This window comes from Anabrus simplex, chromosome 8 (genome assembly GCF_040414725.1).
Source record: "Anabrus simplex isolate iqAnaSimp1 chromosome 8, ASM4041472v1, whole genome shotgun sequence".
NCBI lineage: Eukaryota > Metazoa > Arthropoda > Insecta > Orthoptera > Tettigoniidae > Anabrus > Anabrus simplex.
Window position 1 is genome coordinate 154,233,763 of NC_090272.1, and position 138,962 is coordinate 154,372,724.

General features: G+C 38.9%; 1 protein-coding gene across 2 annotated transcripts; it reads right to left on the reverse strand.

Annotated features, from left to right (window-relative positions):
• Positions 1–45,545: 45,545 nt before the first annotated feature.
• On the reverse strand, positions 45,546–121,534 carry Sf3b6 (splicing factor 3b subunit 6). 2 transcript variants are annotated; one of them, XM_067153027.2, is made up of 4 exons: positions 119,501–120,061; positions 99,920–100,038; positions 78,921–79,050; positions 45,546–45,900 (listed from the first exon to the last, which is right to left on the reverse strand). In XM_067153027.2, the coding sequence occupies exons 1-4, from the start codon at positions 119,534–119,536 to the stop codon at positions 45,802–45,804; spliced, it is 384 nt and encodes a 127-aa protein (XP_067009128.1). In that variant the 5' UTR covers positions 119,537–120,061; the 3' UTR covers positions 45,546–45,801. The 2 variants fall into 2 exon arrangements, with proteins under 2 accessions (XP_067009128.1, XP_067009127.1); XM_067153026.2 differs by lacking the exons at positions 45,546–45,900; positions 99,920–100,038 and having other exon boundaries at positions 119,501–121,534.
• Between the last annotated feature and the right edge of the window lie 17,428 nt (positions 121,535–138,962).

Consider the following 138,962-nt stretch of genomic DNA (forward strand, 5'->3'; position numbering starts at 1 on the left):
AAATAATGTATCACAGGAAGAGAAAGTTTGGAAGGAAGGGGTAGTATAATCGATCCGTTACTCTTCTTAATATACGCAAATGATTTAGGGAACAATATAACATCAAAAATAAGATTGTATGCAGATGACATAATTGTTTATAGGGAAATAAATAACATTGGGGATTGTTCAGAATTGCAAAGGGACCTTGAGAGTATCCAACAATGGGTTGAAGAAAATAATATGTAGGTTAATGGAGGCAAATCAACTGTTACAACATTTACAAACAGGAGCTTTAAAACTGAATTTGAATATACACTGACTGACAGAGCAAATGCAACACCAAGAAGGAGTGGTTCGAAAGGGATTAAAGTTGGGGAAAAAACAGAGACGGCACGGACGAATTGATGTTTATTTCAAACCGATATGCAGGTTACACAATGCGCACGGCATCGACTCAGTAGGATGTAGGACCACCGCGAGCGGCGATGCACGCAGAAACACGTCGAGGTACAGAGTCAATAAGAGTGCAGATGGTGTCCTGAGGGATGGTTCTCCATTCTCTGTCAACCATTTGCCATAGTTGGTCGTCCGTACGAGGCTGGGGCAGAGTTTGCAAACGGCGTCCAATGAGATCCCACACGTGTTCGATTGGTGAGAGATCCGGAGAGTACGCTGGCCACGGAAGCATCTGTACACCTCGTAGAGCCTGTTGGGAGATGCGAGCAGTGTGTGGGCGGGCATTATCCTGCTGAAACAGAGCATTGGGCAGCCCCTGAAGGTACGGGAGTGCCACCGGCCGCAGCACATGCTGCACGTAGCGGTGGGCATTTAACGTGCCTTGAATACGCACTAGAGGTGACGTGGAATCATACGCAATAGCGCCCCAAACCATGATGCCGCGTTGTCTAGCGGTAGGGCGCTCCACAGTTACTGCCGGATTTGACCTTTCTCCACGCCGACGCCACACTCGTCTGCGGTGACTATCACTGACAGAACAGAAGCGTGACTCATCGGAGAACACGACGTTCCGCCATTCCCTCATCCAAGTCGCTCTAGCCCGGCACCATGCCAGGCGTGCACGTCTATGCTGTGCAGTCAATGGTAGTCTTCTGAGCGGACGCCGGGAGTGCAGGCCTCCTTCAACCAATCGACGGGAAATTGTTCTGGTCGATATTGGAACAGCCAGGGTGTCTTGCACATGCTGAAGAATGGCGGTTGACGTGGCGTGCGGGGCTGCCACCGCTTGGCGGCGGATGCGCCGATCCTCGCGTGCTGACGTCACTCGGGCTGCGCCTGGACCCCTCGCACGTGCCACATGCCCCTGCGCCAACCATCTTCGCCACAGGCGCTGCACCGTGGACACATCCCTATGGGTATCGGCTGCGATTTGACGAAGCGACCAACCTGCCCTTCTCAGCCCGATCACCATACCCCTCGTAAAGTCGTCTGTCTGCTGGAAATGCCTCCGTTGACGGCGGCCTGGCATTCTTAGCTATACACGTGTCCTGTGGCACACGACAACACGTTCTACAATGACTGTCGGCTGAGAAATCACGGTACGAAGTGGGCCATTCGCCAACGCCGTGTCCCATTTATCGTTCGCTACGTGCGCAGCACAGCGGCGCATTTCACATCATGAGCATACCTCAGTGACGTCAGTCTACCCTGCAATTGGCATAAAGTTCTGACCACTCCTTCTTGGTGTTGCATTTGCTCTGTCAGTCAGTGTACTTTGGATGAGGTAGTTATCCCAAAGATGGCAAGTGCAAATACTTAGGTGTGAGATTTTAAAGTATTTTGCACTGGAAGGGTCATGTTGATGACATTGTTGGGAAAGCATACAGATTGTTACATGTCCTAATGAGGCTACTTAAAGGATGCAACAAAGAATTAAAAGAAAAAGTTACTTAAGTATGATTCGTCCATTATTGGAATATGCAAACAGTGCTTGGGATCCTCACCAAAAATACTTAATAAAAGAAATAGATAGTGTGCAGAGGAAAGCAGCAACTTTGTAACAGGGAATTTCAGGAGAAAAAGTAGTGCATCAGAAATGTTAGAGGAACTTGGGTGGGAAACTTTAAGTAAGAGAAGGGAGAAATCTAGACTTATAGGATCATATAGAGCCTATACAGGAGAAGAAGCATGGGGAGAAATCCGTGAGGCTTCAGTTGGAAAATAATTATATTGGCAGAACTGACCACAAGTATGAAATTAGAAGGAATTTTAGCAGAAGCGATTGGGGTAAATTTTCATTCACTGGGAAGGGCATGAAGGGGTGGAACAGTTTACCAGGGGTAGTGTTTGATCCTTTTCCAAAATCTGTACAGATATTCAAGAGGAGAATAAACAGCAACAGAGAAAACAAATGAAATGTTAGAGGGCATTCGATCAGTGCAGGTTATTGGAAATAAAAAAATGTGTGTGAATAAATTAATTCCATCCCCTGGTCTATGGAGTTTGGACAGCTGAAGTAGGGGACTGCCTGTAGGGGTGAAATACAGTGGGGACTTCGAAGGCCCTGGGACTGCTACAGTAGCTATGAAGGCCCTTCAGAAACTCTGAAAAGTAGTGGCAAAAGGGGCTCTGGTTAAGACGCAGCAGGTCGTTATGCTTCTTAGGTTCCAAAATGGGTTTAAAAATAAATAAATAAGTAAATAAATGCAATGTAAATTTTAATCTTATACCAGTTGTATAGTATTGTTTGAAGTAATTCCACATACTGTATATGAGTTGACTATGTTTGTAAGTACAGGAGATATTATAAGTAGAATTTTGTAAACAATATAAATTTATTAAGAATGAGCTGTGTGTTTAATAGAAAAAATTGTTAGCGTAAATTGTATAATTTTGTATTCTAGGAAAATGTTCTTCTTCTCTTGTTAATTTAAAATTTAGTGCTTGACAATAATGTATTTTAGGGTACCATTTGCCACCGAGGTAGGCACCTCATTTGCAAATAAAGAGATTTTGATTTGATTTTGATTTGAATTACGGAAAAGTAAAAAGTGCTTTTCCTTGTTACTGTGCACACGACCGATACAGAAATATTATTTTTTAAATCCTGAGCAATGTACAGACAAAACTCTTATTTTATATATAGATATACATCCTCTTTCTATGACTATGTGTTAAAGTAGATAAGCTCTATAGTTATCAACAATAAGGTATGGGTTTCGGTGCATGAAACAACCAATGTAGAAGGGAGATACGTTGCTAACGTTATTATTGGTGTAATGAAAGAGGACAGGCCTTGTGGAGTGTTTCTTCTAATATATTAAGTTCTGGAGAAAGTATATCATTCCACCATTGCAGTGCTGTTTGATAATACTATGAAGCTATTCTGGCCAGATAGTGTAAAGAGGGAAACATTCTACTGTTTGCAGGGAAAGGATTTTAATATTTTCCCCCAAAATGGTCCTGTAGTGAAGTACACAACACACTGAATCTGCTTTAACTACACTTTATTTTACACCACAATTATCGCTACACAAATGTAAAAAAACAGCTCACTCCATCTTTACTTTTTTCTGCCGCTTTTCTCTCGGCAAAGAAGAGTTATCTACGGTTTTTAGTTCACTCAAAGTCCACTAGGGCCGGCCTACACCGCTCCCCCTCCAGTAACCAAGTTATGACACAAAGACAATATAAACATAAACAAAATATACCATAATCACAAGAATATTAAATATATACAACATCCTCTAAATAGCGAGTGGGAAACCTGACAGTCCTTCCACTATGTGATTTTGTTACCACTTTCTCCTTCCTGGGTTTGTCCTGGGAATCCGCGGTTGATCCATCAGGGGGGCAGAGTCCTTGCAAGACACCTGGTCGTTCTTCATGACGAGCCGTAGAAGTTTCATCATCTGCTGCTATGAAGTAGGCTGGTTTCAGGCGATCAATGGAGACATTCACAGATTTATTTTTTATGGTAACCGTGAAATACTTATCAGTTTTGACAGTAACCAGGAAAGGACCTTCATATGGGGGTTGCAAAGGTTTCTTCGCTCTATCAATTCTCAGAAATACATGAGTACATTTACTCAAGTCTTTATGGATGAACACAGTTCGGGAAGTTTTGTGCTTAACTTCCACAGGCCTGAGTTGCTGCATGTGCTGCTGAAGTTTGGAGACAAAAGTTTCTGGTTCGGTATGAGATGGAGGGTTATCAAAGAATTCACCTGGAAGCCTAATATGCGTGCCATACACCATTTGTGCAACTGAACTGTACGAGTCCTCCCGGAGTGATGCGCGTAGACCTAGCAACACAGTCGGAAGGGTGTCTGTCCACTTTATAGAGTTGTGGGCTTTGATAGCAGTTTTTATTGTTCGATGCAGACGTTCAACTTTACCATTACTCTGCGGATAATAGGGTGTCGTACGTTTAAGCTTCACACCACACAATTCGGAAAGATTCTTAAAGAGCTGGCTTTCGAACTGTCGGCCTTGGTCAGTAACTAGATTTGCTGGGACTCCAAACCGCGTCACCCAATGATCATAAAATGATTTTGCTACCGTCTCTGCTGTTACCGGTATATTTTGCAATGGTATTGCTTCCATCCAGTTGGTGAAGCGATCAATACATGTGAGGCAGTAGAGATAGCCATCAGAAGGTGAAAGGGGGCCAACAATGTCTATGTGAACAGTGCTGAACCTCTCATCAGGTTCTTGAAAATGGCTGACTGGCGGTTTGGTATGTCTTGTTATTTTGCTTTCTTGACATCCCATGCAAGCTTGCGTCCATTTTCTGACGTCATTCTTGATACCAGGCCAGATAAACTTAGAAGTCATCAGCCTAACAGTAGTCTTTTTCCCTGGATGCGCCATGTTGTGGATCTGAAGAAAGAATTGTTTGCGAAATTATTTTGGAATGTATGGCCTTATGTTGTTTGTGGAGGTATCACACCACAGTAACTTTCCAGAAGGCAGTGGGTAGCTCTTGAACAGGAGTGACTGACTTTCCTCTTGAAGTTGTTTTCTTGACGTTGGCTTTTAGCGACTGTGTCATAATCGATGACGGTCATAGATTCAATCCGTGGCAGGTTATCCGCAACGATATTGTCCTTGCCACTAATGTGTTGGATGTTTGTTGTAAACTGAGAGATATACTGAAGATGTCGCAGCTGCCGTGGAGATGCCTTCTCATTTTTCTGATTAAATACAAAAGTGAGTGGTTTGTGGTCCGTATATATTATGAAGTCTCTTCCTTCGAGAAAACGTTTGAACTACTTGACAGAGAGGTAGATTCCTAACAGTTCACGGTCATAGGTGCTATACGCTCTCTGTGTATCGCCTAACTTCTTCGAAAAGAATCCAATAGGTTTCCATCCCTTTTCTTCATACTGTTGCAGGACACTTCCTACTGCAAAGTCACTTGCATCTACTGCCAGGGCCAGCTGGTATGTTGGGTCTGGAAATGTAAGCAGTGCTGCATTTGCCAAGTCCTGCTTACATTTTTCAAATTTTGTGATAGCTTCTGGTGTCCAGTGAATTTGTCGCTTATCTTTCTTTTTAGCACCTTTGAGATAAGCATGCAAAAGAGACTGCGTTTCTGCTGCATCCTTGAGGTAACGTCTGTAGAAATTAACGGTACCTAAGAATACACTAAGGTCATGAACTATCTGTGGTAGTTTGTAGTCAACAATCGCTTTCGCTTTATCTGGTAAGGGTCTGGAGCCTTCTGTGGTGATAAAGTGTCCCAAGAATTCCACTTGCTCTACACCAAGTACAGACTTTGAGACATTGATTCAGAGGCCAAATTCATGTAGCTTCTCAAACACAATCTTAAGATACTCACGATGTTCCTCTACTGATTCTGAAGCAATTAGGCAGTCATCAAGATATGGAAAAATAAAGTCTAGGCCTCTAAATAACTCATTAATGAAACGTTGGAAGGTGCTTGGTTCATTACGGAGTCCAAATGGCATCACATTAAATTCATATAAGCCAAACGGAATGATAATAGCGGTTTTAGGTTTGTCTTCCTCTGCTACAGGGATTTGGAAATATGCCTTGAGGTCGAGCTTGCTAAATATTTTCTTACCCCTCAAAATATGCTGAAAATCTTCAATCCGAGGAATCAGATATCGGTCTGGGATAGTTTGTGCGTTCAGTCGTCCGTAATCGCCGCATGGTCGAAAAGTTCCATCCTTTTTGAGGACCAATTGGAGAGGACTAGCCCATTGCGACTTTGATGGTCGAATAATTCCACCGTTTTGCATAAACTGGAATTCCTGTTTAGCAATGTGTAGCTTCCGAGGATCCAGCTGTCTGGGCTTGCAATAAACTGGTTGGCCTTCAGTTGGGATGAAGTGTTGAATGTCGTGTTTGATTTGAGTAGGTAGTAAATTAGGTTTCGTTAAATCTGGGTAACTGGATAAGAGATCGGCGAACTTTTGTGCATTTGACATTGTGCTAACAACATTATCAGCTGTGATGGCTGTTACTTCACCCATGACAGAGAGTTTAGTCTCGCCATCAATTAACTGCTTTTTATTTAGGTCAATTAGTAACTTCTTCAGAAAATCAGCACCTAATATGCCCTTCCCAATTTTAGCTACTATGAAAGGCCATTGGAATTGTCGATGGAGTTCCAAATCAATATTCAGTGTTCTAAGTCCACAAGTTGGGATTTCTGTGCTATTGAAAACCTACAACCTGTTTTCCAGTCTTTGACCGGGTCAGGGATGTAATGAATGAATTAGATATAGGCTGTTATTACGATGGGGTCGCCACTACCAAAGTGATGTATATTAATGAGTGATAGATGCTACGAAATGAGAATGGAGAGTGTTGCTGGAATGAAAGATGACAGGGCAAACCGGAGTACCCTGAGAAAAACCTGTCCCGCCTCCGCTTTGTCCAGCACAAATCTCACATGGAGTGACCGGGATTTGAACCACGGTATCCAGCGGTGAGAGGCCGATGCGCTGCCGTCTGAGCCACGGAGGCTTTCTGTGCCATTAGCTGCAAATAATTTAAAATCTGGGTCACAGTTTCTGTTACTGGAAGTGACAGGGATTATTGAAACATCGGCTCCACTATCCACTAGGAAGTGCAAACCCGTGTTTTTGTCACGTACAAATAAACGGGGTTTACAGCAATCCTTACTACTTTCAGTAGTGGAGCTTGCTGCCAGCTCTACTACTGTTTGGTGTTTTCCAAATTTTTCCACGAGCATGGAGGCTTGCATTTGTCAGGGAAGCACTTATTACCAAATCTGAAGTGGTAGTAACAGTACTTTCCGTTTGGATCGTACTTCTTTTTGCTTCGGTTTCGGCTCGAACTTCGACTGCGGGGCCTAAAAGTGCGCATTGAAGCTATCTGTTGCTCTAAGGCGGCTATCTGTGCAGAGAGTTTCATGATAGCGTCGTTACTTACGGACGCATCAGTACCGCCGCTATTTTCCACACTGTAAAGTTTACTGCAGGGATTCATTTCAATGATTTTGTCGGCCATAATTGCGATTTTTTCCAAGTTTTCGTCAGATACGATTAGAACATGTTTGATAGAGTCTGGTAATTTCTCAAGCCACAAGGTACGAAGCACTTTTTCGGAAACATTCACGCCTGCTAAGGACTGCATTTTCCTTAAAAGCTGACTAGGTTTCAGATCGCCTAATTCTAGGCCTGTTACCAACCGTTTTATTTGTTTATCTTCGCTTTCCTTGAAGATATTTAGAATGCGTTCTTTAGCCGCGGAATATTTATTCAGTTCCGAACTTTTGATAATGTCTCAAATGTTTTCGAGATATTTAGGTTCGAGCTGAGACACGAGGTAGTTAAATTTAGTGTCCTCTTGGGTAATTCTTGAGATAGAAAACTGAGCTTCCACTTGAAAGAACCATATTTCAGGTTTACCTTGTTAGTTTCACCCACCAAGTGTCCTGAATCAGATTCGTTTGCCGTTGGCGTACCCGTTGTGTTGTTTTCATCCTTTGTTCTTCACGCTTACACTACACTTATGCACTTCGCGATGTTTATTGCGCACTTCCGTCACTGAATCACGTCGGGGTCACCAATTATGTAGTGAAGTACACAACACACTGAATCTGCTTTAACTACACTTTATTTTACACCACAATTGAATTATCGCTACACAAATGTACAAAAACAGCTCACTCCATCTTTAGGCCTACTTTTTTCGGCCGCTTTTCTCTCGGCAAAGAAGAGTTATCTACGGTTTTTAGTTCACTCAAAGTCCACTAGGGCCGGTCTACAGTCCTATTAAGTTACGTGTCCCGCTCATGGTTTGTATAAAGTGGCAGACCAGTTTCAAAGCAACTACCCCACTTTGTGATGTGCTGGAAACAGTACGTTAGTGACTGCCAGCATTACAAAAAACACTTAAGCAACTACAGGATGTAAAAAGGCAAGTGGAGAGTGAGAGCAACAAGATGATAGCCCAACAACACTAAAGAGCTTAATTCATACCACAGTTCGACAGCCCCTTTCAACTAATAAACCAACATCCGAATACTCCAACAACAGAAGCTCACTATCAACACTAAAATATTAGTAAACAGAAGAAGATATTAATGACACTTCAGCAGTCCTCATCGAGTTATTAATTTAATTATTCAACATAGGTTGGATTTGAATTACGACATGAAACCATCGTCTTTCTGCGCTAGGCATATCATTAATACAGGAGTGTTTACCGGGCGAGTTGGCCGTGCGCGTAGAGGCGCGCGGCTGTGAGCTTGCATCCGGGAGATAGTAGGTTCGAATCCCACTATCGGCAGCCCTGAAAATGGTTTTCCGTGGTTTCCCATTTTCACACCAGGCAAATGCTGGGGCTGTACCTTAATTAAGGCCACGGCCGCTTCCTTCCAACTCCTAGGCCTTTCCTATCCCATCGTCGCCATAAGACCTTTCTGTGTCGGTGCGACGTAAAGCCCATAGCAAAAAAAATACAGGAGTGTTCAACGGAGGCAAACTCTTTTGGTCGGTCTGCAATAGATTTTCTCAATATTAAGTGCTCGGGTAGAACTGCAACGTGAAAGTTACGTCTTTCTGGGCTAATCACAAACTAAAAAATTTGTAACTTGTTCACTATTTTTGAATAGACTACATCAAGTACGACATGCCAAGGTCAAACATTACGGAAATTGGCACAGAATTGGAATGCTTTCCCTCATCATCTCGTACATAAATATTTGCATTGTTCTATACTCATTTCCACTATTCTGTAGTAATATTTTTTAAACTTTCATTAATATTTAGCATCGACCATGGCTCCAGGCCATCAATATTGTTAATTTTACTTATATGATGGCTTTTTAAGTAATGTTTGTTCGATGTATTATTGGTGTAGTAGATCTTTGATCAATTTTATACATAGGTAAAGATATAGTTTGTACGTTTTTAATGTATTCAGTTTCGCAGCAGATTTTAGAACAATTTTCAACCACATACCTGGTAGGATTTGAGGTATTGATACGGCTGATGATGCCCCATATGAAAGGGCGAAACATGTCCCAACTCTGATTTTAATAATGTTTTAACTCAAACGTCAACATTTTGAATTGTATTGAATAGGTGGAAGTGAAATAAATTTCTTACATGGATTATAAGATACTTTCAATACGGATTTGCAATGATTGTCATTACTTGTAATTACCGTTTTCCACCGATCAATATTACTTTTAAAAAACTTGCTCATGCCTGTCTTATCGGCCATATGGTACTGCCTAATAGTCCTACTTTTAAGACCCTCCTTTCTATCACATTAATTTTTAACTACAACAAAACAATTTCGTGAACACTAATACCATCTATTACTTCAGTTTTTCTATAGAGCTCATTTGGTTTTACCAGCACCACATCTAGAATATTCTTCTCTCTACTTGGTTCCATCACTTTCGGATTCAGCCGTCTTGCCATTTGTTGGTCATGCTTCCCGTCGTTCGCATTACCTTCCCAATTGACAGTTGACATTTGGAAAATTGAGATCACCAGCTATAATCACATTCCTTTTCATATGGTTTCCCACATAGCTGATTACCTTACCAAATAATTTTGAATAAGCGCCTGTGCCACCGTTTCTATGTCGGTACACTCGAAAAACATCAAGTTGCCAATTATCTTTAGAGATGAGCCTTACTCCTAGAATTTCATGTTTGTTATCTTTAACTTTTTGGTTGCTTAGAAATATTTCCTTCACCAGAATGAATACTTCCCTCCTAACTTTTCTATCCTGTCTCTTTGATAACCACTCCAGTTCCATGAAAACATTTCTGCATCCATTATATTATCTCTCAGTCATGAATCAACTCCTACTACAATATCTGGTATGTACGTATCTACCAAATTATTTAATTCTATTCCTTTCTTTACAATACTTCTACAGTTCAACAATAACATGTTAACGACATCCTTATTTGACTTCCGGATCCCTGTACCCTTATCACCGCTCCCTAGTCCACCCCGTTTCCCCGAATATACCTCCCTATAACCCTTCTAAACGAACTTCCTAGGTAACTTATGTATACAGTACGTACCATTGCAGTTCAAGTAAAGGACATCTGAGCGCAGATCCCCATCTTCTACCCACCCATTAGGATCTAGAAATCCCACTCCATAGTCTCATTTAAATCACTAATCACCTTCCAATCAGTATCCCCTCTTACACAGTATTCCACTGATAATAATCTCCACTTCCTTAACCTTCACCCGTGCTGCATTTACCAGATCCCACACATTTCCAACTAATACTGGTACTTATATCTGCTTGCCTTACATTATGCACCAATCCTCCTTTCTACTTTTTCAACATCTGCCTTAACCTACTTCCTGTATAACACACTACCCTGGTTCCCTTTCCTCCACACACCTTCCCCACATGTCTAACAATGGAATCCCCCACGACTGGAGACTCAACCTTACCCACCTCATTTGATCCCCTCCTCTCCTGGTCTCCCCTATCTTTCCTTTTTTCTTTGCTAGTGGTTTTACGTCACACCGACACAGACAGGTCTCATGGCGATGATGAGATAGGAAAGGCCTAGGAGTTGGAAGGAAGCAGCCGTGGCCTTAATTAAGGTACATCCCCAGCATTTGCCTTGTGTGAAAATTGGAAACCACGGAAAACCCTCTTCAGAGCTGCCGACAGTGGGATTTGAACCCACTATCTCCCGGATGCAAGCTCACAGCCGCGCGCCCCTAACCGCATGGCCAACTCGGTCCTATCTTTTCTGACAGTTGCAGAAACTAGCTTCCTCCTCCTTTTCCTCCCTCCCATGACCCTGTTTCACCTTTCCAGTGATTCATACCGTTTTCTCAATGACACCTGTCCTGAATTCTGCTCTCAAATAGAGCCCTTAGCCTGTAATTTCTTTCCCTTAAAACATTAGATCATTCACCCAAACAATTAATACAATATGATATGATTCACTGCACCCCAACTTTAAAAAAAAAGAAGAGCAACCTACTATAGTATGGTACATCAAGCCTTTAGTATCCTATTGTTTAAGAAAAGATCTCAATAACGAATTGAATACTATTTGCAATTTTGCTAAGACTAATGGTCACTTTATAGAAAATATAATAAACCAAATCAAACACCACCCTTCAACCACTTTAGCTAGAGAAAAAGTATCTAACTATAATTTCCACCTTCACATTCAATAACAAAAACATTTACCAGATTCCTAACATCTTTAGGAAACACGACCAAAAATAACTTACAAATCTAACAATAACAATGCTTCTATCTTTCATAATACCCATTCTATCGATCAAAATAATAGGTTTTCTAAATCGGGGGTCTATAAACTCGCAATAGCTGAGAGGCCACATGTTGGCCAAACCGGCAGAAGCTTTACTGCACGGTATTCACAATATGCCAGCGCAATAAAATATAACAGATTTTCTGCCATGATCCAACATATGGAGACATGTAACCAAGTTTACATCCATTAGGCAAGACATGATTCTTAACGTGGCTGATAAGGGTTCTATATACAATGAAAAACAGCTTCATCCATTTAGAGCAATATTCTAATCTTAATTTCAATCTAAGTGAGATACCCAAAAAACCCAATATCTTATTTTACATTATTATTCCAATCTATATATATATAAAGTAACTTGTCCTGACTGACTGATTCATCATCGCAGAGCCAAAACTACTGGACGTAACGAAATGAAATTTTGGGGATATATTCATATTAAGATGTAGGTGCTCGCTAAGAGAGGATTTTTGGATATTCCTTCGCTAAGGGGGTGAAAAGAGGGGTGAAATTTTAAAATGAGTGTGTCTATATCTCGAAAGTTTAAAAGTTTACAGATGTAAAAATTGGTGTTTAGAATCTTCTTTAAAAATAAGGAAACACGTATTTTTTTGCTTTCAGAAAATCCCAATAGGAGGGGTGAAAAGGGGTGAAAATGGGGAAAATGGGTTGAATGCCCTTAATCAGTATACCAGTACTTATATCTCAGAAACTGAAGATATTACAGACCTGAAAATTGGTACTTTTGATCTCTTTTAAAAATAAAGAAACACGTATTTTTTTGTTTTTGGAAAATCCAATTAATGGGAGGGTGAAAATGGGGTGAATTTTTAAAATGAGTGAATCTATATCTCCAAACTTTTAAAGTTTGCAGATGTAAAAATTGGTATTTACAATCTTCATTAAACATAAAGAAACACGTATTTTTTTTGTTTTCGGAAAATCGCAATAGGAGGAGTGAAAAGGGGTGAAAAAGGGGTTGAATGCCTTTGATGAGGCTACATATATTTCAGAAACTGAAGATATTACAGACCTGAAAATTGGTGTTAGGGATCTCCTTTAAAAATAAAGAAACACGTATTTTTTGTTTTTGGAAAATCCAATTAATGGGGGAGTGAAAAGGGGGTGATTTTTTAAAATGAGTGTATCTATATCTCAAAACTGTTACAGTTTATAGATGTAAAAATTGGTATTTAGAATCTCTTTTAAAAATAAAGAAACACGTATTCTTTTGTTTTCGGAAAATCCCAATAGGAAGGGTGTAAAAGGGTGAATAATGGGTTGAATGCCTTTAATGAGGCTACTTATATTTCAGAACCTGAAGATATTACAGACCTGAAAATTGGTATTTGGGATCTACTTTAAATGTAAAGAAACACATATTTTTTTCGTTTTTGGAAAATCCAAATATTGAGGGGTGAAAAGGGGGGTGAATTTTTTAAAATGAATGTGCCTACATCTTAAAACTTTAAAATTTACAGATGTAAAAATTGGTAGTTAGAATCTCCTCTAAAAATAAAGGAACACGTATTTTTTTGTTTCCTGTAAATCCCAATAGGAGGGGTGTAAAAGGGTAAAAAATGGGTTGAAGCCTTTAATGGGGATACATGTATCTCAGAAACGGAAGATATTACAGAACTGAAAATTTGTATATGGGATCTCCTTTAAAAATAAAGAAACACGTATTTTTTTAGTTTTTGGAATATCCTATTAATGGCGGTTAAACAGAAGTGACAAATTGGGGTGAATTTTTTGAAAGATTATCTTGGAAACGTAAAATGTTACAGACGTTAAAAGTGGGTGTTTGGAATCTCCTGTAAATGTAAAGAAACATAGGTGATTTGTTTTTGGAAACTCCACTTAAGGAGAAACCAAAAGGGGTGAAATTTTAAAATGAGAATTTTTACAGTATATCTAAAAAACTTAACATGTTACAGAAGTGAAAAATGGTATTTTTATCTCTATTAAACATAAAGAAACGTGTATTTTTAATTTTCGGAAATACCACTTGGGTGGAGGGGGGGTGAAAGTGACTGAAAATGGTGTTGAATTCTTTTAATTAGGCTACTGATATCTTAAAAATGAAGATGTTACAGACGTGAAATTTGATATTTGCAATCTGCTTTAAAAGTAAAGAAACACGTATTCTCGGAAAATCCAATGAAGCGGGGGGAAGGGGGTGAAAGAATTGAAAAATTAATTGACTTTAATTGTATGAGAATATATACATCTAATAAAAACTAAAGTTGTTACAGACGTGAAAATTCGTATTTGGATCTCCTTTAAAAACAAAGAAAAACGCGTTTTGGGGGGGGGGGGATCTTGGGGGGCGGGAGTGTAAAGGAGTTGAATTCCTTTCATGAGGACACATAAATCTAAAAGTGAAGAAGTTAGAGCCGTGATAATTGGTATTTAGAAGATCCTTCACTATTAAAGAAACAAGTATTTTTTGCGGGAAGATTCACTTAGGGGGGAGGGGGAGTAGTTTGAAATTAAGTGACAAAAGTAAATTATATTTATGGGGATACTTATATCTCAAAACTGAAGGTAATAGACGTTAGACGTGAACATTGGTGTTTGGAATCTCCCTTAAACATAAAGAAACACGCCTTCTTTTAATTTTTTTTGGGGGGGGGTTGGCAGTAAAAACTAACGGCGGTGGGGTGTAAAAGGAGGTGAGGCCAATTGATTTTACTGTTCTTAATGTACTTATACGGATCCTCCGTTGCTCAGGCGGCAGCGCGCCGGCTTCTCACAGCTGGGTTCCGTGGTTCAAATCCCGGTCACTCCATGTGACATTCGTGCTGGACAAAACGGAGGCGGGACAGGTTTTTCTCCGGATACTCCGGTTTTCCCTGTCATCATTCATCCCAGCAACACATAATAGTAATAATAATAAGAAGAAGAAGAATAAGAATAACGTTAATAATAATAATATTAATAATAATAATAATGTTCCGGACCGTCGTCAAACATGCGGACCGCGCTGGAAACGGCTCCTGGACGGGTAATGACTAAGAATGCAGTCCGGCCGCGGGTTCAGTGCCGCCAAAGCACCCAATATGACAACACGCCGGATCTCCTGAAGGATTTTATACATATTAAAATGATTATAGGAAAATACAGTATGGCAAAGATTTACGGACCCAACTGACCGGGAGGAATACCTGAGCCTAGCCCGGGAAGTACGAAATCGATTGCTGGAAAGAAAGATTGAAAAATGGGAGGAAACGTGCCGGAATCTAATAGAAAACGAGTCAGATCGGGAATTTTGGTGGATTCTCGCAGAAAACGAGTCAGATCGCGAATTTCGGCGGATTATATATCTAAAACAATAAGCATTCAATTATAAATTTCAGTATAATACCGTAGCGAAGCACGGGTATCTTGCTAGTCTGTTATAAACAAAGACAAGATAAAAACCAAAACCCTTTCTTTTGTAATGAATTTATATTACCCCTCCAGTAACCTCCTACCATCCCACACCACACCTCACCCCTCCTCCCTGTCATCTACATCTCGAGCCCTCCAACATCGTACCTGTTGAGGAGAGCAGTTTAAAGTTTTGTAAAATTTCAAACAATTCAGAGAGTTCTTCGATGTTATTGATTATGGATTCTATGGAATGCATTTACTGCCTAGTTTATTTTACCCCAAGAAGGGTGTTTTAATGTACTAAATAACCCATTTACATGTAGTTACAGTATTACTAAACAGGAATTATCCAACGAAGAACATTGTATGTAATGAAGTAATGATGTTCTTCATTGAAGTGCGAACAACTAACTGCATAAGTCATGTAACAATATTATTGTTTAGACAGTTTAATCCAATAATGACCAACTTCAAGTCTTTTTTAAAGTTCATTTTTTTTTACTCCTTAAAATGGGCCAAAAGGAAGAACTGACTGAACTTAACACACTTGAGTTTGTTGCCTGCGAACAACACATCGTTAAAGACCATGGAGTTAGACATGTCTTTCAGAATATTACCAATTTACAGGTTAGGCGATTTGGAGGGATAAGGGTACAGTATTTTTAAAAATTATCGGTTTATTTTTTATTGTTTGAAAAATACAAATATAAAAACCAAACCAATTGAACTGTGATACTACTTACTTTTATAAGTCTTTGTTAGTCACTAATTGTGCCTGATTAAGTTGGTTCGGCTACGGTAATTTTCAGATTTTTGTTGTAATGTTCATACATATCTGGAATGAGATTATCACAAAACGACAGCAGGTCCTTCTTTTTCAGAGCTAGAGGCAACAGTCCCTTACAGGCATTACCAAATTCCAAAGTGCAAATCGATTCCTTCCTCATAGTTTCTCGCTAAACTTCCACATTTCTCCTCAAATCGGAGGCTTTAGCTGCTACTGGTGAAAACTACCTTTCTGACACATAAACATGACTGGTCCTGCTGAACAAATGGATATACACTTACCTTGTAACTGGGTTGAACAAGCAGCCATGTTCCTCAATAAATCAACCATCAATTTACCTCTTGAATGAGTTTTGGAATAGGTAAAACACTACACACAATAATCACTACAACCTTTTTGTAGGCATTTTACATTGCACTGGTAACATTCCCACCTGCACTGTCTTGACTTCAGTGACATGAAATGTCTTTCCCCAGCTGCCAGAGTAAGTATCTACTATAAGCAACTGCTGATCTATCAGGTCACAAAGCAGCAAGAATGGAAACTTGAAACATCTTGGTGCGTAAATGCGGACAGATGCGCAATATCACTGTAATTCTTAACATGCAATGTTGAGTGAATTAGTTGAATACTTCCTGTAAGACGATCGTAACTTCACTTTTACAGAACTTGTTATAGACAACACTCCTTTTAAGAACATTGTATCTTGAGTTACAGTGCTCGTAATTGGAACAAATTAAATAATAACAGTTACGATGTTCTTAAATACTGAGTTAACAAAAAATATATTGCAAATCAGGGTGGAATAATTTTCCAGTTGACAGAGCTCAGTTTTTAGTATATGATAAGCGATTAATCTCAAAATCACAAAAATGTTAGTTGCTCTGTTCTTAGTTGGAGGGGTCGATCTGTCCAATTACATGTTTTTGTGACTTCTGTCACAGAATCAACAACACACACTGGACTCTGCAATAAGGGGCGAGTCACATATAAACATAATGTCTTAAACTTTCATTATTTTTTAAAACGCACCCAATTTCAATTTTCCATTCTTCTCATTCAGACACTTTCCTTAACTCGATCCACATTGAAAACAACTTCAGCTCATCTTCTCATGTACTCCAATGAACTATATCACAATGCCTCCAGATGTTGTTTAACTTTAATCCAATACAAAACAGTCAAATACCACACATCATGTTGTTATGATGTAGGCTAACTCTAAATGGTTAGCAGGCTGGCCTTTGGTCACAGGGGTCCCGGGTTCGATTCCCGGCAGGGTCGGGAATTTTAACCATCATGAAAGGAAGATGAAGTGCATTACAATTGCTGAAAAATTAACATATTTTGAATGTAGTGAAGAGGGGCAGCAACATGAATTGAGTTGAAGTTGCTAAGAAATTACGGATTGCTCCGTCTACCATAAACATAATTGTAAGTAAGGCAGCGGAAATTGAAGAAAGTGCAGGTTAGGTGTTTACGGCAAATAGCAGACACGCATTCAAGGTGGAACATATGAACAACTGGAAGATTGTTTATTAAAGTGGTTCAGGCAAAATAGTGCAGAAAATTATCTTGATCAAGGGTATACAGTATAATGGATAATTACTACAACAGTGTTTGACTCGCAAAACAATTGCAGAAACAGAACACTGCTGTATGTGGAACAATAGGGTCAAACAGGGGTGTACCAGAAGATCTAAAGAAACACCACACAATTCTCAAATGGGGGGGAATTGCTTTCAGGAGGGAAGAGGATGTATTGCTTGTTTCTTGGAGGGACAAAATGTTTATTACTATGGTAGGTAACCACCATCCACTCGGCAGAAATGGTGAAACAAACAAATCTGCAAAAAACAACTGAAACTAGAGTCTGTGACCAACTATAATCAACACATGCATGGTATTGATACAGCAGACCAGTACTTGGCACTCTATCCTTACATGAGGAAAACTGTAAAGTGACCAAAAAAGGTTTTCTTTTATTTACTGTACTGCTCACTTCTTAATGCATTTCAGCTCTTTCAGAACTCAAATCCTCAAAAAACAATAACATTCCTGAATTTCACGCAGACAGTAGTTAAGAACTTGCTCCAGGAAAATTTTTTTTTTAAAAACCTAACCAGACACACAAGTATAGTCGCCTCTCTCCGACATCTCAGCACCATCCACTTCGCCAGTTCCAAGTCCACGTCCTGCGATTTTGCTGCCAAAAAGGGCACCAGCCAAGGATCCACCATTTAGGTTAGATGGGAAGAGTAAAGAACATATTCTCTTGAAGTTTCCACCATCAAATAAAGTACAGTTCCCTCAAGAAGGTGCAAAGTGTGCTTCAAAAATAAAATTATAGTGAAACATGCTATTTTTGTGGAAAGTGCTGTATTCCCATTCACCCAGGGAAGCGTGACATCAGCTACCACACACTCCAGATACACAAGAGAACTTTGTTAAGGTATGTGCAAAATTTTGTTTCCATATCTTGTTTAGTTTAGAACTTATTGTGAAAATACGTTGTTGTTTGCTATGCCACCAACACTGGAATAGCTGGGCCAGCCATTTAAATAGCCAGCTCAAATGATGGGCACGAGTGTGTTAATACAATTTTTAAAAGTGAAAACAGTGTCAGTATCTTAACGGATCACAAGTTATTTGAGGTGGACATAGCTAAATAACCCTGTATAATTTGTTAACAACTGTAGATAGGATATTCACCTCGCACCAAAGGTGTTCTCTGTGTCTATTCCCCTTCAATAATATGTGTTTTTAAATGCTAGATCATTCAAGAAGTATTTCTGCTGAAGTATTTCACTTCTTTTTAACAAACAACCCAGCGGATTGTGCTATGTGGCAACTCTTCAAAATCTCACATCCACGACTTACTTTTGGACATCGTCTTAATGTTGTCGCATACAATTAAATAATTACACATTGCACCGTCAAATACAGACATATCTATGATGCAAATACTGTAACACTCTAAAGGCATTATTTCCTTTCTCACCATAATGTCGGTAAACACAAGCACGGGTCCAATGCATACTGAATGTGGGGTCTGATAAATTATGAATTATAATGATGTACCTACACTTAGAGAAGCCATCAGTTTATGTACTTAGCCTCTCATTCCTGTACTTACCACTGGAAAGGCTAGGTCAAGCAGCAGGGAAACCTTTCTGGACAGTAATAAAGAATCTTAGGAAGGGAGGGAAAAAGGAAATGAACAGTGTTTTGAGTAATTCAGGTGAACTCATAATAGATCCCAGGGAATCACTGGAGAGGTGGAGGGAATATTTTGAACATCTTCTCAATGTAAAAGGAAATCATCATGGTGGTGTTGCAAACAGGCAAGCTCATGGGGAGGAGGAAAAGGATGTTGGTGAAATTATGCTTCAGGAAGTGGAAAGGATAGTAAATAAACTCCATTGTCATAAGGCAGCAGGAATAGATGAAATTAGACCTGAAATGGTGAAGTATAGTGGGAAGGCAGGGATGAAATGGCTTCATAGAGTAGTAAAATTAGCGTGGAGTGTTGGTAAGGTACCTTCAGATTGGACAAAAGCAGTAATTGCACCTATCTATAAGCAAGGAAACAGGAAGGATTGCAACAAGTATCGAGGTATCCCATTGATTAGTAGAGCTGGGATTTTTATGTAGTATCAAGTGGCATAATATCTACATAAATATGTAACAAAAAGCACCAAAATATGTAGCAAAATATGTAGAATGAGAAAAATATGTAATATCATATAATTAATATAAACTTACCATTTTGTCAGTTACAACACACTAAACACGCTTTATATTACATTTTGCAGCACAGTGAACAATTAAGTATTTTTCAATGTTCTTTGGAGTCATATTATATGAATATATCACACACATATTCAATAGAAACTTATTATTTTCAATACTCAAAGCACGTTTATTCCTTAAGTTTTGTAGCACGTGAACTATTAAGTATTTTTCGATCTTCTCTGGGATCATGGAAAGGCGTTTGTCACTTAGGATGTTCTTATATGCAGAGAAAGATCTTTCAACATCACATGATGTAAATGGGGCAAATTTTGGGAGAGGAATTTTCGCTGGAGAAATGTCCTCGAGAGGATCAACGTCATCTCCATTTAGAATTCGGCACACACTGTGAAATGTTGAATAACCAGGATTTCTCTTCAACACTTTTTGCAATTTACTCAATACACTTGCACCAGTTTCCCCATGCACAGCACTTAGTTTTTCAATAGCATCCTCTGTGATGGCAATAGAATCTTGCAGTGGCAGTCCTGATGTTTCTAGACGTTTGATGGTTTCTGGAAACCAGCAGAAGTTGCCCCTGATGTAGGTGATTGAGGAGACCATTTTGGAGTCACTAAAGTTGTGTTGTGCATTACCTCGTCGTAGCAGGCTTGAAGATAATTCTTGCTTAGTGTTGATTGGTTAGTAACATGTTGCTTGCAGTATTTTTCCAGAAAAGATGTGAATTCAGGCACTTCAAGTTTATACCATGGAATGCTGGCTGCAATCATTGCACTGCATAAGTCTTTATAAAAAGGGTTACTTGAAGGTGAAGGCTGCATCTGTGTTAAAAGGATTTGTTTCTTTTGTAGACCTAACTGTTGTTTTTCTCTATGCAGAGCACTTCGTGCATGTTGCTCAAGCTGGGATTTCATGGAACATGTAATATGTTTGTTGCATGCCTGGCAAATCACTACTTTGCCATCAGTTGCAAAGGACTCGCCAACTGCAATCCATGATTTTAACTCTGAAGCCAGCGAGGATTCTACTGGTGCCATATTGACTCTAGAGGAAACTGATGTTCATGAACTATGTTCTTCAGCTGTTCAAAAGAAACTAAAACCTAATTGAAACATTTCAAAAGAAGACAGCTCTAACAACAGATTTGGAAATTCCTAACTACATAACAAAAAGGTCACAGAAATGCGCTTAGAAAAATATTGAAAGTGGCTAGTTGTAAAGCAATTAACTCTAAAAGGGATGAAAGATTTAAGACTGGCACATGTAAAGTAACAGTTTTCCTGCAGCTAATTGGAACCTTTAGAATAACCTATTTCGCAAGGGTCTCTACCTCCACCTATCATCCTCTCAAATACCTGTCACTCATATTTACCTTAACCCCCTGTTGAGAGAACAGACAACAGCCCCACATTAAGTGTGAAACTTCAATTCAGCAATTTATTATATATGAAAACAGGAAAACGCTAAAATATGTAATTTTATGTAATATCACTAAGAATATGTAGAATACCCACAAATATAAAAAAATATGTAAAATGAAATTCGGTAATAATAACCTTAATATAGTGTTTTGTGAACATATGACTTTTCCCAGCACCTAAATAGCAAGGAACAAAATATGTAATTACATAGAAATCCCAGCTCTATTGATTAGTATACCAGGCAAAGTATTCACTGGCATCCTAGAAGGGAGGGTGCAATCAGTCGTTGAGAGGAAGTTGGATGAAAACCAGTGTGGTTTCAGACCACAGAGAGGCTGTCAGGATCAGATTTTCAGTACGCGCCAGGTAACTGAAAAATGCTACGAGAGGAATAGGCAGTTGTGTTTATGTTTCGTAGATCTAGAGAAAGCATATGACAGGGTACCGAGGGAAAAGATGTTCGCCATACTGGGGGATTATGGAATTAAAGGTAGATTACTAAAATCAATCAAAGGCATTTATGTTGACAATTGGGCTTCAGTGAGAATTGATGGTGGAATGAGTTCTTGGTTCAGGGTACTTACAGGAGTTAGACAAGGCTGTAATCTTTCACCTTTGCTGTTCGTAGTTTACATGGATCATCTGCTGAAAGGTATAAAATGGCAGGGTGGGATTCAGTTAGGTGGAAATGTAGTAAGCAGTTTGGCCTATGCTGATGACTTGGTCTTAATGGCAGACTGTGCCGAAAGCCTGCAGTCTAATATCTTGGAACTTGAAAATAGGTGCAATGAGTATGGTATGAAAATTAGCCTCTCGAAGACTAAATTGATGTCAGTAGGTAAGAAATTCAACAGAATTGAATGTCAGATTAGTGATACAAAGCTAGAACAGGTCGATAATTTCAAGTATTTAGGTTGTGTGTTCTCCCAGGATGGTAATATAATAAGCGAGATTGAATCAAGGTGTAGTAAAGCTAATGCAGTGAACTCGCAGTTGCGATCAGCAGTATTCTGTAAGAAGGAAGTCAGCTCCCAGACGAAACTATCTTTACATCAGTCTGTTTTCAGACCAACTTGCTTTTCGGGAGCGAAAGCTGGGTGGACTCAGGATATCTTATGCATAAGTTAGAAGTAATAGACATGAAAGTAGCGAGAATGATTGCTGGTACAAACAGGTGGGAACAATAGCAGGAGGGTACTCGGAATGAGGAGATAAAGGCTAATTTAGGAATGAACTCGATGGATGAAGCTGTACGCATAAACCGGCTTCGGTGGTGGGGTCATGTGAGGCGAATGGAGGAGGATAGGTTACCTAGGAGAATAATGGACTCTGTTAAGGAGGGTAAGAGAAGTAGAGGGAGACCAAGACGGCGATGGTTAGACTCGGTTTCTAACGATTTAAAGATAAGAGGTATAGAACTAAATGTGGCCACAACACTAGTTGCAAATCGAGGATTGTGGCGACGTTTAGCAAATTCTCAGAGGCTTGCAGACTGAACGCTGAAAGGCATAACAGTCTATGATGATAATGTATATATGTATGTATGTATGTATGTATGTATGTATGTATGTACTAAGTAAATGTCAACATAGAAACATTATGAAGATCGTAATCAACGCTATGTATGGCTTATCCAAAGATTAAGGGCAATTGAGAACAAAACATAGCCTTCTTCCATCTCAAAACACGTAAACTGAAATAATGTCGTCGCTAAACTAAACCATAACTTCATCTATCACGAAGCAATAATCATCACCAACATTATTCATCATTTTCTCATACCATTATTCGCATATAAATCATTTACTTCGCATTATTCATCTTCTATTACACTTCACATTACCATAAACGCATTAATTCATTTCAACTTGACGTATACCATACTATCATTATTACTTATCCATTCTATTATCTTATTATGTTCTCAATCTTTCAACACTTCCATAAAATATCATCATATTTTTCTAGCGAGTTCTCAAAAATCCAACATACGATCTCATTTCCTTTTTAACTTCACGTCACCTGTTCTAAAATAAGCCTGACGTTTACCACAATGTCGTATAGTATTCACATTAAGATTATCTTAACCTCCTCTTACGTGCCGTTCACACTAAGGCGATATAAGATAAGTGATGTATTGTACCCGTAAAAATGTGTTCATATCTTTAAGGCGCTTGATATTAAATGAACGAGCATGATTCTTAATCTCGGTTGTGGCTTTATCATTGGAGCTGGTACAGAGAGAGGTATAGTCATCAAATTGATAGATTATTTTGATAAATTGAGTTTATTGATCATCAAAAGCAAGTTCATATCACCTTCATACAGCAGCGTGGAAATGTCGTGGCTGGTTGGTACCTCCAAGTCCTGGGATGGTGCTGGACATCGACTGGGCAGGGACCACACCTGCTCGGATGAGGAGTTCTGGAACGTCTGGAAGTGTCTCGACGTTCTGGAATGTCTCGAAGATTGGTACGCGTTCCTGGGTTCGATTCGAGACGTAATTCACACCTGAATTTCCTGTACGGCACTCCACACATTCAGGGCACTGTCTGAACAGATATGACCTTTTAATTATGATTACTGCAAAAACGTTCTAGAATAATCACTCGAAGAACAAGTACTGGTAGAAATGCAAGTTCATAAGGCAAGCTCACTGTAAATCAGAATGTTCTAGGGGATTACTGTTACTGCAGTCCTAAATGCATAGTTCTGAAGGTTTAAAACATATTGGCAATGAACTGAAAAAGTAGCACTCGGAAAACTTGTCCTGTTGCATTAATAAGCGAAGTGAATGGCCATTAAAGAAAATAATATTTGAAAGAAAAAGTCTGACTTCATAAATTATGGATCACTCAAAATACTGGAAAGTTCTAGGCTTTCGGGAAATGCGATATGCGTATTCCGAATTGTCACAGTCTTTAAGAATCAAAACATAAGTCCCTGTGCAGCACTTGGAAAGCATTGCATATTTCACAATTAAACGTAATGTTGAATGTCCCCTAAGTTCAATGTTCCAGAAATTGATTCAAAAATATAAGTTCGAATAAGTTCGAAACGTAAGTTCAATGCGATACACAACACACGTGAAAATTCAATCGTCGTCGAATAAGTAAGTCCTTATGTGGCACTTAAAAAAAAAGTTCCAATGTGTAGAAATAACAAAGTTCCAATGTGTCGAAATGTTAAAGTCCCAACACGACACTCGAAGAAAATAAAGTTCCAACGTGTCGAAATGTTAAAGTCCCAACACGACACTCGAAGAAAATAAAGTTCCGATGACAATGTTCCAGTACGTCACCTTAAGAAAATAATAAAGTCTTATCGCGACACTTGGCGAAAATAACTAAGTTCAAATGAGACGCTTCAGAAAAAAAAAAACAAAGTTCTTATATGGCACTTTAAGAAAACATCGAAGTCCAATCACGACACACGAAAGAAAAACAAAGTCCCAATGCTTCAATATGACAAAGTTCCAATACGATGTCCGCAGAAAACAAAGTCCCATTCAGGCACTTCAAGAATATGGCAAAGCCCTGATACAATGCTTAGAGAAATACCGAACTTGGATTTCGCAGACTGTCAGCTAGAAGTTCGACACACACACGAGACTTCTCTTGTCACCCGTGTCACAGAGACGGCGGAGTGACAGACACTGAATTCGTAGGTCGGGTGGTCTTCCTTTTATACACGTTCGCATGGAAGTGTCTAGAACTCGGGTACTATCTACCCTTATAACTTCTATAATACTCGGTGGATTTTCTTGAAATCTGAAGAGATGATGTCCATTGTAGAGGCTTTTAAGTTGGCAATGTCAAAATAGCGATAAATTAGCTCAAAATGTACTTTTGAGGACGAGCTGGATCATTACCATATATGGTAGTGGAGAGCTGGCTTACGGCGGCCACGTCACTCGCTGGGTACGTCACTGCGTTCAGCGGGCTGCCTACCTTCCATCTCGCGCGAAGTTCAACAAACATACTTCGGACTTCTGTCGTAGCGGTGTTCCCGGTACAGTATAGTAAGGAATATATTGCTAGGAAGGTTCATGACACTGGGCGATAAATCGGCGCGATCTGGGCGATAAAAATTTGGTGGGAACACAATTTTCACTACATCAGTTACAAATATGAGTTCAAGTGAGGAAGACGTTCTAGTGGCTTATTGATTCAAGAGTAGGATGAGAAGAAAACGGAAATACTGGGTACATCCCTACAATCTTACCAACCTGCACCATAGCTCGGCCGTTGTTTCTCAAAAGCTGTCTCAACATGAATCAAAATTCAGGGAGTTTTATCGAATGAATCCTGAAAACTTTCATTTTCTGAAAAGCCTAGTGTCACGAACCCTTGAAAAAAAAAATACACCCTTAAAGGAAGGCCATTTCTTCAGATAAAAAACTTCTGATTACTATAAGGTAAGTAGATATGAATATAAAAAGCCGTATTAATAAAATTTAGCTGTTTTAAATTGATATTTTACATTTTTTTTACAATTTGTACCAATCAGTTCCACTAAATTAATGAAAGGTATTTCAGAATCTTCCCGTCATGTTCACAGCTCGAAATATCGTACGATACTAATCGCTGAAGAGACTAGCAAGCTGCTCTTTGAGAGATATGTCACTTGCGATATGTTGTGCAATCGCGCAGCTGTGAACCTTTTTTATCGCCTCCCTTTAGATTTCAAGTATCTGTCTGTGCGTGTCGCGTATCGTATATCGCTTAACGATATATCACTTATTTTTTTATATCTTAATCTTATATCGCCTTAGTGTGAACGTGGCCTTACTCAATACTGTCAGCATTGCAAACGGAACATTAATCATCACTGGTTAACTGCTTCCTACTTAACAGATTTGATATTTATGTCAGATGAGTACCTACTAACCTCTAACATGCCTATATGAGTTGTCTTCTCATGTAACATCACTTCTTTGATAATATTTAATATAGCACTTTGTTCACGTTTTGATAGATGAGAATAAAAAATATAGCATAGCACTCTTCAAAAGAAAACAAATATTACTTTATTAATGACTATAATGACTTATCTTTCTCCGTACTCCCTCGTTGTCATCACATGTCTTGGTGGTTAGACATGCAGGCTTGGTTCATGGCATTTCCCTCATCCTTTTGGGAACATCTGGGACACTCTCAGGTCGTTGCCAGTCATCATAGACTGGATTTGTCATCTCGTCACCATAACCTAGGTAGCTCTGCCTCCACATTTTAGTGCATGATGTCTTCGGCCTCTTGCGCAGTTAAAGCAGAATAATACGTCAGCATAGTTAGTTTCGTCATCTTAAGGACACAGTCTGTTATAATCTATGGATAATATAAGAGTATCGCTTCTCTAAAACAATCTTTTATAATGCTTTATAATTTGCAGTATGTATTTCAATTTAACTAAGATATTAGGTTTTCTCTGTCTTGCGCTCTTGTTATTATTATTATTATGATGTAGCTTCCTCAAAATAAGCTTCGTCGGCTAACACGTCGTCTTGCAAGGATAATGTGACGTAGTAACGCGGAAGTCTTTCTGCCTGCTGGAATAATTTTATATTTTCACGGATCTGAATAACTTTCAACGTCAGCGTCTTGCAAATAACTCGTAGACAATTATTTTTATTATATGCGCGGCTTTAACTTTCGTTTCGTTGATACCATCCTTCCTCTTCAGCAGTCTTGAGTGACATTCTACTTCTGTACCTTCAGTGCGAATTGAATGTTATTTTTCAATAATAAATTTTAACAATCTTCTCGCGTCTTTCTTTTTTCACTGCCTTCGATGCTTCTTTCTCCTCAAGTACCTGACGAAAACATTATTCCTTTGATATTTGGGAATGCTTTGATGTTTTATCACTGACGTTCTCACGTCTTAAGACTCCATTTTCGTTCCAACCAGACTTCATTGAGAACAGTGAAATGGCACATAGGTATATTCATTTCTGAAATGCTCATAGTTTCCTGTATTAGTGTGATTTATTTTATTTTAATGTGTGTTAAACTGTTTACGTGTTGAATTTCTGTAATTTGCTTTGGAAAATCACAAAAATTAGTTTGAGTGTCTTCGAGCGCAAACCCCTGCATATAGGCTGAGTGCCAAAGGGTTAAAGAGTGCCCAGGACTAAAGGCCATTATCATTTGATTACGAATTGTATGGATATTCTGGGGATATATAATGTGGTGGTTTCCCGTTGCCTTCCACATTCCCATGCCGTTGCCCATTATATTGGTTCTTCCGCCTTTAGGGGCAATTTCTCACCTCAAGGACAAGAGATTGCCCTGCTTCATCACAAAGATGAAGTCAGAAGCTTATCCCGGCCTCCTTTCGGTCCTGCAGTTCAGCTGCACGACTCATTGCTACATTGGAATTTTCCCTTCAACGTCACTGAGACCATACGGTATTTCTCAAATAATTTATCTCTAAGTCATCAGCCATGTTTCTGGCATATGTCATTATAAGATATGAACAATTACTAACATAACAATTTTATCTATATTTTAAATTAATCACTATGGTGTTGGACGTAAATCTTTTATCTGCTTACTTTTTGCACATTTATTGACATGCCGGTAATATTTTCTCTTGACAACACTTAATTGCCTCAACTTGAAAATAGAAACAGTCAATTATACTTCCACAGCACAGTGCATATCTTCATACGCAGTTATGGAACACAACTAAATGATGAAATGTCATGAACATGAAGGAACTGCGCAGCATAGGTTGAGTGCATAAGCTATGGAAATGGCACATGAATACCAGTATATATATATAATCAAAACGGGATGAAATATCATAGCTGATGCGAGCACTGCCCAGGTGTCCTGCTTTATTCATATTTTTTCTCTCTGACAAACACCAAATAGAAAAAGTATAATCAACAGCTAACAATACGAAATAAACAAAATGGCTGTCACATAAGGCACAATATAAACTTCATGTACAGTGTAAGAATCTTGAAAACAAAATCACAGGCCCTGGAGATTACACCATCCTTAAAAACACAATAACAAATCAGAAAATGTTATACTGCATCAATTTAAACCTTGGTAGAAATGAATGACCTAATCGCTTACCGACATATTTACAGAATGGAGGAGGCCAGTGATTGGCTATTCCCATACTCGGCACAAACAACATTCGGCTCCGTCTACATGAAGGCTACGACACGCTGTTCTCCGCAAAGTGCGGGGCAACGTTTTCGAGAGCTGTGAACATTTCTCGCGAGAAACAAGTGTTTCATAGGTAATAAAATTCATATTAATCCGTATTGAAGAGTAATATAATGTAAAACAAAAGCTAAAGGTTTCCACCTATTCAATACTATTTATTGTAACCTTTAAAAAAAGTTACATAATTTGATGCAACTAGTTTCAGTCTTGCTAGAGACCATCATCGGTCAAAATCAAAGTTAACCCTCTCATGCATGAATTTAAAGAAAATTAAATTAAAAATAGTGTGATGTGATTTTCCTGGTTAAAATGACCCTATTAGATGATACAAACATAAAATACAAAACGAAGTTACCATACTTGACAGGAATTTGATGTCCTCACATGAGGACATCATGCATTTAGTGGAATAATGTCAACACGTCATACACATACTACTTTGATTTATTATATTAGTATTTACAAGAACTATTTACACCTGAGGCAATTGTGTGAGTACAGCGAAATCACACTGGTCCTACTGGGGCATTTATATGTAACTGATGTACCTCACATGTTCATATTTCAGGAAATGGTATGGAAACTCTAAAAGCAATCTGGACATAGTGGTCATGGGCGCCCGCAAGGGGGGGGCACTTGCCCCCCTCTGGAATTCTAAAAATGTTGATGTTTAATTGTTTAATATCATACCAGATTATTTCATAAACTGAACTTACTGAAAGCCATCTAGCATCTGTTACAACTGGAAATTTCTGTAAACAATTTAATGTTGCTGACGTTATATTGGTTTTATATTCAAGAAAATTGTTAATGTGCCCCCCCCCCCTGGAAAAGATCCTGCGGGCGCCCATGATAGTGGTACATTATATTTTCCACAAATATACCGGGTTTTACGTGCGCAGTTTTTGTCACGGCGTCTGTTAGCATTTCTAGCCTCTGTTTTCTGCGGATAGTGTCCTACTCCATCCATCCTCTTTTCAGCAGGCACAGTATGTGTAGCCTGTTTCTTGAGAGGTGGTGATGGGCCATTTTTTCTTGGCTGTCCCCTCTTCCTTAGTGCTTCTTCTGCCTTGCCACTGAAGATAAGTCCTGTTGCCACTCTACTCTTGAACTCGAGCAGGTCCATAGGGGTCTTACAGTCCATTTTCCATAGTAACCAAGCATTTACAACTGTGATATTTAGCATAGGGTAAAAAATCCTCATGTACCATCTGCAGTTCCTTATACAGTATCATACCTGTAAATAGCCACCAAGGAATCCATGAGATCAACACCGCCCATATGGCCGTTATGTATTTCTATACCCTTCAGTCTGTCAATTTCAATGAATTTCTTCTCCTTTCTACACCATCTTCTGGCCTTACCAACTGGTTCTAAGCCTGCATATGAAGAAATGATATGAACTGCCGAATTATCAACCCACCAGATTACTGTGATGCCATGTGTTGATGTTGTAAATGATGAGCTTCCTCGGACCTTTTTCTTTAGGTCCTTGACATCTCTCAGTTTTTAGTAGTATCCTTCAGCCTATTTTCTCTGAAGGACCCTACAAACCAGGTATCAAGTTCTTTCAGTTTCAGCACAAGGGGTAAGTTAAGTGCTGCTATCTGGTGGGAATGTTGTGAACTACTATAATCTTGTCCTACAAACATCACTCGCTCATCTGATAACATTACAAACCATTTGGAGAATCCTGGAAAATAAATATTGGATGAAGCAGTTGAGAATACAAGCTAACCTCTGAAATAACACATGGTAGTTTGATGCATGATATCCTCATATGTGGACGCCCGTATTATACCAATATTGTGTAAAGACTACAAACCAGAATAAGCTGAATTATAGTGGTAATGATAGTAGAGGGCCGATGACCTTCGATGTTAGGCCCCTTGAAACAACAAGCATCAATGATAGTAGAATGTACAAAATGAAGAACTACACACTTACCTTGGGCATTTTCAAGATAGGAACAGCTCAAAACAATTGGAAACTATGACGACTTCTCCCAAAATGGCGAACCATGAATATCGTGTTTTCAATGATGCTAATTAAATGCTGCCACCTGCTGTTTCTTTTAGAAACTGATGTTTTCCACTCTTACCAATCTAAAATAATCTTTTAATAACTTTACCTCCGTCTTTGGAATCTCCAGGGAATAAATAATGCCAAAAAATTTGGATGTCCTCATATGAGGACACCATGCATGAGAGGGTTAAGGCAAGTCATAAAAAATTGTATCTATAATTATTATAGATAAAATTTATGAAGCAAGCGTGTTGTTGATATTCAGTGCAAGACAAGTAAAGATTTGGATGTTAAACACTCATCACGATCACACGTTTTGTGTAAGTTCACAGTTTTCTTCTAATTTGAAAAATGCACTTCACAGAAGACCAGGTGAAACACTTAAAATACTAGCACTTGAAGAATCTTCTTGAAATCAGTTCAGCTGAAACAAGTGTGAACACAATAATGTTGATGGGAAAGTGTTGAGATGTTTATTTGTTTCCAATATGGATCAATGAAAAAATTGAAAGAGTAAAAGCGAAGAAATAGAAGAGCTGAGTTGTAGATATAGTGGGACTGAGGGATGTGGAATGGTGGATGATTGCTGGAGGGAATTTGGAGAAAAATAAAGAAGGGGGTTTAGAGTACTTAATTTATTTTTATTGGTAACAGGAATTAATAGATCAAATAAAGGGTTTGATATTTCTGATATCTTATTAAGGTTGAAATTGGGATTAAAGAATTGATCCAGGTGGATAAATTTTCAAAGACATTCAGAGAGCCCTTATTAACCACTTTTAATATTTCTAGATCTTGATCAATATTTGTGGAATTTATGGTTTGAGACCATCATATGTTTTCCCATAGCTGAAAGTCTATTATGAATGAAATGAATTAACATGTTCTAATTTCCTCATGTCAAAGTTTCTACTTGTTTGGCCAATATAGGTGGACGGACAGCTACTACATGTAAGCATATAAAACACCTGATCTATAGAATTTGTTATTATTAATGACTGAGTTTGTGTTGTGTACAATAATTGATGAATTATTATTGTCTGTTTTAAAAGATATTTTTATGTAATGTTTTTTGACAATATTAGAAATCTGGTGTATCTGTGGATTATTAACAGTGAAAAATAAGGTTTTGTTAGTTTTTCTTCTTTTGTGAGGGTAGTGGAAAGTGTGTCCGACTATTTATTCCTTCAATGAAATGTTTATTATATCCGTTGGTCTTGGCTATGTTTCTGATGGTGTTTCATTCATGTATAAGATCTTTTTATAACATTGGGATATTGAATGCATGATGAACCAGGCTGTAGTATGCAGCACATTTGTGGACTTGTGGATGTAAAAGTCTTCATGAATGGTGTTTATGGTTTGTGTAGATTTTCTATAAATTTTGTAGCTAAGGGAATTATGGTGTCTTGAGATCGTTAAGTCTAAAAAAATTTATTTTATGTTCAGTTTCTGATTCTAGAGTGAATTTGATAAGTGTATTTTGTTTGAAAGGGTGAAGGTAGTGCCGACTAAGTTCTCTCTATAGTATCATCTACATATCTGGCCCAAAACTGACTGTTGCTGAAAATATTACTGTTAAAAATTCTGGTATGTTCCAAATTATCAAGGTAGATTTCAGCTAAGATTCCTGAGGCCAGTGACCCCATCGCTAGGCCATTTTGTTGGTATATAGTATTGTTGAAACTAAAAAATAAACCAACAAGCTTCAAGTCACAAAGTTCACCACTAGGTGTTCCAGAGGCAGCCTCCTATCCGTCCGGCTTCTGGAAAGGATCCAGTCGATAGCCACTCGAGGTACCAGATGTCATGGCATGTGTAAAACATGAACACATAATTCAAATCAATGTTGAGCAACTGTGGCATTCAGGGCAGCCAAACCACTGCACTGCAGCACTTCATTAGTAATGCGATCAACGTAATGGATATTTAGTATCCGTCCCAAGCAATGATAATTGGAAACAATGAGCCTTTCAGTAGTACTGGCTGTCATCTTCCAAGTTTTGCAGGTGAAGATAGCAGTTGCAAATAAAATGACCACGTACAAGCACAGTTTGATATTAAATGAGATACCATCCAGATAAGTTTGGGTCAATGGAACACAGTTCAGTTTTACCAATAAGTTTGCACTTCAGTTTCTGTGTCACCATCACGAGTGTTTATCTGCGTAAGTAGGCAAATATGTGGATTATCTTTAGACACGTGGTTTCAATATCTACATTTGTTTGCATGCCTCCAGTCCTGATCTTCACAAGCTCTTACTTATTTGTATTGATACGTACGACATAGACCAATAATATTAGTTTCATGATTGAGATGCGTGGTGATTTCTTGGAGTCAAGTATTGTCTTTGAAAAGAAGTGCAATATCATACCCCAAAGTCAACTGACCTTGATCAGCCCAAATGATGCCCACTCTCCACATGCGACAGTGTCTTCCTCATGATGTAGTCCCAGGAGGTGATAAACAGAACTGACAAGAGGATGCATCTTTTTCAAACATCAGTAGCAATTTCAAAGAAGGCTGCATGTCCCATATTGGTCTTCATGCAAGAGGAAAAGTTGAGGAATATTTTTTAAGAGATAATTTGTTGTACATCATAAATTTTAAGAATTTCCCACAATACCTCATGGTAGAGAAGATCAAATATGCCTTTTGAAGAAAACAACATTTACAGAGAGCTGTCGAATGTCTGAATATCTAAACGCATTGTTCAATATTAATCCACAGATTGAAATAAATTATTGGTTTCAGTTAAATACTTTTAAAAAAACACTTCTTTATAACCATGTTGGGCAATGCACCTAATACAACTCTGAGTTTTAGTAATTACACAGTACAACAAATTTAAACATTGTTCGCTCTCAGAAATGGAAATATGCAATTAAGTTAATTTGCATATGCTGATTTTGAATATAAAGCAAGTTTTTCTCTATCACCTAAGTTTTTTGAGAGGACAAGATGAACTTCTTGTAACATACTGCATAGGCTATATAGTTCACTGTTGTTCATTTGTAGTTTTCTACTTCTCTATTTGTTGTAATTTCAACCCAAATTATACATAATCCAAAATACACAACTAAAGTATAAAGTATTCTAAAATTGTATTTATGTCGCTATTAAGACTTCATATAGCAAAAATTCTTACCTTCTTAAAACTTTTTTTCTTGAAATTTTGTGCCTATAAGATGGCTCTGAAATAACTGTGATAAATTGCCTGCAGTAATCGGCAAACATGTTCGACACTGATTTCCCTTTGTATTGCCTTTCCATTTCTGATAAGTTATGATGGAACCTTTCCCCATGCTCATCACTGACCTCACCAAGGTTCGGTGGAAAGAAATTCAAGTGCGAATGGGGGAAGTGAATCTTGGGAGATGTTGCATTCCCATATCTCTGCAATTGTCTGTGCTATAGTTTCCCAGAAAATTCACACCAACCGACTTAAAAACAAGCCAGGCTTTTTTTCAACAGGAATGATAGTCCCCTCAAATAAAGAATCGTGTAACAAACTGCATATTTGTGAGTCTATAAAGATACCTACCTTTAGTTTTGTCTTGCTCAATCTTTGAAATTTTCCCCTCAAATGTTGAAATGCCCTTCTTGATTTGTCTATTGCCTTAACAAAGTTTTTTATCAACACCTTTTTTATATGCTATGGGGGCAAAATTATTTTGGCAACATCAACAAGTGGCAAGTTTTTAACACTTTGTCCTAATACTACAATTTCTCTTGATGGCCACACAAATTTCATGATTATGCTTATCTTGACTGTCCCACTCTCAGAGAAAACAACAACATTTTGTGAATCCTGGCTGTTTTCTTGTTAGCTTACCAATCACTTTTAGATCTGCACAAATCTGCCAGCCATGTTCTGTATAGTTCAAAGCCTTAAGAATTTTTTCCATACTTTCATATTAATGGAATAGGCAACTGGGGCAGATGGATATATATTTCCGTTATGCAAAAGGACGGCTTTTAAACCAGTTTTTGACGACTATGAACAAACACCATTCTTTAGGATCACAATGTCTTCCCAGAGCTAACATAAGCCCATTACTGTAAACTAATTGTTCGTTTTCTGTAAAAAAATGCTGATAGATTGTACTACTGTTTTCTAAATAATGTTATTTTTGTGCCAGGTTGTAAAAAGTTCCATCCCTGAAGATGAGATAATAAAATCTCGGCTTGTGTTTTGATCTCTCGCAAGATCATTTAATTCAGCTTGTGATATCAAATAAGGTTCAAGATACAATAAAATCAGGATCATTAAGGGATGATCTACCTGGAGAAGAACTAAAGCCACGAGAGGTAGAATCTTCCTCTAAGGTCCATTTCTCAGGTGGCTTTGGAAACAGTAAACTATCACTATGTTTAACAGGGCGTGTTGCTGATCGCAAGTTACAATATTCAACTGCATGCTTATTTTTTTTAGGGAAAACCAGATACATTAATCATACAGAAATAACAGTCTGTAATGTGATTGATAGGTTCCCTCTAAAACACTGGAATTGCACAAAGCATACATGAATACGTTCCTTTTAACCAAACTGTTAAATGGTTTTTTTTAAGGGAAAACCAGATACATTAACCATACAGAAATAACAGTCTGTAATGTGATCGATAGGTTCCCCTCTAAAAACACTGGAATTGCAAAATACATACATGAATACGTACCTTTTAAACAAACTGTTAAAGTTTTTTTGACAGTTTGTACAGCACGAGTTGAGCACCTTTCTCTATCACCAAATTGGCTATACTTCCCGCAATATAGATCGTAAGCCGTCACAAGTAGGAGTGTTATACTTTTGCGCTGAGATTTTGTATAATACTCTCCACAAAAGTAACAAAATAAATAGGGAGATTTTTACAGTGGCAAGACATTGCAAAATGATGAATGTGTGAGCTACCAGGATATCAGCTGGCAGATTGTAAAAACCTTTCTTAATTCTGCTGCACAGTACTTTCAGTATACAAGTAAAATGACACTTAACCACTACAAAGATTCACTCACACCACCACCAACTGGACAGAATGCTTAATGCTACTGACAACATGAACCTGAAATTCCATATACCTGGGGCCTGTTCCACGAACAAACTTTGCAACTTTTCACTTTGCAGTTCAGATTTTGTTACACCATCACTTTTCAGATTTAGCTTATGTTCCTCCATTGGTACAAAAATGCAAAGTGCAAAGAAATGAAGTGAAAAGTTTTCATAAATCTTGCAAAGAGATGATTCCCTTTTCATCTGTTAATTAACAAGTATGTACACGAGTTTCTCGGCGTAGAATTTGTTTTAGTGATATAAACACGTTACAACGTGAGCTTTTGTTAGCATAAAGAGAGGACAGTGATGAAGAATCCAATAAGAGAACATACAAAGACAGGATTAATTTTCATAACCTCACTTTGACGTAATTTCGCGAGTGATTTCGTATTACCCCAACACAGGCTGACTATATTCTTGAGATGACTGATCATTTATTGAAACATGCAACAAAAAGTCAATTCCTTTCCACAAAAGAACAAATTCTTATATGCTTACATTGGTTAGTAAATGGTGCCCAGCTGCACGGTGTAGCAGCTATACATGGGACATCAAAATCAATTATTTGCAGAACTGTTACCAAAGTCGTAGATGTTACAGTAAATATAATATTTCCTAACAGTATGTTGGCCTAATAATCCACTTAATATAGCAACGGGATTTCTAATGAAGGGTGAATTTCCTTCTGTATGTGGATGTGTTGACGGTACTCTCGTTAACTTTTGATATGTGTCATCATTTGAGAGGTTATTTTTAAAGTTGCCAAAAAAGGATGTCACTTTTCTCCGTGACAACTTCCAGCACAACCAGCTTCTTGTAATAACCTTTCTTTCCCATGATAAAAACTTTAATGGTACGACAATTATACCAACAAGTTTGCCGCGAAAAGTAAAGCATTAAAATCATAGAGTATTAAGCCTGTACAGTTTGCCCATGGAATAAACTCAATCGGATCACTCATTCGCAAAGACTTTTCACTTTGCGAAGAAATTGAAAAGTACAACCTAGTTCATGGTGGAACAGAAAGACTTTGCACTTTGCAAGAATTGAAAAGTGCAAAGTTGAAAAGTTGCAAAGTTCGTTCGTGAAACAGGCCCCTGGACATTCTGGGAGGTTTAACATTCCATCAGAGTAATGATGCTTGTTGTTTTAATGGGCCTAACATCGAAGGTCATCGGCCCCTAATGGTACGAAATGAAAGAACAAAAATTGCAAAGGCATCCACTGACCAAAATAAAAATAAAATATGGCATGAAGAATGAATGGATGGACAGGAACTCAACAAACCACAAAACAAACAAACAAAAACCAGTGGATCAGACTCAGTACAGATCGAAAATAACATTATTACCGACCAAGGAACCACTTATAAAGCACAATGATGCTTGGTGTCTAAAGGGGGTGCAAAATCCACGTCTAAGGCCCCACAGAATGGTACATGTCGCGAGTAAAATAGAACCATGGTATGTGTCATGTTGGGGTATTAATCAGAAGTAGCGGACTCACGGTGTTCCACAAAAGATGGTACTACTCACAAGTATTGCAATACGTACAAGTAACGCAGACCTATGGTGTGTCTCACACAATGGCCCAACTCAGAGTCAACGCAAACCGAGAAGGTTCCCCACCTAGGTGTACTAAACACGGGCGCCGGTATTCCCGTGGTGTTCCTCACATAGTGGGTACTAATCACAGGCAACGCAGACCCACGGTGCTGCTCATATAGTGGTACAACTCACAGGCTACGCCCAGACCCGCGGTGTTGCACACATGGGTACGACGCACGGGTACTGGAATCCACCAGGCCAGGCTTTAACTGCTACTAATCACAAACCTATTTCGTACCGAATTTAGTGGTACTACTCGCAAGTACAGGCAACCTATGGTGTTCCCCGCGTGATGGTACGATTCAAAATTAGTTCCATGGTTCTAATTCAGTCAGCCCTTGATTGCCCCTTTTAGTCGCCTCTTACGACAGGCAGGGGATACCGAGGGTGTATTCTACATGTGCGTCCCCCACCCGCAGGGGGTAGTGTGTTTGGTCCGCGAGAGGTATTTTATTTCCCTCAAGTCCGCCGGCAAGCCGGTTAGGACCCCCCTATCCGCCACCTGGGACGCGCCACGTGGGAGTATCACCTCTCCCCCTGCTACGCCTGCGTAGCAGGTTCGTGGCCATCAGAGTAATAAAACCAAGATGTATAATAAGAAAGTTGCCCAAATAGGGAGACAATAGCACTTTCTGCTCCCTAAGAAAGTAACAGTCCTGCTACAGGGTGCGATACAAATATCTCAAAAATGTTAGGCGATACGAAAAAAAACTACTGTTATTTTTGTGATCAGCGTGTCCAAAAACATGATAATGGATACAGTGGCAGCTGGTGGACTGTTAGGTCAGAGGGGCGGCCACAGTACTTTTCCCCACACCTCTTTCTTGATAACTCTTACGGAAGAGAGAAGAGCACATTGAGGTCTTAAGGCTGCCCTTATCAGCTGTTTTTGCCATCAAGATATACAGTAATGATTACATTTAACCCCTTAACTGGGTACTAAATTCTCCACATGCATAACCTGCCCTGAGTACTTTTCCCCCCTCTTCGTGATATTTAAATATTTCCTTCATAAAGGTGTACGCAATTACTTTAATCTAATACCCCACGGAACTTACGCCCTTGAAATAGCTTTGGCATGCCCAGCGGCCTCCGCTCAGCCCGAAGGCCTGCAGATTACGAGGGGCCGTGTGGTCAGCACAATGCATCCTCTCGGTCGTTATTCTGGGTTTTCGAGACCGGGGCCTCTATCTCACCGTCAGATAGCTCCTCAGTTCTAATCACGTAGGCTGATTGGCCCTCGAACCTGCCTTCAGGTCGAGAGAAATATCCCTGACCTGGCCGGAATCGAACCCGGGGCCTCCGGGCGAGAGGCAGGCACGCTACCCCTACACCACGGGGCCGGCAGTTTAGTCTAATATGATAGTAATTATTATTCTTCAATAACGTGATACTACTAACATTATGAAACTGTTGAAATACCCGCACAATCAAGCCGATCTACTTTGCGTTTGGAAGCCATGCTTCGGTTCATAAATGGCTGCGCAGGAACTTCGTGCAAGGCGCCAAAACAAATACATTTCACGAAGCTGTGACAGCTCTAAAAAACAATACACAGCGTGATCTCATGGAAAACATATCAACTAATGCGATAGATTCCATGGCAATGCCATATGCCATCACACTCAAGATAAATACGCGATAAATTTTACGATCGACTAATGCCGTCATACTCACTGTAGAAGCCCAGCGCGAAAACGTCTAAAGACGTCATACCCAGTTAAAGGGTTAAAGGATATCATCACTGAGGATCTGATGTGAAAATTACATATACAGTGGAACCTTGGATTGCGAGCATAATTCGTTCCGGCAACATGCTCGTAATCCAAATTGCTTGTATATCAAAGCAAATTTTCCCATAAGAAACTATTGAAACTCGGATGATTCGTCCACAACACAAAAACATTTATTCGCATAACATTTCTAAAACAAAATATAACGTAAAACAATTAAACTGCACTTTACCTTACAATAGAATCATTGTTGGTGTGAGGGGGACGAGAGATGACATGAGAAGAGTTACTGTGTAGCACGAATTTCACTAACGGAATTACTGCTATCGGTTGGCTCATTGGAAGTGTTTTCTTTTCGTGCAACTTTAACGAGGAACCTGTCCAATGACTGTTGCTTTTGCCTCTTTTTGAGGATTTCACGAAAATGTGACACTGCATTGTCATTGAACAGATTCATCCACTGTAATCATCTCCTTCTTCCAACCGAATTCCTTTTTAGCCTTCTTTTCGTTCACAGGGCCCATCGTTGCAGAACAGTTATATCACAGATGACAGAAACAAAACATGTACACTCATACGGTGTTGACTATGTGAGCAAGGAAATGATTACACACACTTTCCCAGGAAAGAGAGTGGCAGGCGGAGGGGAAAACAAAGGCACAGGGGAGGTGGAAACGTACGTACATGTGACGCTCGTATTGCGAAACCTCACTCGCTTATCAAGTCACAATTTATTTAAAATATTTGCTAGTCTTGCAAAACACTCGTAGACCAAGTTACTCGCAATCCGAGGTTCCACTGTATATGGAATTAGTCAAGCTTTATTTGACGAATTAGATAAACTGGAGGTAAATAAGTCACCTGGAATAGTAATAGCTCAGAGCTATGATGGTTCGAATGTGATAAGCGGGCAACACAGGTGTACAGGTAAGAACGAAGGTCATGTACAAAAATGTGCACTTTGTTCATTGTTCCATATATCAACTGAATTTGATTATCGAGCGCTGTGCAATCTAAAACAAGAAAGTGAAAGGGGTTTTTTTAAACAGTAATTTAGAAGGATTCTCCACATTTTTTTTTCCAAATCTTCCAAAGGGACAGCAGTACTAGATGAGATCATCCAGAAACGCGTCCCGAGAAATTCCGGTACTAGATGGAATTTTAGGGCAGGATGCGTAAGAACTGTTTTCGCCTACAAAAATTAACTGAGTAAAGATTTTGGATGACTGTAATGGTTGTTCTCGTTAACTCACAAGAAATCTCAACTGAAGGCTCACAGAATAGATGGAGTCTAAAAGCTCGTTCTGTATAGTTTTAGATAGTCCCAGAAAGCTGCCTGTTGCCATTTCTTGATGGATGCAGTTTTTTTGTATTTGTCTCTTGGCACAGGCCAGAACAAAGTGTAGCTTCCACCGAAGTCCCAATCTCATCCATGGCTGTGACAATCTGGAAGCTGCTGGGGTATGGGTGGTGCTGAGTAATGACATTTGGAGACAACTAGTGTTTGAGTGTTATGAAAGGTGTTGCTCATAGGATCAGTCGTGTTACAGTAGCACCTTCTGGTCCAGTGAGGAAAGCAATGGCAAACTACCTCACTCCTCATCTTGCCTAGTACGCCTCACTTGGGCTCTGCCATTAGTTTTTGCAGTTTCCCTATAACTGCATAGCCTTTGCTATCTTAGGATCCAACCAGCCTTTGGGCTGATGACCTAACAGACAGTCCCAGAAAAACACGAATGTTAGTTTTTTCATGTGCTCCTTTAAAGAAGAGTCTAGCTCGACCATTAAATTACCCAACCCGCATTGCAAAAGAACATATTTCTTATCTCGCATACACACAAGCAGTCTACATGCTTGCACAATGTGCTTTACTTAGGCAAGGATTCTGAACCTGTAAATATTTAAATCAGGTTTTAGAGGTCCTAGCCTTTCAGTTCTAATCCACATGTTTAGAATAAGTATGAAAATTAAAAAAAGCAAAGACATTTATTAAGACTTATTAAGACTTAAGTACTGTGAGCACAACTCACCAGTTTCAACTATATAGAGCACAGCAGCAATATTATCATCATTTATTATTATTACTACTAGCTGATGTACCCGTGCTTCGCTACGGGATTCTCAGAAAGACTGACTTTGTGGTTTTCCTAACTGAAATCAACATAGGTCATTACAAAAACGTAAGTATGAATGTAGCGATTAAGAGCAATGCTATCATATAAAATACTCGATCAAATGGAAAGCCGCACGTTTTATCACTTTTAACGAACAGTGCTGCGGTTAGATTGCGGTGCCGATCTAATAGTCCAAAGTTCCAGAGCTGGGATGACCAGCCCGCAGATTGCCATGAACACTCATCTGTCATTATTCTGCTAAATATGCACACTGTTCATTCCAATCAGTACCTCAGAGTAGGGATTGAATAGCCCGAATGCTATGATGATCCAGTGTGTTACGTACCAGTAGTATCAGCAAATTTATAAACCAGGGGAATGGCATGCTAAAGAAGAAAGTTATCTAACTCACCAGCTACTTCCCGTCAATATTCAGGCAGGCTGTTACACTCTGTCCGACTGGGCGAGTTGACCGTGTGGTTAACGGTGCGCAGCTGTGAGCTTGCATCCGAGAGATAGTGGATTCGAACCCCATTGTCGGCAGCGCTGAAGATGGTATTCCGTGGTTTCCCACTTCCACACCAGTCAAGTGTTGGGCCTGTACCTTAATTAAGGCCTAAGTCACTCCTAGCCCTTTCCTATCCCATCGTCGCCATAAAACCTATCTATGTCGGTGCGACGGAAATCAAATAAAAATTACTCTGTACGCAGCAGTAATCCTATCTTCCGGAGATGAGGGGCAACAGAAGACACAAACATCACGACAAACAATGGTCAATGTAATGTTATTGTTGATCAGTGTTATGAGCTTTCTATATTGTAGGCCTACACATTTAGTTTTCTTTCGACTCTGTGATTTGTAAAATATTTTGTACCGTAAACTGTAGTTTCTTATTCTCCGACTTTACATACCGATTTTTATTAAATACTGTTTACCCATTTTCTCGTTACTCGGCGCTGATATGGACTTAGTAACAAAAATTCAAATTCATGAATATCTTGGTGATCATAGCCAGTACGGTAACAATGTATAAGACATGAATAATAGGAAATTTAATACTATATAACCTTAGTTATCTAGCATTCACCGACTACACTTCTAATAAGAAATATTTGAGAATTACATTTTAGGCCTTCCCCTAGACTACCATTTCACTCAGCGTGAATAAAATATTTTACAGCAAGACTATAGCGACTTATTTCCTGACTTTGCATGCCGATTTTCATCAAGATAGGACTACTAATAACAACAATATTTGAGAATTAAATTTTAGGCCTTCCCCTAAACTACCATTTTTCTCAGCGTGAATACAATTATTGACAGTCTAGATTCTAGCAATTTATTCCCCAACTTTGTATACTCATTTTCTTTAAAATACGCCCACTAATAACATAAATAGTTGAGAATTCAATTTTAGGCCTTCCCCTAAACTACCATTTCACTCAGCGTGAGTAAAATGATTTATAGCCTAGATTGTAGAGGTTCATCCCCCGACTTCACATACCGATTTTCATTAAATTCTCTTCAACCGTTTTCTCGTGATGCGTGTACATACATACATACATACAGACAGACAGACAGAAATTACGGAAAAGTAAAAAGTGCATTTTCTTGTTACTATGGACATGACCGATACAGAAATACCATTATTTTCAAATTCTGAGCAATGTACAGACAAAACTCTTATTTTATATATATAGATTATTATTAAGCACAGATAAAGAAATTACAACGATATCACTATCACCATAAGCTGTTCCAAATCTCAATTGCACTAGTAAATTAACGCACACTACTTTCAAAGCCTAATAGTGTACAGAATAATCACCACGAAGCAAGAAAACAAAGAAAGATTACAACCAAAGAGTACAACTACGGACCAGTACCACCGCACTCATTAAAGTCTTCCGCGCGAAAACGAACTCGCTTGCAGCTGCCAACCCTCACGAAATGCGGGATGCAAGCCAGAGACCCGTGTAACTTCACCTTTGCAATTTGAATCAACATTCCCGGTCTCAAATGTTACATTTCATTATCATTATTTTTCATCTATATATATAAAATAAGAGTTTTGTCTGTACATTGCTCAGAATTTGAAAAGAATGGTATTTCTGTATCGGTCATGTCCATAGTAACAAGGAAATGCACTTTTTACTTTTCCGTAATTTCTGTCTGTCTGTCTGTCTGTATGTATGTATGTATGTACACTCGAAAACGGCTGAAGATAATTTAATGAAAATTGGCATGTAAAGTCAGGGAATGAGCCGCTACAATCTAGGCTATAAATCATTTTACTCACGCTGAGTGAAATGGTAGTTTAGGGGAAGGCCTAAAATTTAATTCTCAAATATTTATTTTATTAGTGGTCCTATCGATAAATGCTACATAACGAAAGTTATATATAATTAAATTTCCGATCATTTATGTCATACATTGTTACCGTACCGGCTTCGATAATACAGATATTCATCAATTTGTATTTTTGTTGCCAAGTCCACATCAACGCCGAGCCACGAGAAAATGGGTTAACATAATTTAATGAAAATCGGTATATGGAGCCGGGGAATAAGAAACTACAGTCTAAGTTGTAAACAATTTTATTCACCCTAGATGAAATTGTAGTTTAGGGGAAGGCGCTTAAAATTTAATTTTTAATTATCCATGTTATTGGTCCTACCGAAAAGTACTACATAACATAAGTTTTAGAGAATACAATTTCCGATCATTTATGGTTTATTCAGTTTTACCGCATCGACTATGATAAGAGTGGTATTTCAGAGTCTGAGGAAAACTAAATGTGGAGGCCTACAATATTGAAAGTGCATAACAATGATCAACAATAACATTACATTGACCATTGTTTGTTGTGATGTTCTTTGTCTCTTATGCTGCTGCTCAACTCAAATAGATGGGATTACTGCTGCGTAACGAGTATAACAGCCTGACTGAATATTGGCGGAAAATAGCTAGGGAGTTAAAAAACGTTCTTCTCTAGCATGCCATTCCTCTGGTTCATATATTTTCTGATACTGCCAGTACGTTACAGACTGGTTCATCAGAGTATTCCAGCTATTCGATCCCTACTCTGATGCACTGTTTTGAATGAGCAGTGTGCACACTTAAGGCAAACGCTCGCTTAGTAGTATTAGTATTAGTATGACCTGGTCTAGGATTACAATTTAGAACTAATCCAAATTATAGCACCACAATTCACGAAATAAATCAAAATTCAACCCTGAAAAGAACCGTTTCTTAAGGAAAGCTTCTTCCTCTGCACTTTTATTAAATTCTACATGCATTTTATTCCAAATTAGCAGTGAGGTGGGGTTTCTCCTCTGGCTTGGCGGAAAAATTTGTCTCCAAGTCGGATAGATTTTTTCGCCGCCTGCGTAGTGAACTGAGATTTTCCGACTCAACGGCTACTCCTATTAAACAGATTAGTAAGAGGGCATAGTTTTTGCCCTGGTAGTCTCCACTATTCGACACCCCCAACCGGCCGAAGATAAGACGAAGTGTGTTCACGGATCATGGCTCTCTGCGGCTTGGTCATTCCATCTCTGGAACTTTGGGCTGTTTGATCGGCAGAGAAAATGTGTGGTTTTTTATTTGATCGAGTATTTCATATAAAAGCATTGCTTTTAATCACGCCATTCCCACTGACGTCATTGTAATGACCTATGTTCATTTCAATAGGGGAAACTACTAAGACAGTCTTTCTGAGGATGTAAAAAGGCAGGTAGAGAGTGACGTCATTAAAATGAAAACTCTCCAACCTGATTCTGACTGATGGTAGGCAAGGTGGCCTACTCTTACAATGAAAATTCCCTAACCCAGTCTTGATATGAGAAAAAACATTTGGTGACTTCCCCGTCGTGTGTCTAGGGTAACGTTAAGAGCTATACAATTTAATACAATCTTGCTCACAATGTGTACACTACCTAGCCTAGAATTCTGTATACAATGTCGAATTCCGTAGCGAAGCACGGGTACATCAGCTAGTCTTCAAATATAATTAATAATAGGGAAAACAAGGTCATGAATTATTATTTAATGTTGTTATATGCAGCCATGGCTGGCACATGCTCGTAGAAGGATTTGTGAAGATACCTTTACTCCTACGGACTCTGCCAAAGTTAAAGCCTATTCCCGCACTCTCCGTTCCTCCTAAACCGTCCACCGGCGTGCTTCCCCCTTACATTTCTCTCACCTCACCCAACTATATCTTGGGACAGAAGCTCGAGAGTCCGTGCCTAATCTTCAACCTGAAAACATTTACCTGCAAACTGCGTGCTAAAAGTCACTCACCTAAGTTTGATATTGCCTAACAGTCTTCCTTATTGATGAGAATTTACAGTTTTACAATGAAATTTAATTTTCTTAGCGTTATTCGAGTCCAGTTTTTGACTTCAAATATCAAGATAATAAAAAACCCTTTTTGTTCTCTAGAGAGGACACCGTCCGGGAGTCCTTATGGGCCAGCCGCTACTGAATGGATGCCTGAGAGCAATTCACTGTTGTAATGTGTTATTAATGGCACCCTGGTCAAAAAGGATTCACCAAAAATTCAAAATCAGTATGGTGTTTTGGGACGACAAGAAACAACTCAAACAGGTTACAGTTACCATTTAAAAAACACAAGGGAATATTTGAATGTTACAATGCTGTATGTATGTCATGCCTTTTAGTCCAAGCACAAATTGAAATGTTACTTTTTAAATGCAGGAAGTCACTTGGAGGTTTCAGGATTGTATTTGGTTTCAAATATACAAAAAAGAAACATACACAGGATATTAAATTCAATACAAAAAAGGACTTCATTCATGATAATGCAACATACAAAGAATGTAATGCAGAAAGAGGAATGCACACATTCTAGCAAATAAAAGACATCCAGTGTATGCTGAATAACACTTCAAAAATGCTTCAACTCGCACATTATCTTCGTTCACCAAATTATACCTTAAATCTACAATAATACAATGTTCTTGAAAAATAGATCTCACAATTTATATCAATAATACCTTATACATAACAAGTTCACTTTTTCTCTTCTGTGTTGAGACCATATTTTGCCTTCATCTTATCCAGTTCTTCCTTCTTCTTGTCAATATCAAGCCTCTTGAAAGCCTTGTTAGACTGAAAAGATACAAAAAAGAATAAATCTATCATTACTAAGAAAACTGCAGAGAAACTGTGGGGTGCACACTGGTAGACATACTTTTCCAAATTATACAGCTAAATCTTATATAATTACACTACTTATAAATAACAATTGAACTGCAACAATAGTACATTAATTAGTACTGTAATTAATCACTGCTCAGACAGAAAGCTAAGAGTAACATACACAGTGTACAGTTATACATATTGATTGTGTGATTATTCCACAAGAAGTACACATTTTTACAGTATGGTATAATAATGTTCATTTTTCTTTACATATTGACAGACGCAAGAGTCTATGGCAATATATTTTTTTAAATTCTCATTAACTGATGGTGTTCTGTGTTGCAAATTTTATTAAATTCTCATTAATTCTGCTCTTTTTTCTTTCCCGGATAAAACTATTAACGACTGAAATGTAACAAAGTAATTAATAAAAATTAGATTAACACATAATTAACGTTAACAGCCACGATAAAAAATTCTTCACCAAATGGCAACATGCAACAGGCAGTGATATTTTCATAATTGTTCTTCTGTCTGTTACAACTAAACTATATTTAGAGAAAAAAATGTATCTCGCTGTCAGCATTTGATATGGGCAACTAAAGGCAGTGAACGGACTTTTCACAGAAAACATGGTAAGAATCACCTTTAGATTTCAATGCTGTTACAATATCAAACCTTTCATCTTTGTCATAGCTTAACTGTTCAGCAGTGCAACAAAGTTCCTTGTAACAAAGAAGCAAATCAAAATCATTAGAACCTGTTTTGAACACATTTAGTTTGTTGAATTCTGCCATGATATTATTTAAATCACCGATGCTTGATTTTGTAACTAACCTTGAAGGCTCAAACAAATAATGTAAAGCATTAATTACTATTATCATCAGTTTCTTTCAGCATTATGGAATCCAGTGTAGATAAAGTTTCAAGCTTTCAAATTGTTTTCCGAAGTATTTTCATCATCGATTGCCATGCTTTCTACAAGTTCAATTACTGTATTTCCAAAGTGGCCACTTTCCAATATTTCACGTTTGGTTCTCGATAAGCTAATTCGAGAGAAAACAAGGTAAGCTAGGGGTTTTTCTTTAGAATTAAACTTCAAGATTGGATCTGATACTAATACCTTTGTTCCCATAAAGGAGTATGGTTGTTTAAGCATGCCGTCTTCTATGGCCCATAGAGGAGTAAAGTCGTTTACCGCTCGTTCAGTGTAGCGCGCTACGATATGCTTGTGTTTTCGGAGACCTGAAGAGTTCTACCTAGAAGTTTCTTTTTCTTTTGGTAGATGACTCGAGTGTCCTCTTTCCTAGACAATGTACAGCCCTCCTTTTGTGTCCTTTTACTCACTGTTTACAAGTCAATTTTGGCGCTTTTCAAACTGAGTGAAATAGCAAGTGATTGTAGTTGTGTCGTAGGAAGAGCTTCAAACATAAGTAAATTGAGCAGTAGTTGAGCGATTTCAAAAGAATATTTTAAACAATAACGACTCAGCTTTAGATACTGAAAGCGAGTGTGATTATGTGCACAGTGAAAGTGCTAGGAGGGTCAATAGTAATGCAGATAGAAACAGTGACCTGAGTTTCCTTTCTATCGTCCATCAGCTCCAATATTTCACGTATGTACGGGTGTAAATAAAAATAGTGAGGAAAACACTGTTGTGTCTGTTGTAAATACACTGACTGACAGAGCAAATGCAACACCAAGAAGGAGTGGTCAGAACTTTATGCCAATTGCAGGGTAGACTGACGTCACTGAGGTATGCTCATGATGTGAAATGCGCCGCTGTGCTGCGCACGTAGCGAACGATAAATGGGACACGGCGTTGGCGAATGGCCCACTTCGTACCGTGATTTCTCAGCCGACAGTCATTTTAGAACGTGTTGTCGTGTGCCACAGGACACGTGTAAAGCTAAAAATGCCAGGCCGCCGTCAACGGAGGCATTTCCAGCAGACAGACGACTTTACGAGGGGTATGGTGATCGGGCTAAGAAGGGCAGGTTGGTCGCTTCGTCAAATCGCAGCCGATACCCATAGGGATGTGTCCACGGTGCAGCGCCTGTGGCGAAGATGGTTGGCGCAGGGACATGTGGCACGTGCGAGGGGTCCAGGCGGAGCCCGAGTGACGTCAGCACGCGAGGATCGGCGCATCCGCCGCTAAGCGGTGGCAGCCCCGCACGCCACGTCAACCGCCATTCTTCAGCATGTGCAAGACACCCTGGCTGTTCCAATATCGACCAGAACAATTTCCCGTCGATTGGTTGAAGGAGGCCTGCACTCCCGGCGTCCGCTCAGAAGACTACCATTGACTCCACAGCATAGACGTGCACGCCTGGCATGGTGCAGGGCTAGAGCGACTTGGATGAGGGAATGGCGGAACGTCGTGTTCTCCGATGAGTCACGCTTCTGTTCTGTCAGTGATAGTCACCGCAGACGAGTGTGGCGTTGGCGTGGAGAAAGGTCAAATCCGGCAGTAACTGTGGAGCGCCCTACCGCTAGACAACGCGGCATCATGGTTTGGGGCGCTATTGCGTATGATTCCACGTCACCTCTAGTGCGTATTCAAGGCACGTTAAATGCCCACCGCTACGTGCAGCATGTGCTGCGGCCGGTGGCACTCCCGTACCTTCAGGGGCTGCCCAATGCTCTGTTTCAGCAGGATAATGCCCGCCCACACACTGCTCGCATCTCCCAACAGGCTCTACGAGGTGTACAGATGCTTCCGTGGCCAGCGTACTCTCCGGATCTCTCACCAATCGAACACGTGTGGGATCTCATTGGACGCCGTTTGCAAACTCTGCCCCAGCCTCGTACGGACGACCAACTGTGGCAAATGGTTGACAGAGAATGGAGAACCATCCCTCAGGACACCATCCGCACTCTTATTGACTCTGTACCTCGACGTGTTTCTGCGTGCATCGCCGCTCGCCGTGGTCCTACATCCTACTGAGTCGATGCCGTGCGCATTGTGTAACCTGCATATCGGTTTGAAATAAACATCAATTATTCGTCCGTGCCGTCTCTGTTTTTTCCCCAACTTTCATCCCTTTCGAACCACTCCTCCTTGGTGTTGCATTGTCACTGTCAGTCAGTGTATTTTTCCAATAATGATTTTTTTAATATGCAGTAATGTAGAACTCAACTGTCAAGTAGGTGGCTTTTTAAAAATGGCTGGGCCCCAGCAGTGGCAAGCTACTCTGGCAGCTGGTAGTGAAAGTGTTAACCAGCAATTATCACAAACGATCTAATAAATTTTGTACAGGAACTGAAAAACTTTCCTCCTTAGAAAAGAAATCAACAATAGGGAACATGCATAATTTTCAAAAATATTTTTTTTGAAAATTACACGAATGAAATAGTACATAAACGTATTGCATTGTGGTAAGTTGCCTTGTTTTCTACCATTAAAAAAATATTTAATAGTGCCTTTCCGCAAGGCGAGTAAAACGGCCTCTGACATAAGCGGCACACTGTGACGTCACGATCCAGTACCGCATGCAACTCTACCAGCCGTTGTGCATCAGCCGTTGCTAAAAGCCGATTGTTTATTATTCATGATCGCGAATAACTTCGAAATGACAGAAGAAAGGTTCAACGCAGCACAGTCAGACAATCTACCATGTGCAGATGTCATCATTCTTGAAAAATAGTGACTTCTGTGGCCGCAGAAATTCGCGGATAAAAAGCAAGTTTGTAAGTGACGTCTTTTATATACGTGCAATGTACTGTAACCCATAGTATTAGGATAACAATGAACCTGGGTAGATATCACATCACTTTCAACATTTCCTTCTAGACTGATTCCCATATTAAAGAATAACATTACATTTTCGGGCTTTCAGCATTAGTAAAGTAAGAAATCGGATTTCAGCACTAACATAAACATATAGCTAGCATTATAATACTAGTCCGCCTCTGTGGTGTTGTGGTTAATGTGATTAGCTGCCACTCCCAGAGGCCCGGTTTCGATTCCCGGCTCTGCCATGGAAGTTGAAAACAAATAGTACGAGGGCTGGAACAGGGACTACTCAGCCTCGGGAGGTCAACTGAGTAGAGGGGTTTCAAATCCCACCTCAACCATCCTCGAAGTGGTTTTTCGTATTTTCTCACTTCTCCTCCAGGCACCTAAGGCCACGGCTGTTTCCTTCCCTCTTCCTTGTCTATCCCTTCCGATCCTCCCATCCTCCAACAAGGCCCCTGTTGAGCATAGCAGATGAGGCCACCTGGGCGAGGTAATGGCCCTCCTCACCAGTTTCATCACCATACCCAAAGTCTCACGTTCCAGGACACAGCCCTTGAAGCGGTAGAGGTGAAATCCCTCGCTGAGTCCGAGAGAAAACCAACCCTGAAGGATAAAGTGATTAAGAAAGAAAGAGAGAAAGAAGGATAAAAAGAAAGAAAGAAAGAAAGAAAGATCATAGTACTATAGGGCTATAACCTAACATTCCCAAAAATATATATATTTATGGTTGGGACAGCTGGCCTACCCACTTCCGGGGCCCATGAAAGAGAAACATTAAATATCTTTGTGGAGGGAAAAAGTTAAACATGATAAAGATAAATATGACTTCATCTAGTTTTCACAAGTCGGGCTGAGTGGTTCAGACGGTTGAGGTGCTGGCCTTCTGACTCCAACTTGGCAGGTTCGATCCTGGTTCAGTCCGGTAGTAGTTGAAGGTGCTCAAATACGTCAGCCTCGTGTCGGTAGATTTACTGGCACGTAAAAGAACTCCTGCACATCGGAGTCTCCGAAAACCGTAGAAGTAGTTAGCGGGGCGTAAAGCCAATAACATTAATTACATTTGGCTTTTAACAAGCCGAGCATATCAGGCGAGAAAAGTGTCCTGATGACATTTTAGTCGTTCAATACAGGAATGTCTTTGGGAGCTGTGACTTTTACCTTTTTTTTTTTTTTTTTTTTTTTTTTTTGCTATTTGCTTTACGTCACACCGTCACATATAGGTCTTATGGCAACGATGAGACAGGAAAGGCCTAGGAATGGGAACGAAGCGGCCGTGGCCTTAGGTACAGCCTCAGCATTTGCCTGGTGTGAAAATGGGAAACCACTTCAGGGCTGCCGACAGTGGGATTCGAAACCCACTACCTCCCGGATGCAAGCTCACAGCTGCGCGCTCCTAACTGCACAGCCAACTCGCCCGGTATTTTTACCCTTCGGTTTATTGACTTGGCTTGTATAACCTAAAACTTAGGCTAAGTTGGATAATATTTTAAACACCAACATCACTATTTTCACCTGTGTGTAATTATGTTATTTATTTCATTAATATTATGATAATTATTATAATTGAGCATTGTTAACTTATAAGACCCCAACAGACAAGCATTGGTTTTGTGTAGAGTTATACATTTATTAAATTCACGTTGTTTCTTTCATGATGTACACGCCTATTTTTTGTTATATTATAGAGTATTTAGATATAGCCTAAATTTCTTTACAAATTAAGCTCTTCAATAAAGACATAAATTACTGTCGCATGCCAAGATAAATTGGTAGAATTAGAGCTATCAAAATGGTTCATAACCCCTTTGATTTATTATCTTGACATGGATCACCCAAAACATAAGTTAGGTTTGGAGAATACTTTAATAATTAGCATTAATTAATGCACTGTTTATTATTTTCATATTCCAAGATGTAATTGAAGCATTTAAATAAGGCATCATACATTAAAATTTAAAGTTTTACCACTAGAACAGCTCACATGGAAATGATTGAAAATTCAAACAAATTCATCTTACGTTAAAATCCTCAAAAAAATAAACTGTAGACTTTTCCGATATATCACCAGCATTTCTCTGGCTGGCCAAAATCCATTTCTCCCTAGTTTTAGCGTCTTTGGAACATTTATAAACAATTTGTTTGGGATGGTATGCAATGTGCTATTGCTCATCTCAACTCTACACCATTTATAAGTTTTCTGCCTCACTGTCTGCGCAGGATTCACTTTAAGTCTAAAATATACCACTCAGATTATTATCCAATGTATGGACCTCGAATTTAACTATACCAGACACTAAAATAAAGTAGAAATACGCGATGTGTATACTGCTTCTCACAGCACACTATGTGTTATTTCGTCTGCTAAATCAGTCAACCTGTACGATGACGTCAGACCAATGAGATCGCGTGCTTGCGTCACGTGACAGTTTCGTACACTGATTTAGATTTTTATCATGTTTGGAGTTATTATTTGTACATCCTGATCACATTTTTGAATTCTGCATGAAATTTTGAATCAGATTAGCATATTTTTAATTAAAACCCCGGATCATGCATGTTCCCTATTGCATCAAAATATTTAGAAAGGTACTATACCACTGAATCAAACCAGCATAGGCACTGGGAAGAGTTTTAACTCTAAATCTGGATGGTTGTTGGTGAGGTATTGTTTATGTTCATTTTCTAAAACTTTTGTGCATTTCAGAACACATTCTTGAGCCCAGAGACAACAGTGTTCAGTTCTTTTAAGCTTTAGCATCATATTTCTCATAAATTGAATTTGCGGCACCAGCAGGTGAAACCATACAAATGGCTTTGATTTTATTAAAATTAATACTGAAGTCATTTAAAGTCTGCAAAACTGCCTGAGATGATGTGGTTGCATTTGCCGATTCTAAGAAACTACAGGAGCCTAGTTATAGCTGCTGGCAAGTTTCACCATCTCAAGTTCCTAAAAGTACTGCAAGTACTACGATCTGTTGTTTCATCAGAAAAGACAGCAATTGGCTTGCCCGTAAGTGAGTCTTATTTGCAACTTAGCTGCTTCTGAACACAATGGGAGATATTGTTTCCTCAGCACGACAGCGATAGGTAAATCCCCGGAACCTGGGATGTATTTTTTCATCCACGATCTTACAGCAGGATTGTCAACTTTCTCAAAGGAAATATTGGCCTAAAATAAATTAATTTATGTTAGAAAATGTGCGCAAGATATGTATGAATGTAAATTTAGATATTAATTTACTCATGAGAACTTCGGAACCATTTGGGGGGGAATATTAAAACTACATGTATCTTAATGGTTTTAATTAAACTAACCATAATGAAAATATTTGTAACTTATAAGGGAAGGGGAGCAATTATGGCAAGTTAAGGCAATGAATTCAAGTGTTAATTCTTAAATTAAATAAGTTTGTATTTAAAAAAAAAAAAACACTATTTTAACAAGTCAAGCAAACATTTTAAATTTACTTTGTTTGATGACTTCAACACATTCCATTTTTTCGAAGTTCATACAATTTTTACGTTTCGTAAACGTTGAACCGATTGAATAATATTGTAACTCAAATAGCATAATCTAAGGAATAATTAACAACATTAGCAGCCGTACCCTGATAAATATGTCTGTCTGTTGTGTCCATAATAAACTCAACTTAGTCATTTTTTGCCTTTTTCTGCACTTAAAGCAAAATGTTCAGTTGCCTCTTAGGTGCATTACTTGTTTTAACTGAATCATCCATTCGCTTAACACGGCCCTTAGTTTTAATGTGCTTTTCACAAGCATCACACCTTGTATATTCAATTATTGTGTTGCAGTATTTACAAAGCACAATGTTATTAGCACTTATACAAAATCCATGTTCTCGATATTGTTCAACATGAGAAGTCTTCCCATGTTTATTTCCATATCACCAGGATACCTCACCTTAACCAGCTACAAAGCACAGTATTCTCTATTCTGGATACTAAACCATTTTCTTCAAAGACTCACAGGACAGGTCAAGAATATTTGTGATAAAAACCTGATAATTAGCAATAATATCCTTTTCCAAACAAAAGAAGACAGGTAACAGGAACCCCAGGTAACAACCATAAAATCCATCTCGCAAAAGGAGCAGGAGGCAGGAGAATTTCAGGAAAATATCTGTCCCCATCATCGAACAGCAGAGAAGTCCTCAAAGACGTATGTTCCAACCTACGTTACCTATGTTCAAAATGAAGTATGTATTACTTCTGACTTCATGGCATGCAGCTGTTAACCTTTTCACTGCCATGTTTTCTTGACCAACCGAGTCCTCCTGGCAGAGATTTTTTCCAAGGAATAAGCACTTTCACAACTAATTTTTAATGATACTATTACTGGAATATAATTCAAAAGTGGCTTGAAATATGTCGAATACAGGCTTAAATACACTCAAGAATCATTAGCATACATTGAATGGTCTCTAGAAGTGTCAGAGTTCATGAAAATTCTCAACACAGTTTGTCCAAAAATCTGAGTGAGAAGGATACCACCTGAAAACCACTACTGTAATGTAAGCTTTTTTTTATCCTAGTCATGAGCATTGTCAAGGCAAAAGCACATAAATCTCTTCCACTGTAGGATCAACCCACGACTGTAGCCTTGAATCAGGGGAAGGGGGGTATTTTTCCATCACCTGTTTGTAGTAACTGACGGTAGATTCAACTATAACCTGCACTATTGAGCGAGTTCGAAAGTACAAGAAAAAGTCAATCTCCGATGAATTAGCACGAAGATTTCTGTCGGTGATTCCAGAACTGGTGTCATCAAAACTGTGAACAACTGGGAAAAATGAACCTGATAACCACGAAAATGCAGATGCTTGCTTTTAAGGCCTAATATGCGATGCTTTCGTCCTCTTCGCAGAGGAAGGTGACAGTTCCTCACAGGATTCATCCCTAGCACTTTCAATTACACTTTCTTGGTGTTCATTATCATCCGTAATATACTTACTACCTTCCACTTCAAAAACATCCTCTCCGGAATCACTATTTATCAGATAATGTTCAATTACATCATTTACAAGAGATGACCGAGTACTGCGAGACGCCATGATGGCTGTGATACAGGGGGAACGAGATTACACTTCAACAAAGAAGAAATAACATCAGATTGCTTCCAAAACACACATAAAGGAGTGAGATATCTGCAAGGGCGAACTTCCTTGAACATTTTCTGGGAAACTGAAAGTGTGACACTACATCTCGTACATAGTTAAAATTGAAATAATAAATAAATAGGTTCAACCTATTCAATACAAAAGAATAAGAAATGCAGTAATTACATTCTTATTTAATAATAAGTAGAAGTGGTACCGGTTTCGACCCTAGTCCAGGTCATCATCAGCCGATTAAAACATGAAATACAATGCATAGGAAAAAGAAAATAAAAGATCGAGTTCGCTCCAGATCACCAGAAGAGGTGAAATAAATGACGGGGGTAGACACTGTAAAATTCAGAATAAGTTAAATGTAAGTCACTTAAAAGAAACTTAAAAGAAAACAGCGCATAACTTTCTGAGCGGCAGTATGGCACACGTAGTGTTAGGCAAAGTCTTATAATGTTTATGAAAAGCGGAGAACGGTTAAATGAGTTAGCTTGTATACACTGTCAGGCACAAAGTCATAACACAATCGAACACATATGAAGATCCATAATCTTGCTGAAGCTGAAGATGAGTAGATCAATTGAAGTAACTTGCAAGCTCCCGGTGATCAGCGCGATATATTCAACATCAGGCACAGTGGTTTTAAAGGCCAACGTAAAATGAAGAATACGGTAGCTTAATGAATCAGTATTTGCTTCGGTTGCGGGAATGTAAGTATAGTAATCGCCACGTAAGGAAATACCCCAGAAAGTAAATATCGCCGCCCGATGCTCTTCTTTTCTCTTTTTTGTAATGGCTGATCATTGCTGCCAACGTGCCTGGTTACATATTAAAATCACCAGACATACCATAAAAAACTAACCTCAATGTAAACACCGATAATGAATGTTTCCCTACCCCGGTAAATGATAAAAGATAAGATGAAATAAATCAAGATAATTATGAATATCTCGTCGATTTCCACGCTCAATGAGGAATTAAGGAAATAAACACACTTTCTCACTCAAATTATCTGTCTTTATTTTGATATACAGTAGGCGTACTATAACCATATTCTTGAAAAGCGGGGCATGTTAAACGATGCAGTTTATTTAATAAGTCTTTGCAGTGTGATTTTCGAAAGTTCCAGACATCCAATGACTTCCCTTTCTTTTGCGCGAACATTTCCTTCTCTCTTCAATACCGGTAACCAGTAAGGAGGGAGATTATTGGGCATATTTTCAGCCTGCAGGCTGGTTATATCTTCAAGCTTATCAGGAAACATATAGGAATATAATGTGCCAAGCTCCGTGAACGGAATTTAGGTCAGCTTTCAAGTTCACTGCGGATTTGAAAATAATAATGTTACAAGTTCTGCTGCCAAAATTTCGTCCCGCAAGAGTTATTTCATGTACCGGTAGATCTAGACATGAGACTAGCGTATTTGAGCACTTTCATCATTTCACACAAACAATGTTATTAAATGCATTATCCGAACATGCCACAATTCTACTTACCTGGTATTAGCCAAATATATTTACAATCCCACAGAAAAAGAAAATGTACTTTAAATATTCTCGCAAATATATCATTAGTGACTTTAACGGCGATGCGGTGGCAACACGCAATTCACGCTAGAGCAGTGATTGAACGTTGCCAACGTGCCAGATTAACGGTAAATGTAAGACGTCGTATCGGCAAGTAGGGTCCCTAAACTGTATGGTTACCGACACTGAAAAAGACCCAACAGCAAGAAAAGTAACTATAAATCAGTACCTTAATATTACAGGGGAGAAAGGATAAGGTTGCACCCTTAGGGTACGTCCTTACACGGAGAGGACTATATATATAAAAAATAAGAGTTTTGTCTGTACATTGCTCAGAATTTGAGAAGAATGGTATTTCTGTATCGGTCATGTCCACAGTAACGAGGAAATGCAATTTTTACTTTTCCGTAATTTCTATCTGTCTGCCTGTATGTATGTACACGCATCACTAGAAAACGGCTGAAGTGAATTTAATAAAAATTGGTATGCAAAGTCGGGGAATACGTCGCTACAATCTAGGCTATAAATAATTTTACTCACGCTGATTGAAATGGTAGTTTAGGGGAAGACCTAAAATTTAATTCTCAAATATTTATGTTGTTAGTGGTGATATCTTAATGAAAATTGGTATGCAAAGTCGAGGAAGTAGGTTGCTACAATCTAGCGTATAAATAAATTTTATTCACGCTGAGTGAAATGGTAGTTTAGGGGAAGGCCAAAAATTTTATTCTTAAATATTCACGTTATTTATGGTCCTATCTCATTGAAAATTTGTATGCAAAGTCGGAGAACGAGCCACTAAAATCTAGGCTATACATAATTTTATTCTCACTGAGTGAAATGGTACTTTGGAGGAAAGCCTAAAATTTAATTCTCAAATATTTATATTATTAGTGGTAGTATCGATAAATACTACATAACGAAAGTCATATAAAATTAAATTTCCGACCATTTAGGTCTTATACATTTTTACCGTACTGGCTATGATAACACAGATATTCATGAATTTGTATTTTTGTAGCTAAGTCCATATCAACGCCGAGCCACGAGAAAATGAGTTAACAGAATTTAATGAAAATCGGTATATAGAGTCGGGGAATAAGAAACTACAGTCTAAGCTATAAACAATTCTATTCAAACTGGATTAAATTGTAGTTTAGGGGAAGCTGCCTAAAATTTAATTTTTAAATACCTATGTTATTGGTTCTATCAAAAAGTACTACATAACAAACGTTACAGAGAATACAATTTCCGATCATTTATGTTTTATTCAATTTTACCGTACCGACTATGATAAGAGTGGTATTTCAGAGTCGGAAGAAAACTAAATGTGAAGGCCTACAATATCGAAAGCGCATAACATTGATCAACATTGACCATTGTTTGTGGCGGTATTCTTTATCTCTTATGCTGCCTCTCAACTCCGATAGATGGGATTACTGCTGCGTACCGAGTATAATAGCCCGACTGATTACTGGCAGAAAATAGCCGGGGAGTTAGAAAACTTTCTTCTTTAGCATGTTATTCCTCTGGTTCATACATTTTCTGATACAGCTGGTACGTAACACACCGGTTCATTATAGTATTCCAGCTATTCGATCCCCACTCTGATGCGCTGTTTTGAATAAGCAGTGTGCCTACTCAAGGCAGAGGCTCACTTCTTAGTAGTAGTAGTAGTAGTAGTAGTAGTAGTAGTAGGCCTATGGCCTGGTATAGAATAACAATTTAGGCCTATTCCAAATTATAGCACCACAATTCACTAAATGACTCAAAATTCAACCCTGAAAAGAGCCGTTTCTTAAGCTTCTTCCTCCTCACTTTTATTAAATTCTACATTCATTTTATTTCAAATTAGCAGTGAAGAGGGGGTTTTCTCCTCTCGCTTGGAGGAGAAATTTGCCTCCAAGTCAAGATAGATTTTTCCGCCGCCAGTGTAGTGAATTGATATTTACCGACTCATCGTGTACTCCTAGGAAATAGATCAGTAAAGGGGAATGATTTTTGCCCTAGAGTCTCCACTATTCGACCCCCTCCCCGCCGAAGAAAAGAAGAAGAGGGTTCACGGATCACAGCTCTGCAGCTTGGTCATCCCAGCTCTGAAACTTTGGACTGTAATATCGGAAGCTTAGACCTGTTTGTTAAAAGTGAGAAAATGTGTGGTTTGTAATTTGATCGAGTATTTCATATGAAAGCATTACTTTTAATTGCGCTATTCCTACTGACGTCACTGTAATGTTTGTTCATTTCAGTTGGGAAAACCAGTACGACATTCTTTCTGAGGATGTAAAAAGGTAGGTGGAGAGTGAGTGTCTACAATTAAAATGAAAGCTTCCCAACCTTATTGTGACTGATGGTCTGCAAGCGGGTCTACCATTACAGTGAAAATTCCCTAACTCAGTCTTCATATGAGAAAAGATGTTTGGTGACATCGCCGTCGCGTTTCTAGGGTAACGTTAACAGCTTTGCAATTTAATACAATCTTGTTCACAACGTGTACACTACCTGACCTAGAATTCTGTATACAACGTAGAATTCCGTAGCGAAACACGGGTACATCAGCTAGTAATTCAATATAATTGAATAAGTAATTGTGATCCTGTAGAATTTTTGGAACAGTTGACATGAAAAAACAAATGTGAAGAGAAAAAAATATAGTAAAAAGCGCAATACCGGAAACAAATGAAAACGTAAATGCACAGTGCACTATTATTTAAAATGTAAAAAATCCAGGTCGTGATTGAAGTAATCGAAGTCGGCATAAGGCAAGAGTTAAATTTGAATGAGAACTGAAATGAAGGTGGCATTTTTTCTTTTCTTTTTTTTTTTTTTTGTGAAAAGAAAAGATAGGATAAATTAATAGAGGAAGAGGAATAGTGGAATAAGAGAAGAATAAAAGAGACTGAAGTTAAAAGGTGTTGAGGAAGAATAAGATAGGGAGATGAAGAAGGGGTAGTTTAGGGTGGGTTATTGGAGGTAGAAAATGTGGGTAAGAACTTTGTAAGGCATGGAAAATAGAATTGGGGTTTTGAAATTTAGAATTTTTGAGAAGAAGAATTAGGAAGTCGAAAAGGATGTTGGGTTTTTCAGAAATGTCGTTTAAATTGAAATTGGGGTTGAAGTATTGGTCAAGGTGAATAAAGCAATTTTCAGTGGTGTTTAAGAGGGGGCCTTTGTTGATGATTTTAAGTATTTTCATGTCTTTTTCAATATTGATGAAATTATGCTTGGAGTCTTGTATGTGTTGTCCTATGGCGGAGAATCTGTTGTATTTAATGGCGTTGATATGTTCGGAGTACCTGATATTGAAGTTGCGGCCAGTATGTCCCTATCTTATCCTTCCTCAACACCTTTTAACTTCAATCTCTTTTATTCTTCTCTTTTTCCACTATTCCTCTTCCTCTATTAATTTATCCTATCTTTTCTTTTCACAAAAAAAAATTTTTTTTTAATGCCACCTTCTTTTCAGTTCTCATTCAAATTTAACTCTTGCCTTATGCCAACTTCGATTACTTCAATCACGACCTGGATTTTTTACATTTTAAATAATAGCGCACTGTGCATTTACATTTTCATTTGTTTCCAGTATTGCGCTTTTTACTATATTTTTTTCTCTTCACATTTGTTTTTTCACGTCAACTGTCCCAAAAATTCTACAGGATCACAATTACTTATTCAATTATATTGAATTATATTATATGTATCTATATATACTTACATTCCCGCAACCGAAGCAAATACTGATTCATTAAGCTACCGTATTCTTCATTTTACGTTGGCCTTTAAAACCACTGTGCCTGATGTTGAATATATCGCGCTGATCACCGGGAGCTTGCAAGTTACTTCAATTGATCTACTCATCTTCAGCTTCAGCAAGATTATGGATCTTCATATGTGTTCGATTGTGTTATGACTTTGTGCCTGACAGTGTATACAAGCTAACTCATTTAACTGTTCTCCGCTTTTCATAAACATTATAAGACTTTGCCAAACACTACGTGCGCCATACTGCCGCTCAGAAAGTTACGCACTGTTTTCTTTTAAGTTTCTTTTAAGTGACTTACATTTAACTTATTCTGAATTTTACAGTGTCTACCCCTGTCATTTATTTCACCTCTTCTACTGATCTGGAGTGAATTCGATCTTTTATTTTCTTTTTCCTATGCATTGTATTTCATGTTTTAATCGGCTGATGACGACCTGGACTAGGGTCGAAACCGGTACCACTTCTACTCATTATTAAATAAGAATGTAATTACTGCATTTCTTATTCTTTTGTATTGAATAGGTTGAACCTCTTTATTTATTATTTCAATTTTAACTGTGATACTCTTCAATACGGAACAATGAAATTTTTATCTTTAAATCTCGTACATATCCGTGATCGGCAAAGTAAGCCCTGCAACAAAACATATATATACGGGTTTGGCGAATAAGGCACGGAGTTCTGAAACGTATATATACCGATTTGGCAGTGATTGGGTAAATGCTTAATTGAAGATCTGTTTCTTACATTTCAACATGAAACCAATATATACTTTTTCTAGTCAAAATGAGGAAGAAAAAAAAAAGGCTCTCATTTACTGCCAGAAAAAATATTTTCCAAAAAAGGCCAAATTTGCAAATAATTGCAAAAAATAATGCCATACGCCACTTCAGAATGTGTCAAATTCATATAAATGTAGCCATTAAAAAAATAAACAACTTTTTCATTTATCACTAATAATAAAAACTCTTGCCTCTGCATATTGGCATAGGAAAATGAACACAATGAACATTGCTCTAACAGACTGTGTGACTGACTAGGAGGCGTGAAATGGATAAGAAGAGCATTACGGGATACAAGGTATTGCTCGCGCACCAGCGATATACAGTTATGGTCAACTACAAGGAGGTGACGGAGCAAAGATAAGGAGGATAGGAAGCCACTACAATACTGTTAATTACAGTTTATCAGAGTTCGAGGGAACCCGCATTGTGTTGTAACGTGCTAACCCGGTTTAGCACAGACCATGTGAAGCAAGGTGCACTTAAGTCTACCTGCAGCCTGCAGAACAAAAAGCTATCGGGCACAGCCATCATACACATTTATGCGTAAATTGTGTACATTATGAGTAGAGGGAGGATTTTGGCATATTGCACATTTTGTTTGTCTCAAGTTATAATATACCCATAAGAAATAACAGTGATTCACAACATCTGAAATGGAATGTTGAAGTATAGATGCTCATTATAAATATCAGTATACTCAAATCAGTACAACACTGCAAAGAAATGAATATGTTAAAATTTAATTTACTGCCAGAAACCTTTGCAATGCATTGTTGTTGACAATTTGACAATATTAACAAGAGCTTTACTATGTATAAGTCATAGGTGGGCAATGAGAGAGGTCCCGCTCCTTGAGCTAACGCAATGAGCGTGAGAAGAACTGAGAGCAGCTGACTTCTAATAGTTTGTGCTGTAAAGACTAGATGGTGATATGTAGGATCAAGGTGCAAGCAAAGCCACAGTAATGTACCTGGGTGAGTATATTATGTTTACAGATTACAATCGTACAGTTTGTTAGTCATTCATTGTTTATGCTGTATTCCTAAACAAGTACAGGTAGTAGTCAAAGGAATATTTACTTATCACACATCAAAATAATTAATTTTACTCCCTATGCATAACCGAATGAAATTAATATAATTAAGCATTCTTAGCACATGGCGTTTGTATATAAAGTAACTTGTTTCGTTTCCTCACCATGATCTAATGCACCAAATAGAACTAGACATTAAGCACAAAAAAACTTAAAATCTGCTTAGATACACGCCCCTTCGCTAGTTGTAACAGCAAGCCATGTAAGCAGGTACTAAGCTGTACCCTACCTCTCTGGGATGTACCTCTTCCATTGAGTGGAATTGTGCCCGCCTTTGGTGTAAGTTTATTTCAGTGACGTTTTGGTATCTGGTTCGGATGAGGGAATCTTACAAAAATAATGTTTGACCACAATAGGTGCTGTTTATTCCTACATTATAACCCCCCCCCACACCCACACCCACACACACACATTAAAGTCAGTATGAAGCATCAATCTGTTGTTCAAAACTTTTCGTAGATGTTTCCGATAAAGCAATTTACTCATTAGCACAGCATTTAATTCCGATAGTCTGTAAACACTAATGTTCACTTTCGTTCTTAAAAAATGTAATAGCATCACTCCAGAGACTTCTGTGGCAAACATTTCCATTTTTTTTAAAAACTTCAAACAGTCACCAAACCTAGGTTATTATGAGAACATATTTTAAGCACCCCATAGAGTAATGATAACCTTTCCACTATAAATATACATGGGAACATCCTTTCCCAAAATTAACCAGATGCGAGAATATATAAAGTAACCTTTCAAATCAATGATGCATACTACTGTGGGAGGGGAGTATTCATTCTGGTGAAAAAAGAATTTGTAAGCTATGAAAAAGTTAAAGATGAGACACATGAAATTCTAGGTGTAAGGCTCATTTCTAAAGATAATAGGCAACTTGATATATTTGGAGTGTACAGACCGGGAAAGGGTAGCACTGACACGGATTCAGAATTATTTGATAATCAGCTATGTAGGAAACAAGGCAAGAAATGTGATTGTAGCGGGAGATCTGAATTTACCAGGTGTCAATTGGGAAGGAAATGCGAACGACAGAAAGCATGACCAACAAATGGCAAATAAGTTAATATGGGAAGGACAGCTGATTCAGAAAGTGATGGAACCAACCAGAGGGAAAAATATCCTGGATGTCGTGCTGATAAAACCAGATGAGCTTTATAGGAAAACTGAAGTAATAGATGGTATTAGTGATCATGAAGCTGGTTTTGTCGTAGTTAAAAATAAATGTGATAGAAAGGAAGGTCTTAATAGTAGGACTATTAGGCAGTACCATATGGCTGAAAAAGTAGGCATGAGGCAGTTTCTGAAAAGTAACTATGATCGGTGGAAAACGGTAAATAAAAATGTAAACAGACTCTGGGATGGGTTTAAAGAAATTGTTGAGGAATGTGAAAACAGGTTTGTACCTTTAAGGGAGGTGAGGAATGGTAAAGACCCACCTTATTATAATAGAGAAATAAAGAGACTAAGAAGGAGGTGCAGACTGGAAAGAAATAGAGTTAGAAATGGCTGTGGAAGTAAGGAGAAATTGAAGGAACTTACTAGAAAATTGAATCAAGCAAAGAAGGCAGCTAAGGATAACACGATGGCAAGAATAATTGGCAGTCATACAAATTTTAGTGAAAAATGGAAGGGTATGTATAGGTATTTTAAAGCAGAAACAGGTTCCAAGAAGGACATTCCAGGAATAATTAATGAACAAGGGGAGTGTGTATGTGAGGATCTTCAAAAGGCAGAAGTATTCAGTCAGCAGTATGTAAAGATTGTTGGTTACAAGGATAATGTCCAGATAGAAGAGGTGACTAATACTAAAGAAGTATTAAAATTTACCTATGCCAGCAATGATATTTACAGTAAGATACAAAAGTTGAAAACTAGAAAAGCAGCTGGAACCGATAAGGTTTCGGGGGATATACTAAAGACAATGGGTTGGGATATAGTACCATAACTGAAGTACTTGTTTGATTATTGTTTGCATGAAGAAACTTTACCAAATGAATGGAGAGTTGCTATAGTAGCCCCTGTGTATAAAGGAAAGGGTGACAGACATAAAGCTGACAATTACAGGCCAGTAAGTTTGACATGCATTGTATGTACGCTTTGAAAAGGCATTCTTTCTGATTATATTAGACATGTTTGTGAAATTAATAACTGGTTCGATAGGAGGCAGTTTGGTTTTAGGAAAGGTTATTTCACTGAAGCTCAACTTGTAGGATTCCAGCAAGATATAGCAGATATCTTGGATTCAGGAGGTCAAATGGACTGTATCGCGATTGACCTGTCTAAAGCATTTGATAGGGTGGATCATGGGAGACTACTGGCAAAAATGAGTGCAACTGGACTAGACAAAAGAGTGACTGAATGGGTTGCTATATTTCTAGAAAACAGATCTCAGAGAATTAGAGTAGGTGAAGCTTTATCTGACCCTGTAATAATTGAGAGTGGAATTCCTCAAGGCAGTATTATCGGACCTTTATGTTTACTTACATATATAAATGATATGAGTAAAGGAGTTGAATCAGAGGTAAGGCTTTTTGCGTATGATGTTATTCTCTATAGAGTAATAAATAAGTTACAAGATTGTGAGCAACTGCAACGTGACCTCGAAAATGTTGTGAGATGGACAGCACGCAATGGTATGTTGATAAACGGGGTTAAAAGTCAGGTTGTGAGTTTCACAAATAGGAAAAGGCCTCTCAGTTTTAATTACTGCATTGATGGGGTGAAAGTTCCTTTTGGGGATCATTGTAAGTATCTAGGTATTAATATAAGGAAAGATCTTCATTGGCGAAATCACATAAATGGAATTGTAAACAAAGGGTACAGATCTCTGTACATGGTTATGAGGGTGTTTAGGGGTTGAAGTAAGGATGTAAAGAAGAGGGCATATAAGTCTCTGGTAAAAAATGAAATGGCGTATGGCTTTTAGTGCCGGGAGTGCCCGAGGACATGTCCGGCTCGCCAGGTGCAGGTCTTTTGATTTGACTCCCGTAGGCGACCTGCGCGTCATGATGAAGATGAAATGATGATGAAGACGACACATACACCCAGCCCCCGTGCCAGAGAAATTAACCAATTATGGTTAAAATTCCCGACCCTGCCGGGAATCGAACCCGGGACCCCTGTGACCAAAGGCCAGCACGCTAACCACTTAGCCATGGAGCCGGACATAAGTCTCTGGTAAGACCCCAACTAGAGTATGGTTCCCTCACCAGGATTACCTGATTCAAGAACTGGAAAAAATCCAAAGAAAGCAGCTCGATTTGTTCTGAGTGATTTCGACAAAAGAGTAGCGTTACAAAAATGTTGCAAAGTTTGGGCTGGGTAGAATTGAGAGAAAGAAAGGGAGCTGATCGACTAAGTGGTATGTAGGATGCTAAAAGGTTTGTTTTGTCACCTATTCAATACACATAAAATTTTACAATTAGGAATTTATTATTGATTCCACTTGAGACATGTTTCGCCCTTCATTGAGGGCATCATTAGTCAAATTATCTCCTCAAGGCAAAAATCAGGTACCTGGTTAATAGTTGACATGCACAAATTAATACACATTATTAATACACATTACAAAATTAAGTATGAGAAACAGTTGTGCAATAGTGATGGTTGAACATATAAGTTTATAGAATAAGTCGGCACCAAGCGTAAAATTAAAATAGTAGAGTTCGGCAGTGGTGCTCTGGAGAATAATTGACGCACTCATAGGAAAATATAAAGTTTTAAAAATATTTACATTATAACAATCAGGGGAGAAAGGGTGTAGTGCTCGGCGTCAATGTTTGTAACCAAAAATTAATGTCAATGGTTGGTAACTATACAGTATTTACATTGTCCAATTGAACAGTTGAGAATTTTACAATATATATACATATTTACACAGGAGCAGCTTGGTGAGCAAGGATATAAAAAAAGTCTAGTACCAAGTGCGTCCTGTTGTTTTAAAGGTTGGAAGAAGAATGTAGCATTGACATTTCAGAAATGCAGAGTGGTTTATCTTAGTTTAAAATCACCGGGGGCAGGGAAATATTCCTTAGCCAAATGAGGTAATGTGGTAATGAGGTAATGTGTATTAATAATGTGTATTAATTTGTGCATGTCAACTACTAACCAGGTACCTGATTTTTGCCTTGAGGAGATAATTTGACTGATGATACCCTCAATGAAGGGCGAAACATGTCTCAAGTGGAATCAATAATAAATTCCTAATTGTAAAATTTTATATGTATTGAAGAGGTGACAAAACAAACCTTTTAGCATCCTACATTCAGTATCTTCAATACGGATAACAATGATTTTTATCACTTGTAAGTGGTATGTTCCGAGCTGTCAGCGGAGAGATGGCGTGGAGTGACATTGGTGGACGAATAAGTTTGAGTGGCGTTTATAAAAGTAGGAAAGATCACAATATGAAGATAAAGTTGGAATTCAAGAGGACAAACTGGGGGAAATATTCATTTATAGGAAGGGGAGTTAGGGATTGGAATAACTTACCAAGGGAAATGTTCAATAAATTTCCAATTTCTTTGAAATCATTTAGGAAAAGGCTAGGAAAACAACAGATAGGGAATCTGCCACCTGGGCGACTGCCCTAAATGCAGATCAGTATTGACTGATTGATTGATTGCATCTTCAGTAACTACTATTAAAATGCTCTACCCTGGACAGATTTTGTAACCAATAATGAAGTGTTACGGAGAGCTAGAGCTGAGCATGAGCTGCCAAAACATAATCAAAGCCAGGAAAACAGCTTATTTAGGCCATGTTCTACAAGGTAGAAAGTACAGACAGGCTTTTACACCTGATATGACAGGGCAAGATAGAAGGCAAGCGAGGAGCTGGTAGACCATCGATTTATTTCTTAATGAAATTCATTGCTTAGACCATCAATGTCATGGCTCCAAAACATCAAAGAGTGGACTTGATCAACAAAACCAACAACTCCTCAAGTCAGCTAAAGAAAGGGGTGCTTTCTCCAGCGTGATCAGCAATGTCTGGAGGACTGGATTTGGCACTTTAAGAAGAAGTATTAAAATTAAGCAATATTTACTTCAACCTTTATTTCTAAGGAGTTAACAACTGCTGTCGTATTCAATATAAATGCTGGAGTTAAGAGCGAGTATCGATAATAGAAAAAATAACATGTCCAAATATGCTTGAAATAACAGATGAATCAGTGAAAGGCTTCTCCTTGTAATGGAAGGATATTGGACAGAATAGTATAGGAATTTACGAGGTGCATAAAAATATTGTCGTTACAACAAGATTCTCACAACAGCGGACTTGTACTCTACTACAATGGCCATGGTCAGATGTGTATGTGAGCCTAACATCTCACTTTAGTGCTAAGCACCCATGCCCTAAGTTCCTCTTCTGCCTTGAGTCATCCTTAGCAAGCTTATGACGTCTTTTTCGTAAGTTCTTAACATACTTTAAATAGCAAATAGAAAGAGTTTTTAAAATAATTTCCTTACACTAAATGAAGGTGCTGTTCTAATGCGAATTACGTTAACCGAATATAAAATTACATTGCTCTTATGGAATAATTTTCTGGGCTTGAAATTTCTTCTGTTAAATGTGGGTTTATGCTAAATCAAGGTCACGAAAAATCGGGGTTATACTGTATGTATGTAATTGATGAATGGTTCATCAACTGCCAGTATAAAACTCTTGTATCCCCTAACCGAGAGAGGCCTCCATCTGGTGTAACAACTTCATCTTACCTTGGTACCTTTCTGCGTAGGACCACCATGGGACCTTCGTCAGGTTGTTACATATTTACCCTTCAGCAAGTCAGTCTGCAGACTGTAGTCAGTCACATCATATGACTTATGCTACTACGTCATCTACTGACAGAACATACTTCGGTGTGGTCCAGCCTGTCTAAAAATCTACTACCGTCTTCTTAGTGCTTCCAAACGTTCATTATACATAGATATCTTGGAAGTGACAAACCAGCCCACGATCAACATTGGTGCTGGTTGGAGGGTAGATTCGCCATTTGTTTTTCCCAGTCTTGTGGGTACTCTTGACTCTACAGCTTTATTCCACCTTCCTGCATTCGGTGAGTGCAAGAGAAACTCGAGTAAACAAGGACTATACTTCAAGACCAAGTCTGGTCACGTTTTCTCCCCTTGTGTCTCGTTTTTATATTAGAACCATGATGAACAGAACACCTAGTGTGATCATTCCGCTCTCTCAACACTGTCGTTGGTGGCCCCGCCGGAGTGTGGCGCTGCAGTCGCAACGCACCAGCTCCAACAACACGTGAGCCAAATTATTGACGAAGGTAATAGCGTTACGTGTAATAAATGTCATGGTTGGTTCGTATTGAAAATTGATATACTATCTTAAAACAATCAAGCAGTAGCATTCAGTCGAGCTGGCACCGCATGTGACACAAACTTGCCACACATGAGGAGATGTCCTAACATCTTTTCACTCTACTGGAGGTTATTCTTATCTCAGCAAGGTAGATTTCCGTGAGTCTCCCATTAGAACAACATCAGGACCGTGGCAAGATTACTTTCACCTTACACTTCGGGATTAGATCTCATCCAATCTACTCATCAAGATTAGTAAAAGCTTCTTATACGAAAATGGCATCATTATTATGTCCGGCTCCATGGCTAAATGATTAGCGTGCCGACCTTTGGTCACAGGGCTCCCGGTTCGATTCCCGGAAGGGTCGGAAATTTTAACCATTATTAATTTCGCTGGCACGGGGGCTGGGTGTATGTGTCGTCTTCATCATCATTTCATCCTCATCACGACGCACAGGTCTCCTACGGGAGTCAAATCAAAAAACCTGCACCTGGCGAGCCGAACATGTCCTCGGACACTCCCGGCACTAAAATCCATACGCCATTTCATTTCATCATTATTATAATATAATACTTTTAACGAGTATTATATCAGCATACCAATACATTTTACCACAAATTTAAAGCTTAATTATCATAATTCTCCAAGGCCATCCTATATTTTACGTGTAAATATGTCGACGAACAACAAGAAATCTAACATGTAGACTATTTTGACCAGATCATGAATCCATGTGAATGATTATAAATGTAACTTATATGGTTTTTCGATTATACACAGTGTTACGTGATCTTTAATTATACAAAGGACATTGACCTAGAAGATAAAATAGGGCTACGAATTAAAGAAAATTTTAGAGATTTAAAAAACAAACTTTCCTTTGAGTATTACTGAATAGGTTGTCAGACAACATGTAGCTTAACCCTTTGGATGCCGACCCATAATAGGTCATCATATGCATAGAATGCCGAGCATGTTTCAATGGATTTTGCATCACTGTATACATTTTTTAATTTACGTCCCATTTTAAAGGATATGGAGGTAAAATTTGGTATGTGAGTTTGATATACTCCAAGGAACATAAATATGTGACTTGCATTTCATATAACAAAATTTTGCGGAATAATGTGCACAAAAATATTACTATCTTTATTTAAAAAAAGGGAAAAACATAATTTAAAATTAATTAGCACATTTTACACAAAATCCAAAGTGACTAAGTGATGATATTTAATCTTAACTCTTATCTGGGATCATATATACCAATTTATATTGTTAAAGTAGGGCTACTTTCCAATTTATAAACTAATTTCCAAAAACATTGAACATGTGGAGAGAAAAACACCAACAGTGTAACCTGTTAACGATTGGATATTGTATGTATTTTGGGAGAGTAATAGTAATCATTTGAGTGAACTGTGTCTAGTAGCAGTATTTGTTACTACAGAATAGTTCAGAAGATCAGAACAACATACAAAATAAACTAATAGTGTCAGGAATGAAAGTGTAAAGAACAGATTGAAATATTCTATGGATGAAACATCAGGTTGAGGTAGGCCTGCATGTTTTGGCCCTGGGATTTGATAAAAATGGCGGGATGGACAACATTACTTTCTGGGAATAATCATTCAGCCCAAGAATCATCTAATTCACTGTCATTTTCTTTAGCACTGTCACTGTCGTTTTCATTAGCACTGTCACTATAACACTTTGACATTGCACGAAATGTTGTAAGCCCATTAGCCAATGACACGGCTCCATCATTCTCTGGTGCGCTATCTGAAGACCCCAAAAACATCATAATCATCACTTTCGCTAAAATTGGAGTCGCTTACATTTTCAAAGGAACCCAAAATTTCCTCAATTTCTTCTCCCGAATTAGGCTTATGTGACGACATGCATTGTTGTGATAAATGTATTATTTACAACTTTACTACGACCTAAATGAATTGCTAAGTAAATATAACTACAGTAGAAATAATAATAAACTTAATATATTACGATAAATAACTCTAATGCGTTAATTAGAACGTAAAATCATTGAAAACAAATCACAACCCGTGGACATAAACAAACAAGGAGGCTGCCATATTGGATCATAGACGTCAAGCGCTCACAGATTATACACTCGCAATCGAGGAGTAAACTAGCAAAAATTAAGCTACGTCATAGCTATCTAATGAAATAAGAAGGAAATACAAACATTCTACCTTCTTTCTACTTGATTTGTGGCACAATCTAGCGCCTTACTGCATAACCACACGACTTATAAGACGGTGCCGATCGAATCTGCATCCTGGCATTCTTCGTACAGAATGTAAGTGCCGATGCATTGGCATCTTGGCACTGTAAGAGTTAAACAACATCCAAATCATTTTTAACTAAATTCTGAATCTTGTGAATGTTCATAAATGTACTCATGTGATGTTTTCTTTTGTATAATGTGTAAATGTAATCTTTATTCTATAGGACAGGGCTGGCCACAACGAGGCTCGCGAGCCGCATGCGGCTCTTGAGTCAGTCTTGTGCGGCCTTTAACACCAATCTTAGAGTAAAATTAAATGATATAATTAATGGAATCTAACGACATCTCGCGGCTGGCGGCAGTCAGTAGCAGTGATGTGCGGCTTAACGTTATTAGCGCTGTAGGTCAGTGGTAAGACATGGGAGATGAAGATAGTTCCGGCGCCTTCCATTTGATAGCTTTGTGCGGGAGTGTGTGTCAGTGAGCCAGTGTCGCGAGGTGCAGCCAGTCGCGTTCACGTATAGACAGTAGCGAGTGTTGATACTTTTCTGTGTGCAGTTGTGTGCTGTTTTAGTACAGTTGTGGCTTGGTTGTCGAACAGTTGCGATGCTGTCTAAGAAGCGTAAATATGAAGAGGAGAATCGAGCTGTTAATACCGACTGGGAGGAAGAATTCGTTTTTGTAGAAAGAAACGGTAAGCCAATGTGTCTTTTGTGTCAAATAACTTTGTCACAGTTCAAGGCCAGTAATCTAAATCACCTTCGTGACACTAACCACAGCGGTTTCAACAAAGATTTTCCTGTTGGCTCTCAGTTAAGGAAAACCAAACTGAAATCACTAAAGGAAAAACTTCATAGAGTAGGGTTATATCAATTTTTACTAAGGAAGCAGATTTGACAACCAAAGCTGGCTTCATCTTGCTTTTAATATTGCAAAAGCAAAGAAACCCTACATAGAGGGGGAGTTTATTAAGAAGAACATGGCACTGCTTAGTAAGATGGCTATCAGTAAGCAATGTTCTTGACAGATTTTTTAAATTACTTGATCCAATCAATGTTTTAGAACCCGAAAATAATAACTGCAGAAACTGATCAACGAAATACCCGCTGCTAGACACACAATAGAGGGGCGAGTTTCTGTTATTAGTGCGGATATTTTAAATAATTTACAAAATATCTAAGAGAGTGCTCAGCAGTAAGTCTGGCTCCGGACGAGTCTACTGATATGAAAGGTAAACCATAACTACCTATATTTGTGAGATATGTGTCAAAGGACTTGCAGGTGGTGGAAGAACTTTTAGACCTGGTTACTTTGAAGGATACTACTCATGTTTATGACATTAAAGAAGCCCTGGATGGTGTTTTACAGAAAAACTCGGTGCCTATCGATAATATTGTCAGCATTGCTACCGATGGTGCACCATCTATGACTGGCACTAAACAAGGGCGTATTGGGCTGTTAAGTGCTGACACATCATTTCCTGATTTCCTACCTGTACATTGTATTATTCACAGAGGACATTTAGCAGCAAAATAGTTTCAGTACCCGCATATTATGCAGGTAGTTCTAAGAATTGTGAACTGTATTCGCTCATGTACCAAAACACACCGACAAGTTCAAATTTTTATAGAAGATATGAACAATGACGAGCTTCCTGATGATGTATCTTAGTACTGCTTAGTAAGATGGCTATCAGTAAGCAATGTTCTTGACAGATTTTTTAAATTACTTGATTCAATCAAACAGTTTATGGGAGGAAAATCATTCCCTGAACTTAATGACCCCCAGTGGTTGTTAGATTTGGCTTTTTTTTTTACAGATGTGGTCCAGCATTTAAAAACACTAAATATATCATTACAAGGAAGACAATGCTTTGAGCAGGAGAGTGTGTCAGTGAGCCGGTGTAGTGAGATGAAGTCAGTCGCGTTCACGTGTAGGTAGTATCGACACTCGCTACTGCCTATACGTGAACGCGACTGGCTTCACCTTACGACACTGGCTCACTGACACACACTCCCGTTCAAAGCAATATCTTCCTTGTAAAGACATGTCTTAATTGGCCCAGGCTGTATTTAGCTTTCATAGCAAGTTGAAGCGTTTTGGGAAAGACCTTCAGACTGAAATATTTTCTCACTTCAAATGTTTGAAGAAAATTACTGAACGCCTTCCTGACGTTCAGGTGGAAACTGAAGATTACACGAGTAAAATGCCTGGACTTGCTGAAGAAATCAATGGCAGATTTAATAATTTGAGATCAGTTAAACTTTAATTTTCATTCCTGGAAAATCCTTTCTCTATTGATGTTGTGGGCGATGGCAGTCTTGTTTCCATCACCAATAAGGATACAGCAGCTGTAGAGTTGGAGCTACAAGAACTGCAAGAGAATGGACTAAAATGACTCAAAGTGGCATTTCTACCATAGAATTTTGGAAGAATGTTCCAGAAGAAAAATACACACTAACAAAACAGTGTGCCAAAAGATTAATCTCAATCTTTGACTACTTATGTGTGTGAATCACTGTACTCAACGATTAAATTCATTAAATCTAAATATCGATCTGAACTAAGTGGTGAACATTTAAGTGAACTTGTGCGAACTGCGCTTATCAGCCAGACTTCAAAAAACTAACAGCAAAAATGAACACTCAAAAAAGCACTTCTCAAAAGTAAAATCTCATTCCTTGATGTGTACCTGAAAAATAATATTCGGTGTAGTGTAGAAAATAAATGTTCCTTCATTTGTTATAAAATGAAAAACGTGTCTTCATTTTATAAACCATTTCCTAAACATGCTCCCAAATTTTTGTCTCCTAACTTTGCGGCTCCCAGAAGTAAGGTTAGTGGCCACCCCTGCTATAGGACATTGACCAAGAAGACAATAGTGGTACACTATATAAGGAAATTTTAATAGGTTTCAACACAAGCTTATCCAATGAGCAATTTAAAGACTGCTTCAAGAATTTTCACATAATTTCTAAAATTTTCTGCCAGTTAGTTAAAAACTGATTAAAATGTATTTTTTAATTCATATTATTTTCACACAAGTATTAAGATAGTCTAAGAGAAAATCAGGATCCCGATGAATTTATGATTTTGGGGGCGAGGTTTAGGCTGATGATGCCCGTAACTAAGGGCGAAACATGTCCCAATTTGATTGTAATGTGCAAGTCATAAGCATTCAGACGAATGTAATGTACTGAATAGGTTGAATATTTTAATAAACTTGATTGTTTTAAGATAGAAGGTAATAGCGTGTGTGTGCAGAGTCATGGTGAAAATTTAACGCTTATCGAGGGAATTTGCTTGTTTTATGCGTTGTGTGTGCAATCAACTAGTTTTCTATAATTTCCAGAAAATGTACCGTTTAGTTCCTAACTGTAAATCGGGTTATGGAAGGAAGCTTGATGGTAGACTATTTTTTACACCACCAAAAGAAAATAAAGTTTGCGAAGTGGGCGAGACTAAGCAATTGTCAGCCAGAAGCAGAATGTGTGACCTGCATTTTTCCACAAATTATAAAGGCTATTTTGTTGTTAATGGTGAAAACGTTGAACTTTCTCGTTATTCAAGATTGTTTACATATTGAATATTGAGAAAGTGCTCTGCCGGAGTTGAGTCCCTTCACCTATCTTTCAATATAAAACCGTTTAGTTGATCATAATAATTGTATGGACTCAGCTACCGTGTGCAGACATTTCAACCTTTCAATTTGATGCAATCTGGCGGTCTGCTTGTCAATTTCAACATTCCGTTTTACTCTAGGCCCACTAGATGGCAGACTGAGTAAACTGAAACTCTCTTAGGCGTCTATGGCTGGGATGTAATAAATTTTGTCGGGTAAACACCAAATGTGTACCCAGAGATCTTTTACATGCCGACATCGTACGACATGGAGTGCTGAATGGACTTTTTACTGCCCTTCAAAAATCCGACTACCTCTGCCGGGTTTGAACCCGCTATCTTGGGATTCGGAGGCTGACACACTACCACTGATCCACAGCGGCAGCTGGGAATGTTGTTAGCCAATCCTCAAAATTTATCAAGTGTATATACTGTGACTGTCCTCTCCGTCACGCAAGTGACAGCCAGTTTTCAGTTCTTACGGAAATTAAAGATTTTGGATCCGACAGAGGCACGAGGTTTCTAACATGACCATCTAGAAGTGAGTGTGACATTCTTTCCAGACTGAAAGGAAACTTAATGAAAAACTGAGCTCGTTTAGGTCGATGTGGGGCGATATTTTTTACGAGTGTCTTGACTCGATTAAGGCGATTTCAGATGTGCTATCCGGAGCTGGCTGTTGTACTGAACACACTTTGGACATTATTCCTAAACTGGTCCAACACTGCCTCCCACTAGGCCAACCCCTCGTCCACGCCGTGGGAGGTGGGCAACGGCATGAAGTAGGGGATTGCCTGTAGGGGTGATGTACAGTGGGGACTGTGTGTGCCCCATGACCGCAATGGTAGCTGTGAAGGCCCTACAGGAACCCTGAAAAGTGACAGCTAATGGGGCTCTGGTGAAGACCTCAGCGGCAGTCACGGCGGAGAAGGAGTCCTTTGGTACAGCAAAGCTGACGGACGAGGCAGCCCTTCTTGGGGATAAACAAAGAAGAAACCACTGCCTAGGCTAAGGTAGATAACCCCTACAGAAAAATCCTGTGGTCTAGTGCAGACAGGAGGCAGCCCTTCCACTGGACATAGGGTGCTGTGGGCTAATAACTCGCACACCTGAATTAAACTCATTACAGAAACCAGACCAAATTTATGCGGGCCGGATTTTATGGAGACGACTTTTGCAATGAAATACAAGACACGAATCGGATTCTGGAATGTGAAAACTATGTATGAAACTGGCAGAATAAATAATAATTTTGTGTGGCTTTTTCTAGCCGGATACAGCCCTTGTAAGGCAGACCCTCCGATGAGGGTTGGCGGCATCTGCCATGTGTAGGTAACTGCGTGTTATTGTGGTGGAGGATAGTTTTGTGTGTGGTGTGTGAGTTGCAGGGATGTTGGGGACAGTACAGTACAAACACCTAGCCCCCGGGCCACTGTAATTAACCAATAAAGGTTAAAATCCCCGACCCAGCCAGGAATCGAACCCAGGACCCTCTGAACCTAAGGCCAGTACGCTGACTGTTCAGCTAATGAGTCGGACACTGGCAGAATGAGAAGTAATGGCAGAAATGAAAAGGTATAAACTGGAGATACTTGGGTTGAGTGAAACAAGATGGATAGACTACGGAGAGGTGAAAACAGAAGAGGGTGGCGTCTTCATTTACTCTGGAAGAGAAGAAAATGATCAGCATTCAAGTGGAGTGGATGTCTTACAAAGAAAGCAATAAATAGCATTATAGAATGGACCCCTATACGGCACAGGATAATAACTGTACGGATAAAAACCAAAGTTAAACCTGTGACCATAGTACAGTGTTATGCACCAACAGCGGTAGCAGAGACCTGTGACCATAGTACAGTGTTAGGCGCCAACAGAGGTAGCAGAAGAGGAAAAGAAGGAGTTTTATGATAGGCTGACATCAACACTGGCAGGGATAAAGAAGACACTGTGGTATTGATGGGAGATCTAAATGCAAAAATCGGTAGTGAAAATGAAGGAAGAAAAATCATCGTGGGTAGACACGGAATAGGAGAAGAAAATAATAATGGCCAGAGATTCATAGACCTATGCAGTAATTTTGAACTGGTTATAGGTGGATCATTGTTTCCACATAAGAACTGCCACAAGATCTTGTGGGTGTCACCTGATCTCCGGACAGAAAACCAAACTGATCACTTGGCAATAAGATTGAGACATTCACTCCTGGGTGTGAGGTATAAACATGGAGCAGATGTACGGAACGACCATCACCTTTTGATTGCTGATATTAGATTGAAGATGGCAGCACCAGTAAACAGGCAGCAGTACGAATGAAACGTTTCAACTCTGGGAAATTTGGGAAACTTGAGGTGCAAAATGAATTTACGATACATTTGAAGAACAGGTTTGAAGCCCTCGCCGAACAACCAGATGAAGAGGTAAATACTAAATGGAACAAACACAGTCAAGGAACTCTCATGACACATGTGAAGAGATAGTGGGCTACAAAGAACCAGGGAGGAAAGAATGAATATCGGATGACACTTGGGAATCGATCCAAAAGCAAAGAGAGGGCAAGACACTCGTCAACTCCAGTAGAACAAGAAAGCAGAAAACAGTAGCAATGGAAAAATACAGGGAGACCAACAAGGAGGTTAAGAAAGTGAGGAGAGATAAACAAGAGTTTACAGACCAACTGGCAACACAAGCAGAAGAAGCAGCAAGAGTCGGCAACAGCAAAGAAGTATATGCCATTACGAGAAAGGTTTCTAGGAGGAACTTTTCAGGGCAGAAACCAGTCAGAGATGCAAACGGAGTAGTCTTGACATACGAGACACAACTATTGGAAAGATGGAGACATCACTTCATGGAAGTACTCAATAACCTTGGTGAGGAATCAAGAACTGAAGAAGTTGAAACCATTTTGGAGGGATCCAGACATCTTAGTAGAACCAACAACACAAGAGATTGCACAAGCAGAGAAAAAAATGAAGAGTGGCAAAGCACCAGGTGTAGATAACATTATCCCAGAAGCCCTAAAGGTAGATCCAGATTTAACAGCGGAAATCATGGAGCCACTTCTAACACTAATATGGAACGAAGAACACCTTCCTGAAGAGTGGAAGAAGGGTCTCCTCATCAAGATACCGAAGAAGGGTGACCTCTGCCTGGGATTCAGATGAACCGTACACCATCAAGAAGTATTTTAACACGGCCAGTTTCTGTTGTGTTCTTGAAGAAGACAATCACGCCTGTAGACATAAACCTTGCAACAACTGATGAATGTCAACAGATAGGAGGTAAAGACAACAACGAAAGCTTTGATGCTTATATAGATTGTGATGACTGTTGTGGTCTGTCAGTCTCTGATAAGCAGATGGCAAATAAGAAACGGGAAGAAAGTGAAGAAGAGGACGAACCAGAACCCACATCAATGGGCGCTAGAAGCAATGGACACAGTGTGGCGATATGTCACAAGTTTTGTTTTGATGATGGCATGGCCTTCACTCTTTCCCGCCCTTAGTGCCCAAAAGGGCCCGGCTGCATTTTCTGCATACATCTGCAATCTATGTGATAGTTTTGTATTTGTTTCGGCAGTGAACTGTTTATAAGGCATTTATGAAAACGCAGTACAATCTACGAGGCTTAGGAAATAAAAGAAGAGCGATAATCTGTCTTGACGTTGCCTAGGCAACGGTCTTGAACTTCGGCAAGCGCGGGTCAGCTGTTTTGTTCGTAAACATGGCGGCACTGAATATTGTGGATATTGAAACTGAGCTGAATAGGCTTATAGGCGAAGACAGCGACACAGAATTGTTGAGCAGGTGTGGAGGTGAATTTTTAGTGAGTGAATAACATACCAACGAAGATAATTTTAGTGTTAAAAGTGATATGAGTGAAAAAGGACATCGAGAAATCAGACCTGATGGCGATGGCACGGCAATTCAGGTAACACAAACATTTTGCTTTGTTAACTCCGAATTGTTATATGGATGATGTTGAACTTGGCCATCATTTGGAAACAGTATTACAAGAAATAGATTATTTTTTACATATGTTAGGAGGAGACAAACTATTCAGTGACGTAGTCTATTGCATATATATGAACGGAGCATTCAAACAGGCATATTCTGGTAAAATACGATATATACGGAATGGGAAGATACTTGCTCAGAGGAAATCATCATTCCACTTCCAGAATACCGTGATTATTGATTTAGAGGGATTCAGAGAACATGAGAATATGACAAATGAAGCCTACCTCTACGTTGAGTATCATCAGTGGGGGGGGGGTTGAACCAACAACCTTATGACTCTATGAATAGAGAAATGGATGTGATGAGATGTTTTCTAATATTATGGAAAATGTGAATACATTGTGATCAATTATATTTAACTTTTTCTGAAACAATGTGTTCTGCTTCAATGTTTCCTAAATAGTAGGTTGAAACCTGGGGATAAGCAGAGTAAAAATGTGGGCACAAAAGGGTTAATGATGAAGATGGATTCAGTTCTATGTGAACTTGGACAAAAGAAAACGCAGTCCACTCTGGAAATGTTTTTCAAAATGGTGTAATGTGCAGTATTTATTTTGGAATATATTCTTTTTTCTTTTTTACACGTTGTAAATACAGTATAGAGCTTTTCGGTAGTAAGTATTCCCACATTTGACATACAAATTTTTCAGTCCCTTCAGAAATGTTTCACCCATTTCATTCATCCAAAGCCAAAATCATAATAAATTTATCTGCAATAACACAAAATAATATAAACATACCTGGTAATAGAGGACAACTAAGTAGCGATTGCAAACGTTGAAACCCGAGAGATGGTCACAAGCATTCTTTGCATCAAATATATCATCATAGACGACAAATGCTGTACCCCTCGTCTCTGGAGTATTACCCCTATAACATTAAACATTTTTATTCAATACCTTCAGATTCAGAAACACATACAAACTTTATGAACAAGAAATTCAAAATAAACAATACAAATATTAAAAAAGAGCAACAAGAATGACGAGGGTAAAGATCGTTGTAAAGAAAAGGGAGACATTCACAACATGAAATATGAGTACCTCCAAACTTCTTCAAAATTGATTTAATTCCTGTTGCTCCTCTTGGTGCATAAGGCTTCCGTGAAACACTTGAATCTGGTCATATTGTTGGCCAGCTTTTTCACTTCATTCCAAGGCTCTCCTACACAATCATCTTCTTCCAAGCCTTCTTCAGACGGCCACATTTTTTAGCACCTCGGGGATTCCAGTCAAATGCTGTCATTTCGACAGCTCCATTGAGCTTCCTTAGTGTGGCCTATCCCCAACACCCCTTTTTCTCATTTATCATAGTCCTCCTAGAAATGTTTCTGTTCCTCCAAACAGGGTACAGTTAAACAAAGGCACCATTTCCTTTCCTGATCTGGCTCTTGACGTCTTCTTCCGCTCCTCCAGTTATAGTAACAATACTCCCAAGATATAGGAAGGAGTTAACATGTTATACATATTTATCATGTACAGGCGATCTTGAAGTTGACCCTCATCTCCTTGGTAGTATTAAAATTTAATTTAAGCCCAACAGTCTCTGCTTCCTACTTCAACAGCTTAATCTTCTCTTCCATGACTGTGAACCTTTGCGCCAGCAGGTAGATATCACCTGCAAATTCAAGGTCTTCTAGCCTGTCTTATAAGCCCCAATGAATCCCCCTTTCAACCACTATTAACTCCCTCCACACTACCCAACACACGTGGGAAAAGTGTTGGAGGAAGAATACAGCCTTGTCAAACCCCAGAATAATAATGTTATTTGCTTTACGTCCCGCTAACTACTTTTACAGGTTTTGAGGACACAGATATGCTGGAATTTAGTCTCGCAGGAGTTCTTTTATGTCGGTAAATCCTCTGACACGAGGCTGATGTATTTGAGCCCCTTCAAATACCACCGGACTGAGCCAAGATCGAATTTGCCCAAGTTGTGATCAGAAGGCCAGTGCTTTAACCATATGAGCCACTCAGCCTGGTTTGAACCCCAGATGCCACATGTATAAGTTCGGTAAGCTCTCCAACATGCAGAACCTGACATTTAGAACTTTCATACATATTCTTTGTAAGGTTTAGTAGAACCTTTCGTGGTATACCATATTCCTCAAGTGTTTACTACATAACTCTTCTATTGAGCGAGTTGAAGGCCTTCTCAAAATGGGTAAGTCGGCCTGCCATTCTGCACTCTGTTCCAAAATAATTCTCACGAGTATTTATGAGGTCTACACAACTTTGATGTTAACAGAAGTCGAACCGTTCCTTCCCAAAGCGTAATTCAACAACGTCCTTCATCTATTCTAAAACGATCCTTGAAAGCACCTTGTTGGATACAGATAATAATGTATTTCCATTCTGATTATCACACTTAGAAATATTCCCTTTCTTTGGTATCTTATAGACCTTTCTTCCATTTGGCAGGTAGCTCCGCATCATTCCAGATCTTTTCCAACAGAGGTTGCAGCAATTTTGCTGATGTCTCGATATCTGATTTAAGTATTTCTAGTGTGATATTGTCCACACCTAGCGCTTTTTGAGTTCTTTTTTGCTGCAAGATTTTCTCTGTTTCTGAACAGGTTGGGGGGTTGTAAATTTATTCTTGGGTCACTATGTACAGATATCATTGTTTGTTACCAATCACTCTATATCTTTATTGAGCACCTCAATGAAAAGTTCTTTCTATATTTCGAACTGTTCTTCCTGGGTGGTCAGTGGTCACCTCTCGTAGTTTTAACAGGCTTATTCCTGATAAAAACCTCTCTTTGACGGTTTCTTTGAGGTTATACGGTTTCTTAGCATCTCCCCTCACCGATGCTTCTTCTGCCTTCTGTGTTTGCTCATCCACCCACTGTATACGATCTTTTTCACTTTTCTTCATGCTCTTATCAGCTTCTGTGCATTCCTTCTGTGCTGCTGCTTTCTGATGTCTTGTTTTACTCATATCAACCTTTGCCTTAACTTGCTTCCTGATTATTTTTCCCCAAGTACCATCAGACATCCATTCCTTCGTAAGATGATTGTGGAATTCAAGTACCTTCTCTCTATGTCCTTAACTTTCTTCCCTATTGATTCAACATCAATCTCAAGTTCCAATTCAAATTCAACAGGAAGAGCTTCAAAACAAATTCTTAATTCTATCCAGAATTCTTTCCTTCTGTCTTCATCTTGCAATTTCCTTAGATCAAATGTCTTCTTTTGCCTTTCAAATTTCTTTCCACCTCCTGCAATTTTCATTTTAAACTCGGTAACTACCAAATGGTGATCACTTCCAATATCTGCCCCTCTTTTGTTCTTTACGTAAGTCAGCGATCTTCTATCCCTATATCTTGGTGAATCCACAAACAATTTTATTTGAACCATTTTAATTAGAACATAATTTTAATGGAGGAAGTTTTAGTCTCTGACAAGATGGTTTTAGTATGATCATTGACAGTGTTCCATTAACATGTTTTTATTAATGTATCAACATTCACATTATATGTACCAAATTTTAGTAACTAACTAATCTTTTAGCTTCTATTGTAATATTATATGCACTTATCAAGCTTATTTTAGGCTGAAGATGCCCTAAATTAAGGGCGAAACATGTCCCAAATAAGTGTTATTGTGTTCATGTAACCATTATAATGGGAAATAAAGTACTGAATAGGTGGATTACTTGAAAACCTTTATTATTTTTCAACTGGGAGGAACTATCCGATATCGCCTAGAAATCGCCTTCTGATAGCACTGCGGTCCTATGCAACTGGAACATTTCAAGGACTGATCAGTGACGTCTATGATGTTGACAGAGCAACATGCCGCATAATACATAAGGTTTCTGATGTAGTTTTCTCATTATCGCCACAGTTCATTAAACTTCCACTTAGGCAACGGGAACAAGAGAGGTTATGGTAGGCTTTCACAGAATAGCTGGGCTCTCTGGTGTATTGGATGCGCTGGACTGCACTCATGTGAAAATAGTCTCCTGGAGGTGAAAATGGGGAAGTAGTTAGAAAAAGGGAAGTTTATTTCTTTCTAAACATCAAACTGTGAGCGATTCGACCCTCATGATAAGAGATTTAGGAACAAGATGCCCAGGTTTGACTCACGACAACACTACATTTCACAAATGATCACTGCCTTCTGGATAAACTAAAGACAAGTGACTATTGAAATGATCACTGCCTCCTGAATATTACTCTGAATTTCTTCAGAAAGAAATAATAGTGAGAAATACAAAAGTCAAGAAACCATGATAACGAAACCAATCAATAGTAACGGTACATTACTTTTACGACAATACCAAGGTAAACGTTTTATCATAGTTTCGTAAAGGCTGATAATTACTGAACTTGGTGCACTCTGACAACAATCTGCTACTGTCTTAAGGTTCTAACATTCCAAAAACTTGTTATGGTTTCCCATTTCATTTAAATTTAAGAACTTCACTATGTATCCGTACTGAACCGAGAATGGAATAGGAACAAACTAATGGGTCCACTTTTCAATACAAAACAATGCTATCATATTTAATTACAACATTTAAATTAATAAATGGAACTAGTTTCAACGCTTTTTCTGCGTCAACTTCAGCCAAAAAACTTAGAAAAACAGGCACCGACATATATAAAATAAACATACAAAGCAATGCACAATACAATACAATTGACCATGCCTAAAGTGTAAATGAATTAACGTGATGAAAAATCACTTCTTACAACACTAAGTTACAGATTAATTAAAAGTATAACACCATTTCTTGAATCACTGCAGAACTTTTTTAAGATAGCTCTCTTTAGATCGTAAGGAATTTGAAGTATAAGTTCAATATTTGTTCTGAGAATGTTGATTATATGCTGGTAACTTGTGGAAAGTGTAAAATTTCTTCTTATAACAAGATGTGACAATTAGAAATTTAATCTATAAGCCTGATAGGAACTTGAAGTTCCGGGTTCAACTTTCTGTTGCCAAAATTCAATGTACGAAAATAATTTGTATCACTGTTCAAAGATCAAGTAGGCCTACATGTCTTCTCTAAACGAGACAAAACAAAGCACAGGACCAATATGGCCAAATTAAGTGGTATCACCTTATACAACACTAAGTTAAAATTTTCTTAAAAACTTAACCGCAAGTCTTGAATCACCAAATAATATTTCTTTTGAAATCATAAGGAACTTGAGTCCAAGTTCGAATTTCAGTCTCAAATTGTTTATTATATACTTATAGTTTATGTGAGAGTGAGCTGGAACAGTACCAGATTTAAAATGTAACATTCCTTCTTAAAACATGGCATAACACTTTAGGATATGTTTATCTATAAGCCTGAAAGGAACTTTGAAGGTTCCAAATTTGACTTTGCGTTACCAATTTTCGAAGTGTGAAAAGACTTGTCACTATTCAGAGGTAAAATACATGTCTTCTCTAATTGAAAGCTCCTATTGACGTCTTTTGGCTGAAGTTGGCCCAGATGGAATATTCTTCTGCAAGTTTAAATCTTCATGTAATTTGAAAGTTAAAGTTAAGTGAAAAGGACACAATTTTCTTGGGAGGTGTTGTAAGAAGTGACCTTTCATCACATTAATTCATTTACACTTTAGTCATATGTTCAATTGAATTGTGCATTGCTTTGTATCTTTATTTTGTGTATATGTCAATGTTTGTTTTTCTAAGTTTTTTGGCTGAAAATGACGGCAGAAAAAGCGTTGAAACTAGTTCCATTTATTAATTAAAATGTTGTAATTTAAATATTATAGCATTGTTTTGCATTGAAAAGGTGGATCAATTAGTTTGTTCCTATTCTATTCCAATTTCATGCCAAAAGTTGTCAACTTCTTATCTGTCCGGTCGTGTTTCACTTCAATTTCTTTAATAGGGCTCTTTTGAGATTGTGAAAATTATTAGCCCACTGCAACCCATTCTTCGTGGTGGGGCTACTACCTAAAGCCTCCAAAACCTTCTGTTTTCTGTAGGTGTTGTCTCCCTTAGCCTTTTGAAGATCCCTCTTCACCACAAGGCAGTGGTTCCTCTTTATTTAACTCCAAGAGAGGAAGGTTGCCTCGTCCGCAAGTTCTGCCTTTCCGAAGATGTCCTCAATGGCAGATGTGGCGGAGTAGTTCACCAGAAACCTGTTAGCCATTACTTTTCACGGTTCCTGTAGAGCCTTCACAGCTACCATAGAGGTCATGGGGCACACAAGGTCTCCGCTGTACACCCCCCCCCCCCCCCCACACAGGAATCCCCTAATCCATCATGTTGCACATCTCCCATGACATGGACAAGGACAAGGGGTTGGACTAGGAGAGACTTCTTCAAAATTACACTAAGAAAATATTAAGCATATTTGATTTTTAAAAGAACATAAGTGGTTGAGCATTTTTATGCTTAACATCACAAAATTTCCATATGAATATTTTGTATTTTTTTAAATCATAACACAAATGACAGATTAGATTCCTTACTTCATTCATAACCTGTTTTCTTTTTAGCCATTCTGTCACTTTGGGTTACTTTTGTTCTGAGCGACTTATAGGCCTAATTCATTGTACACCTGCGATATAAACAAAAGTTAACCTCTTAACTGGGGAATAGTTTCATAATGTCAACCAGCCAGTGGGTAATTATTCAGCGCAATGTGCACTTTTGGAATGGGTATAGTAGCGTGCGGCAGATGTAAATACTCAACACAAAAAAATATTTTAATTGATTTATTTAAATTATTAGTGATATAGTAGAAATTCAATAGCATTATATTATTACCGTTTTTCTTGTAAATCTGTAAATATATACATATATACACGCGAGTTCATACAAAAGTGAATATAAAAAGTGTTCCTTTCATTATTATGATATTTTTCAAGTTTTCAGATATGCAGCAATAGGTTATACATACTTTCTGGTTCATAGGTCATTCAGAAATTGCGCACAGTGTGGTAAAATTTAAAGATAAAAATTTCATGATGTTCCATATTGAACTGGATCACAATGAAATTGAAATAAGAAATAATGTAGTTCAACCTATTCAATACAAATAAATAAGAAATGCAGTCTTATTTATGTAGTCTTATGTACTTAATTATAAGCGGAATCAGTACCAGTTTCGGCCCCAATCTGGGTCATCATCAGCCGAATAAAATGCAAAAAACAATGCATAGGTAAATAAGAAATTAAAGAGTGAGTCTTTAAACAAAAACAGTTGAAGAGGCAAAATATGTTAATGGGGATTGGCACTGTGCAATTTTAAATCGTAAAATCTAGAAGAATTAGAAAGTCAGTCACTTATAAGAAGTAAGGCGCCATCTTCTGAATAGTAGCACAACACACGCAAAGTTCAGCACTGTCTCATAATGTTTACAAGAAGAGGTGAAAAGTTAAATGAGCCAGCATGCATATATTATAAGGCGCGAAGTCACAATATAATTTAATGAATATGAAGTCCCAAAATTGTCTAGTAGCGACTCGTCTTCGATTTCTAGACAATTTTGGGACTTCATATTCATTAAATTATATTGTGACTTCGCGCCTGATAATATATGCATGCTGGCTCATTTAACTTTTCACCTCTTCTTGTAAACATTATGAGACAGTGCTGAACTTTGCATGTGCTGTGCTACTATTCAGAAGATTGAGCCTTACTTCTTATAAGTGACTGACTTTCTACTTCTTCTAGATTTTACGATTTAAAATTGCACAGTGCCAATCCCCATTAACATATTTTGCCTCTTCAACTGTTTTTGTTTAAAACTCACTGTTTAATTTCTTATTTACCTATGCATTGTTTTTTGCATTTTATTAGGCTGATGATGACCCAGATTGGGGTCGAAACCGGTACCGAGTCCGCTTATAATTAAATAGAAATGTAGTCCTATTTGTATTGAATAGGTTGAACTACATTATTTCTTATTTCAATTTAACAGTGTGGTAAATACGGAAGCATGGGCAAGCACGAAGTGCCACGTCACATTCCTCGCAGCAGTAGATAGTTTCCCATCACCTCTGGTTTGACAGGCACATAACACGTTGTCTTGAGCGATTCCTAATTCCCGCGGCGGGTTCTCAGATATGAAGTGACGTGCGGTTAGTCGTTGAACTGGATCTCCAGAAGTTCTCCCTGGACGCTTTGGTTTCACTGTCGAATCACAATACTTCTCTGTCAGTTTTGTATTCATATACGTTTGAAATGACGTATTTGGACGGAATTTTCACTTTTTCATTTTTGTTTCCTAATGAAAGCTTAATTCTTCTACTCTAATAAAATGCATAGTTCTTACATGTTTCGTGCACAAATGTGCTCAGAAAATTGATTTAAAGGGAACAGTGCACCAGTGTCTCGGTCTGAGGTGGGCGTGGCTTCGCTGCACGGAGAATTCCATGGTTCCTTTCGATGTTTTAATTCAAATTTGGTGCTCGTTGTTACAGAATAGCTCTCCATAGATAGCTCCATGTCCGTATTCTTTGTATGCAGCAGGAATACTCTTTGGTAATGACAGCTTCCATGGTTTCCACAACTGTGTGTTTTGAGTGAAAATATTGTCACATTGCCTGTTTACCTGTGTGCATTTGAATGTATATTCGTTTTGTTGAGATAATGTCCAGAAACTGTATTGGATGTAAGAAGCATTCAAATGATGATAAGCATTCCCCATCCTATTTAGGTTGGAAGGCTGATCATGCTGCAGTCTGTGCCAAAAATTACAGTGGGTCTTTGCCTAATATGGAACAGTAAAAATATTTTCTCGCTCAAGTGAGAGTAAAGGTATGTAGATTTCTATGGGGATGGAGATTCCAAAAGTAACAAGGCAGTGTGTGATTCCAATTCATACAATGGTAAAGAAGTCAATAAATTGGAATGTGTGGGCCACTACCAAAAGTGTTTAGGAACAGCTCTTAGAAAAATTGTACAACATAACAAAAAGATGGGTGGTAGAGGCAAATTAACTGGAGCTCTGACAGATAAGTGTCAGAATTATTTTGGAATTGCTGTGCGTTCCAACTACAGTTTCATAAAAGATATGACAAATGCTATATTGTCAACATTGTATCATTTGACTACCCATAAAGACAGACCTTCCCATCACAGGTGCCCTATAGGAACAGGCATGGTGTTCATACCTGTACCGGTTGGTACACCTCTACGCCGCACATTTGAATTTTCCGCCTTAAAATACCTCCCTACTGGAGAAACCCGGAACTTAACAACTGAACTAACTCTACTGTTCATCAGAAGAGGTCATTACGTGTTTTTGATTTGCTTTTGTTTTACATTGATCAAGAAGTGTGGACATTCTCTAACACAGGTCTCTACCAAAAAACTATGATTATGCACTCTAGTGTGAAGGAATGAACTTTCTTGAAGAAATTTTGTATTCATAAGTTTTGTCTTTACTAAATTTTGTTCTGTCATTTGTGGGTTGGCAATATTAATCCTTTCTTTCCACCTGTTTTGAATGTAGCCAATCAGGAATTTCTGTATTAATTTTCCACCAATAAGGTGTTTCTTCATCACCTTGTGTATAAGTTTTTGCTGTTATCCAATAAAACTTTGTGGGCGGGTCGTAATCATTCATGAAAGGTCTCGAATTTTCCGTGAGGGTATAAAAACTGCTGATTTTCTTGTCTCTGCGCCACTCTTATAACATCTTGCTCAGTGTGTGAATATGTAGCAGGGGGCGGGAAGCGCCTCGTTCTTCAGGCAGCCGTTCTTCAACAAGGTAATGGCCTTTTAACATCTGTATTTCTTGCTAGTTCAGCAGTTTGACTCTCGGGGAAGGTTCGAAACCTTTAATATGTAACCCATCTCTTTAAAATGTAAATCCCTTTTCACTCCATGTAAAACCTACAATTTCTTTAACTGTAATTCGGGGATAGAGAGTGCTTTACCCTCTCGAGCTCCCCTTCATTTTTGGAACTTGAGGCGACTACGTTTTCGTAACCATTTTTCTCTTCCTTCTTAAAGTGTTAAATTTATTTTGCAGACTAGTCACCTCCATAGATTGGGATTAACCCCTGTATTATCGGCCTAGCGCCACATAGGTTTTAACAAGCTTTTGTGTAGGAGTACAAGTACTTGCCTCCATTCATCTTTGTGTTTGGGCCATTTAACTAACCTTTAATTTGCTATTCAGGCCTAGTAGATTGTTTCTTTATAAGTTATGCCTTGATGGCAGTTTGTGTAATAGTCTGTTATTGCCTTTATAGGCTCGAAAGATCGAGAGCGGGTCAGCTCTTTATGGTGTTGTGGTAAAAGTGCCTTAGAGAGGCTTGAGATGTGAAGTTGGGAGCAAGTGCTCCATGTAATGAGGGGTTTTATGCCCTTTGGTCATTTGTAAAGTTGCATTGTACCTGATTTTTCTTTGTTATTTCACTTAGTGAAAATTGTTAAATGTTGTTATCTGTTGAAAATATAACCTTTATTTAAATTTTAAAATTCATCTTTCGGACTTGTAGTTAGACCCATTCCAGCCCGCACCTTCTTTCACCTCTGCTGTTCCACAGATTACCTAGCAACTACAATAATGCATTTATTTTAATATTTCCTTCGCTGAACTATTAACATTAGTGTTCGTGATGTCTCCTACTAAATGTATTAGTTTATCACGATTACACAAAGAGTGCATTGTGGGTATCCCATGTTTACATTAGGTTACAGGTTATGTCATATTGTTAGGTGAAGGCTTCCGCAGTACATCAGTTATTGAACTAATATAAATAGTTCCCCAAAATAAGAGTTATAAATGGAAGAAAGTGTGAAATGTTCTCCAGAGGAAAGGGGTCGCAAGAGGTGTAGAGATCAATCTAACTGGAAAAGAAACAAGGCTAAACGAATGAGATGAGTTGGATGTACACTTTTTTGCTCTGGAGGTGGAGTATTAAGAGAAGGTTTCACTATTCCAACTTTTCGTATTTACATGTTTTGAATTTGTTTTCTTGCATATATTCTTCAAAGAGGTTACCTACCAAAGTTTCCAGAATGCAATCACAGTCAGGGGGCCTTCTTATGTCGTACAATTGGAGCTCAAGACCTTCGCGGGTTTCATGAGAGATTCTATTTTCATAAAGACAAAGTTTCCCAAGACAACTATGTTTTAAAATTATGCATTAGTTTAATAAACTGTGTTTTTATTATTATTATTCTCCTCAAAGTGTCCAGTTTTCTTTTATTTATTTGCTTCTGTTCACTGTTTGAATCCTATTTCTTAGCTTCGTATAGCCTACTAAACATAAGAATGTTTGTACCAAAACTTACATTATCCACAGCCCTGTGATGCATAACTCACATTATCCAAAAACGTGGAGCAATACTCATATTCTCCAAACTTAAAATGTAATTTGCCGCCTTCACGTTCACTTTCCACAAGAAAAGATGCTGTCCGTCATTTATTATCACATTCAAGATGTAAAAAGAAATGTATATAGCAAGATTCGTCCAGGTGTGCACATTTGAGAGTATTTCAGCTTTACCGTAAATCATGAAAAGTGGACAATGTGAGTTTTGCTTCTACACCCCTCATACAGTAGAAATTCAATAGCATTATATTATTACCGTTTTTCTTGTAAACCCGTAAATATATACATATATACACGTGTGTTCATACAAAAGTGAATATAAAAAATGTTCCTTACATTATTATGATGACATTTTTCAAGTTTTCAGATATGCATCAATAGGTTATACGTACTTTCTGGTTCATAGGTCATTCAGAAATTGCGCACAGTGTGGTAAATATGGAAGCATGGGTAAGCACGAAGTGCCACGTCACATTCCTCACAGCAGTAGACAGTTTCCCGTCACCTCTGGTTTGCCAGGCACACAATACGTTTTCTTGAGTGATTCCTACTTCCCGCAGCGGGTTCTCAGATATGAAGTGACGTGCGGTTAGTCGTTGAACTGGATCTCCAGAAGTTCTCCTTGGACGCTTTGGTTTCACTGTCGAATCACAACACTTCTCTGTCAGTTTTGATACCAGATTGAGATGAAAACAAGTTACAAAAATGTTTAGCGGGTCACATTCCAGTACTATGTGTATACCTGCATCTTCAATGAAAGGAAATCTAGACCTAGGCTTACTTGGAATGTCAGTTCATACAGTGTCACTTTCCACTGCTTCCTCTTCTTCTTCTCATTCTTCAGGATCATCGTTTTCTGTGTCACTCTGCCCATCAGTGGACGTGTCACTGTCAGTATCTTGTAATAAATGAGTGGTCAACAAAAACATTGGGAACAAGTGTCCACCATCTTGATCCCACAAAGAAGGCAAACAGTTTTGACCTTTACAAGATATTAGAATCATTCCGTCTTGACGGTTTTCACTTTACAAAGGTGAAAAATGAGAGTATCCTCCTAATTCAATACAATAAATATTCCGTCATTAGACGGAGTAAACAATATCAAACATGTTTCGGTTCGTTTGAGCCATCTTCAGAGAAAAATGAGGGGAGTTTGAAAGACATGGTTGTTGCAATTACTTCAGGTACAAGTGGGTTGGATCAGTTCACCAATATATGACTGTAACCTGGAAGAACAGAGATTGAGCACCTGGTCCAACGCTCCTCTTCATTCGAACCCTGGCACTCCTGAGGATATGTTCGCTCTCGCACCCGGTTTAACTGAATGGCTGAGAAGGATGGACTTTAAAGTTTGATTTTGCCTTGAATATATATTGTATAAAATCACCATACGATTAAATAAATAATCGTCACTGATATAATTCAACGGCTTTCCTAACCAAGCCATGTTCACGTCACAGTTTACCACCATACACAGACCACTTTACAAAAAGTTATCAGAACATGGACAATGGAGTTCGCAGAACAACTGTATTGTAAAAAAAAAAAACAACAACAACAACAACTTGCAAATTTAGAAATTTATATGTACATATACACAAATTCTTTACGAAGAATTTGGCGCGGACCGAGCTGTCGGACTGCCACCTAGGCGCGAACTACCCGACTGGCATGAGACCGGATAAAAATGAATAGGACAGCAATAATCACATCTAATATAAATGGAATTAGTTTTAAATTATGATAGTAGATGCCAGAAGTGATTAAGAATACCCGGACGCATAGGCAGCTAACCCAACGTAAGAACACATTTAGAATTACAAGAACGCCTAAAGGCGTCACATCCAATACTCATGCGTCAAGCCCACTTAAGGGGTTAATATTCACTTAAACTTAACCTCAAAACCACTGATTACAGAACATATTGTAAAAATCTATAAAATGTTAGTTTTAATCTCTTCCTCTTCAATGAAAGTATACCAGAAAGGAATTAGTAACTCACTCAGTAATTATTGTTTGATATTCACTACCGAGGAGCCTCCGTGGCTCAGACGGCAGCGCATCGGGCTCTCACCGCTGGATACCGTGCTTCAAATCCCGGTCACTCCATGTGAGATTTGTGCTGGACAAAGCGGAGGCGGGACGGGTTTTTCTCCGGGTACTCCGGTTTTCCCTGTCATCTTTCATTCCAGTAACACTCTCCATAATCATTTCATAGCATTTATCAGACATTAATATATTAACATTTTTTTTTTTTTTTTCCTGCTAAGAAATATCTGGACCAAGAACAACACAGTGAGGAGAGGTAAGATGGTGTGAAGTCAATGTTGCTCCAACAGCAACCGATCACACATAAACAACATTTAGACTCCTGTTAGTGAATATGTCCCTCTGTGACATGTCTGATTTGTCAAAATGGTCCCTTGTGAGTTGAAGCCACCCTCCTGATGAAGCTGGGAAGCAGAAACAAGCTTATCAGGGGCCAAAATGAAATGGATATAGAACTAGAAATGATGGAGAGCCCCATCTAAGTAAAGACAGCAGAGTATGATATGGAGAGGCATCCTTGTCCTTTTGTGTATTCAGGTTTGTCCTTGTGTCCTGTTAATGCTGCTCCCAAATTAAACAGTCATTTTTATCCTCTTATGTGTTTGGGACTTCCTAAATATGACTTCATTTGATACCTGCTTGTTATAATTACTTATAATGACCTCCCATTACTTGCACTACATACGGTCAATTCCAGGCGCCGTGTGTTAGATTTGTATATTTTTTTAAATAGATATATACATGAAACTTAACATCTAAACAAATTGAGATTTATGCATAATAACATCTAGACGATACTTAAAAACCTCCACAAATGACATTGTAGTAAACGTGATGTATGCAATTTTAAAACATTTTAAACGTAGCGTTTGGTGTTTACATGGTACCGACTTTTAACTCTACATATTTTTACGTTTTTTCGAAATTCTGCGAACTGTAGTAACTTTCTTTGGTAAAGTCAAGATATTGTTTACAAGAAGGACAAAGGTACATTTTGCAAAAAAAAAAAAAAAAAACTTTAAAAATGTGTAAGTTGCGTAATGTCTGCTTAATATTGTTAAAGGCGATCGTCGTGTGTTTACTTGACAGCGTCACGGGATCACACACGCGAATCAGTGCAATGGCATGAGGGGCTAATAAATCTTAAAACTCCGCATCAAATACGATCACTGAATGATAAAATGTATATTTAACATCGCAGTAAGTAATAATAAAGAAGGGGCGTCATGGCGCAGCGGTCAAGCTGTGTGGAACCATCAAGACTGACTAGGTTCGAGTCCTGATTAATGCGTATGTGATTTTCGAGATGAAAGTCACGTCCGGTAGTTCGGATTTCGCGTAAAAAATGAGGCCCCGTGGCTTATGATACTGAGATTATCGGTCACATAAAACTACAAGCTTCATTCCTCCTCCTAATAATAATAATAATAATAATAATAATAATAATAATAATAATAATAATAATGATGTATATAACTACAGATACTGGCATTGACATGCAGCCTATTTAATAAAGTGTTTTTATGAACTGTCACACATTTAACACTAATAACAGTGAATGTAAAATGAACTAAAATATTTAACAATAACTGAACATTCAATGCTTATAAGTAGCCTACAGTTTGAATGAAAGCTTGGTCAGAAAAAACATATAATAAAATGAAAAAAAAAAAAAAAACAATGTTCATTCTGCTTCTGACATACTCATCAAAATACCATTTCCCAAGAGTAAAATGAGTTACTGGTAATTTTATTTCGATTTCACTTACATTTAAAAAAGCACTCCTCTTTCGTCGATGGTTCACAAAACAGTTCAGCTTCATCGTCGCACTTGCGAAAATTTGTTACAAAATAAATATCACCATTACTCTAAGTTATGGTACAAACATAATATTTTTAATGTTTCTTTCCGCTGTATTTTCCAAGCACGAAAACGTCCACTTCAAAAGCCGTATCACGGGGTGGATTTTTGTCATCAGCTTCGATCTTGTAGTCTGGATGTACAGAGTGTGTGGTAGTAGTTTCAGAATAATATTTTCTTGCCTGAACTATGTATTTTTTGAATGGTTCCACATAATGAATATCATGTGTTCCTGGTAGTGCACAGAAATGTACTTCGGTTGAAACAAAAAGAAGACAGACTGATTGCGAGATGCAGGTATTCTTGTTTAAAAACTTTGTATGCATCTTGCAGTGTGACGAACATGAATCGTTCGTTTTTTAATTTTTGTCCAGAACTGTCCTTTATGGAGAGAAAATTTCTTGCTCGAGGAGATGGCCAACTGATATCATCCGGATTGAGAAATTTAAGAACTTCTTGATTTGGAAGTGAAGACTTACTGCACTTGCCGGAGGTAGATGAACTTAAACCAAATTTTACACTCAGCGCACAAACAACTTCCCGTTTCTTCCGCGGACTCGCTGGTAAAGTCTGCTCTGAACGCTTTACAGCTTTCCCCAATGTTTGTTTGCATTTATAACCAGACGTTGGCGTACTCTGCTCTGCAATCGATGTTGATGGTTTTGAACTTGTAGAACAGAAGTAACTGTTGATAAGCCCTGAAGTTTTGTCTGAGCTCTGTGTTTCTTCACCGATTCTCGTACCTGTTGGCGGCGTACGCGTAACCGGGCAGGTGTTATCTTTCTTCTCGTGATACCGTTTACAACGTTCCTTGTGAGTAAGCGGCATTATTAAATATCACCTCAGTGTGAACACCGATTGCTATTCTAAAATACACCCTTTACAAGTGAGTGTGACACAGAAACTGAATCCTGTGGGCAGTGTGTTGCGGCAGCAGGGAACTTCCTGGTCGCCTGCTCGCAAGAACGCCATAAACACGCAACGTATTTTACTACCAGCTTTGTATGAATCCATTTGAAATTTTAAATGAATGATATAGCAAATTGAAAGGGTGTGCAGTATTTGTTTTGCATACTAAGTTTTATTCTAATTGAGCCACGCACTTTTCGTCGCGTGTTTATACAGCCTGCAGCAATAAATTTGTTGCTTTATTACACCTTATATAAACTGTTAATAACGTAAATAAGTACTTTAGTGCGAAGAGAAAGAGCATTAGAATTAACATTTATCATCATTATTTTCGTAACTTTTCATCATAATAAACAGCAATTCCTAAAACTACTGAGAAATATCAACTACATAAAGGTTAAGCACACAATTAAAAACTGAAAGATATCAATAAATTAATACATATCATAAAATTAATAAAACAGCATGTTTTATCTATCATAAAAACAAACTGTTGAGTTTTGTTTTAAACTTTTCTTTCTCCTACTTGGGTGGACTATTCTCTGGAATCAGCCATACACAGAGATTTCATTCAACCTTCAAAGGTGATTGTCCATAGTGGTATGGTCTCCTGCAGATGAGAGAAGGTTGTGTTAAATGAAAAAAGACATTCAGTCCGTATAACATTATTAGTCACTCTTCGTCTTAAAAATTCGACGAGAGCATCTTGCACTGCCCTTCGATGCATCCATACGCTTGATGATTTTTTACTTTTTATTATCCATGGCGTGAACAATCATCGTGTTCTCCAGGTTTAATTGAAAAATCACATTTGCATGTTCCACAGAACATATGTTTCGGTGAAATTTTCGATGGTCCTAGGCATGAAAACTTTTCTGTGCACTGTTTTTAGTAACACTGATGTGCTGCAGATCGTTTTTCTCCATGATCACTCGGCTCTTTATTGTTTTTACATCTACACAACTTCTTATTTTCGTTAATGTTCTGAACTTTACCAAAATAATTGCTTGTACTACACGACATAAATTTGCAGCAAAAGCATGCAATGAAAGTAATAATCAGCACAGGCAACTTATTTCTAAATCGCAGATAAACAAAAACCAAGTACATATGCTGGGAGTTCACAAGATGTTACACCTGCTGTTAAAGGTGCAAATGTCGCTATTTCGTCATTTTTTCATGAACTGATTTTTAACACCGAGTCTCTAACGTATGAAATGATCTTCAGGTTTGCAGGGAAATGGAGAATTTATTAAGTGCATTTTGATTTCGTGAAATCTGTAACAATCAGTTCTGCTTCTGTATTGCCGTACAAATCGTAGAAACTACGGAAAATTCATAGTACTTGACAACTCTGCATGTAGGATGAAATGACAACGGGTAATAATTGTTACCAGATATCGTAATCTGATACAGACTAGCTACAACAATGAACCAAGGTATTTACCCACTAATAATCTAATTGGGCTAACAAATTTTGCACAGTGGCACTCAAAATGTCAAATAATGTGTATTTTGCTAAAAAGTAAATTATTTTTTAGGGCAGTTTGGGAAGTCTCGGGTCCTCTTAAAAGTACGATGAAGTAATATTTACACAATTTACTTTTAGAAATAGCAAGACATGCCATAGCTCATAATATAAAGCTGTATGTACTTCGCAGCTAAAACTACCACCAAAAGTAAATTTCATCCCAGACTTATATTTCTTTCTGAAGCCAGCATGCACAACACATACCATAATTCGGGAGAGGGTGGAGCCTGACATCACAAGATCACTTTTACTTTCTCCTAGCTAATCTCAAGAACGAAATGGACGAGTTAGGATCGCTCTAAGAGTATATCATACAGTTTTGTGTAGAACACAGATATGCATGACACATGCCAAAACTCAGGTGTGATGTGCCTGCCTTTTCTTAAGCTAGTGTTAATAAAAAATATTTCTATTCATTTTTTTATCATCAGTACGAAACATGTTACAAATAATGTTATTTGCTTTTTACGTCCATGGAATTACTTTTACAGTTTTTGGAGATGCCAATGCAAAGGTGTCTAAATTTTGTCCCACAAGAGTCCTTTTACTTGCCAGTAAATCTACTAACATGAGGCTGACGCATTTGAGCACCTTCAAATATCACCGGACTGAGCCAGGATCGAACCTGCCAAGTTGGGGTCAGAAGGCCAGCGCTCTACCATCCAAGCTACATAGCCCAGCAAAACGTGTTACATTTTTGCATTTACACACATTCTCTGCTTCAAGACAAACAGCCAAATGTGTAATGTTACCTCTCCCATCCTATTCTTCTCGTGCTGCGTACCCACTGGAACAGCCTTCCATGCTGCTGCCGCCTTCATAAAAGGATTGTTGTGTATGAACTTAACACCAATCACTCCTCTTGAACAGTAATTCTTGGAGTCTCATTATCAGTGCACCATAACCATTCCAACCTGAGCATATCTGCGGTCGGCTATGAATATTGAGACCCTAATGGGCAGTTTAGAACACATTTGATGGTTTAACTCTTTGAAGTACACAAGGAAACTACTGCATACATTCATGGCATTTTATGATATACTTGTCTATTTGGGACAAACTTTAATTATGAAATAATTTGTTTTGAAGGAAACATCCCCGTTTCCAAAAAAAATGATTGGGACATACCCTATTTTCTCGCATAATTAACGCATCCCAATATTTTTGGATCCAAAGTAGAGAAAAACATATCTTCACGTATTTGATGCACCCACTTCTTCGAACATCCATCACGTAGCTCCGTATGCATTTCGAAAAACAAGATGTCAACTACTCAGGTAGCAGCCTACCTATTGCGAAACCGGGCATTCCAAATACCGGGCAACTGCTGTTATCAGCCGGTAGGAAATACCACTCAATCTCTTTGAGAAATATAACTGCACTAGTTCAGTGAGAGAATCAGTACAGAAGTGACTTGTGACTCTATTCCAGTCTGGTAGAAACGTATTTTACGAGTGTTTCAGGTATGAGGCATGCATTTTCTGTGGTCTCAAAATTGTTCGTTAGTCCACAGTGAGCAGGTATTCGAGTAACAGTGCATCATATAAACTTGCGGTGATCAGTTACGCTGAAACATACGGAAATAGGGCAGTGGGCCGCAAGTATTCAGTGTCCGAATGCAACGTGCGCTACCGTGGTAACAGAAGTGCACTTCAAGCGACCAACAAGTCTTGTAAACCATTTCACGGACCAAAAAGTGGCAAGTTTCCGAAAGTAGGCGAGGATCTGCTTAAATGTACGATTGTTATGCAACGTTGGATATGCCGTTTCTCATGAAATGCTGTATTTTAAAGGATGAGAAATAGCTGTTGCACATGGAATCAGTGTCTCGGATTTGAAAGTTAGCCAAGGCTTCATTAATTTTTTGAAGAGAAATGGACTTTCTCTTCGACGAAGAACAACATTATGCCACAAATTGCCGAATGATTTCAAATAAAAAGTAATTGATTTTCATCGTTTTGCGATTCAGAAACGTAAAGTGAAGGAAAATTTGCTCTCCCAAATAGGAACCACAGGTCAGATGCCGATCAGTTTCCGTATGCCACAAAGTCGAACAATCGATAAGAAAGGGACATCGAGGGTTATCGTACGCACTACTGTAAACGAAAAAGAACGATGTACTGCAATGCTTGCTGATGGCAGAAAGCTTGCACCTGATGTTGTTCTAAAATGAAAAACAATGCCTAAAGTGAAATTTCAGCGAGGGATCCACGTTTGTATCCAAGAAAAATTGTGGATGGACACTTCACTCGTACAAGATTGAATATGAACGGTTTGGGGAAATATGGCAAGGGTCCGTCCTTCGATGCTCGGCCTTTCTCACGTTGGACACTTTTCTTTCTTTGCCAGTATGTCATTATTATGTACTTACATGAATTGTACTTTTATTAGTACGTTTATTTTACTTCAGGCCGTATTGTCAGCTCGTAACAGGAAGAATAATTTCCAGTGTCTGAACTTCAAACCCATGTGTCCAACTTATCTAACATACCCTATTTTACTTTTCAGAAAGAATCTCACACCGGAATTTTATGCCAAATGACGATTAATCGCAAAAGAGTTGAACCAATTGTGTGTATATTAAATCTGATGTATCTTTTAAATGTAAATTTTTTTTAAAAAATCTCAATTCCTGGAATAATTTATGCATCCAAAGTTTTCACCTGTATTACCACGATGGGTAAATTATGATCTCCTGCTGGAATAATCACTAATCAATCCCCGTGCAGCACACTGGCAAAACTCCAGTCAGGTCAACAGTATTTCTGAATTTTGGCCAATATCCTTGCAAAGTTTGAGGTACACTATGCATGAATTATTCACTAACGTCTATCAGATCAAAGAAAAGTCGGAGGTGGAATTTAATTTTTACCTTGCAATCAGTTTCATAACTTACTTCTTTCTGATCCATGACATCTACACTCCCTGAACACTTATACTTAGCAACCATCACAGGACAAGGTACAATAACTGAATCATGCATGCATGCGCCTTTTTACAGTAGTTACCTCAAGTTGTGATATGAACTCTGACATTAGGTACACTGGCTTAGGCTTCTGTCCATCTACCTGAGGCAAGATATGCCATTACTTGGCCAGAAAGTGAATATCCCCTCTTTTCATAACTTTGTCCTCTGGGAAGGGTTTTGGCATTTTATTTTTTCTGTTTGTGCGCGCTGTTCCACAAGCTTTCAATTTTTTTCCCCACAAGAATAAATTGCAGATTAGGTGACTTGAAGAAATTGTCCATATATATTTTGCAGTCCTGATTCAATAACTTCACTTAGGAACAGTTGGTCTTCCTTAACAAGGATGAGAGCATCTTCATTATCACTAGCCACAGCTTCCAAAAACTGAATTACAACTTCGTCCGTTGTAAGGAACGATGTTTGGATATTTTCTGGAAAACCATAAAAAAAAGTTCATACATCTCTTCTGTATAGTTTTGAGGGTTGACTTTCACTACCTGACACTCCCAATTCCCAGCAAGCTCAGGCTTCGACACTGGTCCAAGGTCAGGCTTAACAGCTAGTAAAACACCTCCACCATGCAGTGCATATATTCATTACACACATATATTGATAAATCTTAAAAAGGATACAGTTGCTTACCTTTATGGAATATAGGGACACCAGTGTCCCAATGAGTAATTTTAGGTGCAATTAACTGAAGTACAGGTGGATTGATTGAAATACACCCTCACAAGACCATTAGTTGTAAAACGATTAACCTCAGTGATAACTAATAATAATAATAATGTTATTTGTTTTACGTCCCACTAACTACTCTTTTACGGTTTTCGGAGACGCCCACTGTGATAACAGTAGCTCCAACAATGAATAGTGACTCAAGAATGAATCACTTCCAGTAGATCGAATAATGCTTAAATTAAATTCCTTTTTAAACAGTAATAATAATCAATACAATCAACAAAAGTGACAGATATATTAAATATGAGACTTCAGCATCATCATTTGCCAAGGTGATTAATTTACTGTAATATGAGAGCTGTAAATGAAATAAAACTTGGGACTCATATGTCCCTTGTACCTTAAAGAGTTAGTACCTAGTCACAATAGAATGCATAAAACAGAATAAATATATACACAAGAAATAGACTTACACTCGAATCTGCCGTATAGCACCGTATTTCCCAAATATGTCATACATCTCTTCAGCTGTTATTTTATATGGTAAATTTCGAATGTATAATATTCTGTTTACTTCTGGAGGAAGCCGTACCTTCAAAAACAAAATACACATGTCACATGTAAATATAATGTTTTAAAAAAGTCACTAGGTTATAACTTACAAGGGGTCTTCAATTTTGTTACTTTGCACTTTAAAACAAATCACCACCAACACTTCACAAGTGAGGAATACCAGTAAAACTCTCGGATGGTAGGGATCAATTCAATGTTGCGATGATTGTTGGATAACACAGCCATCAAAACAATACAGTAATTGTAAATTAATGTGAAATGTCAAATTATCACTCTCTTTTCATTCTCAGCATAAGAGAGTTTGTTGAAAGGCCCAGTAAACTCATGAAAAAAGATTTTTGTTTTTAATTAACTTAATTCAGTTACATTTTGTACAGAAGAATGGAATGCCAAAATTGGAACTTAAAAATCTCCATTACCTTGCAAGATATGAAAATCCTAAGTTGTAGGTAGGGGAAAGTGTGACGTCACCAGTGCCTTACGACAGGATATCGCACGCCACTTCTGTCCACGAGTGTTTCTCACTGTCAGCACGTTGTTTGGAGCGAATAATCACATCTAAAAAAGAAAAGCCTTATCAATTTGAACCAAAGTGCACAACATCTCGACTAGAAAACGAACCCCCGGCATCTGTTTTGTTTTCTTTTGAAAGAGGGAAACGACTGGAGTAAGTGAGAACATTGTGAAGCAATGCCCACTGCTACTGAAAATTTCTGCTGTAAGGAGAGTAAAACAATAAATGAATTGCGTGGAAGTGTGACATGTATTGTTTGGCAAGAGGACTTTTCTAATGCTGTGTTAAATTACAATGCGTTAAATACCGTACGTTGTCTTCACATGAATATGCATAAAACTAACATCCCCTATGTGAGGGGAAAGACTGGCTATGAAAACTAATGCTAAGTGGCAGTCTGTAGCCATTCACTAGTTTGTGTACTGGGTGAATTCATGGACTCCTTTAGGACGAGAGGAGAGAAAAGTTATACCATCTTCTGTAGTGAAGGCAATCCGAGAACAATATCCCCAAAGAGGAGGTAAATACGTAGTATTCCGGGCTGCTGAGAGGCAACAACTGGAGTACTTCAATTAATAATACATTTAAAAGTATATTTAGAATATTTCCAATTACTTCATAATGTACAGCGAGGAGCTGGTGACTTACACAACCTGGGATCTCCCAGCCGGCTTGTAGGATGGAGAAGGCCTTTCCGTGTATTGTTCTTGTCGGCCGGCTTACCTGTGAGTTTCTTGGAGATTCAACGGGAATGTTCTGCCTCTAGAGACATCACGAAATTTCTGGCTCAAATCACCCGAGCTATAAAAAGAGAGGCTAGCCACGGACAGTCAGTCAGTCAGTCAGTGTTGGACTCCGTGTGAGACTCTGTGTGTTGGGGTTCGGTGGCTGGGCTGAGGGCGACAGAGGTGTTGGCTGTCGCCAGTATTCTGAGGTCTAAACAGGGAGCTGTTGTGGTGTCGGAGAGACCAGTGAGTACATGGAGATGAAAGAACAGAAGACTGTACTGGGTGTTCGTGTATTTCTGTGAACTGAGGCTCTGCGAGGAAAGCCGCTATTGCGAGTGTGAAGGTAAATGGACCTGTGTTAATGTTCGCTGGTGTGAGAATTGTCCTGCTGTTGAATACTGTTGAGCTGTTTAATTGTTCACTGCATGCGACTCTGAATTACTGGACTATCTGTGGAGTCGAACCAACGAACAGTCGTCGTATGTCAAGTGACCCGTAGCCCTGTGTTCAGATCCAGCACTCTACACACATCTGCTGTATGAGGTGACTGGACTTGGGGAAGTGAAAGTAAGGATCAAGTGTCCCCAGTCAGAGTAACGGGCTGGACCTCCCCTGCTGGGCCATAAGGAAGAAAAATTTGTAAATAGACAGTAATTAGTAAGTGTGGCCATTCATAACGGGTTAGAATTGTGTGGTTTTAAATGCGTGCGTGTGTGTGTGTGTGCATTGATTAGGTCATACTGAAATAAATTACAGTAATGAAACAGATAGAGTTTTATTCGTAACAATATGTAGACACACGATTTGCAACAGAAACAGATTTCATTCCCCTCATATTTAGTGCGGACACATAACCTTTCCTTTAACACGTTTTTCCTCAGGAATTCGGCTTTATTTTTAATCAACAGTTTGCTCTCTGAAATGTGTAGAGCGTACGAAACTATGTCGGATTGGTGACTAATTTCTTATAGCCAAGCCCATATCTCTTGAGATTTCTCTTGAATGGGGAATCTTTCTGAAGTGTTTGTGTGGTTGCAACCATACACAAGACAGTAAACTATGTTTTGACTTAGGTATCGTTAACCATAGTTAAATATGCCAAACCAATAGTTGCACTGTGTGGTTCTGCTACACCTACTGATAGTGTGAAGGAGGCAGCTGGCCAACGGTACGTCACTCGCCCAAGCACCATGGCCTTTTTCCGTTTATACCTCCTGAACACAAAATAATGCAATAGGGATTTCAGCAAATTGATTAAAATTTAATCTTGCATTCAATGAGTTAAGAAAATAATACTCCAAACTAAGTTGCCCGGGCCTCCAAATGTACCAGTGTATTGATTTACCATCATTGGACTGTTTATAGGATATATGCTGAGTGAAACATTTTGACTTCATTCTATGCATATACCAATTTAGCACGATTCACTCAACAAAACAAGTCAAATTTTATTCGTGTGTGTGCGTGCACAAAATTACTGATCTACATTTTTTCTTCAAGAAAGCTGTGTCTACATTTCTGTAATAGACAAAGTTGGATAACACTGCTACTATTGTTCATTTCCATCTGTATCATTTGTTTTTCATTTCTTTGTTTCTTAGGTTAACACAGTTTTTAGTTTCAACTATTATTTTAAATTAACACCTGTTTCACTGAATTTTGTCGCAGTGAGTTGTTTTTTGCTCTGCATATTGATGTAAATATTGTATATTTGTGCTAATTTTGTTTCTGTTTAGGCTCTCTTTTGTTTGCTTTTTCAATTGCTCCTTCATTATGATTTTTGGCATTTTTTAACTTATATTATGTAAATTATTTAAACCCCCCTCATTTTTCACTGAAGACGCCTCAAACGAGCCGAAACATGTTTGAATTTGTTTACTCCATCTAATGATGGAATAGATGATGTACTGAATTAGGAGGATACTCTCATTTTTCACCTTTGTAAAGTGAAAACCGTCAATACAGAATGATTCTAATATCTTGTAACAGATACACTTTGTTTCTTTATTTTTTGATAGGCTTCTAGAACAAAAATGGCACCTAATCTTGCATGACCTTAAAGAGATTACTTGTAACATTAAAGAGAGTTCAAGCTACCATGCTGTGACAACAGTCTTTTGTTTTCTGTCTATCGATAATCTCAAGTGATATTTAAAATTCCTTGATATGTTTACGCACGTCTTGTAAAAGCATGGCGTCGAAGTGTAGGAAAAGTCATGTAAGAGAGGAGGAAATCTAAGAACTAATGAGTCCACAAACTGTTGTGGAGCCCGTGCAGGATTGTCCTGGTCAATATTCCTTTCTTCCCTGTCACTATCCGTATCAACATCATCACTATCACCGGCTTGGTTGTGTACAGTCGTATTCCGTGCAGGTAATTTATTGTCTGTAATCTAAAATGCCCGAGTTTGCTCCTATTCCTTCAACCAGGGTGATGGGCAATGCTCTCAGGACCAATTCTCGTTTGCTGCGAGCTATGCAACGTCCCAGTAACTACGAGTGTAAGCTTGATAGTATATCATCAGCAGTTCTTATATGGAAACGTGGGTGACGATAAATTCTGTCAAAAGGCTAGGAAAGCACTGCATGTTGAACTATGAGCTCTATAATACCATTAACGAAAGTGAGAACAGAATGTCGGTATCTTAAACTGTTCGAGAGTTATTTCAGGTGGACTTCTTAGCTGAATAACCCGCATAATTTGTTAATTACTGTAGATAGGATGTACATCTACCTGGATACCTCGCAACTGTTGTTGAAAGGTTAGCTTCTTGTGATGCAGACTGGGCCGGATGCGTTCCGTGACGATTCCTCTTCACTGATATTATGCATTTTTAGGTGCCGGATCATCCCAGAAGTATTTCACTTCTTTTGAACAAACAACACAGCAGGCTGTGCTATGGCATCTCTTCAAAATAACCTACATCCACGACTTACGTTGCATTTCGGACATAGTCTTCAAGTTGTCGCGTAAAATTAGACACAATTACATATTCCACTGTCATATACCGAAGTACCTAAATATGACGCAAATACTCTACAACGTCGCAAGGAATTATTTCCTTCGTCACGACAATATCGGCAAACAGAAGCAGTGGTCATATGATATTGAATGTGAGGTCTGATAACAATGTACACCTACCTGTCGAAAGAACTGGAGCAAACTAGCATTTTAGATTACACATTCCACTCATGTGTAACGGCGGTTGCACATGCAGCACAACGCATCTTGCCTCGTCTCGAGATCGAATTATGCACGCCTGCAGTATCCAGGTAGAAGTACTACAGTAGCTGTCAGTTTCTGTACTTAGCCTATTAATTTGGGTACTTACCGCTGCATGTCTGTCTGAGTCATCAGTCCATAAACTGGTTTGATGCAGCCCTCCATGCCACCCTATCCTGTGCTAACCTTTTCATTTCTACGTAACTATTGCATCCTACATCTGTTCTAATCTGCTTGTCATATTCATACCTTGGTCTTACCACCTACACTTCCTTCAAAAACCAACTGAACAAGTCCTGGGTGTCTTAAGATGTGTCCTATCATTCTATCTCTTCTTCTTGTCAAATTTAGCCAAATCGATCTCCTCTCACCAATTCGATTCAGTATCTCTTCATTCGTGATTCGATCTATCCATCTCACCTTCAGCATTTTTCTGTAACACCACTTTTCAAAAGCTTCTATTCTCTTTCTTTCTGAGCTAGTTATCGTCCATGTTTCACTTCCATACAATGCCACGCTCCACACGAAAGTCTTCAAAACCATCTTTCTAATTTCGATATCAATGTTTGAAGTGAGCAAATTTCTTTTCTTAAGAAAGCTCTTCCTTGCTTGTGCTAGTCTGCATTTTATGTCCTCCTTACTTCTGCCATCGTTAGTTATTTTACTACCCAAGTAACAATATTCATCTACTTCCTTTAAGACTTCATTTCCTAATCTAATATTTCCTACATCACCTGTCTTCGTTCCACTGCACTCCATTACTTTTGTTTTGGACTTATTTATTTTCATCTTGTACTCCTTACCCAAGACTTCATCCATACCATTCAGTAATTTCTCGAGATCTTCTGCAGTCTCAGATAAAATAACAATATCATCGGCAAATCTCAAAGTTTTGATTTCCTCTCCTTGGACTGTGATTCCCTTTCCAAATTTCTCTTTGATTTCCTTTACTGCCTGTTCTATGTAAACATTGAAAAGGAGAGGGAACAAACTGCAGCCTTGCCTTACTCCTTTCTGGATTGCTGCTTCTTTTTCAAAGCCCTCGATTCTTATCACTGCAGACTGATTTTTATACAAATTGTAGATAATTCTTCGTTCTCGGTATCTGATCCCTATCATCTTCAGAATCATAAATAGCTTGGTCCAATCAACATTATCGAATGCCTTTTCTAGATCTACGAATGCCATGTACGTGGGCTTGTCCTTCTTGATTCGATCCTCTAAGATCATACGTAAAGTCAGGATTGCTTCACGTGTTCCTACATTTCTTCTGAAGCCAAATTGATCTTCTCCCAACTCAGCTTCAACTTGTTTTTCCATTCTTCTGTAAATAATACGTGTTAAAATTTTGCAGGCATGAGATACTAAACTAATGGTGCGGTAGTTTTCACACCTGTCAGCACCGGCTTTCTTGGGAATAGGTATAACAACATTCTGCCGAAAATCGGATGGGACTTCTCCTGTCTCATACATCTTGCACACTAAATGAAATAACCTTGCCATGCTGGTTTCTCCTAAGGCAGTCAGTAATTCAGAGGGAATGTCATCAATTCCAGGTGCCTTGTTCCTATTTAGGTCACTCACTGCTCTGTCAAACTCTGACCTCAAAATTGGGTCTCCCATTTCATCAGCATCAACAGACACGGTTCCAGAACCAAATTATCTACATCTTTACCTTGATACAACTGTTGGATATGCTCCTGCCATCTTTCTGCTTTGTCTTCTTTCGCTAGAAGTGGCTTTCCATCTGAGCTCTTAATATTCATACACCTAGATTTCCTTTCTCCAAAGGTTTCCTTGATTTTCCTGTATGCAGCATCTACCTTTCCCAAGACCATACAGCCTTCGACATCCTTGCACTTCTCCTTCGGCCATTCTTCCTTAGCTACCTTGCACTTTCTATCCACTTGATTCTTTAATCGCCTATATTCTTTTCTGCCCTCTTCATTTCTAGCATTCTTGTATTTTCGTCGTTCATCAATCAGGTCTAGTATCTCCTGAGTTATCCACTGATTTTTAGTTGATCTTTTCTTCCTTCCTAACATTTCTTCAGCAGCCCTACTGACTTCATTTTTCATGACTCTCTACTCTTACTCTATAGTATTTCCTTCAGCATTTTCATTTAGTCCTTGTGCAACATGTTCCTTGAAACAATCCCTCACACTATTTTCTTTCAACTTGTCTAGATCCCATCTTTTTGCATTCTTTCCTTTCTTCAATTTCTTCAACTTCAGATGGCATTTCATGACCAACAAGTTGTGGTCAGAGTCCACGTCTGCTCCTGGGAAAGTTTTGCAATCCAACACCTGGTTTCTGAATCTCTGCCTAATCATAATGAAGTCTATTTGATACCTTCCAGTGTCTCCAGGTCTCGTCCACATATATAGCCGTTGTTTGTGGTGTTTGAACCAAGTATTGGCAAGGACTAAATTATGATCAGTGCAGAATTCAACCAGCCGACTTCCTCTTTCGTTCCTTTGTCCCAATCCAAATTCTCCTACTGTACTACCTTCTCTTCCTTGGCCTACCACTGCATTCCAGTCTCCCATCAGAATTAGATTCTCGTCACCTTTTACATATTGTATTACATCTTCTATCTCCTCATATATTCTTTCGATTTCTTCATCATCCGCTGAACTAGTAGGCATATAGACCTGCACTATCGTGGTGGGCATTGGTTTGGTGTATCTTGACGACAATAATTCTTTCACTATGCTGGCCGTAGTAGCTTACCCGCTGCCCTATTTTCTTATTCATTATTAAACCAACTCCTGCATTTCCCCTGTTTGATTTTGTGTTGATAATTCAGTAGTCGCCTGACCAAAAATCCGTTCTTCCTGCCAACGTACTTCACTTATACCAACTACATCTAACTTTAGCCTATCCATCTCCCTTTTCAGATTCTCTAACCTACCACAACGATTCAAACTTCTAACATTCCACGCTCCGACTCGCAGAATGTCCGTATCCATCTTCCTGATGATCGCCCCCTCTTGTGTAGTCCCCACCCGGAGATCCGAATGGGGGACTAGTTTACCTCCGGAATATTTTACCCGGGGGGAAGCCATCATCAGTACATCATTCATACAGAGAGAGCTGCATGTCCTCGGGAGGTAATTACGGCTGTAGTTTCCCGTTGCTTTCAGCCGTGTAGCAGTATCAACACAGCTAAGCCATGTTGAGTATTATTACAAGGTATCAGTCAATCATCTAGACTGCCGCCCTTGCAACTACCGAAAGGCTGCTACCCCACTTTCGATGAACCATTCGTTAGTCTGGTCTCTCAACAGATACCCATCCGATATGGTTGCACCTGCGGCTCGGCTATCTGCATCATTGGGACACGCAAGCCTCCCCACCGCGGCAAGGTTACATGGTTCGCAGAGGAGGACCGCTGCATATAATGCCAGAATGTGTATCCTTTATAATTATGTTATACTGCATAAAAACAGACCTCGGTAGAAATGAAAGAAATGAACGCCCTAGTCGCTTGTTGACACGTATTTACGGAATGGAGAAGGCGCGTGGTTTGCTATTCGCATACTCGGCACAAACAACATTCAGCTCCGTCTACCTGTAGGCCTACGACACAGTGCTCGCCACACAGTGAGGGGACAGCGCCCTCGAGATCTCTCGAAATTTCTCGCAAGAAACAGTGCCTTTATTTATGAGCTTCATGTCTGTATTGATAGATTACACATATATGGGATAGGAAGGATTCCACCTGATCAATACAATTTATTATACTTGTAGTTCTTACAGTACCGGTTTCGGCCTATTTGGCCATCATCAGCAGGCTAATGTTAACTAATCATAACTTATATGGCTCATTAGACATATCTGGATATGCCAATCAAAGATGGCATCTCCTTTCAGTCAATGTAACATAATTCACGCAAAACATCAACATTAGCCAGCTGATGATGGCCAAATAGGCCGAAACCAGTACTGTAAGAACTACAAGTATAACAAATTGTATTAATCAGGTGGAATCCTTTCTTTTCCATATACGAGAAATAGTGGCTGCGCTAGTCTCGAGAAATCTCGAGACCTCGTCTCAGACTGCCCATCACTACTATATGGCTATATTTTCACTGTCATTTAATTGTATTTAAAGCCTGCGCAGTTAAACAACAGCTCTGCTTTTATTCTGCCTGCTAGCCAGCGATCCTTCATCTCCAATGCACCAACACATCTCTGCACACCTTACTTGGATCAGAGGTGCGCGCGGTTGGGTGTGCAATAGTTAGTTAATCTGTGGCAAGTTTGGCGATAACATGTCCCCTTAACAGTGCGCTTTGTGTTGTGACTGAAAGCTACATGTTGACTTGTGCGAAATAGTAGTGATAACAATATGCCTCCCGTCCTTTCACAACTGTACAGAAAAACTCTTGGTTCTCAGGGTAGAGAAATAGTGTCTAACGTGTTACAGTTCATGCAGAAAGAAGCCGATGAAAACAAATATATTATTCCAGCCAAAAAAGTGCAGGAGCGTGTGTGTGCTGCAATTTGTGTAAGTGCCTGCACCGTGAAGTCCGTGAAGAAACAATTGCTACAGGTCCAGGCAGGAACATTGACATCGTTCAATACGCCTCGCAAGAATAAAGAAAACAAGCGTCCGTGCACTGGATTAGATTATTTTTACATGTGCGTTATTTGAAGGACAATCGATGAATACTATATACTGTATAACTGAGAAAGAAATTCCGACTGTGAAATCTGTGTTGGCAAAACTTTAAAAAAAGTATACACTACAAGGGGCAAAGCAGTAGTTTGCGAAAAAATTTCAAAGAACTCGGATTTTGGTGGAAAAGGGTAGAAACTAACAGGTGTTTGCTAATTGAGCGTAATAATATTTGCAGTGCTTGAATCACATTTTTGCATTCTGTTACTGGGTATCGTCAGGAGGGATGCCCTATATTTTACAGTGATGAAACCTACATTAAGAGCTCCCACATAACACCAAAGGCGCCTTATTATTGTTCATGCAGGCTATGAGCTGGGTTTTATTCCGAATGCCCTCTTGATATTTAAATCAAATCAGACATCTGACGATTAACATTGAGAAATGGATGCCACGAATTACATGAAATGGGTGAAAGAAATGCTTTTGTCAAACTTGCCTCCAAAATCTGTTCTTGTGATAGACGATGCATCCTATCACAACGTTCAGTATGATAAATGCTGTACTTCTAATGCTAGCAAACAGGAAATGCAGAAGTGGCTAACAGAGCACAACATACCTTATGGAGATTATATGTTCAAGACTGAACTTTATGAACTTATAAAAATCAATAAGCCTCGAACTAAGAGCTATATTCTGGACCGTCTTTTACGTGAATATGGGCACACTGTTCTTCGTTTCACGGCTTATCATCCAGACTTGAACGGCATTGAAAAAAAAAAATAATAATAATAATAATAATAATATAGGGTGAAGTGAAACAATGAGTGGCACAGCGAAACACAACCTTCAAGCTGGTTGATGTTAGAAATCTTTGCGTTCAGAGATTTTCTGAAATTGGTGCGGAAGAGTGGGGTTCAGTATGACCATGTCGGAGTCATTGAGGAACAATAGCCTATAAACAGTTAGAAGACCTTCTTGGACCTGAAATTGAGCGTCCAGCAATTAATGTGACTAGCAGTAGCAGCAGTGAGGATGATTCGTCAAGCAGTGGCTTGGATAGTGAAAGTGCAGTTGACATGGCTGGGATTGAAGAACTCCAGCCTTAGTTCTTGACATTATGAGTGTTAGAGAGGCAACAACAGAATTCTTGTGATAAGGTTTCGTTGTTATTCAGGATTTGAATGAAATACCATAACCGGTATATAATTGTCGTGTTCCTAGCTTGACGTTAAGGAATGGACCTTGCTAAGTGGGAAATAAAATTTACCACTCCACCAAAAATATAAATTGAAAATGGAAGACGACTGTAGCTGTAGGGAATGGCAGCCTATACTAGATAGACTTTCTTTCCTTTGCTACTCTGTATAGGCCGTACTGTACCTTTGTAAAATGATTGTTACAGGAGGGTTCTGTTTGCATTAACATTCATACTGGCTATAACTGACCATTTATCTTTCAGGTGAGTTTTTTGTAAAATGTAAGAACAAATAAACAACATATTCTTTTAACAAAGATTTCTATATGATGATCATTTCATTAGTGACCCTTATTTCAAATTTTTATGGTAATATCTCAATATACTGTATATTTGCCATGAAATAACAGTACTACTACTCATCATCATCAATGTCCCATTCCAGTCGCCCGGGAGTGGTTATTACTACTACTACTACTACTACTACTACTACATTAATAATAAGAATGAACATTTAGTTGGAAAGTTTTCTTAGACATAATATAGACGTCGGAAGGAAGATTGTATAAACGTGGCCCACAGGTGGCCGTATCGATAAATAATAATAATAATAATAGACGTCGCTTGCCTACTACAGCAAATTTTCCAAAATATGATGTCACTAACATTCCAGACTTCTGTTGCATGTAGATGTTCACAATTTTGTACCTGCATTACCAACTGTGCTATAGGAGAATTGAATCACACCAGGTTAAAGCTCTAAGCAATTCGTCACTCTTATGTGCAATATAAAAAGGAAATGCGACTATGAGCGATTGCCCGTTCAAGCGAGGGACTTGCAAATATATGGGAGTTGTGGGGATATTCTTTGCATTATACGGAATATAGTATGATGTGAACATAACGTTGATTACAGGCGTTAATGCTGCTCAATTTCCTTTTATGATCAAAATATGCAAACGCTAGCCCAACCTCAACAACAGCTCATGTACTCTGACGGCAGCTGGTTGACGCTCTGGCTCTGGAGATGGGTATGTGTGGCCTGGGAACTCAGCGGAAAGACTCGCGCTCAAGTTTCCCATAAAATGCACCCAGAGCTGTTATTTGATTGCGCGGGCTCTACTTGTGCGATTGCCACTGTAAAATATTTTTACAATATAGCAGATTTTAGAATTTGGGATTTTTGACACCCCTACAAATATTTTTAGAACAAAAAAAAAATGCATTTCTTCGTTCTTGTATTATGTATGTGTGCCCTCCAATGTGTTTGTGTTTACTCCATCTGTAAGCATGTGGTAATAGGAATAATCAAACTTTCCAACTTTTATTTTTCTGAATAAATTATTTTAATTAATTATGTACCGGTTGGTACACCTATACGCCGCACATTTGAATTTTCCGCCTTAAAGTACTCCTCTACAGCTGAAACTCTGAACTTTAAACTGAATTAATTCAACTGTTTATCTGAAGATGTCACTGTGTTAATTTTGAATTGTTTTTGTTTACTAATTATCAAGAAGTGTGGACATTCTCTCACAGATGTCTCTACCAAAAACTATGATCATGCACCCTGGTGCGAAGTGAAGGAACTTTTCTTGAAGATATTTTGTATTCATAAGTTGTTGTCTTTACTAAATTTTGTTCTTTCGTTGGTGGGTTGGCAATATTAATCCTTTCTTTCTGCCTGTTTTGAATTTACCCAATCAGTAATTTCTGTAATTAATTTCCCTCCAATCACAAATTTCTTCTTCATTTTTGAATCGTAACTTTTAGCCGACCAATAAACGCATGTGGGTGTGTCTTAATTATTCATGAAAGGTCTCGAATCTTCCGCAAGGGTATAAAAGCTGCTGATTTTCTGGTCTCTCCGCCACTCGTACAACATCTAGCTTAGTGTATGGAAGAATAGCAGGAGGCGGGAAGCGCCTCTTTCTTCAGTCAGCAGCCCTTCAAAAAGGTAATGGCCGTTTAACATCTTTATTTTCTTGCTAGCTCAGCAGTTTAATCCTCGGGGAAGGTACGAAACCGTCTTTGATGTAACCTATACCATTTCGATGTAAATTTTCATGTTACTTTAACTGTAAATCGGGGATAGAGTGTGCTGTACCCTCTCGAGCTCCCCTTCATTTTGATCTGAGGTGACTACTTTTTCATAACCGATTTTCTTCTCCTTCCTAATGTATTAAAATTTTCTTATACGAGTCACCTTCCCTAGTGTGGAAATAGCCCCTGTTGAATTGGCCTAGCGCCACTTAGGTTTTAACAAGCTTTCATGTAGAAGTGCAAGTACTCGCCTCCATTCATCTTTGTATTTTGGGCCATTAACTTAACCCGTTTTGTTTTCCTTCCTGCGAAGGCCCAGTAGATTGGGTACGAGATACCCCTGTTCCATTATAAGTTGTGCCTTGACGGCAGTTAAGTGTAATAGTCTGTTATTGCCTTTAATAGGCTTGAAAGACTGAGAGCGGGTCAGCTCTTTCTGGTATTTTGAAAGGTGCCTCTAGGAGGCTTGTCATTACTAGATGGGAGCAAGTGCTCCATGTAATGAGGGGTTTTCTGCCCTTTGGTAATTTATGGTTGTGAGCTGAGTGCTCAGAGATTGTAAAAGGTGGGGCTTGAAGCCCAGATCTTTAATTTGTCTCTAAATCCTTGCTTTTCTGGTCTTGTACCTGATTATTGGATAGCTGTTGACTTGTTGTACTCGTTAAGTTTTCAAATTCTATGTAAAAATTTCTTAAATTTAATTGTCTATTGAAAATATAACCTATATTTAAATTTTCAATTCATCTTTCGGACTTGTAGTTAGACCCATTCCAGCCCGCACCTTCTTTCACATCTGCTGTTCCACAGATACCTTGGAACAAATTAATTAATAAAGTGAGGAATAAATTTCATAATAATCAGAAAGTTTTCCTGAATTTAGATGATTATGTTTTGCACTCCCTATTTAAGTTTTGCCCTCATATCTTTAAAAACAGAGGAGCGAGTTACTTTTTTTCTGAAAGCCTACATTTTCCATTAAAACAGCCTGCAACTTTAAGACCTCACCTTTACACTAAAAGGTTAATTTCCAGCATTTTAATGGTTCATTGTGATAACTATGGTGAATTTATATCATCGGTAGGTAATTTGTGATGTGATATGATCATTACCTGCTGTAATATATTGTGTGGTTAGTATGTGTTTTTATGCTAATTTAATAAACATTTGTTGCAGCCAATGGCACCATAGCGCATGGTACCGACCGCACCTTCTTCTGCACAGTTCACATTCACAAGTGGCTTCATCCGAGATGTGGAAAGTCGTCTTCTTGCAGACATGATGGAATCTGTGTACTACGAATTTTGCCATCGTGTGTCACAGGTCATAGTCTACACCCTTCCTTTCTGAAGAATTCCTTGCTTCAGTCGCATAGAATTCCAACCGTATCTCATTTCTCTTCCGCTGCAGCTCTTCAAACAATGTCTGATATGCCCTTGTAGATGAAAGAACCATTTTTTTGCCTTCGTTGTTCTATGAAAAAAAGTATCTGACAAGCTCGTATGTTGGCCTAGATGGGGTGAATTTAAAGATATGATGCTTTGATCTGCTCGATCTCTAAGGTTTGGGCAAAAATTCAGTTACTGCAGCACTTTTTCAGCGTAGACATCTACGTGCAATTGCACTGTCATTTGTTTCTTTCTTGAGGACTTCTCGCCGTGGACGTGATCGAGCAGTGCACGAGACTGCCAACCTTTGAACTTGCGAACTTGTGACAACTAGTAACAAAGCCATTGGCCTGGATAGGTTCGGTCCAGCAAGTGACAAAACCATTGGTCCAGAATGGTTAGGTTAGGATAGTGACAAAACCATTGGACTGGGATTAAGCAAAGAGGGTCTGGGGGCGTAAGGTCCCAGGTTAGGGCTGTGAAGTGGCTGTGAGGCCTCTAGCATTCCATACGATGAAAGCAGCGCATTCAAAAAGCTGAAGTAGTTTATCATGCCTGCTAGTCGCAATGTATTGTACATTGTTTTATTACATATTGCATTTAGTTGTGTTTTTATTGTGCACGAGTTGGTAACGGAATGCATTTCACTTGATTGCTGGAAATGAAGTCAGCCGATTGTATCTCAGCCAATGGAAATGCTAAAGCGTGCTTGAGCAATCAACAATGGCATGTGATAAATTATATTGGGTTATAAAAGATAATGTACTTCCAGGGGATGACGGGTGGGTGCCTGGCTGACGCAGTGAACGCATCTCTTTTCTGCAAGGTATTACACATAAGATTTGCTACATTTCAAATCCCTTAAGATGCTATAAAACTTATGCTGCACGTACTGAATTTCTACCAAGAACTGATTTGGTGAGGTAGGTCCATATTAGGTCTATACCATATGTCATTATAGGCATTATCTTGGTACTGAAAATCTTCATAGTGGTAGATACAGAGTCTATGCAGGAGATGAATACCAATGATGGCCAATAAAGCTGCCGTTACAGAATTCTGTTTCTGACATGTTTGGTGAAGGTAGTTCCAGTTGTCTGTAGTTGAAGAGATGTACTGACGTAAAAATTCCTAACATGGCAAAATAGTCGTAACGCTTGGCAAATATCTTCACTTAAATTACTTAAGAATTGCAAAAAATCAAAATCTTTCACGTCTAAGTTTCTTCTTTGAACAGGGTGATCTTTCCGTAAGCGGGCCAGTGCTGGGAATCATTATACCCAATCTCAAATAACCTTCAGTAGCGGCTCATTTAGCAAACATATAACCCATGTGCTTTCTTTTTACTGCTGTGTTCCGAGTGTTATTAGCGTGCTAGTGACTTTGCACATTATTAAGAGTTTCTTTCATGATAATATTTAGTAATATATCATTATTAATTATGTTGGTAGTCAGTCCTTGTCTTGATGTTTAGGATTTAGTTAACTGTTTTAATTTACATTGATATAACCTTTGTTAAAGTTCCGTGTGGAGTGATGATGGGCGAGCGCGACCCTTCTCACATAAAGCATACGAAAGGAGAAGCATTGAGAAGTGGAGAACAGTGTGTTCTCACTGTTTTTAAGTTTAGTGATGCAGATCCTGGTAGTACTCCTGAAAATGTGACAAGGTTAGTAGCTGCTATTTCTTAATGTCATCCTACAGCATATTAAGAACTCCTGTGGCGCATATCAAGTAGATGATATTGCATTGCTATTGGGAAGGCAACTTTTAAGGACACTCCATACCATTGTTCTTTAAATCCAATTGAAAGTGTGTGGAGCCAAGTTAAGGGCCATGTGGCTAGGAACAACAAAACTTTCACCCTTGCGGAAGTAAGAAAAGTGCTGCTGGAAGGGATTGAACTAGTGACCCCTCAACGTTGGGAAACATGCATTAAACAAGTCATTGAGATGGAAGAAAAACAAATGTGGGATATAGACCAGTTAGCAGACGATGCCATTTAACGGATAGTGATAAATGTAAACGACTCCAACAGTGATTCACAACTATTTTTTATTTTCCACCTAGTCGATACATTAGTTGCTTAAGGCAACTTATTGGTTAAAAGTGGTACATGTTTCGTATATTATTAACATCTTCAGCCACATAACACTGTTTAGATAAAAAATTCATATATTGACAAAGTATCAATGCTTTGAGAGAAAGTGTCCTTAAAAATAGCATAAGAAGATTAAATGAAGACATTAAAAACAAAATACTCATGAGAAAATTGTAAAAAGAATTTATATATTTTCTCATGAGTATTTTGTATGTGGCTGAAGATGTTGTTAATATACGAAACATATACCACTTTTAACCAATAAGTTGCCTTAAGCAACTAATGTATCGACAAAGAGGAAAATAAAAAATAGTTAGCTGTGAATCTGTTAAAGTGCGATACGGACCATGAAATTGATTTTATGTAATCCGACAGTGATGATGAGACTACGATATAGAGGGAATTGAGAAACCTATCTTTCTTCCACAGGCGACATTGGCGAGTACATTAACATTCAGAACTGTACTGAATATCATCTTGATTCATTCTTGTGAATGTATGAATGTTGTATTCTTATAACATGTTAGTTACAGATTATTCGAACTAGTTATCGATCTCGCGGTTTCTTGCCTGATTTTTTTTTTTTTGCAAGTGACTAATCTCATGTTTTAATCCGTATTAAAATGTGTTATTTGTAATAACAAAGTTTTTATTTTAATCCACCTGTTCAATACATTATAATGTTGTCACATTTAAAACACCTTCATTAATTGACAAGTTATTTGTGGGACGTTTCGCTCCCTTGCCTGATGTTTTTATGCAACAAGTACCACAACACGCATGTGACTGGACTTGTTATTCTTACCCCCCAGGTAATTTGAGATAGGGTACGCCCTACGGTAAAGATTGAAAAGAAATATTTTACATACCTGAAGTAGCAGAAAGGAGAGATCCTTCCTTCCTCTATGCTTGCTAGAAACCCACCATCCTGCCCGAAAAAGTATTCTTACTTATGTATAGAGGAAAACTGAAAGCAAGGCAGCATGAAAGAAGGAATTGCCATCGTTATTTTTACTCCTATTGACCAGTTCCAATCAGCTGCGATCAGCCTGTGACAAAGTCTAGATAACTTAAATCCTGCTAGAGGTCGCATGATCAGTGGCCACAGGGTTACCATATTCGGTGAAAATAAGAAAAGCACGTATTTTCAATGTAGCAATGGCTTGTGGTGGATGTAATTTTTTGAGTATTTATAAGATGTCTTTAGAGTGTTGACGAAGCTAACCTGAACAACTTTTTAATCAGCCATAGGCTAATTAAAGGTTCTGTTCCTTGTGGCGTATGTGCAAAAACTTTGAATGTAAAACTTTATCGAACAAAGTTGTTGTTCACGTGCCAGAAAAGCGAGTGCTCGTATAAGTTATCCGCTAAAACAGTTACATAAGATTTGTTGCGTACTGATTATTATCAAACTGGCCACATAACTCATTAATTGAGCACGAGCTCAAATGCAGTTCCAAGACAGAGTGTGACTAGTCGAGTTATTGCCAAGAAGTTAGTGAAAATTGGGCCACACGCAATTCAACATAAATAAGGAAAGAATAGGCATGGCTGTAGGGTGGAAGAGCAGTGGATTTTTGGTGGTGTTGAGAGAGAAAACAACAAAAGGTTCTTTCTCATGCCCGTTGCATCTCACTGCAGTGCTACTTCAATGGATGGAAGTCGTAAGGGAACATACATTACCCGGGACAACAATCTTATCAGACTGCTGGCGGGCTTGTGTCTGCCTCCAGGACGAGGGTTTTCTCCAATCTGAAGGTAAATCTTTCTATCCAATATGCGGACGGAGATAGGAGCGGACTCGACCACGAAGTGAACCAGGAACGCCTAGCTGGAGAAGATCTTGCCTTTCACACGAACGCTATCGAGAGAAAGAGGCGGACTGTTCATGAATCCCTACCCGCCTCAATGCACAGGAAGTACCATTTCACTGGGTACTTGTTAGAACGTTTATTCAAATACTGTGACCTCCGGGAAGAACGTGAGATACAAGAGGCCTAAGGCCACTTCGCGGCTCTAACTTGGGGGGGCCCAGGCCAATGGTCTTGTCACTAACCGGACCTCACCTATCCAGACCAATGGTCTTGTCTCTAGTCGGACCTAACCTATCCAGACCAATGGTTTTTATCAAGAACAGTGGTCTTCAAACAATATTCGTACGATGGCAGAATTGTGCAGCTGATTGAGACGTCATCCGATAAGCGCCATGTTGTTTGTGTAACTTCTGTTACATCGTCTGAGGCACGCCATGCCCGGCCCGCTTATGGATGAATTACCCAGAACAACAGTCCTCTGATGCAGTGCGATATTAAAAGTCGCACACTTCCTAGTGGCATAATCTACATTGTGTCAGCAATAATATAGGTAATAGCCTATATATATGATCCAGACTACTCCACCAGTCTGGAATATGCATTACTCAAACTTGATGGTCTTCTTCATTTGCTTTGGTTACGTCTGCAGAAAGTCATGTAATCCAACTTGCCATAATTAGTTCACTATAGCTGCCAAGCATATTGTTCAGCAGCATCAACTGGCTGCAGTGGCGAAGCGTGCTAGCATCCACTGTTACCAGTGGTAACAGTTTGAAAATATAAAAATCGAATATTCTTTAACATTAATATTTAATACTTTTGTTTCTTTGCCTGGACATGTCGCGAGTACTCTATTGCAGCAGTTTGCCACCGTCAAGTCTGAGCGAGAGGCTGTTACCACTCCATGCAGTGGTTACGCTTTGAATCTCTTCTAACAGTTAGGCGAGCATTACTGCGCCAAGCAAGGCCTCTTTCCCCTCGACACCGAGATGTATCCTAGTATGTTCTCCGGTCATGTTATCATAGTGGAAAGTGGGAAAAAAAGCTTATAACGTCGGTGCTGAGCTGTTCCATCCGCTCGTTCCGTTGCGCTCAACAGTGCATGGTTATATTATTGTGTTATTGTTTTCTATTTTAATACGATGTGACTTCTCTTGTTAAAGTCTGAATTTATATTTAATTGATGTTAGGTGAGGATAGCCTATAGGACTGCACGACGTATTAAACATTAAAATGAGTGCTGTCGCTTCCACCTTGAAAATAAGCGAGTTGGTGGGCCCAGAATGTTCATGTATAATAGAAAGCTTAATGAACACGCCATTTTCGAGAAGAACTTTTGAATAATATATAAGTAATAATAAAACGTAAATGTTTCCACCTTTTCAATACAATATATTCACAAAATTACAAAATTATACGGTACTAGTTTCGACCCATCTAGGGGTCATCATCAGCCGTATTGGAGCAAAGATCATTTGTGGCGAAATCCTAAGACATTACTTTTAAAAATCTGAATAGCAATCTTCGCGAATTTCACGCTGTCTTAACAAAACGACAAGTTCCTGAGCTAAAAGTGTTTAATAAATTTTGATACTGAACTATATTCAATGAACATTATTTTTGAATTTACAAAAAAATCCTTGGTCATATCTGGGTTAAATATCACCATTATTCGAGATGACTAACCAAGGTGGGGGAAAAAGTGGCACCAACCATTCGAGAGTTTTAATACTACGTTTTAACTCCAAACATATACATGCGAAATTAAAATAACTAAGTGACAACCTGTCAAGTGATTCTTTCATTGAGAAATTGCGCAATGAAGAGATTATGTTACCAATTAATACTTACATTCGCCCTCCGCTGCATCAATGCCATAGTATTCATGGTGATAGTCTTTTAGTAAGCGGCTATGATACAAGAAAAATGAATTGTCGACACAAAAGGTTCAAAAGTTTGCACCACGCTTTCAAAACGTAAATCGAATCGACGTCACAAAAACTATAGTTGTACTGAAACTATAATAGTAGCGTCGCTTCTATTAAGGAATAACACTAAACGTTGTATCTACGTGTTATTGACGAAAGCTCTGAACAATAAACTACTGAATTACACTATTAGCACAGCACACGAGAGACTATTTTGATAATTTCCATCTGCTCGAATCTCATTGATGTTGGTTCACTTCATTTCCGACAGAATGTGCTTATTTCGCACGAAGGTACTCTTCTGGAAAAAAAATTAATGCGTCACTCCCGTCACGTGACACAAACAAAATAAACATAGTTTACACAATTATTTCGAAGCAAACTAGTATACTGAAACAATACTAGCATAACACAATATGAACTAAAAATTCTGAAAGTGTAATGATATGAAGTCCTAGTCCTTGAAAATCTATTCACAAACAACAGGCTGCCAGCAGCCAGTAAAGTATTGATTTAGTTGAGAATAGTCATTTTATGTCACTTTGTTCTCGGTGATCCCGATCACGAAAAAAGCCCTTCTCCGTTTTGCATTCTCGTATTGTAACAGTCTGCAAGTTGACAGTAACATCAGTAATAAAGATGTTATCTGCCACAGGATTTAGATTATACCAATATTCCAAGCTGGGGCTGGTCAGTAATGGTACTGTGAGTCGAGATTGCGGTAGGTTTTCTGTGTCAAGTAGGTTGTTAACATTACTGTCACTTTGACATCCATCGGAAGTAGATTCTCTCTCTCCGTTATCATTATTCTTGCTCTCCGCTGTCTCGACAGAAGGAACCGTAGCAGCGATGTTAGTGGCAGTTTGTTCTTGCGAAGCTTGAGTAGTGACAGGAAACAAGGCTGCAGGTCGCTTCTCAGTCGAATTCACGGCGCGAGGACTTGTCGGAGTGACAACGGGTGCTGAAGATGCAGGCACTTCTAATTGTGGTTGGGCACCTTCCACAGATAACCGATGACTACTGGATGACGGACGCCGTCCATGGACTGGCAATGGATTATATGGGGGTGATGTAGGTGTCTTGATGGGTACCAGACGAGGCAACTTTGAAGGTGGAGGACTGGTACCTCTACTGCCACCGGTTGTAGCAGTGCTGGTAGTTATGGTCACACCAATCTTGCCAGATTCTTTCGATAAGACTTCAGCTTTACGTTTGGTTCCTGCTGCCTCTCGACAATGCAAAATGGGACGATCTTCACTGCTGTTACTGTTCTCAGCATCTGTTACCTCTGGTAGCAAAGATGCAGCAGGTACCAGGTCCGGAGGTGGAGGAGTGGCACGGGAATCGTCTACAGAAACGAGGCTGTCTTTATCTTGTTCAGGCAAAGCTGCACAGGTATCATCCAGAGCACCTTCTATATGTTGGTCAAGGTTTTCAGGCGGTGGTTCCATTATAACCTCACTCTCATTTTCAGGTACATGTATATCCCTGGATGACTGGCCATAATCCTCAACGGGTGTTACCACTGGTTGATAACGAGCTGGTTCCTTTTTTCGTCCCGGTCCCCGTTTGTCCGTACGTGGGCTTTGTTCAAAAATGTCGATAAGCCTTCTGTCCAAAATGTTCTCTTCTGGTTCCCATGTGCTATGCTTCTGACTCCAGCCTTTCCATTTGACAAAGTACTCCACACGCCCCCGCCTCACTCTTTTCTTCATTATACGTTCGGCAGCATAAACACGATCTCCCATGGCTAACTCCACCGTTATGTAGATATGAAATACTTCACTCGTAAACTAAGTATAAAGTGAAAACAACCCAGCAATTACTGACGATTGCAACTTATAAAAATGCAGTAGCAGTTAATAATTGCACGAATCTAGGACGAACAGACACACGAAAGTATTACACAACGCAACGACAGTTCTATCCACACCACACGTGTCTCACTCTCCCCTCTCAACTCAGTCACTCGTCATTCCAAGGAATATACGAAATGCCACAGATAGACAGTAGAGTGCGCGGTAGTAGCTAGCGGCAATTCAAACTTTATAAACGCGAATTATCAAAATCAGAAAAACAGTCGTGTATAAACTTTTAGCAGTTATCCATCAATAACCTATTTTAACGATTCATTCAGGAAAAATAGTAGGTAAAAACAATGCAAGTTTAGCAGTTATAAGCATGGAATCGATAAGGAACATGAAGCGTGGAGCGATACGCTATGCATTTGTTCTGCCATCTATTGGTTAAAAATAATATTACGTGATCTCAAGTCACCGCCGTCTCGATCCTCCTATACTGCCTGCTCTATGCGAGCATTTTTGCGACTACGCTGCAACAAAATTTCTCCGCTAGATGGCAGACGTGGACGCACAATGTTCTAAACTTATTCTAATGACGACAGCCTACAAAACACTATGCAGTATGGTTATATGTTCACTGAAGCTCGTAAATTACATCAGTAATTTTAAATATCGGCAATATCACCTGTATGAAGTCGCAGTTAGCCTCTTCATGCACAATTTAAAGATTTTCCTGGACGAAGGCTCGGAGTGGTACAGTACTTCTTGTGTTCTTGCCAACGCAATATCAAATAATAGAGGTCTTACGAAATTGGTTAGGATAATATCACTAACGGTTTGCTGATGTTCTTTGACCCCACACTGTAATAAAGCACATTCTGAAAAGGTTTTTTTTTTGCTATTTTGTTTACGTCGCACCGACACAGATAGGTCTTATGGCGATGATGGGATAGGAAAGGCGTAGGAATGGGAAGGAAGCGGTCGTGGCCTTAATTAAGGTACATCCCCAGAATTTGCCTGGTGTGGAAATGGGAAAAAACGGGAAACCATCTTCAGGGCTGCCGACAGTGGGGTTCGAACCACTATCTCCCGGATGCAAGGTCATAGCTGCGCGCTCCTAACCACACGGCCAACTCAACCGGTATTCTGAAAGGGAAGACGTCGCAAGTCCTCGTATTACGCTCGTACGTTTGAAGGACTTCGACAATTGGGCACAGCAGCTTAAACGAACTCCTGCAGATGCTTCACCAGAGCAACAAAACTAGGTTTTGGGTATCGAACTCCTCTTCTGTCCTGATGCATAATCAGTTCCATTTAGCGGTGTCGAAGCTCTAGGCAGTGAGATGTTGCTGACACAAATGTCACACTCTATCCTCTCTTCAACAACACGAACCTTGTACCCGCAAATTAGGATTTGATTTCCTCTTTCTAGTTTGATTGGAATATTATCGTCTGGATATCTGAGATTGTCCAAAATGTCTAAACATGAAGACGTTTTGTGATTGTCCGTCACAATTCTTATCATAAGGAATCCACTATACTCCTCGGCTTTAATCACCTTCTGGAAAAAAATCCGCAGCCTGTTTCCAGTCATTCGACCGGGTCAGGAATGGAATGAATGAAGCCCCCATCTAGCAGCGAGGAAACGAACTGTGCCGGCTGCCGAAGCCTGTCGCTCCGGGGCAATGATTAATGAATGAGAGATTAAATGAAATGATATTCGAGAGTGTTGCTGTAATGAAATATGACAGGGAAAACCGGAGTACGGTATCCGGAGAAAAATCTGTCCCGCCTCCGCTTTGTCCAGCACAAATCTCAATGAAGTGACCGGGATTTGAACCACAGAACCCAGCGGTGAGAGGCCGGCATGCTGCCGCCTGAACCGCGGAGGCTCCATCCCCTTCTGAAATAAGGTGTAAAGGCACAGATGCGAGAGTAATCTGAGGATATCCAATTACTTCCTTTATTAGGTCCTTGCCTAGATAAAGCCGACAGCCGCTTTTCGCTTAATTCCCTTCTAGACGGTATTACATGAAGTCGTATCTTTTTCTGGTTGCAAACAACATTGCCGAGATTGGCAAAATTGTACATAACAGTTGAATATTTCGGGGAAAGAATCTGAAGTTTCAGTTCTACGGAAAACATACCTTGCGCGAATGGAAAGAAACAAGTACCCACAAATTAAAATCACTTTTGATATATCTATAAGCATAACATGATTAATTCATTTCACAGTTCTATACAAAATATATCTTGTACGAACGGAAGTGACCAGACATGTTTACTCATTGTACGAAATAACTCAGGTTTTCACAGCACCAATAACACAGTGCTACACCCACACTGATAGCGAAGATTGTGCGTCTACTGCTGCACTCTTACGGCGACTTGGAGAAATACTGGTAGTCGCGCCTTCCTGTGTTAAACTAGTGGCATAGAGCAGGCAGTATAAGAGAATCGAGACGGCGGTGTCTCAAGTATGTTTGAATTTTTTTTCAAGATAGGTTCGAACCTTTCGCATACATTACCGAGTTGAATCGTAATTTCCATATATTTCTATTCAGAATGTACTCTTTTCCGAAACATATGAGAGTACTATATTTTATTTGGGATTGAAATATTTCATCACGCACTTCCATCAACCTAAAAAATGTTAATTAAATACTCAAAAACAAATCGAAACATCTGTTTGAGAAACTAGTCGGTGACTGTAAATGTAATAGAGCACATAATTTGTGCCTAATATTCCAACACTTTACATTACTGCAGAACGCTAGTACTGGTCTTTCTCGTAAGGAAGTGACCTGCTTATTGACGGCGGTAGCCATGTCGTCCACAAGAGAGATTACGGACGATTAATGCACTATTTGCTTAAAGAAAATTAACCAACAACGATGAAGCTATAGAATGTGATATCTGCAATAAATAGCAGCAAGTCCATAGTCAGGGCATTTTTGGTGAGGAGGGGGGGGGGCGGGGGGAGGTTCTGGGAGGAGGCTTCCAAAGCTAAAGCTGTAAGAGCAAATCAGTCTTGCCTAAGCCACGGACGAGTGAGGTCGCGTTGAGCGGAGGGTCCCGGGAGTGGGAGGTGTGGGTGAAAGTGCCGAGAGCTGGAAGTTTGTGGAGAAGTGTGCCGACTATGATTAGTTTAGAGCAGTACAGGGCGACGGTAGGAGGATGGCAGAGAAGAATGAAGAAAGAAGAAATGAAATTAGGAAGGTGTTATATGGATTTGGAGAGAAAAGGTGAATTATTGCTATCAGCGGCGGTGATTTTAATTTTGCTATGTATTGGGGGGGTCGAATTGAACCCAGGCCCGACCCCTAGTAGAAATGAAGAAAGGGAAAATATGGACGCATTCAAAAGAGCTGTAAAAGAGGCGGTGGAAGAAGTTGGCCCTTTTGAGCAAATTAAAAATATGATTAAGGAACAAACCAGGGAATTTGAAAGAATGGAGGTATGGTTAAGAGAGAAAACGGAAGGCATAACAGTACAAGTGAGACATAACACCGGAGAAGTGGCAGCATTAAGGGAGGAAATAGGGCGAATAGAAAAGGAAAACTTGAAGCTGAAAATAGAAGTGGAAGCAAATACTGTACATCGAAGAAAGAAGTGCTTATTTATCTATGGTGTGCCTGAAGAGTTGAGAGAAGACAAAGTACTGACAACTTACAAAGTTGTGGATTTAATACAGGGGAAGTTGAAACTTAATTTTAGTGAAGTAGATATAGATGATGTGCAGAGGGTGGGAAAAATTAGGGGCAAAAGGCCTATCAAACTAGAACTGTTTTCTACGTTGATGGCTGATGCTGTGGTAAGAAATGCGAGTAACATGCAGAGAGAGAAAATATGGATCAAGAGAGACGTTGGATGGGAGACGATTAGGAACGAGAAAATACTTAGAAAACATAAGTTTCGTGCAATAAATCAAGGTTTGAGAGCGACTATTAAAGGGCAAGAGCTAGTGGTAGCAGGCAGAAATTGGAAGAAAATTTGGACTGTAAATGGACTGATTGACTTAGACAGGAGGATAAAAGAAGACGAAGAAAAAGTGAGTAGTGCAACGAAAGGTAGGAAAGTGAGGAGTGATATCAGTATTAGTATGGACTTAGAGATGAAGGCAAAGCGGGCTGAAGAAGAAGGGAGCAGTGCAGCGAGTAGTGGAGAGAATAGGCAAAATACAAGAAGTAACAGTGTAAGTGTAATTATAGGAAGTAGTTCTGAAAAGTGTCAAGAGAGACAGAGCGAGGTGCTAAGTGGAAGTACGAACAACGGTAAGGAAAGAGCAGTGGACGGACAATGCAGGAGAGAGGCTGAAGAACAAAGGGGTATTGAGGGAAAGGAGAACGAGCAACAAGAAGCCGAGAGAGCTGGGTGTAGTGGTGTAGTTAGACAAGATCAGGATATAAAAGTAAGACCAAAGTTAACCTATGAGTACCTCGCACAGAATTTGAGTTTGAGCATAGGGAGAGATAGAAGAAGATATACGGACAATATGATGAGAGCTAGGTTAAAAGTAGTAAAAAACAATAATATAGTGAGTAAGTAAGTAATTAAGGGCGTGGAGGCTGAAATGTTGTGATGGAGAAGTGGTATGCAAGTTATGATATGTTAAAGGGTTGAAAGATGGTGTTGGAGAAGTGGTGGTATAATTATGGTGGATGGCAGTTTGTTGTTATTTGGAGCTGGAGGAGTGATGATAAATGTGGTGTTGGATAAGTGTTGTAATTTGGCTATTGGTAAATTTTGGTTCGGTGGAAGATGGAGTTTTCGGGAGGTAATTATGATGGGTAATAGGATGAATATGAGTGTATGGCAAATTGAGCAAATTATGATATGTTACAGAGTTTAAATGTGGTGTGGGAGAAATGGTGGTATAAGAGGGTGAAGTGTAGTGTTGGAAGTATTGAAGGCTTAGTATTTAAGTTATGCTATGTTATAGGGTTGAAATGTGGTGTTGATGGCTATTTAATTTTTGGAGCTGGAAACAGGTGAGTTTATTATCATTTTGTATTGTATTGGTGACTGGTATAAATGCGGAGTGATGGCAGACGAGTGTGTGTTAGGGCTGATAGCCTAGTATTTATGATTAGGTGATGTATGGTTTGCTATTATGTGTATTGAGATGGTTTATTTACGGATGATTGCGTGGGAGTTGGGAGGTGGTATATTGTATTGGTGTTTGAAATTTTTGGTTTGTTTGTAATATAGCGAGTAAGTAAGTTATTAAATGTTGTGATGACGAGTGTGTGCTAGGGCTGAAATGTGGTGTTGGAAGTAGAGGTGGTAAATGTGGAAATGTGGTGTTGGAAAGGTATGGAGATGTGGGGGTGTACTCGTGATGATGTTGAAATGTGGTGTTGGAAAAGTATGAAGTTGTAGTAATGTAATTTGGCTATTTGTAAATTTTGGTTTGGTGGAAGATGGAGTTTTCGGTAGGTAATTATGATGGGTAATAGGACGAGTATGAGTGTATGGTAAATTGATTAAGTTATGATATGTGATATGTCTGTTAAATAGATTGAAATTAGAGAAGTTGGAAGTGGTGATATAAGATAGTGGAAAGCAGAAGGTGAGTGTAATTGTCGGAGAAGTAGAAGTGGTATATATGGAAAGGAGGTGTTGGAAATGTGGTTATGAGGTGATGTATGGTTTGGTATTGAGATGGTTTATTTACGGCTGAATTCGTAGGAGTTAGGAGGTGGTATTGATGATTGAGGATCATTTTGTAAATTTTGGTTGGTTGGTGCAGAAGGGTCGAAGAAATATGTTGTTGGAGAGGTGTCGAAATTTCAATGTTATTATGGAGTGGTATGACGGAATGAAATGAAATGAAGCAATATTACCGAGGTTTTGTGAAAGTTGTGGTATGGTGGATTGGAATGTAATGACGGAATATTGTTGTTATTTTGGCTGGTTTGGTATGTTTTCGTGTAATGTTGCTGTGGTAGTTTATTTTGGAGTAGGTCAGGGAACAATAAAGCTGATGTAAATGCTGAAGGTAAACATAGGCATGGTTGGCCTGAGCACACCAATGCAGAGTAGGTCAAACAGAAAAAAAACAATGGCGGTGTGGGAATGTGCTGAGTAAGAAAGGACAGTTGGTGGAAGGTGTAATCTTGCTACGGGATCACATATGTGAGATATTGCAAGTAAGGCAAACGGCTCATAGAGGGAATCTACCGTTGGCCAGTTGATTATTAATATTATTATTCCTTTATTATTATTTTATTATATGATTATTATTATTATTATTATTATTACTCCCGTATTATTATTATTTTATTATATTATTATTATTATTATTATTATTATTATTATTATTATTATTATTATTATATTATTTGTTTATTTATTCAGCTATTTATTTAGTTGTAGGGTGGCTTAGGTAAGACTCTATTGTGAACATGTATTGGGGCTAAACGCCTGTGTTGTTCATCAATAATAAATACTACTATGTAAGAGCAAATTAAACAAACTGTGGATGGGGACGGTAGAATATGCCCACAATATCCTCTGCCTGTTGTGCGAGGTGACTAAATTGGGGATCTAGGGCTCTCTGGAAGAGTGGACTGACAACTACAGTTACCCTTGCAGAGTCCGACATTCCTTCCACCTCCTTGTGTTAGTCTCCTAACTTTTATTTTTCCTATCTGACCATCCTTGGCCAACTCTTGTTCTCTTTTGACCCCAACGTTATTAGGTTTGTAAGACCGGAGTCTCATTTTCACCCCTTCATGTCCTTTCCCTTTCTTTTGGCGATGCCTTTATTCTTCGAAGGTCGGGCATGTTCCACATTCCCTCTGATTAGTGTTAATAGAGGCTGGTTGCCCAATAATAGTTGTGACATGTGTGACCTTCGGAGAGACCTAGAGAAGGTCTTTCGTGATGATGCCCTATAGGACACCTGTCCATCTGTGAGGATGGTGTCCTACCTAAGATAAATTCTAAAGCTGAAGATAGCTCAAACATGCAGCCTCCGGATCAGAAGAATAAACCAATGAGGGTTAAAATCCCTGACCCAGCTGGGAATAGAACCCAGAACTCCACGGATCAAAGGCGAGCATGCTAAACATTTAGCCATGAAGCCGGACAAAATTAATGTCCTCGTCCTGATGTGGTGTAGCTCTTTCCAGACACGCACAGAATGGAGGTGAGCTGCATCTGCCATTTTAACCTTGTACACATATTCACAGAAATGGTGTCCCGATATAAACAAAACATGGCGTCACCCCACCACCTCACTTAACGTATTGCTGTAGGTCGACAGCCCGGTACAAGACGGTTGTGATTGAAATGGCCACAATGGTGGATGTATAGCAATATACACACTTTGCTTTCAGCACTATCCGTTCACTCTTTTCCCCTCCTTTACGGTACTGGCGTGGCCTCCACTCCCTCCCCTCCTCTTCAATCTCTTTTATTTTTTCTCTTTTTTTTTCACTATCTCTCTTCCTCTGTTAATTTATTCTACCTTCTCTATTAAAAAAAAAAAAATCAATCGACCTTCATTTCGGTTCTCCTCTTTCAAATTTTAACTCTTGTATTGCGCCAACTTCGACTACTTCAATCATGTCCTAATAATTTTTTCAATTTAAAAAATAGCGCACTGTGCATATAAGTTTTCATTTGTTTTCCGATATTGCGCTTTTTACTACATTTTTTTCTCTTTACAATTGTTTTTTTCAAGTCAACTGTTTTCCAAGAACTTAGCAAGAGCACAAGTTCTCATTCAATTATACTGATTTGCGTCGTATATTTTTTATATACGTACTTAACTTCCCGCAACCGAGACAAATATTGGACCTTCAAGACATTCTCCACTCTACTTTGGCGTTCGAGACCGCAGCGCATGACCTTGAATGTGCCGCGCTGATCACCGGGAACTGGCGGTTTGCTTCTACAAATCTATTCGTCTGCGACTTCAAGTTTATTTATAATCTTCATATATTATTTAATAGTGTTGTGAGTTTGTGCCTGACAGAGTGTGAAACTGACCCATTTCTCCAATATTCATAAACATTGTGTGATTTCGCCTACTTGTTTTTACGGCTGACGATGACCTGGACTAGGGTCGAAACCGGTCCCATTTAAATAAGAATGTAATTACTACATTTCTTTCTTTTATGTATTGAATTGGTTGAACTTCAATTATTTAATTTTTAATGTTGACTGTTTACGTCGGGACAACATTTCTGTGCATGTGTGTACCAGACCCCCTGCCATTCTTAAATCTCAGGCAGTACCAGAAATGGAACCCGGGGCTTCTGATGATGGCAGGTAATAGAACTAACAGTTACGCTACGAAGGCAGACGTTGCACAGTTGAACTTAATCTTAAAGCAATAATCACCACCATCAGCAAATAAAAGCACTATATTTTTAGTTATAAAATAGATTTAATTGAATTAAAATGTTCAAAACTTTTTAGAGCAGTACCATTTAGAAATCAACGGGTTAAGTGGAAAAGTAAAGTAAGCACGACATAATGGACGGCACATGCTATACCACGAGCTGCAGTTGGAGACAAGAAGTTCTATAATTTGTTTAAACATGTAGGAAACCAACCTGTGTGTCATACTTAATAGTTTGTTCTTGTTTATAAGCTCACAGGACAAAAAATTAGTCACCCCTAGAGAAATCATTACAAGCATGATTTAGTACTCCGCCTCTGGACTTGATAAACAGCTGGATTCCATTAGGAAGCAAGTGCACAAGATTATGCAGGTATGTCGCATCCAGGTTAAGTCACTCGCTGAGGATTTGATCGCGCAATTCTAACAAATTTCGGGGATACTGATGTCGGCGTTTCACTCGCTGTTTCAACATGTCCTACAGATTTTCAATGGGTTCAAGTCAGGTGATTTTGCAGGCCAATAGAGATGCAATAGGGTGGGGGAGTGTTCATGATTTTGCAGGCCAATATAGATGCAGTAGGGTGGGGAAGTGTTCATAAAACTAGGTACATGTGTCCAGCCCGATGAACTTTGCTGTTAACATCTTGAAAAATTGGGGTATCAATGGCATACTCATCATGCAGATGTTGACTGATAGGTAACACCTGATCATCCAGAATGTTTAAATAAACATGCTGGTTCATGTTAGTGGTCACCTCAGTGAGCCGGCCCAATCCACGATGCAAACAACACCCCCAAAACATCGCAGACCCACCTCCACCTTTAACCTGACCTTGCACACTTCCGCAATGAAATGCTTCATTTGGCCTTCGGTGAACTCGACGAAGTGCATCCAAGGTAACTAGAATATAAGGTAGGCTACTCCGGCAGTTGAAGCTTCCATTGGCTGGAGCACTCTGACGTCACGCGGTATGAACGATAGCGAGTAAGGTACACAGTCGCAGTACAGCAAGCCTGTGAGTTCTCGTGTCTGTGAAACATCTTCTCAATCTTTCATCAGATAATAGTCTAGTTTAGTCCGATTCAATAAGTAACGGCACTTCCAACAGATTTAAAAACGTGAAAATGCGTTAAATTTCGTCACATGCTGAGCAGGTAGAACATCCACTATCAAATACAAGACATATAATACGATAAGAAATAAAATATTGCCATGCAACTCAAAATAATCAATTTATTTCATGATGAAGTAAATATTTAGATCAAATGGCATAGGAAAATATGCATCATATCGACATCTTTATGGAATTATATTAAATTATTAAAACGTACGTGTCAGGAGAGTTAATGACTTGATGAACCAGCCCAAAGCTTAGCCTTCTTATTGGCATATTTTCTCAGTGCTAGCTCCTTACTCTTTGCATTAAAATGCCATAGGCCTATCCTAATAAATGTCCTGGTCCTTATGTAGAGACAAATTATTTTGTCATGGAATACTGGAAATTTTGACTTAATAATAGAAATAAGAGTTTTCACGTTTTTGCATCTGGATACAGTTGTACCGTGAAACACACTAAATGAAATTTCGAACTGGGCTATATTTTTTAACCACTCATGACTGGGATGTGTGAGGCCCCCTTTTGAAATAACCGAGATCCAGTAACAGGTCTCTTCTCGCACGACATTTTTGTCTCTTTCTTCGTATTTACTGTATATCGGATCATGGTTACTGTATTATTTCACGTGTTTCGAAATATATTCAGTAATATAAGTTATTAGCACATAATAATGTTAATATTATTGGATTTTACGTCCCACTAACTATGTTTTTGAACACCTTCACCAGCGGACTGAGACAGGATCGAACCTGCCAAGTTGGGCTAAGAAGGCCAGCGATCCACCATTTGAGTTGCTACTCAGCCCGGCTATTAGCACATAACAATAATTATAGAAAATATGATTTTCATTCAGTCATTTATATCTGACACCTTTTTACCGTACGAGCTGTAATAATGGAGATATTCAAGAGTTTATTACAAAGTGTTTCAATAACCAAGCATTGCTGACGAGGAAGTATTGTTATGCCATCACAGTAGCAAACTAACTGGCTAGGATGGTTGTTGTCGTTATTGTTTTTATAATATGCGAAATAATAATAATGTTATTTGTGTTACGTCTCACTAACAACATTTACGGTTTTCTGAGACTCGATGTGCCGTAATTTTGTCCCACGGGAGTTCTTTTACGTGCCGACAATTTAAAGCGCCACACACGTTTCCATAATATGTTGACTGCATTTTAATCAGTATAGTGGTTCTACTTCAGATACTGACAACACGAACACTGTTCACATAGTGAACCACGATAAAATTATTATGTATCTGTGATCCGATATACAGTAAATACGTAGAAAGAGGCAAAAACGTCGGTCGGTCACTTGCTTTCTTGGCTTACGCTGCGTGAACCATCAACGATAGACCCCAAGTGTAAGCGTACGAAATGTAGAGCATAGAATTCTCTACAAAAAAGTCCACGAAGGCACATACCTATTTCCAACCGGCTGCCCTCTAGAAGCGATTTTATGCTACAGTCCACCGTGAAAAATATAACTCCTTAAAATTAAATAAATATTTCGATATTATCCTCGAGTTCCTCATCAAAATAAATTGTTTGACATCCTCCAGTATTTTATAAGGATTACAATAACCTTGTCAGGACATTATTTGCATGAATGGTTCAGAAGTTATGACCATTTTAGACTGTAGTGGTAATACGTGTCAGCAGGACGGGAGAGTGCTGTCTCATATCACATGACGTCACGCTTAAGGCGGACAGGGAGAGAAACAAGTGAGCGCGATGCGGGAAGAGACCCCCCTGATGTGCATCATTGGAATAAGGCAAAATCATGATTCGTCAGACCACATTACATTCTGCCAGTCAGCTACTGTCCATGTTCGGTGATTTCAAGCCCCCTTGAAGACACACACCTTTATGTGTCTGTGTGAGCAATGGTCTCTTGCGAGGTGACAACTCCAAATGTCCATTGCATGCAGCTCCTGTCGCTATGTTCTCTCACTAACAAGTTGGGATGGAACTTCATTCACTGACTGCAGCAATTTCTATTACGTTTGGAAGTGATTTTGATTCACAAGCCGTGAAACGCGTCTCCGGTCCCTCTCAATCAGGATCTATTTCCAACCACAATGGTCACATAGAGGCAGTGCGTGTGCGGTTGAGCATGGGATTCATTTGCTGTGCCATCTGTACAGACTTAACGATCCATCTGTGTGTGCGCATTAGGCTAACTAATTTTTTGTCTGGTGAGCTTATATTATGGAAAATTCTAAGTTCCCATGGAGGGAATTAGATATTTTTCCCAATAGAGCTTGTCAAAAACAGATCAGATGTAAGGCTTTTCAAGCATTAGCTCTATTAACCAGCGTTTCGTCTTAGGTCTGACACTAGACCAAGGACCAAGGGGGAAGTTTTCATTCCCCTTCCTGAAGGGAAGGGGCGGGCCACCTAGAAGGTTATGCCTTCTCTCTGGCCAGGAGATTTGGCGGGGTTTGAAGATAAAAGAAGGGTGTTTTGTTGTTTGGTGATATGATGATGGGGCCTCTTGGCTAAGGGTGTAGATCTGCTCTTTTTTGCTTTTTATTAGATTTGATTACAAAGGTTATTACAATTTGATTACAAAGGTTATTACAATTTGGTTACATTGCTTGACAATATGATTTCAGTACAGATATACTTAGTCACTATGGGGAGGTTGGGAAAAGTAGGTTGAAGGTTTGCTGGTAAAGTGAAGAGATGTTTAGGAGGGATATGAGGAGTACTTGGAGAAGGTAGGGGCGGTTATGTAGGTAGGTTGGACGGGTGGGATTGCGGGTTGGGTAGCCGGGCACGGTTTCTCGGAGTGGTGGGCCGGGAGGAGGGTTGCGGGGGAGATCGAGATGGCTCCACTCGATGGTGGCGGCCGAAAAGTTTAATCCCCTGCTGCATAAGACGCTGGACTTCTTCTGTGGTTTGGAGTTGTAGTCGCAGCATGAAGGTGGGCCCGGTTTCATTGTGGATTCCGGTTGCTCTTTTTAAGTGGAGTCCGGCTAGGCGCAGTTCTTGGCTGATGAGGTTTGTTGGTATTCCTGGGTTTACTCCCCTCACAACACAGCTGGGGTTGCCTTCTGGTGGTGGTGATCTTCTGATGGATTCGGGCGGTGGTGGTGGTGGTGGTGTTGTTGGTCTTGCTGTTTCCGATGCTTCCTTGGTGGGTGTGGGTGGCCGGGCTGGGTGAGCTGACTGGGGAGGTGAAGGTGGGAGACATCATTATAGGGGAGGTATGTGACGGGACAGTTGTAGTTATAGGGGTTTTGCAGGAGGTGTGTTAGATGGGTAGCGGTAGTGGTAGTAATGGTTGTCGTTGGGTTTGTGTTTGTGTAGGACGGGAGCTGGTGTGGTGGGATGTAGGGAGGTGGCTGGGTGCGAGGTTTCGGTGATGGTGGAGGAGGGCTGTGAGCAGGCGGCCGGGTTCCCGGGTTCGGTTCAAATCCTTGTTCCAGGTGTTTCGGGCAGGGATCTGTGATGAATTGTCGTCCATATATGTATATTCCATAAATTAGTGCCTGTCGGACGTCGTTGGGCGTGGCTAGTTGTACCAGGAAGTCTTCTGACGGTAGGTTGTTTTCCAGTAACCTGGTGGCTTTGGTGGCTGGTACGCCGCTGTTACGGAGAGAGCGGAGGATAGATTCATCTGTTTCTCTGAGATCTACGCCTTTAAGGATGATGTTGGGCATTGTGGGGAGGCCGACTTCCTTTTTGGTGTCTGGCCCAGATTTTGCTAGTTGGCACGGCAGGGAAGAGAAGTTAAAGTTGAGAGGTTCCCCTGCCGTAATAAAAATAGGCGTGATCGATTTCCGAGTTTGGAGAGGCGATGCTGACACTAGACCAAGGACCAAGGGGGAAGTTTTCATTCCCCTTCCCGAAGGGAAGGGGCGGGCCACCTAGAAGGTTACGCCTTCTCTCTGGCCAGGAGATTTGGCGGGGTTTGGGGATTTGGAGAGGTTTGATGTTAAAGGGAAGAAGCTTTGGATTTAGTAGAGTAGGTGTGTTTGGCCTCTTGGCTAAGGTGCAGTGTCCGTCCTTTTGCTTTTTATTGATTTCTTAGTGTTACATACATTACATGGTTGTTACATTGGTTTACAATCATTAATTGGTTTACATATATAGGCTTATCTTCTAATGGTGGTGCGGTTGTTTGGGAGGAATAGTGGGGCGATTTGTTGAGAGAAGGAGGTGATGTTGGCTAGGGCGGTTAGAAGGAGTAGAAGGAGCTGGGAGTTTTGATGTGAGTTAGGTGGGTGTGTGGGGAAGGTATGGTTTGGGGTTGGGTTAGGTTGGGAGCGGGTGGGTTGTTGAGGGGGAGATCGTGCAGGTTCCACCCGGTGGTGCTTCCCGAAGAGTTGTATCCCTTGTTGAATGAGACGTTGGGTTTCTTCGGGAAGCTGGGGTTGGAGGCGTATCATGAAGGTTGGCCCGCCTGTGCTGTGGAACCTGGTGGCTTTGTTCAGCTGAAGGCCCGTTCGCCGTAGTTCTTGGATTACCAGTTCTGTTGGGATGGCTGGGTTCACGCCTCAGCGTCAGTGGGTAGGGTCTGACACATCCCACTCTGATGAGTCTAGTGTCAGACCTAAGACAAAACGCTGCTTAATAGAGCTAACGCCTGAAAAGCCTTCCATCTGATCTGTTTTTTGACAAGCTCTATTGGTGAAAAATATCTAATTCCCTCCATGGGAACTTAGAATCTTCCATTCGGAATTGCAAGGCAGGCAATAATTCCATTGTGGAGATTTATCTCCCGTATGCAGTTATCAGACTGTGCCTCTTATAATGGGCTTCTGATAAGTTCACCTGTATACACCCCAGCGTCAGTGGGTAGGGTCTGACACATCCCACTCTGATGAGTCTAGTGTCAGACCTAAGACGAAATGCTGGTTAATAGAGCTAACGCCTGGAAAGCCTTAGGCTACATCTGATCTGAGCTTATATTATACGTGAATTTCATTCATTTATAGCTTGCATTTATGTATTCATGAATTTTTTAAGCAAGTATAAAAATTAATTTGCTTACAATTTTTATAATATTTTTTTTTGCTAGGGGCTTTACGTCGCACCGACACAGATAGGTCTTATGGCGACGATGGGATAGGAAAGGCCTAGGAGTTGGAAGGAAGCGGCCGTGGCCTTAATTAAGGTACAGCCCCAGCATTTGCCTGGTGTGAAAATGGGAAACCACGGAAAACCATTTTCAGGGCTGCCGATAGTGGGATTCGAACCTACTATCTCCCGGATGCTATAATATTTTGAATTTGTAAAGTTGCCTAAAGCCTATATATATTTCATTTATGACTATTCAATTTTATGATTTTTTTTTTGCATTTGGGTAATGGTAAAATAGAGGGCCACTTCACATATTTTGACTCACTTATGCTATCATGTTCACTTCATTATTCAAGCCTGTATGTGACAAATTAAGTACCAAATGTTGTCTTTTGTTAGCAATAATTTGTTTGTATGTATTTTGAGATTGATATATATATTCGCAAATTTGTACTCTTTTAACCTCTTAACTGGGCCGTTTCCACTCAGAAATGAATATTCGTAGCAGGGAATATATTTTGACTGAAAACAAGTTAATTTGTCACGCCCATTAGGCCTATGCTTCCTCGAATGACGAAGGAACTCGTCCCACCCATTATGTGCTTCTGCGAATGACGAAAGAACTCATCCCACCCTTTATGTGCTTCCGCGAATGACGAAGGAACTGGTCGTGCCCATAATGTGCTTCCGCGAATAACAAAGGAACTCATCCTGCACATTATGTGCTTCGGCGAATGATGAAGGAACTCGTCCCGCCACATTACGCGTGCATTCCTTCACGGAAGACAAGTTATATAGCCTGCCCTTTTTGACATAAATACGGTATGTCTTATGGCTGGTGGTCATTTGAAAATTTGCATTACTGAAGTTAGCACAAAAGGAGTGCGGGAGGTGTAACTCTTGCAGGCTGTGATGTAAGGTATGGATTGATGGTCATACAGTGTTACCTAGCAACCATGCTAGCTATGTCTTATGGCCGATGGTCATCTGAAATTAGAAGCCGTTGATGGATGACCATGACCGAGAGACATATATATGATCATTTGATTTTCGCAAAGGAGCTAAATGTTTATATTTCAACTAGCAGTTACCCGCGGCTTTGCTCGTGAGGATTTCGTAATTTGATAAAAGTAATCGTTCCTCGGTACTGTACTAACACATTATCTGAAAATCCCTAAAGTATAAAAACTCACCAAAAAATTGAGTTTCATTTACCCCAGAAACTCTTCATAAACAGTGCTTGTGGTATTGCCTTTTGGAGCTAAGGTGACCAAGTGACATAGAACTGTACATGTGAGAAAAAGTCTTCTCTCAAGTCGGTAAAACAAACACATGCTTCTTTATTTTTAAAGGAGATATCAAATACCTATTTCCACGTCTGTAACATCTTCAGTTTTTGAGATATAAGTATCTGCCTAACAAGAATTCAACCCCTTTATCGGTCCTTCCCCCACCCCCAAACCCACCTAAGTGGATTTTTCGAAAACAAAAAAATACATGTTTCTTTATTTTTCAAGGAGATTCCAAATACCAATTTTCACATCTGTAACATCTTCATTTTTTGTGATATAAGCATCCTCATAACAAATTATTCAACTCTTTTTTTTTTTTTTTTCACTTCTTTTCACCCTCGGTAAGTGCCTTTTCCAAAAACAAAAAAATACGTGTTCCTGTATTCTTAAAGGACTTTCCAGTACCAAGTTTCATGTCTGTAATATGTTAAGTTTTTGACAAATATTGTAGATATACCAGTACTCATCTTAAAATTCACCCGTTTTTTCAGTTCTTTTCAGCACTTTTAGTGGATTTTCCAAAAAGAACAAAATACAAGCTTTTTTATTTTTAAATGATATTCAAAATACCAACTTTCACGTCTGTAACATCTTCAGTTTTGAGATATAAGTATCCTTATAAAAATATTTAAACATTTTCTTCACTTCTTTCCACACCCTCCCCCCTTAATTGGACTTCCCGTAAACAAATAATACGTGTTTCCTTATTTTTAAAGGAGATTCAACATACTAACTTTCATGTCTGTACATGTTCCATTTTTGAGATATAAGTATCCTCTTAAACAGAATTCACCTCCTCCTTTACCTATTTTCACCCCACCCCCTTAAGTCGATTTTCTGAAATCAAAATAATATGTGTTTACTTTTAAAGGAGATTCCAAATACCAGTTTTTAATGTCTGTAACATCTTTAGCTTTTATAGATATAAGTATCCTCATACAAATAATTCAACTAATTTTTCAATTTTTTCACCCCTTAAGTGGATTTTCCAAAAACAAAAGAATGTGTGTTTCTTTACTTCGAAAGAAGATTCCAAATATAACTTTTCATGTTTGTAATATCTTCAGTTTTTTAGATATAAGTATCCTAATAGAAGGAATTCAACTTATTTTCACCCCCCCCCCCCCCCCCGAAGTTGATCCTCCCCCACCGCCCAAAAAAGGAAGGCGTGTTTCTTAATGTTTAAAGAAGATTCTATGTACTAATTTTCATGTCTGTAACCTTCAGCTTCTGAGAAATAAGTATCCCCATAAAAATAATTAATTTTTTCTCTTCCTTTCACACTCCCCCCCTAAGTGAATTTTCCGAAAACAAAAATACGTGTATCTTTATTAATAAATTATCCTTTTATGCTACATCAAGGCAAGAAGACAGCAAGCAGAGAATAGGATTCGTTACTCTATGAAGGTAGCAGCTTCTGAGGCACTCATTTGTTTGCTTTTGAGCCCGCCAATGGAAGGCAACGGGGTCGTTCTGGTTTTATCTTGATAGTGTTGTTTATCATATCCAAATACCATTTATAACAACAGTAACAGCTTAAGTTTTGAGATGTATGTTTCCTCATAAAAGGAATTCAACTCCTTTTCACCCCCGACCCCCGAGTTGATTTTCCCCCAAAAATGCATGTTTGTTAATTTTTAAAGGAGATTCCAAATACCAATTTTCACGTCTGTGACAACTTTAATTTTTATTAGATAAAAGTATCCTCACACAAATAATTCAATTAATTTTTCAATTCTTTTAACCCCCCTTCAATTGATTTTCTGAAATCAAAGGAATACC

Excerpts from the sequence above, each read along its gene's own strand:
- Sf3b6 (XM_067153026.2), bottom strand. The coding sequence starts at position 121,325 with ATGGGAGATCGTGTTTATGCTGCCGAACGTATAATGAAGAAAAGAGTG.